Source organism: Chlamydotis macqueenii, chromosome 9, assembly GCF_036417535.1.
Source record: "Chlamydotis macqueenii isolate bChlMac1 chromosome 9, bChlMac1.mat, whole genome shotgun sequence".
In the NCBI taxonomy this organism is placed as follows: Eukaryota; Metazoa; Chordata; class Aves; order Otidiformes; family Otididae; genus Chlamydotis; species Chlamydotis macqueenii.
The window spans coordinates 3016057-3159624 of NC_141564.1; the positions used below are offsets into that span (position 1 = coordinate 3016057).

Genomic DNA, 143568 nt, shown 5'->3' on the forward strand with positions numbered 1-143568 from the left:
GCCTGGGGAGGGCTGAGGGACGGCGCGCCCCCCGCTCGGCGCAGGGCTCCTGCCGTGTTCTCCCCCTGCCACTTGCCTGTTGCCATGGAGAGCAGATTTTGTCATGCACACTGGCAGGTCCCGCACGTCTCCTCTCTGCCCCGGTAATCTGCTGTCACTGCAGTCATTGCAATAACTACCTTTTTTTTTTTTTTTTAATATACTCTTCTCAGTACCACGTATTCCTTTCAGCTGCCTAGGTGTAGTCTTGACATCAGCGGCGTGATGTGCTACGGCTCGTTTAAACCAGGAGACAAAACCCAGATGCACTCTACTCAAAAAATTGCTTGGTACTACTGTATGTTCTGCAAGGTTACGCAGGATACATGCGCCAGAGTTTCACCTTTTGTCTTTAAAGGGATGTAGGATGAGTGTCTTTCAAATGAAAAGACAGGCGACTGGAAAAAAAAAAAAGGAGAAAAACAAGTAACGAGATCAAAGAGATAAATAGAACAAAATATGCACAAGAGATCTCATCCGAGATCAAAGATGTGAGCGTAATTACCATGAATAAGACGTGCAGGGCTCGCCAGAACAGAATGGTTTGCGCGCCTGGAGAATTCTGCAGAAATAAGCCATTCTGTGGGAAATTGAGCGCTCCGCAGAGAGGAAAGGACGTTTATTCTGCGCTGGAGGGGGAACAGCGGAGAGCCCACCGTTACGGCAGGGTGGGTATCGCTGACTGCAGCCATGGAAGTAGCTCAGAGAAAAACTCTGAACCTTTTCCGTTAAAAAAACTCTGATCTGGGGAGAAAAACCCCAAACCCATGTCTTTAACCCTGGGAGATGTGCGGTTTTCTGTCAGACATTTTCAAGGGTAAATGGAGTGATTGTGTTACAGGTGCAGCTGGAGGAAAAACAATTGCTTCTGTTAAAGTGACTTAGCTCATAGAGGAGTCGTACAGAACATGAAGAATTTCTTTTCCCTAACTCTGTGCAGTCAGGGATCGTGGGTGTGCTTGTGATTTTTCTGGCTGTTGTGTCCATGGGCCCTAACAGAACATCCTTGTAAATGGAATAAATAAATAAGGTGTCTGCAAGCGTATGTAAGGAAAGTTACCGTGACTGAGCTGAAACGGCGAAGTCCTGCTCCTTCCCAGGGAAAGATGTCCGTCATGTATACCAGAATATTGTTTGATTTTTAGAGGAGTTACTCTAGGTTTATTCTTCTTTTCCTGAGAACACATCATTCCTTGTTGTACTTCCAGACAAGAGGTGCCATCTCCAGGAATACTTCAAACATGCCAGGAGTATGGAAACCCAGGAATTTTAAAGAGTGATTTATTTTTTGATACCTCTCTCTTTCTGTTGGTGTGAACCAGAGATTCAGACACAGGTCCTTGGTTCTGCTGACCATGACTTCGACTCCATCGCAAAATCTCCATCAACAGCCATGGTGCAGTACTGTCCTGGATAATTCCATCCAAGGGTCATTTCTGCATAAAGCACATTTCTTCGTTCCAAGATAAAGGTATAGAGTGATTCTGCTGCCTACAAGCATTTTGCAGGTACCCTAGAATTTTTATGGTGTAGTAATAAATTTAAAAGTGTATCATTTCCAGCAGGCAAAAAATCAGTTTAGTTAGAAAAAATGTTGCACAGCTTCTTCTATTCTCCTCAGAAGAGTAGACCCAATTCTATCTTCCATCATCTTCCCATGATCTTTCTGAAATAGAGATATACGGATTAAATTGAGAGAAGATTTTGTCCTTTTGCAGGAGATATTACTTCACAAAAAAAAGTCCTGGCAAGTCTTTAGCCCAAGGTGATTTATGATTTGTCATCTTAAGATCATCAGATGCTGTCAGATTAGAGACTGGAGAGAGTTTATTCTGTGATGTCCACTACTGGTTCTGTTCTTGTGCGAGCCTTTGCTTGGACTTCAGTGCTGTCAGGAATGTGTGAACTCACTCATAAAATTAACAATTTTTTTTTTTTTTTAGCTTGAAGGTATTGCTAGTATTTGCAGATGCTTCCAAAATAACAAGAGTGCCCGTGGTCCCAGGCAGCCCGCTGTAGATGACACTCCTTGAGTGGGGGGGGTTGGATAAGATGACCTCCAGAGCTCCCTCCCAATCTCAGCCCATCTGTAACTCTGTGTTTGTGACTCCTCAGTCTCTTCATTTCGATTCAGATGACAGAACAATAGAAATGTCTGTCCTGTTTTATTCTGTAAATGGGATCCGTTCTACAAAATGAGCTCCACAGGAACAGTGATCACAAATTTTGTACGTGTCTAATATATTTAGTTAGTTTTGTTAGATAATGCTGTGGGCTTTGCTTCAACAAAGCACTTAAATGCCAAAAGGCAGGCACACGAATAATCCCGAGAAAGTCAAGAGAGGGGCTTTTACAGTGAATACTTCAGCTTAAGTGCTTGGCTGAGTGAGAGCTGTACTCATGATTTTCATTAAAACAAATCTGAGAAGAGCACGTAGTTTGTGCGGCAGAGAAGGCGGCCACTCATCGCGTACAAGTCTCTACCTTTTACATTGATATTTTGATGCGTAGCGTTGGTGAAGGATGAAGAGTTGTCTCTGAAAACACAATTCACTCTTGTGTGATTTGTGGGCAACTGGATTTGGAGCAAACGTAATCTTGCCCAATAGCCAAATAGTTATTTGGTATTTTTGCTAGTAAGAGTGAGCTGTCAGACCTATTTTATTATTTATAGGTGTAATGGCTTCAAAATGGAGGGAGGCAGATTCAGATTTGATATTAGGAAACAATTGTTTACGCTGAGGGTGGTGGAGCACTGTCCCAGATTGCCCAGAGAGGTGGTGGAAGCCCCATCCCTGGAAACATTCCAGGGCAGGTTGGCCGGGGCTCTGAGCAACCTGATCTGGTTGGAGATGTCCCTGCTCCTGGCAGGGGGGCTGGACTGAATTGACTTTGAAGGTCCCTTCCAACCCAAACCATTCTGTGATTTTATGATTTTCTGGGCCAACAGCAACTGAAGAAAGGCTCTCCTCCCTGTTGCCTCATCCAGCTATGCAACTATTCAGTCACTTCAAATAATTTATTGTTATCTGAGGGTTGCTGTAGCTCATGACAATTGTCAGAAGGCAGCTGAAAGGCACTAAGGCAAACGAAAGCCATAGGCATGTTCTCTAAAAAGATGTCCTTTCTCCTTGACTCGTTTAGCCTAGGTTATACTGAAGTTATCCAAGATTATTACACCAAAGATCTGGGTCACTCCAGCGTGTCCTGGGACACTGAGGGCTTGTTCCTCCCCTGCAGAAGAGTGGCCGGGACTGCGACTTCCGAGAGAGAGAGAACGCTTTCTCTGCCTTGCATCTGCCAAGTTCTGCACATCTGTAGCATTTCGGTAGAGTAATCCAATGAGAGCTGGGTTTCGGTACAGTGGGGGCCGCGCAGGGCTTTGAGACAGGACAGGGGCAAGCCTTTCATTTTGTGGGTGTCTCTGCAGCACAGTGCCTCCCGTTTCAATTGGTGATGTCAAATATGTTCCTCCCCTCGCCAAATATTTCGGTCTGCCTTCTCCCCAAGACCTGTGCAGGCCTTCCTTGCGATTCCAGCAGGGAAACCAGTTTTGCAGTGGATGTAAAGATAATGCAAACCTCGTTTGAGTGGGAATCGGGCCCAGAGTGTGTGTCCAGGACGATTTGAATGACACTGAGCACAGCTTAGGGCTTCTGAGGAGTTGTAGAGCCTGTGAAAAATGAAATACTGCTTATGGAAAGGGGCTTATGTTTTCCAGTCTGCTGAAAGAAGAAATCAGGAGGAAAACGTATTTGTGCCTGTTCAAAGGCTGCCCAAGGACAGCTTTCATTCTTTGTGACCCACTTACATTAAATGCTTTCACAGGAACTCCTCAGATACTTATTAAAAAAAGAAAAAGGGAAAAAAAAAAAAGAAAAACACAGATCACTGCTTCTCATCTTCACTCTGAGGACACATCCAGGCTTGGAGCCATTGATAGATACCTTGCATTCCTCGTTACCTGTATGAAATTAAAGAAAGCAAGAGGTGAGCAGCACTGGAATTGAGATGTTCACTCTGTCATGTAAATATTAAATAGCGTAGTTTAAGATAATTTTGTTTTGAGGAAACAGGACAATCAATCATAACTTCAGCTGGCACGAGCTGACCTATTGCTTTTGTCGTCTTTCTCCAGTCGATTTATTTTTTTTCGGCGCAATGTGAGTGCATTGAGTATTTCGCTGGCACTACCAGAGCTCGTGGAGTCCAGCTGGAAGCAGTGCTTTCACTGGCTCTCGAACAGATATTCTTGATAAATGAAAAGTGTTATAGACCGTAATATCCTACTTAAAAAAAAAATCAGTTTGTGCTTTGAGGGAAGACAAAGCTTTTTCTGAGACTTCTTAATCTTGTATTTGCGTAATGGCGTTGAGGAACGTGCAACTGGAAGGGTTTCTTGTGGATTTTGCTCCATCTCTTTGTGCCTCCCAGGGCTCCCAGAAGGGAAAGAGAGGGTGCAGAGGGCTCCAGAGCCTGCTGGGCAGCAGCGGCGACAGAAAAAGCCTTTTGTGGAAACTTAGGGAGTCAAAGGGACAGTTGTGGTAAAACGTGTGTGCTCGGAGTCCTGTTTGGTATCTTCTTGTCCTAGTAGTTAACAGACTCCTCTTGGTGTTGTAGCTTCCTAATGAAGAAGAAAATAGAAATGAACAAATTCTGTTGTAGTTGCTTGTTGTGATTTGAAGAAATGAAGATATTCACTATCCACTATACTGATTTCCCTGATACTGTGCCGTGTTAGATCTGCCAAAATAAAAAAAAATATTTTAAAATTGCAGTATTTTCTTGATATGAGCCCTGGATTATTGTTTTCCCATCGTATGAATACTGAGTCATTGATATTGTGTATGTGACACAGAATGCTTGAGATATCAGAGAAAACTGATGATTTGCATAAGCATCCCAGAGGCATTTTTGACTTTCCAGCATGCAGAAGCTTTAGCCTGTTGCCGTTACACGGAGTCTGCTGTAGTGCTGCATGCCAGAGAAGATAATTCATTTTGTGAAACATGATCAGAAGAACCTTTACGGAGGTGTGACAGATGCAGCTGTAGCCATCACTTGAAGCACTTTCCCATAACCTGAAAAATGTGTCTCCTCCCTGATTTTCTTTCTTGATGCCTTTGTTAGGCCTGCTTGAGTTGCAACAGTTGCACGCAATGAAATTCCCGAAGGAGCAAGGGGATAAAGAGGTTAAAGCGCCCGCAGCCACAGTTTCAGGAGTTAATTGGCCACTAGCTACTCCACTATGAGCACTCCCCCAAAGAATGGTGGAGTTCTTGTAGGCTTCAAACAATGGAGATGCGTGGGTTGGTGCCATCTGCAGCCTAGGGCTTGTGGAACAAAAAGATGTTTGAAGAAGAGGGATATTCTCAGAGATATGGTAGAATGGGAACAATCTGAAAGTAATCAATCATTACGGTGACATAAATCACAACACACAACAGCCCACAGCCAGAAGATGTCAAATACCGCCCGCAGCGCGTCAGCCTCTCTGGCATCATCACTTTTGTGTGTCGTGCCACTGCTCTTCTGTGGGCCATCAATTTTGTTGGGCGATGAAACTCAAGAATGCCGCCGTCCCTCCTTCCTCGCTAATGCAAGCTTTATGATTGCGCACCCTAACGTACTCTTAAGGCGCATTCATCCTTTGACCCCAACGAACAATCGATTGAGTGCTGGGTGCCAAATCCACCAGATGTTGCTTGATCTCATAATTACGTTAGTGCTGTTGCTCCCGTGCAACAGCCTCCAAACAATACCAGCCGATCTGGGGCACAAAGAGAGCCTGCGACTCTCATGTGGTCATCTGGTCCACGCCTGACATTTTTGCCTGAAGCTCTCAGATGTTAAACTTAATTTCCCTTCCTTGATTATAAGTGAAATGCTCTGTGCGTAATATTAAAAAAACATTTATCAGCTGGAAAACAGTAAAAGGCATGGCGTAAACTCGTATAAATGTTAATGAAAGGCAGACAAAATTAAGCGATAGCATTGTGTTCCTTAGGCTCTTACTTAAAAGAGGATCTGGTAGAGGAGGTCAGAAGAGGGTTGGAGGATAAGCACAAAAAACATTGTCTTGAAGTTTACTCCAGCCCTTCTTGTGGTTCAGAACACAGATCTGGAAGTCCTGTTAAATGGAGCAAGCATAATCCTCCTCTAGCTTATTCCAGTATTGATCATCAGAAATCATAAAACCCTTCATTCCAATAGAAAGGCTCCGTCTTTCTGCTGTTGCCTCTAAACCCAGACGTGAACTACTGGTTGCACAGCTCCTACCGAGAAACTGCGCAGAGCAGTAAAGCAGTAACTGGGCCCCAGGTCTAACAGGGTCCATTCCTCCCAGTTGGAGCAATGCCATATGGATGGCAGGGCTCAGAGCACAGCCTGAGCACAAGGCTCCAAATCCAGGCACAAAATTACCTGAACGCAAACGACTCAAGCTACGTTATCCTTCGTCTTGGCATATCCGGCTGTAATTTGCTAACCTAGAGCTGAAATACAGCAAGGACATCTTCATCTCATTTTTTTCACCCCCCCAGTTTGCCCGTGAGCATAGTGCCCCTCTCCCCTTCCCCGACCTTCCAGTCTCCAGCGCCGGTGGGGCACATGGGGTGTGTACTATGGCGCTGCGTAGCCCACTGTGATTTTCTGCTTTTTTTTTTTTTTTTTTAAAATGTGGATGAGTTCTCAGCAGCAGCCACTGCAAAATGACAGCCTTTTCCTTCCCTCTTGATTGTGAGTGACAAGACGTATCTCAACCCAAGCACGAGGAAAATGGCAGTACAGGACGGCAACTATCAGCTAAAAAGAATTTCTTCAACAGTGCCCTGCCGATATTCTCTGTCTTACGGTATTTTCATTTCAAATAGGAATATAAAGTCATATGACATATAAGAGGAATTTTATTTCCTTTGCTACTACAGTTTTTAAGCGTAATGGCCCACGCAGACCAGTGGACAAATATTATATCCTAAAATTTCAAATAATTGCCATCGTCGTGCTTCATATCTGATCTTTAAAAAATGTTATTTTACGCAGGGCAATTAGACTTCAGGATGTAAAACTCTGAGAGTAATCCTGAACCTTTTAGCAGAGCTGGGTATTTCCAGGGTGCACTGACATCTAGATTCTGCTCTACCTAATGGCACAAATCTGAAGCAATTTCCTTGGAATCAGTACAATTACATCAGCCCAAACCCCATAAAAGCGGGATGAGAGTCAGACCTTTATTTCTTTTCCAGTCAGCTCTGGAGATACAGGATTTTCCATTTAGTCAAGTGAAAAGAACTGAAAAAGGATAGAAAGAAATGATAGAGCTAAATTTTATTATTTAGCATATGGGAAACTTGGTTATTATTTTACCATAAGCGTACGCAGGAAAAGGAGCCTGCTGAAGTAAAATGGAAAAAATTCACCTCAGGTGTTGTATCGTGAAATCCAAGGAAGTGACATCAAAGATTAAACCTGGTCCATTTATTTTTAAGCTATTTTGTTTAAGTATCAGATTTTATGTCTGGAGTTTTTCTCTACTCTGTCAATTTTTAAATCTTTTTGTTTGTTTGTTTTTGTTTTTGTTTTTTTTTTTGTAAGCATAAAACTGAATAAGGATAAAAAAATTTACCTTGTCACCTCAGTACTACCATAAGACCCTCATAGTGCGCACTCAAGCTCTTGTGACAGTTTTGGGTGTCGTGCATGGAAAAGCCGCAAACTGGGGTCAACGTACACAGCAGTTGTGGTGCACTGGTGGCTCTAGCCAAGCAGGGGTAGTCATTTGCCCGCGGAGAGGCCATGGCTTGCCTCCTGCCAGAGAAGCCTTTTGTTCAAAGGACGATCTTCCAGACTACTCAGTGACACTGAGACAATCTTAATTTTAGAATCATGGAATGGTTTGGGTTGGAAGGAACCTTCAAACCCCATCCAGTTCAACCCCCCTGCAAGGAGCAGGGACATCTCCAACCAGATCAGGTTGCTCAGAGCCCCGGCCAACCTGGCCTGGAATGTTTCCAGGGATGGGACATCCACCACTTCTAATTTTGTGTTAGTTAACGCTACTGCTTGGTCATTCCTCTTTCTTGAAAGGAGGAGCGGGAGTGCCCATGTTGACCGGGGCTGGCGTGTTCTGGAGTGTTTGCCTGGACTTCCCGGAGCCAGGGAAGTTCAGAGGAGTGTGGCAAGCTGGGTACGGAGAAGACGTGTATCCGTCATGCTTAGTTTTGTTCCAAGTCCAAAACTGAAAACCTTGCTGTGGGAAGAAGTTAACTGGAACTGCTGAAGTTTCTTTTCATGGGTTGTTTAAGCAGTACAAGATGTTGTTAATTCTGAGTTTCTTCCATTTTATTCAGCTAAGTATGTCTGATTATGTAAATTAAAAGTTGCTGCTTAAAAATATTTTGCTCGAGAGATTGCAAAGGCAACACAGTAAATGAATTAAGATCAGAGAGCCTCGCTCAAGTGAGAAGGCTGCATAAGTAACCACATGTGTTATTGAAAAATACATATTGTTTACAATGTATTCTTACAAGATCCTTAAATATTTCACTTTGAGGTTTGCTTGATACAAAATATTGCATTCGTTCAAGTTGTCACACAGGCTGGGCTCAGAGCTGATTTGCAGGTACACGCGGATTAAAACCACTCTGCTGTCCCGCTGCAATTCTGGATTTAATTTGGTTACTTTCCACCTTTTTAAGAGAAACAAGAGAGTTTTGGAACCAAAAGGCATGGGCTGCTTAGCTAATTAAAAATGTACCTGTCTGCCGGGTTGGTGGCTGGCTTGTTATTCAAAGCATGCAGATCTAAGTAGGGTGATTTATTTATGAAGACCTTGTGACACCGAGAGATACTCGCTCAAAAACATGGAAAAATAAATGCGGCTGCAGATGGGCAGGCACACACAGATCTTTACGGGGTTCTCGGTAAGGGATAGAGAGAATCTGGGAAATGCGCTTTACAGGGAAGATCCTTTTATGTTGCTTTCATGTGTTTAACATTGAGAGCTCGAATAACAAAGCAGCCAGCTAACATGTGAGATAACTCTAGTCTAAATATCCTCTGGTGCCTTTTAAGTGGGAATGATTGTTTCTGAAAGCTTTCTGTGAGTGATAGACTCTTGAGGAGATGCTCCGTTTTAAGCAATGTTTTATTTAGAGGACGCTTTCAAGTGAATTTTGATTACAGGAGAAACATTGTGTGTCAGAATCGGGATAAATGCTGTCTTCTCATATTTAATTTTATTGATATATCAGTACATCTCTCCCAAATTAAGTTTCTTGGTAACTATGCTCGGTCTTTGCAAACACGGGCTTCTAATGGATTCGTTCTCAATGCTATAAATCTGGTTGCGATCCTCAGGTGAAGTTTACTCACCAGTTTACGGGCTCTTGGAAATTCCCAGCGTAATGAAACCATCATGGTATTTCCAGGTGGGCTGTGGAGCTGCTGGTGTTAAACCTCACATCACGACCGGTGCCGTTCCACTGGCGTGAGCCGGCTGCCTAGACTCATACAAACGGAATAACGCCCGTGAATTGTACCTAACGCTGCTCGTGGGGCCGCGTTTGTAGGTGGTCTGCACGGGCCGCCTGAGAGGGGTGAGGAAAACGGAGACCGACGTGGCTGGGAACAACTTTGGAGTAGCGTTATGGCCTCTGTTTCTCTTTACAGCATGGTTTCTAGCAGGCCTTTCTCGGTTTTGCTTCCATCCGTGTGCCTGGCAGTGTGTTTCTTCAGGTTTTGTACGTGTTCGTGTTCATAGGTAAAACAAGTCATTTTATCCAAAACAGACAGAAAATATTCCTTTACAGACCTGGTCTCCTCTTAAATTGAACACGTCTTGCACCGAGAGATAAAGTTGCTTTCAGCAGAAATGTCTTTTTTACTGAACCGCGCACCGACAATTGTGTTCAGCTTCACAGAAAGATATTTCCCTAATCCCAAGGTCAGTTTGAACTGGTTCCCCAGCAGATACATTTCCAGATTCCCTGGGAATCTCTTTATTTCCTTGTCAAGACAAGCGTGTGGGTTTCTTAGTGCCAACAAAATACAGCAACAGGGTTTGGATGTGGATTTAGCCAAGGAGGATATTAGGCTGAGCTGTCTTTTGGTAGGGAGCCATCCTGGCACGTCTTTGGAGAACTCCAGAGATGTTTGAATAATCCTTACACTAACAGATGTCACCACTGGGAATCTGTTTTACTTTTACAGTTCTTTATTTGAGCATTTGGATATTTTGGAATGGCAGGAGAAACTCAAACAAATCTACGTTGTCTTTTACTTTGATCTCTCCCAAAGAGATGTTTTGATGAAAGTCTCAGAGAGTAATCAAGGGAATCAAAAACAAATTTCACCATGCTTGTTCCTTTTGTGCAGAAGGGAGCGGACCAAAACTGACCAGTAATCCTTTCCTTTTGTTTCCAACACTCTGCAAGTGGCTGCTTTCTGTTTTCCCAGTGCTGTGTGAGCCCTGGAAACGGGGGACAAGGGATCAACGGGTCAAGGCAAATAGTTAGTCACATTCTTCCTTAGAGTTGCACCCATTGTTCCTGGAGGGTAAGTTTTACGCTCCTAATTTTAGTCTGCGTTAAACCGTGGCCAGTGCGGTAACGTGAGGAAGGATTAGTGATGGTGACGGGCAGGGGAGATAGCTGAGGGGACAGGTGGCATTTTTGTGCCCATAAAAGCTGCAGTGGTTGCACATTTCTCCCCAAAATGTATTTTTGCTGTTTGCCTCAGGATAGCAAGAGGAAATGTTTGGGAAAAATTGTTGGAAGTATCGGCTGCGTACGCGTTAGGGAGGTCTTACAGTTGACTGTCTCAGCAAAGCAATACCAGTGAGGAATTTCTAATGGAAACCTTGCCTTCAGCTAAAATTTCGAGAAATGTGTTCCTGCTCTTTACTGTCGTTACGGACCTGCGTACAAGAAAATACGCTCGGGGTTTGGGGCTGACTTCCATGAGAGGAATCCTACTGCTGAAGGAAAACTCAGCGGGAATGGGGCTTGACAAAGAGGGGTTGCAACCAAAGAGAAATTGTTGGTGCCATCGCTGTATGAAGTAAGAGGAACACATTTGTATGTCATAAATTAAAAAAATTCTTCAAATGAGGTTCATGCCTGTGTTATGCAGGATGCAGGTACAGACCTGGACACATCTTTTGTTTTAACGCTACAGGGATGCTCAGATCCCAGAGAGTGGATTTGAGATCTGGCATACAAGAATATCTCACTATATGACAAGACCCAGCAGATGGGAATAAATTAAAAAAAAAAAGAGGAAATACAGTGGCGGTGTTGCCCAGCACAACAAACTAGCTTATTCTCTGAACTCTGCCTACCTCGGTGACAGTACCGAGGAAAGTAATAGCTGCCACTTTTCTGACATAAAAGCAAGGAGTGGGTTATTTTTGCTGTTGTCCTTCTTGCAGGTTTTCATTTCTGTGCTTACTATTTTGCTTATACGGAGTTACCCAGAATTTGCAATATTCTGCTATAAAATCAGTGCCAATACTGAGCTAGAACACATGCACATGCATATACCTACTTTCCCCAGTCAGTGGTTCCCCTAAAATAATTAGTAGACAATAACCAACCATTCTTTGCTATCTGTAGCTTCTCTGAAGAAACACGGGCAATGCTTCAGATTCGGAGGCCAGCTCATTATTAATTTAAGGCTGGCCAACCTATAGACCAGAAGTCCCGCGCTGCCTTCTAGACGTCACCAAACGAAGCCGTGCGTCCCCATATTCTCTGCGAGAACGGAGCAACAGGCACCGGATACCTACAGATCTCTCCAACTTGGTACTTATGTAGCATCGCTGTCTTAAGGTGGGCATTTGAGGTGGTCACCTCCATCTGACTTCAAAACTTCTGCTGCGGTGGCTGTTCAAGGTCCCTAAGGAAGTCTGCGCAGAACTTGGAGCACAGCCCTTCTCCCAAGTGTGGATTCCCAGTATTAATCTGTCCTATGAATGCATCAGGTGTGCCTGGATGCAGAAAAAAATGCACAAATGCTCTCCACTTTTTTGAATAAAAAGCAAGGATTTAATATTTAACCCTAAAGACAGAGAGTCTTGCTTTTCCCTACCGTTAAAAAAATGGCACGCGTTTAAAAAGAAGGAGGGGTTGGTTTGGTTTCTTACATTAAACACAAACAGGTTTCCTCTATATGGTTGCAAACATTTTGTTCATACTAATGTCTCGGATAGGATGGTTTCATCCGAGTTAATTAGGATTTATACTCTATTAGAAGTGCCAGAAATCTTCAGCGCTCTGTAGGGAACCTGTCTCTGGTGCGGCGTGATTGGTACCATCATTGCATAAATAATCTGTGGAAAGATCGCTGTCTCTGAACACAGGGAATAAAAATGAATTAGAGCTCTGACACTCTGTTCTTTTGATTATTTTACCAAAAAGACATTTCGGAGACTTTGCACAAAAATTATCTTTATTTGTACAGAACATTTAGTGATGCAATAAAAGTAATCCTGTATCTTTTTTTTTTTTTTAATAATACCTGTAGTAAATTACGGCAGAAAACCTAAAATTCCAGTATGAAAACAAATAAGGGAAACAGGTTTTTTTTCCACTTACATTGATTTTAGATTTATTCTGTTTCACATAAGGGCCCGATTCTGCCTACCTATTGAAGTTCAGTAGCTACGCTGCCGCTAAAATTCAACTGTAGTACAGGCCAGAATCTAGTTTGGAAATCTCAAACTGTGACCCTGTTCTTGAAAGAGAAAAGCTAGGTCTGTCTGATGAAATATTTTTTCCCCGCTGCAGAAAAATGGGTGTATGCTCTTAAAGAAATGTGGATGTAGTTTGCAATTCTCTGTGCTTAAACTTTAGCTTTACCCTGCAAATTCAACTGAGGCTCCTCTGAAATCACTACAGACAGATTCCCTGTCATTTTTGGCAGAGGCCGCTCGACTTGCGTTTGCCTCGTTACTCATCGAGCCGGCTTGCTCGCGGCCGCTCCGAGGAGTCCTCGGGAGGAGCCTGCCAGGCCAGCGCGTGCCAGTCCAACATCTTCATCCCAGGAACTTCTGCTTGCTGGAAGCCGCCGCTGCTCCCAGACGATCGTGAATGAGTAAGGAGCCCAGCTGCTGCGGAGCGGCAGTACAAAGGCAGCGATATTCGAAAGCGGTTTGTAATAATTAAGGTGTCTGTTAACCTCCACAGCTTTAAATAACCTTGCGACATTCCTCTCCGGGTTGCCAAGCATCTGCGCTAGCTCTGCAAACAACCTGCAGCCTCACACAGTTATTTGCACGGGTTTAGTGGTCACACTTTCACATGAAAAAAAAAACCTGCAGGTCGCTGGGCGCCCTCCCCGCTCTTAACGAGAGCGAGAGCCGCGACGAGCTAAGCCGAGACCGGCACTGCTGGTATTTGTTGCATTTGATCCGCGTGTGGGGCGAGAAGCAGTAGGTGATACCCGGGCTGACATCCCGCTGCATTTATTTCTCTTTGCTCTGCCTGTGCCACTTTTCAGATTTTACCTTTTGCCAGTGCCCTGTAATGTTTGTTTGTTTTTGGAAGCGTAAACGGCATCATCGTAAACGCTCCTGGCTTTGTAAATAGTTTTGATGAGGGCATTTCCTTTCAGGGACCTGATAATGGCGTATTATAAATTTTACACTGACTATGAGATTTGAGGTGTGTTGTCAGGAGCGGTGCAAGAAAAGGCACTGCTCCAGTTGTCATTAAAATCCTGTTACATTTCACTACAATTATCTCATTTTCCCTCGCGCTGTTGGTTAGAAAAGGCAAAAAATCTATGCGTCTGTCTCTCTGTATATTGTCAGGTTGCCACACGTGCCTGGTCTGGATCAGGACACTGTCACAGGTCCTGTAATCAGCGCCAGGGCACTAATAAATAGGGAACTCCTCTGACGATGCTCACGATTAAGAAAAGGAAGTGTAAATAATCTGCAGTGCCTAAAGCTCTTTTTTTTTTTTTTTTTTTTCCGCAGAGTGGATTTGCAAATGAGCTACAAACCTGACCCTTTTCTTATTGAGGTCAGCAGCAAAACTCCTGCTAATCCCAGCTGAAACGAAATCGTTCTGCCAGCTTGATGTTTGTAGAAACGCACTTCACCTTCGCGTGGCCGTTCTCCCAGTATGGCTTTTTGGATCGCCGACCGCCACTTCGGCTGGCGTAAACACAACCTGAGGGATGAAATCTTACTTGTGTTGAATAAGAAGCTGCTGTCCTCAAATAGCTGGCAGTAAATTGGGTGAATTAATTTATCGGCAAGTGTTTCATACTCACAGGTCCGTCAGGAATCGGTAAATCCGGGTAGGGAAAGGCTGGGCGCAGCTGGGCACTTGTACTGGGAAGGAGCTGGCCGTTACTGGGTGGTGCCAAGCTGGCGGAAGGTGCGCCTCTGGGGCATCGTTCCCTTTGACAAGGAGACTTTGCATGCGTGTGTTAAACTTCCTGGCCTTGTTTTCCACCCTTTTGCAAACAGCCGAGTAGCGTGGAAGTTGTGTGGGAGCCGAGTAAGTGGGATTGCATTTTTTGGTGGGAAAAGGCTTTTCAGAGGAGCTGGGTGAATTTTTTTTTCCTGCGGGCTGTGGAATTGCATACTAAAGGAAGAGCTTGTGCTTCCTCCCCGCCTCCTTTCTTCTTTTTCCTACTTTCCTTCCCCCCTTTCCATCTCAGCGTAGCGCTGGGCCTCAGGAGGCCGGTGAACACGCAGAGCTTCCTACTGAGGCTGTCACTTGACTGACAGCAAAAAGCTTCTGGGGAGATGGACGAGCAGGAGTAGGTGGACAGAGAAAAATGGAGCTGGAGAAGATCAAGTAAAAATAGAACAGAAGGCTCAGCCGAGAGCACGGCCCTTTCAGGGGCTGCGGGGTGTTTAGCATGAACGTTGTGTTTGCGACTGGGTAAAAATGCGAAGCGACTGCGTGTATATGAGCATTTGCGTACGCGAAAGAGGCTTCATGTCTGTTCAGAGTGCGCTGTTAGAAATGATAACAATGACAGAAATACACCCGAGACAAACCGCGCGTGCCAGCGCCCAACTCTGTACAGCCATATATTCCCTGGATGTTTTCAAATAAGAGGAAGCCAAACGGGGAACGAGCGGGAAATGCATCAATCTTTCGGTCCTTATGCTTTGAGATAATTCACAGTTTCTAAACACCTTGGTTTTTGTGCGTTCCTGTGCCTGTTTGTACCACCTGAGCCCCTTATCGCTAAATAATTGACCTGAGCTTGACCTCTGGGCAGCAGGCAGGATCAGATATTTAACACATTGTCGTAATTATTGCGGCGCGCGCCGCAGGTGAAAATAGTTTCACTAAGGACACTGAGAAAAATGCAAGATCTGAGACAAATATCAGAGATATTTGGCTGTGCCTTTTTTTAAGCTGCATCAAATCGAGCATTTAAATGGTGTAAACTTGATTATGGTGCCAACCTGACCAGTTCCCATCGAAGCCCGATCACGCCCGATAGCGAGTTCCAATAACAGATGCCGGCAGGCCGGCAGCAGCGCGGGGTAATAGGCAGTTAGGAAAAACATGACAGATCCAATGGCAGCGACAAAATTTTAAGGAATAAATTTCCATGTCAGGTACTCTGTCGTAAGGTGGAGTTACTTGCTGAAGCCGAGAACAGAATTTAGTCCAAGTATCGATGACATCTGTTAAACCCAAGCTTTTACGATCCATTGAAATGACACAAAGTAACGAAATTGTGATTATTTTGGCAAGGCTTCTTAAAAAAAAAACGCTTTTCTTGGAGCCAAGATGAGTGGATTTGGTAGAATTGCGAACATTTCAGTTTATGACATTTGCAGGCCCTTTTTACACTGTCTGTGTTTATTTTATGTGAAATATTTTCACAAATTAAAATGGCATGAATATAACAGAAATATTTTAATGTTTTTGAAGTGTTTAGTATTTTTTAATGACAACTGACTTTTCTGGCGTTGCAACAAAAATAACTTCAATTAAAAAAAGAAGCCGTTCTGATGCTCCACTGTTCCCATGAAGTTTCTCCTGCCTTACGGTGGCTCTGTCAGACGCATCAAAGACGTGAAACCGAGAAGACTGAGATTGCTTTAATTGAGGACTGCCTCTATTTTTGGGTAAATAATAAAAAAAAAGGAACTAATCCTTTTCTTCCTCCTCATTAGGCCAAGAATTCTTGTAGATAATTAAAGTCAGGAAGTGCAAGTTTTAACAGTTGGGTTGGCTGTGCGGCGCTAGTTTCTGACTCCCATTATCCCAGCAGCCGCTGGGAAGAGTTATTTCCTACGGAAAGGGAAAAATACGCCGGTTATCTCTGCAGAGTTATCTTTAAGGTTCTGCCAGGGGGTGCCCCGAAATAGATGTTGAAGTCAAAGGAAAAATAAATCTGAGCCTGATTATAGAAACCTCATTGTAAATAGTGTGCTAATAAATATCTGAAAAGGAAAAAAAAAAAACCAACCAAAATAACCAAAACAAAACAAAAAACGGATCTTGACCTAGAGAGTCTGGGTGGGACCCGACACAAACGGGGTGCGGGGGCTGCGGGTGGGAGGGGGAGCCGCTCGTCACGGGGGAAACTGAGGCAGCGCCGCGGTCGCGGGTGGCAGCTCCGGGCGGCCGCAGCGCTTGGGGGCAGAGGCCGCTTGGGGAACGGGCGTTTGCGGAGGCTGCTGCCGGCCGCGTTACCGGTAACGGCGGCGCCCAACGGGGAGAGGGCCAGGGCACGGGGCCGGAGGCGGCCGGTCCCGCCGGAGCTCCGAGAGCCACGCGGCTGCCGCCGCCAGGTGGCGCTGTTGCTCAACGGTGGGGCCGCGGCGGGGCGGGGCGGGGGGAGGCTCCCGGGGCCGCCGCGGGCTCGGTGCGGGGAGGGCCGGCCTGGGCGGTGCGACTACGGCTCCCCCACCGCTGCGGGGAAGAGCGTGAGGGCTGTTCCCAACTTAGTCCTTTTTTTCCCCTCTTTCTGTCGTTTTTGTGTGTTCGGACACCGTTAATGTTACGGATCCCCGCTCGGTGCAGTGCGGCCCCCGGCCCCCCCCGCCTCCGCCGCCCGCGGAGCTCATCGCCCGGCCCCGCTCCGCACCGCCGAGCGGCGGGGGCGGGGCGTGGGCGGGAAGGGAGGCGCGGAGCGGGCGGCGATTGGCGGAGGGCTGTGACGGGCGGGGGACGGCGCCCCGCCCACTTGGCAAAGTCTATCGCGCGCCGCGCTCCGCATGTAGGCAGTTATTCCACTGGGATAGAGCGGCCGGAGTGGCGGCATGGCCGGGGTCCCGTTCTGTGCCCTCCTCCCGCTCCTCGTCGGTGTCTGCGGGGCCGTAACCGGTTCCCGGGTCTATCCCGCCAACGAAGGTGAGGCGCCGCGCGCTTCCCGCCGCCCGGGCGCCTCGCGCTTCCCGCCGCCCGGGCGCCGCGCGCTTCCCGCTGCCGGGCGCCGCGCGCTTCCCGCCGCCCGGGCGCCGCGTGCCCCTAGCGAGAAAGTTCGGCGCTCCCCCCCGCCCTGCTCCGGGCGGCCGCAGCGCGCTCTCTGCCGGGACAGCGCTGCCCCAGCCGGTCACTGGGCGGCCGAGCGGCGCTCCGGGGGCGGCGGCGGCGGCACAGGTGTCGCGGGCGCGGAGCGGCCGCCGCGCGTCCTTCCAGCTGCCGGTGCCCCGGGCCGGGCCGCGGGGGCGCAGCGCTGCCGCCAGTGCCGGGCCGGCCCGAACCCCAGCCGGGAGGGCGCCTCGTGAAACCGGTTGTCCCGGGAGCGCTCGGCAGCCCCGCACCGCAGCCCGTCCGGCGGGACGGCTCGGCGGCCGCTGCCCGGGGGAAGCCCCGGCCCCGTCAGGGAGCCACCCCCCGCGGTCTTTCGGTGCCCGGCCGGGACGGGGCCGCTCCCGAGGTCCCGATAAGCAGCAGCGTTCTAAACCGGGGAGAGTTTCAACTGATTTGGCACAGTCGGAGGTAAAATTTAATTTCCAGTTGAAGGTGGATATGCGTTCGTGCGTGTGGAAACGCTCAGGTAAACGATTTATTTGAACGTCGCCTTTTGGCAGCCGGAATTTAATCAGTTTTTATTTGTCCCTCTCTTCAGTTACCTTGCTGGATTCCAGATCGGTTCAGGGAGAACTGGGGTGGATAGCGAGCCCCCTGGAAGGAGGGGTAAGTTTTAAACCGCTATCTGATCAAAAGGGGAAAGGGGCTGATTAGTAACTTTCAGAGCGTCCTAATGGCTCGATTATCGTTGATTGTGGTGGGGAGGTCAGGTTTCTTCCCTGGCTTACCGAGTGAATTACTCTTTGTTGGAGAAACTCTATACTCCCTTTGGATGATTCTGTCGTGGAAGAAGTGGAAACCAAAAGGGCAGAAAAGAGGTTTTGGAATTAGGAGACTGGGTGAGGTGTGGGCTTAGATGGCCATTTAAAACTGAAATACCAACAAGAAATGCGATCTGGCGGCTGAACTGGCATTCCTGACTGTAATTATTGTATCTGTGGACCGTCTCGGCTGGGACATGTTCAGGGCAATGGCTGCTCTAATTCTGGGTGAAGGAGTCAGGATTGATATACAAGACAGACTTTTTGGTATGGACTGGGTGGCTGTCCTGTTTCAGCGTGTAAACATCGTATGTTTTGGTCTTTGAACAGATACACTGAAGCACCCAATGCCCAACAGTAGTTCCTTGGAGTTTCTTTTTCTGTACCCTTCAAAGAGACCATTGTAAAAGAAGATTGCTTGGATTCACTGCCCAATGGTGATGTGATGACATTAAGAGATTCACACATCTGCCGCTGGGGCTTAGAGCCCCTTTGCTTAGTGAGCTGCAGGCGAGGTATCTCGACTAATTTAGCTTCAGATTAGTGGATCGGCACCTTGCTGCTCCCTCACCTGTGCCCCATCCTGCAGGGTGCCCAAGGCCTCTGTGGGAAACTCCTGAGAACCTTGGACTTTGGAGTCAGTGGGATCTGTGGAGACTGTACTTCATGGGATCTCTTGGGATTATTATTTATTTTTCAGTAAGCAGTTAGAAAGGCGATTTCTTTCTTAAAGTGAACAATTTAAGAAAAATGCCAGCAATGCACCCTAAACATCAATATATAAGAAAAATACCACCTTTAAATCCTTTTAATATAAAATGAGTAAAGCAGCTTAGTATGCTTAAGGAGAAGTAACTAAGTCAAACTGATTGAAAAATAAAAGTGTTGAAAGATCAGGACCTATGCACAACAAAGCACTGTATTCTTCTGGAAACCTGCAAATTTACTTGTTTTGTGTGTGTGCTCCCACTCGTAATTAGAAGAAGCAGAGCTAAGGAAACAGCAGTGGAATCCGAGGTAGTGCTGGTTGATGATGCATTATGCATAAGCTCTGAATAAGCGTAACATGGGAGAATGGGGGATTGTTCTGCTCCCCCGTTGTTGTTCTGGGTGAACTTGACTACAGTCCTGGCTTGTGCTCTGCCTGAGCACACTGCTGTCCCCGAAACTCGGGCTTTTCAAAGAGCGGGGAAGTGATTGGCAGGCCTCTGGCAGCGCCGACCGTGCACATTCACTGCTGATTGCAAGCTATTGCCCTCATCTTTTGACAGCGTGGAAAGGTACAGCTCTATCTTGGGGAGAGTCGGGCTTCCTTGTTAATCCTGTACCCTGGAAAGGTCAGTTAATGAGACAGGGTCTTTCACATGGCTCTCTAAGGTGTATCTAAGCTGTATATTGAAATAGGACCTAAAATACAAGTTTTAATAAGTCAGTGGTAGAATTGATGATCAGAGGATATCTGTGTATTATTAATGGCTGTTGGACTCCTCCTTTTCCCCCATGTTTTCTCTGAAAGTGCCATGCCAGCTTGAGAAGGAAATGTGTTCTTGTTGTGGACGTGACTGGCTTCACTAAACCTACATACGTGTGTTCTATTTTAAAGCCACTAGTGAAAAATTTAAGAGTACATGGTCTGTCTCAGAGATGCAGTGCTTGGAAAGCATTTATTTTAACTTCATATGCTGCAGGTTTATTTCAAGCAGCAGAAATGAACTGCTTTATCTTCCTGGGAAGTTTCTGTCCTTCAGTACTAGTTTAACTGTGTGTGCCTTATTACAAAAGGTATTTTTCTAGATCTGTACCACACAGTTCCTGAGGTGTGAGGGCTGTGTGGATAAGGAGGGCTGGAGATAAACACAGTCATTTAGCAGTGACTAGCAGTAATCAAATATATAGTAGCCCTGGAGGAGTTAATGAATTGCTTTATAAGTGTGATTAATGATTTACTGTTGCGTTTCACAGTTGAAAAGCAGGTTTTGTGCTCAGAATGTTTTACTCTGCATCATTAAACCGTGGGAAGAGTTGAATTATAAAAGTTAATTTCAGCTTGAAAGCAAAAAGTTTCAGCTTTGACCACATACTTAGAGTTACAAATAATTTACAGTGGCTGGAAATTTGGGGCTGTAGTTATTTTCAGCTCTGGCAGTAAGATGCACTTAGGTTTGTTTTGTGTATGTGTGTTTATGAAATAAGAAACCCAGCTTTATGTATTTGTGTGTTTGTCAGGAGACAGGCGTGTTGAGAACCTCATCTGAAGCTTGCTGAATTTAGTCGCAGTCTGTCCGTTGACCTCAGCGATCTCTTTATTGAATCCTCTAGCAGCATCCTGCATTGCACAAGTGTACTAAAGGAAATCCCATCAACAAGTATTATTTCCCTCTGCTGCTTCCTTTCTCTTGTACCACTCACAATGTAGGTAGCGTAGACAGTCTTGGAGGTGAGCAGAATGGAAAGTGATGGATCATGAAGACAGTATTGTAACAGTAAACTAGCTCTGTGGCAGCTGTAAATTAAACAACTCTGTCTTCTTACGAACACTGTGTTACGCTTTACATTGATAGATGACTTTTTAAGATTTATTTTTTCCTTTTCTGTGAAAAGGAGTGACATGCTGAGTATTGATTTCCCCCCCCTCCTTCATTTTAATTTGCAGTTATCTCTAGGCAGCAAATAAAATATTATTCTTTCTGCTCCTAGTGACTCATGGTGCTAACTACTGTCATTCTATAAACGGATTCAGCTAAGCTGGAATCTTTGAAAGTAAAAAAATCACTTGCATAAGAGCAATCCTTGTGAGAAGAAGGCAGGATATTATACAAGAAGCCCCTTAACGTTAAGAAGGCTTCTGTTTATCAAAGCCACGGCTTCAGTAGTTCTGAAAAGCACTTCTGGGAAGTCTCTTTAAAGTTACTACTGTTTCCCAAGGTTAACTTTATATGCTTCATTGTATTGCCTGCAAACCCAGACAGTATATCATTATCTAATACACTATTTTTTTAAAGAAGGATTTTGCTGATACTGAAGTGCTCTGGGTTTTTTGCTGGAAAGATGTCCCTCCCTAGCGCCCCTCCTTCCCCCTCTCTCCTTACCAGGAGAGCACTGTGATAAACTTTTTTCTGCCTGTGATAATCCTTAAAAGATTTTTTTTTTTTCCCGAAGCTGTTGGATCTGCATGCTTTCCTTTAAGTTCATTGTGTGATGAACTACTGAACTAGGGCCAGATCTCTTCTTTCTTTAACTTCCTTAGATAGCATGTATTGTTCTTGTTTCCTAATCGTGTTGCCTGTTAGTTGGGCACTTCTGAAGATGCCTGCACTTGATTTGAAGGGTGTAAGAAGAGTTTTGAAGCATGCTGCTACCCTCAGCACTTACCTGCTCTGCTAACCGTTTGGGTTTTTGAGAATATTAATTTAACTATTTCCTGACATTTCCTCTAAGACAACATCTGTAGTATTCCTTTTCCCACCTTACCACTAACAAGAAACTCTGGATAGCAAAGTTATGGCAGTGTTGCTGGTAGACTCATGATGTTGTCCTACCTGTTGTTTAATCGTTAAGTGCCACCCAAGTCAAGGACCCAGTTCTCTGTAGACAGCGATTTCTGCCTGGCTCTGAAGTAAAGGCTGTTTGCTGAGTGTGTCTAGGATTGGTCCTGGCTATGGCTTGGTCTGCTGGGGGTGGTTTTTTGGTTTGTTTTCCTGTAATAAAAAAAAAACCAATCTCCACATTGGTCATGAAAGTGCAGTTTATGTCTGCTGTGAAGCTCTGTTTTTCCCTTCAATGCCGATGTATTTTTCTTCCCTTTTCCCTCTTTGCAGTGGGAAGAAGTAAGCATTATGGATGAGAAGAACACTCCAATCCGCACCTATCAAGTTTGTAATGTGATGGAGCCCAGCCAGAATAATTGGTTACGAACTGATTGGATTCCCCGTGAGGGGGCTCAAAGGGTATATGTTGAAATCAAGTTCACACTAAGAGACTGCAACAGCCTGCCGGGTGTCATGGGAACTTGCAAAGAGACTTTCAACCTCTATTACTATGAATCAAACAACGATAAGGAGCGTTTTATTCGCGAGAGCCAGTTTGCCAAGATCGACACCATCGCTGCTGATGAGAGCTTCACCCAGGTGGACATTGGTGACAGGATCATGAAGCTGAATACGGAGATACGAGATGTGGGACCGCTCAGCAAGAAAGGGTTTTACTTGGCTTTTCAGGATGTCGGTGCCTGCATTGCTTTGGTGTCTGTTCGTGTCTTCTATAAGAAGTGCCCGTTGACAGTTCGAAACCTGGCACAGTTTCCGGACACCATTACCGGGGCTGATACATCCTCTCTGGTGGAGGTTCGCGGCTCCTGCGTCAACAACTCGGAAGAGAAGGATGTGCCAAAAATGTACTGTGGGGCAGATGGCGAATGGCTGGTGCCCATTGGCAACTGTCTGTGCAATGCTGGCTACGAAGAAAGTAATGGCGAATGCCAAGGTAGGATGGGCCATATTGTCCTCTTCATTAAGGCTTAGTTGAATGCATAATTGAATCGGAGATGAGAGTAAATGGAGTAAAGCCAGTAATTAGCAGCCCCTGTGGGATGCGGTGGGACAGAAGGGTTTAATGAAGAAGTCCAATAGCTCCAGGTGGCAAGGCTAAGAATTATATAATGCCAAAAAAATGATACTGCCACCATGGGCAGAAGGCAAAACACATTTTCTAGCAGGCGCCTAGGTTTGAATTGGCTCGCGATAGTCACCAAAACGTGAACGACTGCAAAACTAAAAAACACAGTCAAGCTAGCGTGGTTCGAAGAGACAAACCTTTAAAGCTTTATCTGAAGAAAACTTTGTTAAGCACAGGAAATTCCGGCAAAGTCTCCTTTGGATAATGCAGTGGGGTAAAACCAGTGGGGGAGAGGGGAACAGGAGTTTTAGCTGGATTACTTTTCTTCTTTGGGAAGGGGAAGTCCTTGGTGTTTTACTTGTTGCAAACTTTTAGCACTAAATAACCCTTTGATATTTGACACTGCTGCCTTTGTTAAATATTTTCATTTGTCAGAGGGTCTCTATTGTCAGCTTAATAATAGAAGTGCTAGGATACTCTGAGAAATGCTAAAAGTTTCCACCCCACCCTCCCACACACACCATCCTGTGTGCTGCAGAATTAGGGATTAAAGTTTGCATAAAAGACAGATTATCCTAAAAAGAAAAAAAAAAAACAACCAACCCTCAAAACCTCTGTTCTTTTCCCCTCCCCCTTCTGGAAAAAGTAGTAGTAAAAGGTTAGGGAAGGAGAGAAGGGAGTTTATAAATAAAATATCTTTAGCCTCAGCGTCTAAACTCTTGCTCATGGAAGCATAAATTAAGATCAAACTTGAACAGCGTTTTGCACAGGTCAGCAGGCTTAGTTTCACTGGGTGCTGAAGTGAAAGTGCTCAGTTCCTTCGTGGATTTGGACCCGTGTTTTTGGATAAGGTTCTTTGGAGCCAGATGACTTTGCTTCGCATCTTCTTGGCGTGTTTTTTCACTAGGTCATTTTTTTCATTTTAAGACTGAGAACAAGATAGCAGAGCAAGTAACTGACAGCTTTTGTGCTGGACTCCTAAGGGAGCAGTGTCTTTTGAGCGTCCTACTTGATTTCTTTTAAATGATAATTTACAGCCAATATGAAGTTCATTATTATGCATTGAAATTAAGCTTTGGCAGGGAAGAATTGCTAAGTATAATCTTTGGCCTTCATTTTTTAGTGGTTTTGCTAGAAAAAGCTGAGTGTGCCGTATCGGCAACAAAATTACCATGAGCTGTAGAGAGACTGGAAGATGAGCAGCATGATGACAGGGCATCCTGGCTGGGGTAAATTACCCCCCTGGCTGGGGTTTTTGGAATCCTGTGAGACGGAAACTAGAAAACCTGTGTATTGTTAAAACATGCACACCTGTGGGCTGTGGTACTGACTTGGTGTTGGTGGCTGGGAAGATGGTGTTACTTTCTAATAGCTCGTTAACTTCTGGGCAAAGCTTTTTGACATCTTTACAGCCTGGGCTGAGAGAGGAGACAGTGAATGGGAGGAAAAAGCATCTTGGTTTATTGCATGGAGATGATTCTGCCTTCTCCTGAAGGCCTACTGGGTCACTCTGACACAGATCTGCCACTTCTTGGCATCAGTGGCACAGATGTGATGAGCTCATTGCCTAAAATCCTCTGTTGTTCAAGGGAGATCTCTTGAGGTTTTGCTAGTGGGCAGTGGTGATAGGGGGATGGTTTTAAAATTTATTTTTGTGGTGTTGGGGATGGATGTCAGCTTACCTACCGGCTCTCAGCTGCACACAGGGAAGCTTGGGCTCAGGAAACCCAATTCCCTGTTTCCCAAGTAAAAGTAAGATCAGGTGGTGCCATATTTGCAAAGGAGATGGAAACGTTCTGTCTCTTGAGCTCTCCAGAGTGAAGTTGGCCTGTACTAGTCATTTTGAGAGGACTTGAGCCAGCACCTAATTTGAAAGCGCTGAACCCATTTCATCAGTGGTTATTTGTGGTTTCCTTTTCTCACTTTTGCCGGTCTCCAGCCAGAATGGTTTACTGGGAAGTTCCTCTTCATGAATTCATGAAGTTTACCAGAACTGTGCAGCTTGCTCTCTGGTTTCCAGAGAGGCCAGTAAAGCAGTTTGGCCTTTGACTCTGCTGAATAGGACTTCCCCTTTTCTTACTCCACTTAACTTCATAGTTCAGCAAATGTTCTGCTCCGGCAGGTTTTTGGAGGGGAGGAGGAGGATGAAGTGGCGAGGATTCCTGTGGTTTTGGTACAGAGGACTGGGAGGAGAGAGTAAAAGGGTGCCAGGCTGGAACTGGAGTGGCGAGCAGGTTCCACCCCAATTGTTTTTCAATAGGTTGTCTGTGGCAGGACAAATACAAGGAAGGGTCAGAGGTTGTCCATTTCCTCATCCATCTTCCTCTGTGATCCTAGGGTCAGAGTTAAGATTGATTAAGATCTTACATGTTTGACAAAAGCTCGGTGGGCAGAAATAGTTCAGGCTAGTGGATCGGGGCTTTGCACTTGTTGGGAGATCCATGAGAGATGTCGGAGCTCCCCATCCTCTGCTGGCACGGACCAGCTGGCGCTTGGGTTGCCCTAAAAGCTGCTTCAAATTCACTCAACCTTCTGATTTTTGAATAATACATTTTCCTTGAGCTGCTTCTGCTTAATTTCTCATGTGTGTGTGGGAAGCATAATGGGAAGCCACTTCACATCTAAAGTGGTTCCTGTAGTGGGAGTTAATGACTCTCTGACCTTGAACAGGATTTTTAAAAAATTGTGTCGGTGGTATGGAGGTGTTTGAATATTGTGACAAAAACTGTCCTTCCTTTGACTGCTTTTTTTTTTTTCTAGCTGACTTTATTGATGATAATCCGTGTGTGTGTGTGTATATATGTATGTGTGTGTGTATATATATATAAAAATGTAAATATGCAAAAAGCCAGGGCAGGAAGGGAAAGGAGCCAAGTATTTAATCCATATTGATTTGAGAAGCTTGAGTGTCACAGGAGTGGTTCCACAAAATCTGTCCTGATCAGTGGGAATATTTGGTGAGCACTGATTCTTTGCTTACAGCTGAACTTGTAGCTGTGAACTTGATGCTAAAAGAAACTCAACTTACTGCTGTTCTTTTTTTCTTATTACTATTTATTCTCCCCCCAAATTCCTGCATTAATGGCTACCCGTTTAGGGGAGCATAAATGTGGAATATTGTTGATGGAACATAACTAGCCCAAATAGTGGCACATCTCAAGGCTAAGGTAATTAGTGCTGAAGGGCAAGGTTGAGACATAAAGTAATTTTAAACTTTGCTTGTATGCATCATTGTTATGTAAATTGTTTTGTTACACATTATATTAATGTGGTTTGGATTTAGTTGTGATTTCCTTATGATAAAATGCATATCTTCAACTCAAAGGAGGAGGGGGGAAAACAAGCAGGAAGGGAGAAAAGAGATTAAAGAAGCAATAGACTGTAACCATCTGTGATGATTTTGATGCTGTGAAACTACAAATCTCAATTTTAGACCTGCCATTTAGTATAAATATGTGAGACAGTTGAGATTTTTACTGTGATATTGTAAAGGTTATGAGAGCCAACAGCTTTGTCTTCATCTACACTTGCTCTTTTGAGTTGTGAATCCGCCAATTGGCAGAAAATCCAGTGTCATTTAAAATATAGCTCAGTCCTGGTTTCATATCGCTGCTGTTTTCAGAATTTTTCCTTCGAACTTTGATAAAAGCATCCTTAAGAAGTAATAATTTGAATGATAAGATTCTTTTTATCTTGGGGGCTTTGAAGAATGTCTGTGATCATTGAGAGCAGCAGTTCAGTTTACATCAGAAGGGTACAGTCTAATTATTTTTTTTTTTCTTGTGATAAGATTTTTGGATAGTGGGTTTTGTAGGGGCAGGGAAGTGAAGTAATTTGTGTGTACTTTCCCATTTTAGTCATAGACAACTTTTTTTTGTCAGAATAATGCTGATGAACAGTCTGGCTGCACAAAAGGGTAATCGGAAGGGTGACTAAGACTGCAGAGATTTGAGATTTCAGAAGGATTTTTTTCAAGTTGATTATTTTTGGCAGGGGGAAAAAAAATGCACAGACTCAACATGTTAGATTTTAAAAGGAGCTGAGAAGACGGAAGCTACCAGGAGGGGCATGGGAGCGTTACTGAAACACAGTCTGCCCGAAACAAATTTAGTTGATTCTCTTCTCTGCTGAAGGAGTGATTTGGTTATGTATGTTCTCATGGAGCTCAATAGATCTTCCAAGGGTTGCTCCCTCTGTGATGTATCTATATATATATATTTTTTTTTTTTTTTTTTTTTTGGTACCACCTGGTGCATTTCAAAATCTCCATTTAAGCATCATTGCAGACTCTATATTCCTTTCTTGCTCCCTGGTCCCCTGAGGAGCCAAGCTACAGTTGTCAAGCAATTCTCCCCTCGTGTATCCCATGCAGAAAGGCTGGAATTCCTTCCTTCTGAATTCCTGGCAAAATTTCTGCTGGTACACAGGGGAGCAATATCTGGTCCTTATTCTATGTTTTACTCGTAAGAAGCACGGTCCTTGGAATCAAAGCCAGATGAGCTGTTGTGGTGGTATGAGTTTCTTGGCAGGTCTGGGTAGTCTTTTGTGGGGCGTATAGACATCTTCTGTTTCTTGTGTGTGTTTGTGTTTTTTGGGGTTTTTTTTTTTTTTTTTTTTTTTTTTTTTTTTTTTTTTTAAAAAAAGGCAAACCAAAACTTTCCAGACAACTCATCTTGTGTGTGATGACTTCAGTATTTAGATCTTGGCTGGATAAGGGTTATTATCTGTCTAATAATACGCTCTGCTGAGCTTGGTCTTTATTGCGCTTGTGAGAAGTGATTACAGAAATGCTCAGCAGTACATTTCAGTCTCTTGAGACGGCATCAAAAAGCGCCCCCCCCCCCCCCCCCCCCCAAACTTGCAAGATAAATGTTTCATTCCATTATGCCACATTCTTCTGATATGTTGTGAGGGAGCAGGTGAGGTCACACAGTTTTGTGAATCAGAGACAATTAACACTCCCATGACTAAATGGCCATTTTATGAATATTCAGAGCCTGTTTCACCTCCCTGGGAAGCAAACATGTTGGTTCCCTTCTCTTTCCTCCTGGAGACCAAGGAAGCTCTCCTGGTGAATGGGGATTGGCAGCTGTCGGCCGCTTTGCCTTTTGCATGCAGCAAATTCCTCATTTACATCTTTTGTATATACCCTCATGCAAAGCAGCACACCCATTTCCCCATTTCACAAAGGAGATAAGAGCTTCCTTTGGAAATGCCAGCCAAAACCTCCTTCTGTTTATGCAGAGCTCAAAGATTTGGATTTTATGCAAATGGGTTCTGTTTTAATTTTTTTTTTCCAAATCTCTTTAAGAGAGAGTGTAATATTTGCACAGTGTGATCCTCGGGTTTCAGGGTCTCCTCTTGACTGTGACTGACTGTCAGTCTTCCCCAATCTCTGCAGCCTGCTTGCTCGCTTCAAGCTGGTGTGTGGGAAAGTGCTGTGCTCCAAAACCCTGACCTTCTTTGTAAAACGGTGGCTGGAGGTGCATGGACTGCCGTTTCTCATGCTTGGTGGGGCTGCAGGCCCTTGGATGTCATCTCCTCCAGATGTTCACTGGTGTCCACAACGCCCTTCTGGCGCTACATCCTCAACTAGGGGAGGGGACGCTTTCTGTGCTGAGTCAAGGACCAGCTCAGCCCTGGTGTAGTGCCCTTCACTTTGCTGGCCTGGCCGCAGAAATCGGCTTGGCCCACGGTCATGCAAAGGGGAAAAGGGGCTGGTAGCACTTGGGTAAACATGCACAAATGAACTGCTGTCTTTATTTATTGAAAGAAAATAATCTGTGAGAAAAGTTCTGCTTTCTTAAGCCTCATGATTACACAAGAACCCATATTTTATTTTATTTTTGGTTTTAGTGGCTTTCTTTTCTTTTTAACTTTTCTTTATTTCAACTTTACTTAAAATTGCCTTTGGCTTGAAATAAAGCTGAGGCTCATTAAAGGCTCCCAAAACACAGGCTTGTTCAGAATGGATTTGTTGAAAGGTTTATTGATATAAGTTAGAACACATGCTGCATGAATGTACTGTATTTCTTCAACGTCCTGGTTTTCATTTTGTGTCTTTATAAATCAGTGCTATGAAATTGGGACCCTGATCGTGTAGGGGTTGTATCCTATAAGAAACCAGAAGGAAAAACAAGGTGGTGGGGGGTTTTCGTTTTTCTTGGATGTCCAATTAGTGTTTAACTTGAAGGTAATTTCACAGGGGTAGTAAACTGCGCAGTGTGAAACCTGGTGGCGTAATTAAACGGAGGAAAAGCTCTTTAAAACAACAAAGGAACGTGCAAAAACTTTGTTTTTGTCCTAATAGTCACCCAGAAGGGGAGGTCATGCTGTTTAAAGTACAATGTGGATGGGCTATTAAGGGGAAGGGGGAGTTATACTGTACAGTTGGTATTTGCTTTGGCTTATTTAGTCATGGATGCCTAGAAAAAACCCAGTTTGGTCTACTTTTGGTGGTTTTTGGTTGTTTGTTTGTTTGTTTTTCAGCAGGCTGGACAGAGGTGGGCTCCTGGGCAGGAGGAGCAGGGATACTCTTGTGCTCCAGCGGCTGGAGGAGGGTGGGAGGCAGAGTTGGTAACTTTTCCAGGGGCACACAGAATGTCTGTGGCTGAGATGAGACCAGAGGGAGGGCTTCTCCCCCCTCCACTCTTGTCAAAAGGCATCGGTCACCTTTCTGTAATGTTACCCATTGCGCACTGGAACTCCTCAAAACATCATTTGAACAAAGGCAATCGGCAACTATTACTTCTGCCTGTGTATGTGAATACTTTGTACAGTACAAAGCTGCAGTACAGTGTCTTAATTACCCAGATAATCCTGTTTGCTTGTATTTTTAAACTATGGAGCGCTGGGTAATTATTCAATTCTTAATAGAAGGCAAATGGCAATGTAAACAATAATTAGGATGTTAGACTAATGTGCTTCAAAGCAAATGGGATTTTTTTCATACCGTTCAGCATGAAGTCCCATAAAGCTAACAATTTAGTGGCAAGGAAACAAGTTCCATTTTGTTCCTATTTGCTGGTGTTATCTCTTCTTGCCTGGTTTCTGTGAGTAAGTTTGCTCCGATGATGCTGCCTGCTCCAGAGCCAACGTCAGGTTGACAGTCAGCTCCCCGCCGTTTGCCTGTGCTCTCCCGCAGCTTCCAGTGGGCTTTTTGTCCCCTGCGGCTGGGGGTTAGAGATCAGCAGCATCCTGAATTCCCTCCCACCGTGGGGGCAGGTGAGCGTGGAGGGGGGCGAATGGTGCAGCCGGGGCTCGGCTTGGTGGCTCGCGGCTGCCTTGGGCCAGAGTACAGAGGAGCAGGCTGAGCTCGGTGGCTGAGGTTCTTTCTTCATCTGGGTTCAGCTCTTCTTGCTTCCCCCGACCAACACTGACTTTAGCCTTGTCAATAGAGACATACTTTAAGGGAAACTCAAGTTGTTGTCTCTTTAATCTTTGAAAGCAGGGTAATATGCTGTGGGTCAGAGACACAACTCATTATCTCCCTTAGCTTGGAGAAGGCTCCTGGTTTTCACAGCTTGTCTCCAGTTTTACTAGAAGCATGATGTGAGCCACAAATATGGATGCAAAACACTCAGTTGATTTCTGTTCTGTCTACAAATCTTGTGTATATAACATTTCAGTATTTCCACCGATCACTAATTAAATCCTGTCATTGTATCCATTCCTCACATTGTATTTAGCCAGTGATCGAAGACCGTGTGTTGGTAGCGTTGATGTTAGTCAATAATGCTGCTGCTTTCTGAAATATTTTAATAATCCCTCTGTCACAGCGAGGGTTTTGTCTGGCCTTTGCCGTGTGTTCTCAGAAGTCTGAAAGGGATTGAACAATGGTCTTTATTTTCCCCATTATCAGTGCTAAGAAAGGCCAAAATGTTCTCCAGTGTTGGTGTGAATTACAGAAATTGAGTTACGGAAACTTAATTTTAACTACATTTTACTTTTCTTCCAAGAAGTGGTGGTGGTGGAAATCAGTGGAACCCTTCAAGAGGTTATAGCTGAATTTTTTTTGATACTATCAAAGGCTATCTTTATATTAAAGCGTGCACTTAAAGGGTGTGGATTTTCTTATTTTAAATCCAAGAGGCTTGTTGCCAGGCCACATTTTAATAGCATTAATTAAGGAGTCTGTCTTTCCATACATCAAACATCTCTGTCTGGGGAGCTGAAGAATACCGACCAGCGCTCCTGTGAACTTGGTTCTTGACTTCATTTGCTTTCTGCAGTTGAAAAAGACATCGCCGCTTTGAAAACAGTTTCCTTTTGAAGTGTCCAGCCTGGCAGTGACTGAAGCAGCCACTGGGCAAATTAGCATGTTAAAGGGATGGATCAATACTTTCCCGGGACTGGGGCTGGGTCCAGACAGCCATCGCTCGGGGTCCGGCCAGCTGCACCCCTGCGTTTCGTGGGAGCCATCAATAGCGGCGTGGGTTGCATCAAGCTGAGACAGCTTGATCCGGTGCCCAGGCTCTTTCAGGGCTGGCCATTTGAAAATGGATTTGGGGGAACTGACAGCTCGGGGAAGATCAGACAGCTTGTGTAATTATGGAGAGGATTAGAAGGAAAGTGTAGGGAGAAATAGGAGATCAATCGTAGGGTGCAAGTTGCCTGAACTCCTCTTCAGATGCTGGAGTATTCAGTTTTGTTGTACTTAGCTGGTGTGTGTAAAAGATTTCTTTGGGCTTTTTCAAGAGACAAGTAAGCACAAATTAAAAAGAGGGTGTGTGGGTAGTCCCTACTGTTTCACAGAAATGCTCGGGGGCAGCGGCTGCTGGATGAGTATAGCAGGAGATGCTTAGATACAACTGTGTTTGCCGACAAACTGAAGAAGATGGGTCTGGTTTCGGCAGCGTGCTGTCTGCAGCCCCAGCCTGTGTGCCTCCAAACCTACGGCAGCACCCTCCGGGAGCTCCAGGCGGGATGCTCTCCCCTGCCCTCGGCTTTCTGGTTGCCAAACTCCTACACTCTGATGAAGGTCCCTCAGGGTCCTTTGGGCAGCGCTCCATGTCTGTGACCTGGAGGGATAGACAGCCCCTCCACCCCTCCTCTGGAGCAGGGTGGGCATTGAAGGTTCTTCCTGTGTCCATGAATGTTAAAACAATGAGCAAATGATTGCAGGAGTCAAAATTGCACCAGAGCTGTTCTGAAATGGAGACTATTTCTGAGAGGCATCCTGTGGTCTCGCTCAGCAGAGATACTAGAAGATAGCTGAGCTGTTGCTGTTTCTTTTTAGTGGCTTCGGTGTTTCCATCTTGCTCATCTGCCAGCCTCCCCTTAATCTCTGAAGTACTGTAACACAGTTATTAGGATGACACATTTTGTCCACTCATAATTAGTTCTTGGATTTCCTCATTTATTTTTGCGGTGATCAGAAGTGTCCGGGGTAGAGCTAATAAGACAGCTGAAACCAGGACCAGGTCCCTGTACACACTTCACCTGCTCATTAATCAAGGACTCTGCAGTTAATGAGAATACTTTCTAGGTAATATTTAATCTCAGAGTAGCAATAGTTACACTTAATGTGAAAGAACTTTTTTGCAGTTTGTTGCTGAAGTCATTCCCATGGCACATTAGAAACTATCCTCCTGTGCTGATCCCAGACACAGTTCTGTCAGGCTGACCCAAATTTGAACTGCCTCCATACAAGATTAAAATACTGGATCCAGTACTTCACGCTGGACGTGGCAATTTAGTGGATGCTGGGTGCACATGTGTGCATATGGACATGGCTCATAATGTGCGCTGTTTTGTAATGCTCTGAGGTTCAAAGGCCTGTCTGTGTGCAGTGGGAAGTAGAAAAGAGTGAACTGAAGTCCGTGTATATAGCTCAAGGTGCATTGCTAATCACCCGTGAGACTATTTCCACCTTTTGGCTGAATCTACCCATGTGCAGGTTCTTTATCCATTGAGTTGATTCACCTTAAAGTTTTTGGTGGCTCTTTGAAGACGTGCACTCGGTACCCAGGCTTAATGTACCCAGAATTAGTGGACTTGGTAACCTTGAATTCAACACACCCAATAGCTTGGGAAAGTGAGCTCAAAGGGTTGTGGGTGCTGTGAAAGCACCCATTTATAGCTTTAGGATAGATGGAGTGCTTTAATGTGTGAGAGAAAGGAAAACAAAATCCACCTACAGTTGCTTGCAGTAGAGCAGCAGCAGAAGGGAAAGGAGCACAGTCAAAGAGGGCACCCGGCTGAGTCCGAAAAGGGGCAGGAGACCTTGTCCAGATTGCCCGGAGAGGTGGCGGATGTCCCATCCCTGGAAACGTTCCAGGCCAGGTTGGCCGGGGCTGTGAGCAGCCTGATCTGGTTGGAGATGTCCCTGCTCCTGGCAGGAGGGTTGGACTGGATGGGCTTTAAAGGTCCCTTCCCACCCAAACCGTTCTGTGATTCTACATGAAAGAGCAGTGCTGGCTCTGGTGAAGGCTGAGGGAGATGCACGGTGGGTCTGATCCAGCACTGCAGGGCACTGCCCTTGTCTTAACAGGAACGGTGCAGTCCCAAGAGCAGTATGTGTCCTTATCCAGTATGGCATCTCCTTTCCATTAGGCTGCATGGGAACAGTGACTGTGCACAGCTGGTCCTTTTAGGTCAAGATGAACTGTAACTGTGGTATGGAAGTGTGAGAAAAGATGTCTCTACTGTCTTTCCTGTTTGGTTGGACATTGGTTTGTCCTTCCATGCCATCAGAGGACCCCGGTAGCTCTGAGTCACACAGTTGCCCACCCACTGTGGGGATACTAGGGAGGAGGAGCTCTGCCCACCGTATTGCTCGGCTTCTCCAGAGGTCACTATTAACTCCTCATTCTTGTGGTTGTGCGTTTAGCCGGCCTTCTGCGGGGGACCATGGTAATCCGACCTCTCCGTACACCTGTATTAAAGTTGGAGTTAAAAATGCACTGTAGCAGAGCAAAGGAGAGACAATTTTCCATGGGATTGCTGAGCTCTTTGAGCATGCCAAATGGTTAAGTTAACTCTTGTGCAAACACTACCTTTTATTTGACTTTGTAGTTTGCCCTTTGAAATACAAACATATTTCTGTCAATCAGCAAGTCTCCTTTCCGGAGTTCTGGTTGACCCTGCGCAAAGAAATGTGACTGTGCAATTATTAAAGGTGAGGCCTTCGTTTTAACGAATGCTGAGTAACTGCTATTCACTTGTCTCCGCGCCTCTGTCATAAATGAGGAGGGTGAACTGCCCTTCGGCCCAGCTAAATAACAAGGAAGATGCATGTTTGGAAGGAATAACTCTTCAGAAATTTGCAATATGTCAGAAGTATTGTGTCACAGGGACTTGTGGGTAGGGCAAAGAAAAATGGATGGATTTGTAGCCCTCATACAGGCTTAAGGCATCCCTTCTGCCTGTGTTAGCACTTACTGTCCAGCTTGCTTTAAGGAGTTCAGTGTTTGGACTTGCTTAAAATTGAAGATTCCTTGAAATGTGTATCACCTTTCTTCTTTAACTAGAGGTGTGTAGAAGTTGGTTGTAAAGATGGAGCTTGTAACAGGGCAGGAAATAATGGGCTTAAATTGCAAAAAGAGAAGGTTAGGCTAGACCTGAGGTAAAAGAAAAAACAAAACAAAACTTAAGAAGATCGTAATCTGAGATCTGTAGTGCCAGTGCAGATTGCCCAGGGATGTGGGGAGATCTGTGCATTGGAGGATTTTTAGACTGAGGGAGTTAGACATCTAGTAGCATGTACAGGTTATTCTCCTGTGGGGCAGGGGAACAGACTAACTTGGGTAGTCTCCAGCCTCATCTCTTGTGGTAAGTCCTCTTGCACAGTTGCTATGGGATCACCCTCATCTTACAGCTGAAAGGTGGCTCTTGAGGTCTGACCTAGAAATAGCGACTTGATCGTGCTCTCTTCTGACCTCTTTCTCCCCAGGAGGTCTCTTGGCTGCTAGAGCTCTTTCCCTGCCTTTCAGTTTTCCAGTTAACTAACCACCTGGTTTCAGCTAACCAGAACCCTCTCTGGGCATCTTGGATACCTCTCTGTCCCGTTCGGTCCAGTCCCCCGCAGAGCCAGAGTGGCACTGGACAGGCCCTGGCTTTTCCAAAGGATTGTGGCTCTACACAGGAGGTTCGTAGCTTCATTTTGATGCCCTTGGTGTCCCCTCCTTATCCGAGCTCATGGTGATCATCCGGTATGGCAGGGATAGAGAAGCTGTGCCTGTTCCTGGCTTGCCCAGAAAGACGAGCAGAAATGCTGCTTCCGTCTGGGTCCCTCCTCCGCTCCCGTTTGCAGCAGCACTGCTTTTATCGCTCTGAAAAAGCATGCCGTCTCTAACGCTTCAAGAAGCCTGGGGTAGATGTGTGTAGCAGATGCGGTGCTGTACGCCTGGCTTTGTGAGTCTGTGCTGTGTTTTGGCTTAATTTCGCATTCCCTCCCACGCACCTCAGATATTTGGCAAATTTATCTCGCCTTGTTGAAAGATGGCCTCCCTCACACAGACGGAAACCATCTCTTTGCATCCAGGTCGGTTTTAGTGTGCAGCACGTGTGCGCACTTACCAGTTGAATAAGCAGGTACCTGCTGAGGAGGTTTTGGCTGCTCAGGTGCAGTCCTGTATCTGTTGGGATATGGAGAAGGGATATTAAAATTGTTTATGAGGTCAGAGCTATAGCAAGCCTCGCACTGCCTTTGAGTTACGATATCATTACCTGAGCTGCAGGAACCAAGAAATAAAACCTTTTACTGTGAAATATGAGGAGTGCTTATGACTTTGAAGTATAGAGAGGAAGAAAAATGTACACTGCGTCCTGGTACTTTTTCTTTTTGTTCTATCGCAGTGGGTTTGATTTTGCTTGCTGGTGACACATACAGAATAGATATGGCATTTGTTAATAATGTTTGTGCTAGAGAAATGTTCCTTTTACTAGTTCATTTCTTTTTGGGTCATGCCAGGAAAAACGTTCCTTTCTAAAAGGAATAAATTATTTAAGCTTATTTGAATAAACTTGCTATTATTTTTCTACCTGGTACCTGCACTGCTGCAAGTCCAGTCACTTGTTTTGTTTTACCACGTTGTGCTTCCCATCCTTTAAGCAAACAGTTGTTGGTTTTGGTGGTGGTGTTTTTTGGGTTTTTTTTTTTCTGCTCTAGTGTAGAAGGCATTATTGTGCTTAGACCAAATGAAAAGTTGCACTAAAACACTGATGGAATAGAACAGAGATTGCTGAAGCAGTATTGATCAAGCTGATTATTCTCAATTAGACGAGAGCAGCTAGCAGTTTACTTCTGTTAGGAGAACCACCAGCAGTTTTTCAATGACTGAAAGCAGTTCGTATCTGCACGCTCTACAGGTTGTGATCTATTCTGAACATATTTTGGCAGTTCTTATATTGTCCTTTACAGGTACTTGTCTCATAAGTCACTTTTGTGGAATTAAATAACACTATTGCAAAGTTAAATACCTACAGGATGAGAAAGAACTTAAAAGCCATCAACAAGAGAGAAGAATGTGTAGGTGTAAAAACTGGGATGAATGTGGGGTACTGGAAGAGAATGATGTGCTGCAGACAGCGAGAGAGGCAGCAAAGACTGTCCGGGGGAAGCTGAGGCACAGCTGCCATGATGAAAAGCAGTAAATCAGGATTTAGGAAAGTTAACTTTTGGTTTCTTCAGTAAGTGGATTTTGTGGTCTTGCTGGTCTACTGTTATGTCAATAAATTGCATCAAAACTTCCTCAAGTCAGAACATCTGTTGCGGCCAATGGAAAGGCTCCCCTTGACTTTAATGTGCTTTGGATCAGGCCCAAAATGCAAATAGTTTTTCTCTCATCCTTTGAAGTCTCTAACATTTCATGGGCTCCCTTATGTTATTGGTGATTTGCAGCAGAGGTATTTTGCATGCAAATGAAATTTCAGCAGTAACAAGGACTGTATTTGTGAATATGTATGTAAGTGTGCACACACAAATATCAGGAAAGCAAATTTTATTTTTCAGTATACTAAACTAGAAATTTATTTGTAATAGTGGGTTGTTCATAGTAACTAGAACTGCAATCACGTGTATTGACAAATGAGTGTAAAAGACTGTATACAACTGCCAAAATATGTTTTCATACATCTGCGTAGAGCCAGTTGATTCTTTTTTGCAGCTTGTGCGTGTCAATGCATGCTCTCTGTACGAAACTGGCAGTTGTCACTACCTTGTTACAGCACTGTAGATGTCATAAATTTAAATACCATAATTGAACCCGAATTCACTATGGATTTATTTACCAGATCAAAGAGTAACTTCAACCTACAGCACTCATTTTGTTTGCTAGCGTAAACTCGTGAGTTTAGTGAAGTGCCGGAGAAGGATTATTCCTTTGAATTCTGTGAGTGCTAGCAAATCCCAGGGTTTTAGATTTTAATAAACTGGAAGTGTATTTTTTAGCTGAGAGATCCTCCTGATTTTAGAATTAACATTTTGAAGTTTCTTAATTCATAAAGACTATTGTAGTGCTCTCGCGGGAGTTTGAACGTGTTATTCTGCAGAATCAGAGCAATAAGACAAGTTTTCAGTGACCACATTTACCTGATGGTAGGACCTCACTCTGTCATGTGAGGGCATGAAGGTGCTTTGCCCCCTCGTACCTGTCCAGGTAACCCTGTCTGAAAAACATCCAGCATTTATGGGAGCGGCATATTGCCATCTCAAGTTGTCACATGCTCTTTCCCATTTAACAGTCAGTCTTTCTTGCTTCCCTGTTTAGTTTCATCCTTTTCTGACCCAGCCATTTCTGCCTGAGCTGTCACTTACAGGGCAATCCTGCCGAATCCCAGCAGATTCAGCTGAAGTCGCATCTCCTGGGAGCTCGTGTTGGGATCCTCCAGCCCTTCCTGCCTCCTTGCTCCCCTGGGCCGCTGGCCCTACCTGTCCTGCTGCACGGCAGCCAGGTCGGCTCTACTTCAAGGGCATGGCTATCCAGTGACTGGCAGGAGAAAGGGAAAATAATATGGTTTTCTAATTGCCCTAAGGTATGATTAGGAACACCTTTCCACAGAAAAATGTGTGCTAAATGGGATATTGCAGGAAGGGCTTGTCAGTGCCATTGCCTGTTAGGAGATCACCATGTATGACTGGAAATGTAAAGAATTAGTCACTCTTTCACTACCCCGGGCTGTTATGTAAAGCTCTTGCTGGGAATGTCATTGCAACAGGGAGGGAGTAGCAGGAAATAAGGGCTGGGGTCACCAGTGACAGCACGGATGTGTCAGAGGAGCAGCGTGCCAGTGCCGAAAGGCCTCACCTGAGCCGTGACGGCCATGCCTGCGTGCTGGGCGAGCACTGGGCAAGTGGGGAGCTCATGGCCCAACGAGGGGTCAGCTTTGGCTGAGTGGGAGCTTCTGTCTGAATTTCTGTGCCTCTATTTGTGCGTGTAAGCAAAAAGCACTTAAATAATAAAAAACTTAAAGTGCTCTTTTGTAGACTGAGGTGTGATTGCTCAACTCTTAAAAACATAAGCCACCAAAAATGTTTGTCTGTTGTCAGTGGAAAGTGTTTAAAGGAAAGAAGTGTCTTTCTTTCTAGTTCTCAGCATTTATTTTATGGTGATTTAACAAAGTTTCATTTTAAGAAAGCAAAAAGGGAAAGTAAGGGTGAATATATGAGAAGGTAATGTTGCCAAGCCCTATTATGTAGCTGCTGGCTGTACTGGGACAAAATAAACCAGGCAAATTGAGGTACCTGAACTGCTAAGAATAGGAAAGGTATTTGACTGACATTGGTCCTGGTCCAGAAAATACTGAAGAGAAGGAAAGGAGTGGAGCTACAGACCAGGCTTTGCTAAAAAGTGCATTTGGAAGCACTATGAAAAAATCTGCCTCTTCCCACGAGGCTGTCCTTAGCCTCGAGCATCCGGAGCCTTGGTGAGTCAACACCTGCAGTCCCAGGAGTAAGGAAGGAGGCGGAGGGCCTGGGTAGGTTTTATGGTCCTGAGAAGCCAGTGCTGATGAGCATGCATCAAGAAGCCTGAGGCTGCCTCGTTTAATCCTGGAGCCATGGGCTCCTTGAGCAACCACCAACTTCAGAGGGGTACCGCTCGGCTTCCTTCGGTTGCTTGTGCCGCAGGGCAGTGCTTGAGCCACGCTAGACTTTCCCTCCTCAGCATTCCTCCAGGGATCATTCAGGGAACAGCCTTAGGGAGGGCTTCCGGTGAGCGGGAGGGAAGGATGCAAATCCTTGGTTGCTTTGAGCTTCTCTGTTCAAACGCAAGCTCTGGAGGCTTCTGATTCATGGGCTGTTCCATTTGCTTAAACATCCTGCTTGCATTTTCTGAAGGCAGGTGGGGTCCCAAATTACGATGTAGCATGGACTCTTTAATATAATGCGTTTGAGGGCTAACTTTGATATGAGCTGCATAAGCAAGGAATAATAGCTGCTTCATTCCTGGCAGGGAGTTCTTTTTGAACTCTTCCTCCATCCAAAGTTAAAAGCCGATCCCAGTCTATCGATGACATCTGGCACGTAAACTAGGCTGTTAAATCTCAACCCGTCAGATCTTGTGGTTGGAGGGCTCTGCTCAAGTCATACCACAACACCTGAGCGTGCTTGAAATTCACCTTGCAAATGTGCTGTTCTGCTCCTAATTCAGTGCCACCTCTCTAGAGTCAGCAAGTGACCAGTCAGTGCAGCGAGAGCCAGGCTCTGTCCAAATTAGCGTTCCAAAGTAAGTGTGAGTTACAGCCCAGTTAATATACTCTGCATCGCTTAGGACCATGAACAGCCTCTTTTGTGAGGGCCGAAGTTGTCTTTATAAAGAAATGATACAAAGATGTCTTTAAATATGCATGGAATTGATTATTTTAAACCCTGAAAAAGCCTTGCTTGTTATCTGGGACACCAAGGACAGTTGTTTTATTGTATTGAATCTTACAACATCTTTGAAACTTTTCAGCCGGGTACAAGTCTAGCATGAGGATGATCTTCTCAGTCTGAAGTGCATAGGAGTTGTGGGCGGTATTACTGTTGCCAATGCAGAAAGAGGGATGGAGGGAAGAAGGGCTGTCTTCCCCAGAGGGAGAAGGGTTTAAAATTCAGGAATTGGGAGTTTACACGCTGTTCTTTCCCTTCTGTGGTTTGGGAGTGGGGTGGAGGGATCGGTTGTTTGGTTGGGTTTTTTCCTTAAAACCATTGGAGAATATTTAGACCATAATTCCAGGCTTTTTTTTTTTGCTGCCAGGAAGGATGTACTTTGACTCTTAGATGAGTGACAGTGCCCCCTTAATTGTCTTTAGAGAGTAAGATTTTGATAAAACAACACCTAACATAGTAGTATGAGATGTAGTGCGGTGCCATGGGGTCTGCTTCTCCTGCCTTACAGCTCTTCTGTCTGTGAAACTTCACTAGTGATGAGAATTTCAGTTTGCTACTTAAAATTTGTGTTGATGTCAGTGTGAAGAGACTGAGGCTCTAGGCTGCTTTTATGAGAGTAGTGGTCAGGCTGTTGAGTCATTACATCTGCTTTACACTTAGGATTTTAATTGCTACATGGAGCTTGTTAATTTTTGTTTAGCTTGCTGGTATCTTGTGAATTATAGTCATCTCTCTAAAAAACCACCACCAGCTCTTCTGTCACTACTTCTTTACAGTACCCAGTCCTTAGAAACAGGCAAGCAGGCTTTTACCCTAGGTCACTATTACACTGCAGCCTCAAAAATACCATGCTGTTTTGTTTTGGGTTGTTTTCTTCTCTCTGTTACTAGGAACAGATGTAATGCTCAGAACAATGTGAGCAATAATCAGAACTTTTTAAAGATCAACTAATGTGGGAGATAAAACTACCCAGGTGACGCATTTGTAAGTGCAAGCAGTAATAAAACCATATGAGAAGTCATTATCTCCACATTTTTAAATCATTTGTTGAGAAGTAGATTACTATTTATGTAAAATATCCTTAGTATAAAGCTCCTGGGAGTACACAGCTAGAACGTGCTATGCAAGTCCCTCTGGGTGGGGTTTTCCATAGACAGCTGTTGTTTGACCTTGCCCTACATGAGGAGTTTTGGACTCATTTCTGGATTACCGACTGCCCGCTCTCCGTATCATGCATTCACCTGAGCTTTCTAAAAATGCAGTGGCAAATCAGATTGCATTAATGGAAAACGCTGTGGCCTAGAAAACAGCTTTTCCTGCTGACAGAACGGGCTGATGAAATCTGGGCTGGGAAGGTATGCTATTTTTGACTGTGGAAAAGTAGCATTTTCTGAAGACTTGCTGAATGCAGTAATGCGATTTCGTGTTCTTTGTTAGTCATCTCTAGCTGCTGGGAATGGTAATGGATGTTGTTAAATGTTAAACGTTTAATCAGCTAAAGTATATGTCTGTCTGCTTTTCTTTCTCAAAATTTGCAAGGATTGTCCATGTATTTCCAAAAAGCAGCTCAGGGAAGGTGACCAGAGACCTGCTAAATTCATTTTAGAAGCTTGTGAGTGCAAATGAATCATTATGTGAAAGGAATTCAGTCTTCTCACCAGCTAAAGAGTTGCTTGCAGTAACCATTGGCTTGTACTGTCTTTCTCCAACCTTGCTGTGACCATTTAATGAGGTCTGATTCAGACTAATTCCCGCAATCTGTAGGATGTATTCCCTGCTGAGGCTGGAATATTTGTATGTCTGTTCAGACATACAGTTTCCTTTTTAATTAGCACTTTTTTTTTTTAACTTCCCTCTGAAGGCCACAACCTCTGTCCCAATCGGGCAGGTGAAATTTCACAAGCACTTTATCATGGCTCATACCTCAAGCATCCGGACACACCTTTCTAATTGTCATTTATATCCGCCTGTCATTGCCTCTGGCATTTGCTGAGTTCACATTTCCATGTGATTTACTGCAAAACATTTTGTTTAACAAGTAGCTAACGCACACTGACAGGGAAGTCCCCCTCAAGAAGCTGAAATAATGATTGCCTTCATCTTTGTTTTCTTGAGGTAGGTGCTAAAAAAATCAATCTGGTATCAGTGCTTTAGAATTTGCACATGTGAGGAATTCTTGAAACTGGAAAACTCTGACCTTGAATCTGCGAGTGCTTTGAATTGCAAATGCTTTTTGTCTTGGGCTCTGTGTGCGTAACAAGGTGGACGAGCTCTGAGCAGTTTAATCCCCAGTTGCAGAATTTTGACTGGAGTTTGGTTTATGAGTCAGCGGCAGCTCCGCAAGTGTTCAGGTAACTATTAAAGTATTTGGATGCTGAAGCTGCTCCTTAACAGCAGTTCTGGGAAACTTTTTAATAAACCAAGGCAGTCTAGGTAGGGGACATCTGATTTGGGCCTAGAATTTCCTCTCCTTTAGTTAAATATTCAAACCTCGTATTCTTCTGAAGCCCTAAAATTACTGTGCAGATGAACAGGTCTGTGTATTTCAGAATAAAGTCACTAAGCATTCACGATGTCAAAACCCACTTAATGTTGACAAATGTGGTTCATATGGGTCTTTCAAAAGATTGCTTGTGCCCTGTGATGAGTTGGGCGCAACCTAAACAAATGGCTCTGTTAAGTGGCACATTCATAAAATATAAGCAAATGCATAAGAATAAAATATAGCGAAATATCCATCTCCCTTCTTCCCCTAGTTGGTTGCTGACCTCATGTATGCAGGGCTCTGCCTGGCACAAAGCAAATTTACTGACCCATTAGCAGCTGCTGTTCAGCTGCACCTTCACAAAGGAAAAATACATTTAGAAAATAAACTTGACACCTCAGACGTGCCATAACTAATTCATTGCAGCCAGCCTTCTGCTCCTGCTCTGTGCTGCTGAACTGCCTCGAGTTTTGATTACGTACAAATTTGGTGTTTTGGTTCCATTAGGAAATCCTAGGTTTGTTTATTTGAGTGTGTATTTCTTAATGAATGCAAGCAAAGTGCGTTAAGTAATTGCAAGTAAAGAACATGGAAAACCAATACGCTGGCCCGAGCACTGGTTTTCAGAAGAACAGGTTCTCCTATGTTTGTTTTTTTTTTTTTTTGATTGGCTAATAAAGCTTTTGGTAATTGAGTGGTGCAGTGCTTGAAAATCCAAGGAAACCGTGGTCTTTGAAGGAATTCTGGCTGGGGCAACCTAAGAAATTTACAGTGAACCTGGTTTTGGTGGTCAAAGGCAGAGTGCAGGTAACCCTTCTGTGGGGCGGGCGCAGGGAACAAGTCTCTGGTGGCTGTAGGTGGCTGCTGGGGCTCTGCTTGAGGATCGTCCATCTGTAGTTGCATGGTGCCTTACCTTGTGAAACTTGACGGTCACAGGGACACCACCAGGAAGACAGTGAGGTTTGGCAGGGTGGTTTTCTCTAATTTGGGATGAATCCACTGATAGCTGACAAAGGCAGAGAGAAAAAGGGAACATTTCTGCCTCAGGTCTGTCTGGCTGAAGTCTGGAAGAGGAGGTTGTTCCCTGTGAATTTGGGATCTCTTGAAAAGTGAAAGATATGTGCTGGAAACAGATGGTCTTGCATACACAAATATATTTGTTTAACTGGTGTGAGATCACCTTGTCGACAATATTTTAAAACCTCAAGCTCCTAAGCTATCTTAGATGCGATTTGGATGTTACTGATAGCATTCTCTTAATTGTTGAGGCAAAATTAAGTCTTGATATGGGTTGGTGAGAGTAGATAAAAAGTAGCTCTCCTAAGAACTATGAACTGATAACTTATCGTATCAGGAAGAGCGTGGAGCAATCGGGGCGGATGTGAGTCACACGCCAGCCTCCAGAGCGTGTGAAGACTGGGCGAGACTTACCACCAGGTTTCTTTGCTAGAGCAAATTTTTGTGGCCTGGACTGAAGTCAGTGGTGCTGCTGGCCATTTCTAAATAGCTCCATAGTTACCACAATTAATTTCTTTGTTTATTATCTCACACTGATTTATGTATCATGTAGCTATTTGAATAAATAGCTCTATCAGGTCAGCCATGAGTGCCTCTGAGCCAAAATGGGATATTATTGTTAGGTTTATTTGCCAATAGTTTTGTTGGAGATGGATGATTTTCCAGATTAGAAGCAAAATTGTGTTTGTTTTGTCACTTTCTCCTAATTAGCAGCTGTGCGACATCCAGCAGGAATTTGAAAGGAAGCTTTTTCTTCTTGTGCGTCACCATTGCCAGGGGAAAGACTCTGCACGCTGGGCTGTGTCCCGACCTGTATCCCAGCCCGCGGGCTGTGCTCTCCGGGTACCTGCTCTGGTGGCCAGGGGCGCAGGAGGCTCAGGGCGATGGGCAGAGCCCCACTGGGGATGGGACTGGCCTCTGGTGATTTGTGTGGAGAGAGGGTAGAAACTGGTCACTTGCTCATCAGCACCTGCAAAGTCTTAATTTGCTTTAGCGATTGGGTCAGCTCTGGGCTCATTCCGCATGCCGGAGCTAGCTTTGTCTTAAACCTGCATTATCATCATGCCTTGGTTTGTGTGCTCCCTGCAGCACCCAAAGTGTGAGCTCCATCTCCCACAGCAGCAGTGGGCACCTCTGCCGTGTAAGCTTTCAGCCAGTGTGGTTTTGCTCCAGTACGGATGGATTCATACTCTGGATGCTTCACCTGGAGCGAACCAGAGGGCCCCTGCCGCCCCATTCCTAATTCATCATTTCCACTGGCTTGTGGTGCATCTAGTGAGGGTCTCCCTAGTGTTGCCTGGTAAGGGCTAAGCTGGGGGAGAAGAGACCCATCACAACTATTTTTGTTCATGCCTAACGTCAGTTTCTGCAATTCTTTTCCCCAGGATTTTATTTAATTTCATATATTTTTAATGTACCTTCTCCTCCAAAGGGAGACTTTCTGCAGAGCTCTTGAAGAAAAGCTTGGCTTAAGCATTTATCAAATGTCTGCCTCCATAAACAAGCCTACTTTCCAGTTTTACCAGGTGACATGCCCATTGCACAACTGGGCCAAATCCTGTGCTCTTAGAGCAGCAGCTGTGTTCTAAATCTGTGGGTGATCTGGACCTCGAAATGGATGGGCAGAGCTGTGATATGAAGATACCATACATCGGCTGAAAGGAATTAGTGCATGATGTGTCTTGTGAATTCAGGATAGGAGAGGATTTAAAAGCTAAGCCCGGCTCAAATTGTCATTCTTCTTATCCCGAACTCGCAGCAGCCACTCGGAACCGGTATCTCTCTGGCTGTTCTTTTTCTGAACCTATTGCTTGCTGGGGCCACTGAAACAGGTCCCCCAAAGCAGCCTCTGTACATCCAGTGCCTTTCCCGCACTCTGCAAGGAGGTGTGATGTGAGAAGAGGCTCTGGGTGCAGGCTTAAGGGAGCCATCAGCTCCCTGCAGAGCAAGCGCTGATGCAGCGGTGTGGTGGAAACCATCCCAAGCGGGCCTGACCAGGGTCAGCAGCGCAGCCTGGACAGCAAGCGCGCTGCTCTCCTACTCCTCCCAGACTGGTGCTGGCATCCCCCTCAAGATGTCGTGACACGCGGCTTAACAGGGGTTCTGCTGCACTGGTGCTTCCGTTCGTGACCTAACAGATTGTGCTTCAGTGCTACGAGCGATACGCTTCTCCCCAGATAATTCCCTCTCTCTCTTTTATTTATTGGTGATAAAAGACTGTCACAGATAAATAAGCATGTTCTCACTTGATAATTTACATGGCATTGCTGGAGGTGATTTATAATTTATACATGGAAAGGATTTGCTGGTCTCATTAATAACTTTCCAAACATCTAGATAAACATGCTATCGCTCTGAATCAAGTGAGCTTCAAACAGCCAAGGTATTCACCTGCAAGGGCTTCTGGCATGCCACTCTTTCCCAGACCACAGGAGTTTGACAAAAGAATGTGGGAACTGCCAAAACGTGTTTCTCCTCACAGCCACCCGGATCACCCGAAGGTGGGAGATTTCATCTGTTCTTGCTAAATTATTCTTCTCTATTGAAAGGCTTGTTGACAGGAGCAGATTCCCAGCTCTTTGATTTTTGCATAGGGGCTGTATTTCACAGCTCAGAGCGCTCAGCCCATGCGAGCCTTTCTCCGCATCCTCTCCAACATCCTGCCGATGCCTGGGATGTGAAGGAGTGGGTAAACTTTCTCAGCAAGCTTCCTCTGCTGAGGCTATCAAAGGGGAGTTAGACAGCCCTGGATATTCCCTGCTGAGTGTGCCAGGTTGTTGCCATGAGATCTTGTTTCATCACAAGTATCCACCTCCTCTCTTGTACGGATGCAGTGTTATCTGAAGATCTCAAAGCGCTCCGTATGCGATTATTGCTTAATTAAACCTCACAACAGCTTTTAGCTGTATCTATTGTGAATTTTATTGCCACTTTGTAAGTGGATAAACTGAGGTAGAGATATTGAAGTTTACGCTCTGGGTGTCTGTGTAGTTACACCCTTCAAATTAGAGGGCCCAGAGGAGCAGCCCTGCTTTCTCTTCCACTACTCCCTGCCTCTTTCTTGCCATGAATTCCTGTGAGGAAAGGTTATCCACGCCTGGGAGCCTCACGTGATCCGCAGGGAGATGACCTGGAGGTTACTCAGCAAAGGTGAGGCCAGACCAGCTGGGAAGGAAATGTGTGGTTTTTACTCTTGATACCATGATGCGCACCATGCCGATGGATGGAAGAGGAAGGTCAGGCACGCTGTCCTCCGCCTCGGTGACAGAGCCAGGAATTAGACCTGACTGTCCCCATCTCTGCTGTAGCCGTGGGATTGCACCTTGTTGTGAGACATCAGGTGTAAGTGAGAAGAAATGTAGAAGGATGGCTTCCAGATGCCTCCCTGCCTGTTTTGGGTTTTTGGGGGTTTTTTTGTTGGTTTTTTTTTGTTGTTGTTGTTGTTTTTTCTTTTTAAGTTAGCCCAATGAGGAGCAAATCTTCAGCTTGATTTTCACATCCAGGGTAGAATCAGCACCTACTTGTGCCCCATGTCCCACACTTTTTCTGAATGTCCTGGTTCTGGCCAGGATAGAGTTAATATTTACCTGAGCTGGGTGGAGAACTGAAGCTGGTAGCCCCTGTGGCTGGGATAGTTAACTAATTAGCTAACAGCTGGGGTTAATTTACCCAAATTAGCCAAAGGGCTATTCCATCCCATCTGACATCATGCTCAGTATATAAGTGAGGAGGGTGGGGGGAGTGAGAGAGAGACTGCGTAGTCTGGTCCTGATCGGGGCTGAACTACGACACTGAAAAGGTGTGATCTGTGTAGAATAAAGAAACTTAAAGCTTGAGCAAATTTAAGGAGAAAAGGACAAACAATTGAGCTGCTGTTTTCTTCTGGTAGAAATTAAGCTTCATGCTAAACTTTGCATTGGTAATGAACTAAAAGTGGTCTGCGCTCCAAATAGCAAAGGGCAAAGAAGAGAGAAGCAACTCAGCAGTGTATGACCCTCTCTAAAATGTCATGGGTAATCAAGTGTGAAGTACTTAATGGATCGTGATTTGCATGCCACCATTTTGATTGATGTACTACTTAGTAGAGGATTGATAGTTTTTTACAGGGATGTGGATGGGAGTCTCTCAGAAGCACCTCTCTGTTTTCTGCAGTGCTGGGGAGAGCCAAAGCCGGGTTTGTTTGAAGCCATTGTGTTCTCAGTATCTTTGTTAAACGGTCAAAAATAGTGCAGAGCTGTTATCTTGCATAGACCCAGATCTCACCAGAACTGGCTATATTTAGGCATCTTCCAAAACCTTTGTGTCAAGCAGTTCTCCAGGGAGACCAGAATAGCGTGTTGGTTGGTTGTGGGGTTTTTTTTTAATTAGTGTCATACAGCCATTGAGAGAGGATGTGATGATTAAACCATATTAAGGCATCTTGCTCTAGCTCCCGAGATAGGAGCTTGAACTCTGTTCTGGGCTGTTCACGGTTAACCCGAGAGTAAAAAAGCCCAGAAAAAAAACCCTGTAGTTTTTAGTTTGCTGGCATGAGGTGGCTCTGTCACAGTCACGATAGAAGTTCAAACAGTAGCAGAAAACATTACAGCTATGCCGAGTTCTGCTGCGGAGTGAAATTCCTCTTGCACAAAGGAGACAGCATTAAAGGATTTATGCGCAGGATCAATCCACAAATTCATGACAAACAGACAATTCGTTAAGGGGTATTAATGTAATAATTATTTCAGCCAACTTGCAATGTCTCATTAGTGTGTATAAAATACAAAGACTTTAAAAATAACTGAAAATAGCATATTAGATGCTCTTTCGTACTTTGAGTGCACTCTTTTCCTAAGTCCCTGGATGATGTCAGCTGATGCTTGTGGTAGGAGCAAATAGCCATTTTAAACAATTACGTGGGGGCTACGCGCTAGGCCTTTCCATGTCAAACTGCTACCATGCTCTATCGCAGACTTCATCTAACTTAGGAAGTTTAATTGCTTTTCTACAGAGCTGTTAAGGTTTAGGAGATGAGAGGTAATCCCAGGCTGGCTGGACAGTGCTTTGAGACAGAGATCTCTGTTCCCATCAGTGCTTTTACACCACTGAGGAGAGAACTGGTAAGCAGGTCTCCTGACAAGAGGATTAGGGCTTGCTGATGTGGAGATTCAGGCCAATTAATCAGCTTTCACTCGAGTAGATTGTAAAACTTTAGTCTTTTTTCTCTAAAACTTAGTTGCTTGAAGAACAGAAATAACTGTTCTTCATAACAGAAATAACAGAAATAATAAATATTTTTTTTAATTTAAAAATTCCTTTAACTTCTTAAGTTTGCTTAAAAATCTACTTATTCTCCTCATGCTGCTTCTGTTCCAGGGAAACCATCGACTTGTTTTTCTAATTGAGTAATTACTTGAAACTGATTAGTTGACTCATCTCTTAAATCTCACAGCTTGTATAAAGGTGATTAAACTTTCCAAGTTAGATGAACTCCGTGATAGAGCGCGGTGACAGCTGAAGCACTCCGAGATGGAGAACATCCGAACACTTCACTCTAATATTTTAAGCATCCTCTTAGCACTTGCACAAGTGTGCTAGCAATGTTAGTTCTCTGCACCAAAAAAAGGCCACAGTCACTCAATTGCTGTATCTGAGAAGAAGGGTCTTTACCATACCAGGGCATCTTTTTATTGTTTAAATATTTTAAAAGAATTAAAAAAGCAAACCGTAGAGTGCCGAGTCCCCAGTTCAGCAGTACATCCCTCTTCGTTAAAGCACTGCTAATGTTCTGCTGAATTGGATCCTACGGCTGCCTGGAGAGGAAGGGACCCCTCCTGCAGACCCTGCAAGGACAAACAGTCCTTTCCGCTTCCCGCTGCTGGAGTGCCGGCCGCTTCGGTGGCGATTGCCGGTCCTTGCAAATCTCTTCCTGTAGAGAGCAGAGCAGGTTGGGATTTTCATTCCTTGTGGAAAGTGCTGACTTCTCACTGAGAAAGAGTTTGTTGTGATTTGGTTTGGGGTTTTTTGTGGTTTTTTGGTTGGTTTGTTTTTTGGTTTTTTTTTAGTCAGGAATGGTTTCACTCGCACCTTGAATTTTTATCTTTATAATTTTTGTTTTAATTTCAGACAAAAAAAATGCAGCAAATACTCCTTCCAGGAGCTAGCTTTCCTTTTACAATGTCTTAATGAGAATTTTCAGCTGACCCTCCTAGCGTGGGGCTGGAGGCAGCGTGTGCAGGCGGTGTTGATAGTGCCAATGCAAGATCAGGGCGCTGTCAAAGAGCAGAGGCAGTCAGAATGTGGGAAATCTCAAACTTAGCCCCAATTATTTTCCCCCCTAATGCCACAGCTATAGCAAAGATGGGTCTTGCATATATAAGCTATTATTATTAATTGATTGAAATATGAGATTTTCAAGTTTGTATATATTTTTAAAGCCTTGGACTTCAGGAGAGCGGATTTTGGCTTGCTCAGGAATTTGCATGTGAGGAGGGCGGTGAAGAAGCCCGCGTGAGCTGGCGGGTTGTAAAGAGCAAGCTGCTGAAAGCACAGGAACATTGCAGCTGGAGAAGGCAAAGCAGGTGTATCAGAAGGCCAGGGTGGATGGGCAGGGAGCCCCTGGCACGGTTCAGGCACGCAGGAGCGGTGCCCAGGACTGTGTAATCCAGCCATTGCCTGAGGAAGCAGGGGAGGGGTTAGGAAAGCCAAAGCTTGGCTGGAGTTGCACCTGGTGAGGGATGTGAAGGACACCAAGGACACCTGCTTCTGCAGGCACCAAAAGGAAGGCTGAGGAAAATACAGTCCCACCGCTCAGTGGAGGAGGAGACCTGGTGACCAAGGACATAGAATAGGCTGAGGTACTGAATGCTTTTTTGCCTTGTTGGTGAGGTTGGCTGCCTGGCCTTCTGGGTCCAGCAGAGTCTGCAGAAGTGAAGTGTTACAGGAGAGGACTGAGTTAAGGGGCACTGAAATGAAGTGGACATATGAGTCCGTGGGACCTGATGGGATGCATCTGAGGGTGCAGAGGGATTTGGCTGAAGTCAGCGCACGGCCCACTCCCTGTCGTCTTTGACAGGCCGTGGCAATTGGCACCTTGCAGTGAGTGCCTCATCCCTTCCTCTCCTGAGGATTCAAGAAAAGACCTTGGATGGTGATCGTGATTCATTTCCACACCAAAGATCTCTGGCTCCTTGCCTCCTCACTTCTTTTAACTGGAAGATGTGGACTTTGGCCTTGCAAGGGTCACGCATGCGTACCTGCAAGTGTACCTGCGTGCAGTTTCAGTGGCTTGAATTTGTTTGGATTTCACATCATAGCACATTTGTGCTCCAAGGTCCCTGTATTTCTGTTACGAACTTCCCAAGTTTGCACCCGGTCATGGAGTAGAAGTGCTCTGAAGACAGTCTAGGCTCTTTATCTGGTGGGGTTGTGTTTGTGTTTCCTGATGTCATTCATGAACAGAAATAAAGGCTTTCTTATCAGATACGAGTTAAAGATGGGGAACTCCTTTTAATTTGTAGCAATCGTACAGTCATTATTAACAGGAGGCAAAGATCTTACAGTGTGAACATCAAAGGAGTCTGACGTTATTTGGAAACGGCATTTGGTATATCGCATCAAATTCTACAACTTGACTTTTAAGAAAGGCTCCAGAGAGAGCTTTTTCTCTCTTTTTTTTTTTTTTTTTTTTTTTTCCCCCCCTCCCCCCTGGCTTCTAAGGATCTTTATTTATCACCCTCAGGGGCATTACAGTGAGTAATTAGATTGGACCAGGAGAATGACTTAATTTTACAAGAAACTCATTAATTCATCCTATTTAAAATCTTCTCATTTCACCCAAAACCCAATTATGCTTGTAGCGGCAATGATCTGGAAAGGCATTGTCTCGTAGGTATTAGGAGGGCCGCTGGGACTCCTGTGGTATTCATGTCGGGGAGACAAGGGTGACTCCCTTTCTTTGACTTTTAGGTCAAAAGAACTAGTCGCTGGGACAGCTTGACAATTAGAAAACCCTGATGAGCATTTGGAAGTAAAACAGCTGTACAATAACGGAGGGGTTCATGGTGCGGGGCAGAAAGCTCATCAAAAGAGACTATCCAAACAATTGAGTTCTATAATTAACACACAAAAATCTGTTCAGAAATGGTAATAACAGTAAAAGAGAGCTGATAAGATGCTGCCTATTTATGTGGCAGATGTGGTTTTGTTACAATCCGGGAGAGAAAATCCATCCTCTTAAAGAATAAGAACAACATTAGAGGGGAAAAATAAAAGTAACTTTTTGTTCCTAAGGGTGCAGTTAAGACATGAGCTTAAAATATTTCCAGACAGGGAAGAGCTGTAGAAAAGGTAACCAGTGATGAAAGACATGAAAAGTGCTATCAAAGTATTTTTTCAAGTCTTTAAACACAAATTTCTTTTCTCACTGAAATTTATAAGCCTGACGCCAAAATATCTTTTCTGAAATTATTTACTTTGCCCTTCATTTCACCAAGAATATTATTTTAGGGTTTTTCATTAAAACTTGCTACAGTCATTGACTTAAAAATGTTTCACCTCTTTTGTTGTGCATGGAAGGAGATTTGACTCAAAATTGCATCTGGAGGAATTTTGAAATTTTCATGAGCATGTAGTCGATATATTTTCCTGCTTAAAAAAATGGGAACTATTAAATGCATGGTTTCTGAAATTCTAGCTAAGTGCACAGATTTTTAGCTATATTATTCTATATTATTAACTAGATTTACTTGAGCAAACACATGTTTCTGTGCTTGTTTATTCACCCCATTCTCTTTATTAGCTCCTAATCTGGAAAGCAGCGTTTTCCTCGGTTGTGAGTTCTCCTCTTCAGCAGCGGCCGAGGCATCGGGCAGAAACGGTTTCTTCTGGGGTTGTTTGGTTTGCCAGGGCTGCTGGAGGAGCTCCTGCCCGGCAGCTCTCGGCTCAGGGGTGGCTTGCTTGGTCCTTCCCTGGCCCGTCGTCTGCTCAGAGCTCAGCCAGCCCCCTGGTTCTGGCGTCTCTTCCCTCCTCAGTTTGGTCCCACTTGGCCTTCTCATGGGCGAAGAGCAGGATGCTGTCTCCATGGCACTACCCGAGCTCCTACTTGGAGCTCACTGAGGTCTTCTCAAGATACGCGCTGCATTTTTAATAATTTAGGAACTTGTCAACAGAGAGACTGGAATGGTTTCTTTATCCAAGCCTTTGCAAGATGTTAACACTCTTTGTTTTTCAAAGAACTATTAAGCATGATTTGCAAACTATGGTGGAAAGATTTGTTGTCATTTCAACAGGGACAACGGAACAATTTAAGAGCAAGTACTGGGGATTTTTTTTTAACAACTTTAAATTTGCAAGAGTAATTTTTTTTTTTTTAAGACTTCTCCCCCCTCAGAAAAACCACAGCCTATTTAAAAATAGTGAAATTGCTGGCTAAAATTTTCTAAGAGAAGATTCAGCATTTGGAGAGACCAAGCAAGCAGCCTTTCCAGCCCACACATGCATCCTTTTTTTATTGTTGTTTTTTTGAGAAAGCCGTGAGTCTGAAATTAAGTTTTAATGAGAAAATGGGGTTTGAAAAACAGCTTGAGGAAATTTACATCCAGATTTGACTGAAGTTTCATAATTCTTCAGAGAAGTTTTTGCAGTTTTAACAGGTATCATGCTGGTAAATTAAAAAAAAAAAATACTTATAATGATGACCAACAATGAGAAATCCTGTCTCACTTTAAGAGAAATAGAAATAAAATAGATTTTAATATTAGAACTCAAAGACATCAACGTAATTATTTCAAGCTGATGTCCATTTAAAATCAATGTGATTTGTTCTGAGGAAGACCTGTGAGCTTTTTTATGCCAAAAATATTTTTGTTTGAGAATTTTCCCTCGTTCTAGTGCAAATGATTGTAACCTTGTTATGCTTGTGGGTGATTTGAATCTGAGAAAAGATTTTTTTAAAACAAAACAAAAACAAAAAAAAAAACCAAGCAGAAAGAACTAATTAAGGCAAAGCTGAGGAATTGAATTCTAAGTTTGCATTGCACATGTGAACTAATCTTTTTACAATGGTATCTTTCGAAAGCAGTGTAAGAACACTATTCATGCTGGGTCTCACCCAGCAAATCCTTCCTGGAAAAGCAGCTGCGTGAAGATTTGTCATGAGCAAGCAATGAAGACTTTCAGGGAACAGGTTCTGTACAGGCTTCTTGTTTGCCTGCTAAATTATTAACCTTCCAAAAAAGCCCATCCGTAGCCTTTGCGGGCGCTGGTTGTACTACGTGTGTCAGCAGTACTTCATGCTAAAAACAGCTTTTCCGGGATTAGCTCTGAGTTTTTACGTGATGGTAATATGCACAACTGCTGGTTTAATGCAGCACGTTCTCTAATGTTCTTTTATGCCCTGAAAAAAAAAATCCACCTGGTGAATCTCTGAGCACCTTAAAATGAAGAAAATTCAGTGTTCAGGAGTAGGTGATTTCTGCAGCAAAATGGCTGTGTGTGCTTTAGAAGCAGCTGCTGCGTTTGGAGAGCTTTCTTCAGGTCTTGAAATATTAATGATCTTGGTTTAATATAGTAGAAAACAAAATACAGTGCATGAAACGGAGGGGAAAAACAAAAAATCCTTGAATTACAGACTGTTGACCTTGCAGTACTGACTGTATCCATCTATTCTCTTTTAAACCTCTGAGTCTGAAGAGACAACGAGGAGGAGTGATGGTCGCAAAAATCTTTACCTGTGCCATTTTCTTACCTTTCCAACAGCATGTTATAGCCTGAGCAGTGCCTTCAGCCTTGTCCTAGATTGTTTATTTTCTAAGTATTTTAATACTAGGAAGATGGAAAAGACGGCTCCTGATTTTGTTTTTAATGGACTATGATATTCATATTAACAGTAATGTTAAAGTTTACGTGTTTTATTTTAAAAACCTTGAATAATAGAATTTAGTCAATAAGAGCAGTTAGCCTGGTCTCCTCTTGTATTCTGTTTTCCATGCCTTATCTTTATATACGGCAGCAAGATTACTCCTGTCGGTGTGTGTCCTGGTCATACACAGGCGTAGGTGTCTTTCTGATCTGAGCTGTGACAGTGAAAAGCAGAAATCTCCGATCGGAATCTGCCACTTGACTGCTGCCGTTGTTAAACCAGGCACAAGAGGACTTGTAGCAATAGTACAGCTCACTCACCGGATATTGCAAATCAAAGCAAAAAAATGAAAGGTAATTTTTCATGATGTGGTGTTTTTAAAAAAATTTTATTTTTTTATTTCTGGGCAATTCACATCACAAGCAGAATAAGCTATTTCACTTGAGTTGCCATTGCGCCAGGCTGTGACTGCCTTGGCTGATAGGCTGTACCCGGTGGGTTTGTATTTGTGTTTGGGGACTGATTGTCTCTGATGTGGGGAGGCTGCGTTTGACCCCCATCATTCTTTTTACCAAAGCTGTGGTTTCTGATTTTAATTGAAACCCCGAGGCCATCTGAAGCATGGCCAAAAAGTACCTAGCCAGTTGAACCTCGTCTAATAGCGTGACGCATGTAAACTCTGGAAGTGTAAATCTTAGTTACTTGTGTTTTTATGAGATGCCCTGGTCCAGTGACAGCCATGGCGAGTGAAAGCGGACTGATCTCCCAGCACCTCTTACAGATGGCGCACGGCACGTCGTAAAGTTAGGACTCATTAAGAAGATTCCATAAATGGTTTTGGTTAATAAGAGTGAAGTAACTTGCTGTTTTATAAATGCGTTACTGAAAATCCATCTTAGCTTCCTGTTGGAGGGCTTTGTAAGAAAAGGAGGGAAAGACGGAGGGGGACTAAGGGAAGGAGTAAAGCAGAAAGAGCGAGCCCTGGCTGTGCGGGGGCCTGCGCCCTGTGTACCAGAGCCTGTGCATAGCAGGGGAACCCTAAAGGTAGCATAGCTGATAAATGAGGAGATGGGAGATCGAGTAAATCCTGGGAACAACCTTTCTTTTTTACACATTTGTGTGCCTGGCTATTTTCTCTGAAAAAAATCTGAAAGCCAGTGGTGATGGTGGGCTTTTATATCTAGCCAAGGGAGAAATTTCAGGGATGACATACCTGTTAGCCACTATTAAAATGTGTTATTAATGATACTAATGAGTTTTTTCCAAGTCATGTAAAAGTAGCCGTTCGTGTAAGCACTGCGTTTGTGAAGATGATGTCACCGAAAGCTTGCTGACTGCACGTGGGACCTGGTGGCAGCGGTGCAGTTACTGCTGTGCCCTGGCTTCCAGGAGGAGAGAGTGCTGCTGATTTTCCTCTCTTGGGGAGAAAGAGCCAAATGAGTTCTGCCTTGCCAGGAGGGAGACGTGCCATTTCCGGACATACTAGGCTGAGGGCCTCGCTGCCAATCCCAGTGGGTTCCTGTCCCACTCCCTCTTAAAAATTGGCAGTGGCTGCCTCTCAGCTGTCATTCCTTAAGTGGTCATAGAATAAACCAATTGCACCCCTTTTGTCGTGCTCTCTGGGTGCGTGTGTGAGTGCAGGTGGACATGGGTTAAGCAACATACAACTCCACAGTAAGCACAAAAAGGCAGCTGATTTTCTGGCAGCACCAATAGAAGAGGATAATTTATTTTTTTTTTTTTACCATCTCCAAGCCAGCTTTTCAAATGGCTCTTGTTGGAATTAGAAATCAGTATCCCCTGACATAGGATTACTCATTAAGAGTGTGCTGATTGTTAATTCTTCACCTGGGGCTAAGAGGACATCATTAGATCTCTTTGAAATGTCTCCTGTCTTGATTTTTGAATAAGTAAGCTAGCAATTTACGATCACAGCCTGGGCAAGTAACACTCTCCCTTCCTGTTCCTCCATCTAGCTTGCAGAATCGGATACTACAAGGCTCTCTCGACAGATGTTGCTTGTGCCAAATGCCCGCCTCACAGCTACTCCATCTGGGAAGGCTCTACCTCCTGCACCTGCGATCGGGGTTTTTTCCGAGCTGAAAATGATGCTGCCTCCATGCCCTGCACTCGTAAGTTGATCTTTGAACAGTCTCTTCCCCTTTTATCATCCATTTCTTCCTCTGTCTTCCTCTCACTGTGTATGTAGGAAATACTGCCTGGAGATCTATGTCTCTGAGAAGTGTCCTGCTTTTGAAAGCAGCATTCAGTAGCTCTTGCAGCCCTTAGCAGATGCAGTTTGTGTTTTGGATCGCATTTCTTGGAGAGAAAGCGTTAGTTCTCAGCCTGAATTCCTACTAGTCCTACGGTTGCACTGACCCTTGAGAGCTTACAGCCTAAATAAATCAGGAGACTGCGAGGAGACAAAGCCGCAGAAGAATGACTCACAGACCTCAGTAGCAGAGTTGGGAATAAAGTAGAGGTCCAAGTTCTGGTCTGAGGACCTCTCCAGTAGGTCACATCATCTTTCGTCTCTTTAAATATTGATATTTGTAGAAATTGCAAAAGCTTTTCATATAATTCTATGGCCTAGGGTAAACAGGTGATATTTATAATCTCATTATGTATCTAATTTGCTCAAAATACAGCTGGTAACCCTTCAGAACGTAAAAGTGTTCCTCTGAAAGGAGAGGTAATAATAAATCTTAAACCTTAATGAAACAAACACCCAAAGTATGGTTTATTTTATCCTTTGTAGATAAATACATCATGTACAGCAAAGGAAATTCGCTTTAGTTCCACCAAAATGCCTTCAGCAGGGAGAACAAGAGGCGTAGCTCACGGAGCATGGCCACAGCATTACTGGAACAGCTCCTTGTCCTGTGTGTTGGTTAACGGCTCACGCAGCCGAACACCCGGCATTCCAGGCATGCCCTAGCATTAAATTGTGATCTTGTTCTTCGCTTTTCACCTCTATAGGAACAGAGCAGTTTGAAACAATAAGCGAAAGGGCTGTATTTTACCAGGGGGTATCCATGTGTGGCTTTCCCTGAAAGCTATTGGAAGTGCTTCCAGATTTCTGGAGTTCAGCTGTATATTTATGTAGAGAGCGTGTGTGTGTCTGTGAGTGAGGGAAGGCTGAGATATTTCTTTTGTAATATTTTAATATATTCCAAATTCATTTTGGAGAGATGACTCACGTTTATTTAAATCTTAATTTCTCCCTTACAAGGCAGAAACAAAGGATGTCCTTAACTAAGCCAGCACTCATCCCTTCCCCACACCCCCTTGATTCCAGCTCTTCTTTGGCGATCTCCTCCTTTTCCACTGTAAGTTTTGCTGGGTGGTGGTTGAGCAGGTCTGGGCATAGCCAGGAGCAGCTGCTTTTGCTTCATAGGAAAGCAGAGAGGTCCTTAAGTCCCTTGCCAAATGTTGACTGGGGATGGAGGTCTAACTGTATTGTGAAACCTTGCTGAAGTGGGTAGGAACATGCTTTTTAGAATATAATTTACACTGGGAGATGTAAAGCTTGACCATTTTGATAGGAAAAATGTCTTTTTGCAACAATAAAATTACTTTTTGGAAGGTACTCCCCCAAAAAAAAATTATACCAGCAAAAGTTTCTCATAAAGCCCTGGCCCTAGGACTGATATCCTGACCAAATTGAAATCTAATTAGTAATCAACTGGTTGAATTTAAATAGGCATGTGCAGTGGGTGAAGTATGAGGAGAGAGCAAAATGCTTCCAGATGGGGGAATTGTGAGCTAATGCAATGTATGTTTGCTTGTATTGCAAAATGTACCCCTGCGAGCTTAGCCCTTTTTTGTCAAGTCTTTGGGCTGCTTCTGGCACCCTGCCCTGTTCCTGTCTTCAGAGGGCAGTCCAAGTTAAGTCCCCGGTCTTGGTCTTTTACCCTGAAAAAGAGAGGGCAAGGGCCATGGTGCTGGCCTCAGTCTTCATCTCTGCAGCGGTCTAGGAGGAGGCAAGCCAACACCGCAATCCCATGGACTTCTGGTCTTGGAAAACAGGTCTCTCTCTGGAGGTCCCATTTCAGAGCTTTGAATTTTCCTGTAGCTCCTGGAGGGGCCATTTGTTCGCCGTGCTCCGCACACCGAGTAACCTTCTGCCCACGCACTTGAGGCAAGTTGACAGAAAGCGTCACAAGGCCTCTGCTGAAGGAAGCCCCTCCGGAAGAAGCTCCCTGTTTATCTGACTTCCCTGACAAGATGTGGAGACAGAAGGGAGCATAAACATCAAAGGTTCTTTCAGATGGATTCAGACTCTAATCATTTCTTACCAGTTGGTTAAACCAGGTGACAAACCCAATTCCCTTGTGCTGACAGCCATAATAATCAGGCACCTTCTTTGTTCATTATGCTCTCTTTAACCCCGGTATTCTCATTGAGCCCTGCATTTAGTAATCGCTCAGTGTGACGGTGCTCTAATGAAGAAATAAAACACAGTATCTGAGACCCATTCTTCTAGCAAAAAGATAGACTCTGCTCCACTGGCCTGTAAAATCAGGTTTCTGTTCACTTGGAGAACTATTAGACCAGGCGAATAAAAGTAACATTGGGTGATTTGGAGAGAACACCTGGAATGGACTGCAGATTGATCCTTTCTTTATTATTTCTAAACACTTTTTAAGATTAAGAACTTCAGCCTTCTTAGGGTGTGTTTTTGTAAAGCTTTGACCCTTGGCTATTGATTTCCTTTAGTAATAAACTGGCTGGCCTCCTCGCTTATCTCGCCTTCTAGGTTGAGGGAGGAAGACCGTTACAACTTTCCATTAGCCTGATTGTGCTAGTGGATGGGAGGGAATTGGAGAATTCCACTTCCTTTTCCTTTCTCGCAATTCCCATGGTAAGTAATAAAAGCAACACCTACTTCCCGATGCGCTGGTCTGCAGAGGTGCCCCAGAGTTTTCTCATTCCGTAACACCACTCTCTGACATTGCCTTCCATGGTTGAGTTGTAAAAACTGTGCCTAACCTTCAGGTAAGCCAGCCATCCAATCTAAACAGATAACTCAAACTCTAGTTTTTGTATTCTGCTCTATTTTAGCTCTGCTAGAATAAGTAATGTCTGGCTTAAAGCTTGTACCAGTAAGAGGAGAATGTGGCGGAATGTGAGCGTAGGAGATGGTGGAGCGGGCTGTATCGGAAGGCCAGGTGTAGACACCCTGACATAACACGTGTTTGATGCGTCTTTTCCCTCAAGCTTGCCTCACGGGAATGATCATCAATGTATCTGTCACCACTGAGGAGCAGATCCGCCCTGGATCTGCTGCTTTGACCTAACTCAGGAATTCAGACTTTCAGCTCTGAAGCACAGTGGGCTTGTCAGCTGTGCGCTTGGGCACAGAGATGGTATCGTTGACCTGTAATCCACTTGAGCACAAACTGTGGAAACCAGGGATGCCTTTCCCTTTTGGAAGCATCATGAAAATAACGTTGAGGCAACTGTTCAAACCTCGGTTATTTCATTACTTGCAGAGAGGATGGGTCTTTCTTAAGGTTAGCAATCTAATGGAGAGTAATTGCCTTACCAGCAATCCATGAGGCTGGAAAACAATCAGTCTCAATCATGATCCTCATCCCTGAATTTCCCTCGGCATAAGGAGATGTCCTGCGAATTGCAGCTCAGGGCAGGCAGGTGCAGTTCCCACCCAAGTTTAATGGGTGTTGGTCCTGCATCCCACTCTTTAATGAGTTGGGTCTTCTAACTGTTTCTTAACAAACAATGTTCGCATTATAAGCGAGTACGGGACGAGTATTGTTTGTATTGTCTGTTCGATACAGATTATTAATGATTTTTAATTGGGAGCCCTTTACAAAAGGAGGATTACCAGCATAGACTGTCCAGCTTGAAATCTGTCTCAGTAAATGACCCTGAATAATTTAGTCTGTTGTGCCACCCAAACAGTGACTGACTGATTGATATGTTGGCGTGGCCTGAAATATTTCTAAAACAGTTGCATTTAAGACAGTTTATACCGGTGAAGCTTAGAGATAATGAGAACAAATTTAGTGAGATGCAGGAGAAAAGTGCCTGCTTTAAAAGGGCTTTCTTCAGTTTAGGTTATCGAGAAATCGAAGAGCCTGAGTTCAAGCAGCAAGCGTCACTTACTTGTCTTTACATTCGCCTCTTCTAATTGAATTTAGTGCACTGCTGTATTTCCTCCAGAAAGTATATTGTTTTTAAATTACCATTTCAGTGCCATTACTCAAGGCTCCTGCTTCTAATGCTTTCTGACAGTTATCAGCATAATGAACCATAATGAAATGATGAGCAATCTACAGTGGAAACTCGATGTGGATTCCACTAGAGCTGTGTGACTGTGTTGTTAACATTTGAATGCACATTAAAATAACACTGTCCTTATTTGTTTCCAAGGTCAAGGCTTTAAAAAAGATCTGAAGGGTCGAAACACTTCAATTTTGTAAATTTTACAGTCTAATATACGTCCTTAGTGCAATCTTGTGTTGTGTTTAATATATCTCCGAGATAAATGTTTGACCTACATTTTCAAAAAAGAGTGAATTTACTACCTAATAACTGTGCTTGCAAATGAGTAATTACACAGGAGCTGATTATTTGAGCATATGTTTATTATGATTGCTTAGGCTTCTAAATAAACAAATGTGCTCTTTTTCCTTCAACTTAACTTGTGCCTCTTCTAAATTTCCAGACAGACGCCGATTATCACTGTTGCAGCTTTTGGGAGAATAGGAAGGCAGGGTACAACGCACGGTCGTGCTGGCTAGTATGTGGTAGGTGGCTCTGCAGTGGCTTTGCTGTGCTTCCTTCCCAGGGTTTGCGTGGGAACCCCTTCTTCATCATGTGGAGTGGAGTTTATTATTTTCTAGAGTGGGAATCATGGTGTAATAATTCTTCCACATTTTTCGATGCATCCGTGCCTTAAGTAAATTATTTTCTTCTTAAAACATCGTGTAAGGTAGTTCCTTATGTAAACAGCACGTCAAAGTGCCTTTTGAGGTGCAGTATGGCAGTTGTAAGAACAGAGGGAACAGTGTGGGTAGGCAGTATGGAGAAAATGGGGTGGTTTTGTTTTTTTTTTTCCTCCGCATAGGCTGGGAAAATAGACCATCCGTTGCTGCCAGGCTGAGAGAAAGGGATTGTGAGTGATGAGAATCTCAAAGGAGAAGGCTGTCTCCCCTTGTCTGGGGTGACGGACTGAAGGAATTGAGAAAATGTTGAATAAGAAGGGGAGTGGTTACGGCTTGAAGAGAAGATGGGAGTAATTTGACAAAGTGTGTTTATAATCAGTAGACTTAAAATCATCACTCCTTTAAATACAGCAACTGTTTATTAGCTGTCTTCTGATTTTCTGGCCAGAGCCTTAAATTAACAGAGACATTTACTCAATTAAGTGGGGGCTTTGATTTGGTTAGGCAGGACCCAGTTCTGTAGAGTCATTGAAGTAAATTAGAGGGCTAACAGAATAAGAAATTCAGCAGTTGGGCCAATGACAGAACAACTTGTTTTTTCTGGGTGGATTTCTTTCCTGACAGACTGTCAGATAACTCTCTGGTACCCACAGTGGAATTCTTCTTTTTATCTCGCAAGAGTGAGTGAACACAGGTGGTATTGACTGCAGCACAGCATATTAGATGAGAAGCGATAACGTGTCTTAGCAGAGGTGGCAATGCCAAATGTTCTTACATGGTGGCTTTTGGAAGAGAAACCCAGAGCCCACAGCAGTGGCACCTCCAAGCATCAGTTTTCCCACACTTCTGCCAGTGCTAACTGGACCTCTTCGCTTAACTGGAGAGAAGAGGAAATATCGGTTGGGTTGTTCTCCAGGTGAAAGGAACAAAGCCTATTGTGAAGCTGGCAACCAGGGTTCTTTTGGCAAGTAAATAGGAAATCGTACGTGCCAGTAAAATGGGCATTTTATCATTGGCGCTTGTCCAAGATCCCTAGCTTGGCAGAACTCCCACTGAAGGCAAAGGAGTCTTGCCCAAGTAAATAAATTAAGAATTGTTTACCAAATCAGTTGCCTTATTAAAACCCAGTTGTAATGCTGACCGTGCACAGAAGGCAGAAGGGGAGTGGAAACAGAGCAGATGACTGATATTTCAAGTGGCAGCCGCATCTTGCAGACTGTTGACTTTGGTCTCAGTGGTTGTGAAAACACGTAATCGATGAAGATAAATGGTGAGGAATAGCCAGGAAGACAAGAAGTTCAGGTTGTCCAAACTGTCAGTGGTTGTGTAAATTAGCCCACAGCAACAGGAGACCTGTCCATAACTGCTCAAAGAAGCAATTAGTGGCAGCAATGTATACAACTGTCACAGGAAAGCGTGGGCTTTATTTCTGAGCCTGAACTTACACAGCCCAGGTGTTTACTCTGCATTATAACTTGTCTTTCAGATGGTTAAAGCTCAACACCAAAGGCTTATCTGAAGGGCTTCGCAGCTCACGTGCTGAAACATTATTGACAGCTCCACAGTTGTACATGTTTAATGAAGCTTTGTGAGACGGAAAGAGGAGGCCAAGGTGCTTTTTCTTGAGGGCTGTGCCTGGCACCGCTTTGCCTGACATTTTAGTGAGAGAACTTTCAGAGTTTAAAGACATTGATTATTTAATAATTACTTTCTTTGCATCCACTCTGAAAATAGTAAACTCTCCATTTCACACTCAGCCCTGCCTCCAGAGAGATGGATTTTAGGATCACGATCAAGTTAAGGAGTATTGATTGGAATTGTTAAAGGCTAGCTGTACAAGAACAGCGTTGTGAGGCCGCGTTGAGAAGGTAGGAGTATGGTCACATTGATGAGGCTGGCAATGTAATAAAGAGCCTTAGCGGAGTCATACAGCCTCTTAGTGCCTGAGCTAACCCCTTGAAAGGTACCTGGTGTGCTTGCAGAGACATTTCATTGCTCTCTGTAGATACACTCCAAGGATCTTTGGCGTTGTTCCTTGTATGGATCTTCTCTTTTTTTTTATCCTTCTTTATTTGTTCTCTTTATTCTTGCTGTGTTGAACACAAAAGCTGTCTTTCAGGTCTTGTACAACTTTTCACCGCTCCTGCTAGTGCATTTCTAGTTAGGCTTTCTTGCTATTAGACAGTTGGATGCTTATTCCCCGGTGCCTGCTGCTCCTGTAACTTATCAAAGCCTTAACTGCTCCTCTGTAGTATCGCCAAGGCCAAGCTGCCGGTTCAAAACAGGCCAGTTCATACTAGGCTCCTTTTAAATGACAGTGAGTCATAGCAACCTTCCCTGTTGTATGAATCTTGTTTATTATGTAGCAAATTAGCTCAAGATTGCCGAATACCCTGAGTTCCCTTTGAAATCCCTGGAGATGAAGAGGGTCAGCATCCCTGGAGCAGGCTGGTACAGAGGGTGCTTTTGTCAGTCCCGACCCAAGGCCTATTGAAGCCTGCTGGTCTGCCTGACACTACCAAACACTCGTAGCTGGCACTCCACTGCCTTTAACACTCTCTTTATAGGGTTTTCTCAGTCTGAGGGCAAAGTCAGAAAGCTTCAAACTGTCTCAAGTTGTTATTGTATTATTTTTACTGTTTGTTAGAGTCATTTTTAATCTTATATCAAGGTAAGGTCTCCTTTTTCTGTCTCAAAAAAGAGAGGTGCTATTTTCCTCAAAGAGAGTGCAGGAATGTTTTAAGAAGACGAAAGTGTCTTTTCTACAAACTTGAGGTTTTCTGATGTCTGGTGGGAATTGCCGATGAAGCTTCCTTCTGATTTCACACTGTCAGGTGAACGCAGACCGAATGCGGGCTGACAACCCGCTGGAAAATAATTATCCATTGCCCTGGTTGCAGAGACATCCATTGCCTCATAACGTGCTTTTACACATGTGCGTACACAGACTAAATTATTTTTTAAATAATTTTCTCCTTCCGGGGCTCAAAAGCTTCATCCTTCTTGTTACTCAGTCACATACATGTCCTTTGAAAGCATCTTTCTTTTAAAGGAGGGTATGTTTGAAGTGCACTGATGTGGCAACTGACAGGATGCTCGTAACGAAGGCTTGCCTTCTTGAGGGTGTATATTTGAAGTATCTCCATTAGCACTTCCATGGAGAGAATGTGGGTTTCAGCTTGCGTTTTCAATAGATCTCCTCCCACAGATGATCAGATCTTTCAAGGTAATAAACATCAGCCATTCCATAGGGTAGGAGTAAACTGATGTGGTTACAGTCCAGATACTGATAATACTGATTTAGACCTCAACGGGTACTGTTCCTCCCAGAATAATCCACTGCCACCGTTAGTGGCTGAGGACTAAGCTGGCACAAAAGAAGGAGCTCCTGGTACGGAGCACTCTGCCAGCGGACAGCCTGTGACAGGAGTGCAGGCAGGCGGCTGCTCGTGGATAGGGAGCGCTGATTGGGTGCTATCAGAGTGGGTTTCTCCTAAGTGCTAAATTAACTTTAAAGGCATTAAATGTCAGAACCTTGCTTTTTGGTTTGTTTTGTGATGTTTTTGTGTTTTGACCTAAGAAAACAGTGTATATAATGGCTACTTGGGTCTGACAAAATTGGCCAAATCAAAGCCCACAAACTTCATCTTCAGTGCTTTGTCCATGGGACCTCTGAGAAAAAGGAAAAATAATTTTTTCACTTGCCTGTAGCTTTGGTGAACTAAAACTGCCCCAAATTTGGAGCTGCTAGTTGTCTAAAAGTGGGATTCTGGCATCCTGTCAGCCTGGGGCAGCAGAGAACCAAGCTGCTAGGTCCTACTTATTTCTTGTCATTTTATGGGACAGCAGAGTCACTTGGCAGCTGTTTCGCTGGGAATCATTTCTTTCTCTTCTTCTTTCACTGTCCTTTAATCCACGCCTCCTAACCATACAGTGTTGCTGAACTAAATTAACTGGTTTAGTGAAGACAGTATTCCTTATGTCAAACAAGTCTGTCTGGTCCAGTTGTAGAAAACTGTAATTGAATTTACTGCGTACACCCACAGAGACTTCCAGAGAAGCACCTCGCTGGGCAGATCAGTAATAAAAAAGGAAGATGTAAACCCAGGGATATTAAAACCTTTGTCATAACCATTTAAATACAGTTCCCCAGCACCGTGCCCATACAGTTCTACCTGCAGGTCCCAGGGTTAGTTTCCAGAGGTATTTTTCAGTTGCGTAGATCGCTTGGGTTTACAGCTGTGGGGAGAAAGGGTGGGCTGACTTGCTCGGAGTCTGTGTGCACGCCCGACAGATCGTGCATGTCTGCATGTCTCGCTGGAGTCCCTCCAGCTCCTGGAGCCCAGCTAGAGCATGTTCTTTGGCGTGGGTTTGTGGTATATGAAATTTGTCAGGGAGAGGCTCTCACCTTTTGACTGGTGGCACAGCGGCAGTGCTGAACTGGCAGTCCTGGCGCACCCTGGTTAGACCCAATCCTTGGGTATGGCAAGGGTCCTGGTGTCTGTACTTTCCCTTTGGCATGCATGAAGGGCTGGGCAAAACCGATCCCTGAGGGCAGCAGGAATATTCACTCAGTTGCAGCTAATCCTCTTTGTGCTCTTTGCCTTTGAAATCGTTCCTTGCGTTCAGGGTAAACTGTCTTTTTCCTTGGTGAAATGATTTTGCCCGTTCCACTGGGTTGAACCTCCTACACTCGCGCTGTTATCCTGTGGTGGCAGAAGGAAGGGGGCTTCGGGATAACTTCCTCAGCAGGGTGGTATCTGAACAACCAACCTGGTGATGGTTTTCATCAGGCCTTTATCGGTCTTGCAGTTGTGTGCGGGACACTTCTGACTGGAGAGGGACTTGAGTGTTTTGTAGGAAGCGAGAGAGAGAAATGTTGATGGATGAAAAGTTAAAGTGTGGCCTGAGGTTGTAGTAAGAGTGCTAAAATACATCTGTCCTTTTAGGACAAGTAATGCTCGTGCTATTAACCCCTGAAAAAAAAAAGCTCTGCTTTTCCTGAATATTCATTTGACAGAGGATACAACACTGTACTTAAGACAGACAGATCTGTCTGTGAGAGACAGATGTAATGGCTATAGCTTGTTGCAGCAAGAGAAAGCAAACAATCTGTATTGCCCAATACATTTAAGTAAATCTAATAGGAGGGTTGAGGAAGATAGCAAGATTAGCTTGACAAACATTTTTTGTTGCTAAACAGCCTCTTCAGTGTTTCCCTCAGCCCTAACACATACAATGAACTACTCCACCCAGGGCTTTTCCATTTGCTTCATGGCTCAGTTGATTTTGATGGGTTTATTGTGAGGCAAGATTTATGGAGCCCCAGGAAGGAATAAAATTAAAAACTTCCGTTCCCTGTGTTTCTCACAGAGGAGTCCCCCGTGTCCGCTCACGGTGCTGCTAAATGGGCTGGGTGAGGGACCTGGCTTTCGGGCCCCGTGATCAAACCGCGTGCTCTTTGCAGTTCCTGATGGGAGAAGTGTGAGCGGCTCTGCAGATTCAGCCCTCAGATTCTGTTTGTCTTGGGCAGGAAAAACACCTGACTTCCTAACATAATAAAATGAACTTTAAAATTAGTTGGTTTTCAAAATAAAACTGTCTAGATTTAATTTTTTTTTTCCTTAGCTCCATGCTTCCAGAGTGCCAAATGGCTTGTGCAATAGCATGCTTCCATCGGCAGGAGTTGTAAGAAAAATGCTGTAAATCAGGGGACTTGGGACAAAATCACAGATGTTGGCACCGGTTTCAGAGGCACAGCTCCCTGCCGCCCTTCTCGTCTGCCCCGTAGCTAGATTTTTCTGCCGGAGGACAGAGGGTTTGTGTGAGGGTGGTGGTCTGGCTGGCAGGATGCCATTCCTGTGGGATCCTGGGATCCTGCTAGCTGGGTTCATCCTGGAACAGTGCTGGCAGTCCCAGCCTGCCACGGCTCTGAAAGGGTTTTCATCTCATCTAGCTGCAGTGACTCTGTTTTGAGAAACAAAGCAAATCCTGATCGCCATTGAAGGAACAGATACGCCCTGTGTTTCAACATGTGAAACCAGGCCCATCAATCTGAAACTATTCCCCACTCCCAGTGCCAACAGCTCCATTGATGACTGTGCTGTGGAAAGAAAAGAAATTACTTTTCCCCTCACTGTAATGTCGGGCCACCATTTGGAGACTCCTCGCATCTTCCTTTTCACGCTGGAGGTGGTGCACTCATCTCTGTGACCTGCAAGCATCTGCTTCCCTGGTTTTCCGCTTCATTGCATCTTTGTTTAGACACTGCGATGCCCTGTCCCACATACTAATTACTGACTTTTAGCTTCTGAGGAGCTTGATTCATTCTGGCACATTTTCCCATGTGAAACTGGACCTAGAGCCTTGGAAAATATCTTAATGGACATCAGAATATGTCTGAGTTTAACCCCAAGCTGACTGCTGTATCTGAGCTAAAAGGCACCTCTTTCAGACCGTAGCTGGGGCAGTATGGGGCTTCCTCACGTGGAGTATTTTCCTTCGGGAATATCCCCCTGAAGTGAGAGCAGCCCTGGCAGAGCTGGGCGTTGCTCGGGGAGGGGAGGTGTTTGTGCTGGCATTGCCTTATCTCAGCTCTCCTGGCTGCGCTCCGAGCCGATGCTCTCGTTTATGCGATTGCAGCAAGCGAATGCTCTGTAAGAAAACTCCTTTTGCTTTTTTTTCCTTGCTGTAAAGCTCTTGCCGTTTCCCACAGGAGCAGTTTCTGTTCAGGGCTTGCTGCTGCCGGGTACTGAATAGCCTCTGGAAGGACAGACATTCTCCGCTCTGGCAGCCGCTCTGGTGAAGTCAGACCTTCGCTGCCCGACGTGGACTTGGGCTCGCGATCTGTTGAGGCTGCTGGTTTCCTCCCAAGGCTTCTGTTTGTTCTCCTGCTTCCGTGACGGTGCGGAGGGACAAATGTTGTCACCTTCCTCACCTGCCTGCCCTGAAGAGAGAGCCCTGCCACCAGGCACTGTGGGGAGTTTTGAGGTGAATGGGGTTCAGATCAGTTCCTGCGCTGCCGCTCAAGTTCATGATTTCAGGAGCGTCTTCCACCTTGTTGCACTTGGAGTCTGTTTTTGAAAGGGAGACTTTGCAGGTTAAGCAGAGAGCGCTTTCTCCTGCCCAGGGAAGCTGGCAAACCCAGCTTTTGGGAGAAGGAGAGATGGTTATGGGGCAGAGACCCGGGGCTGAGGCACGGGAGAGTTGTGAGCGATGAATGCCCAGATGTGCAAGGCCATCTTGTGTGCCCGTGTCGTCTCACCACATCTCTCTACTTCAGTTTCCACGTGATGAACAGAGATTAAAATGTTTCTTTCCCTTTTCTTTCTCTGCTAGTTTCTGAGCGTTTTTGGAGCAGGAAGGGTCTCTTACTGTGTTCGGTAACTGATCTGTGAGTAAAAGAGTTTTGTCCTTAGGAGTCCTAAATGCTGCCAGTGCATAAATAGAAGACATGAATGGCGGCCCAGTGGTGCGGCAGGCGGGAGGGCTCCCCGTCGCAGGGGCTGGCCCAGGCTCTCTCTTCTTGCAGTAATTCTACCTGTCAGCCCTGATTAACTCAAAGACCGTTTCAAAGGTTTGTCAGGAGGGGAGGATTTCCCTCTTTTCAGAACGAATATATTAATTTTGTGTTTGTGAACTGAGCACAGAGAAACAATCCTTGCTCAGCTGCTCTTGCAGTGGAGGCCTTTCATTTAGGTACCGGAGATAAGTAGATACGTTTGCCCTCTGTGTAATTTAAGACCCTTTTCTTAACCTACCTGCCTCTCCTCAAATAAAAGCCCTGTCTCCTGTTGAACGTGAATTACATCCTGGCAGCTTCAAGCACAGACCCAGGGATGTGACACAGCCCTCAAAACCTCGTCCTCCACGCTGTGCTCATGTCTCAGGCTTCCTTTGAGATGCTCCTGATGAATTCAGGCAGCCAGAATTAATCTTCACCGGAGCCACCTCTTCACGGCTTCACCTCTTCGCGGCTACACTTGAGTCACTTTCTAATTTCGGCAGAATTTCACCATAATGTACTGGGCTCCCAGCTTAGCCCGATGGCTGGTTTTGTACCTTTGGCATCTGAGAGATTATGATTGATTTAATTATACACTTAATGAAACTATTGGTATTTCCAGTACTTTTCCTGGTAAAAAATATTTGTATTTAAAGCTCTAACTGTGAGTAATTACTAAGTCCTGCTATTTTTACCGTATTGCAGTTTGGAGCCTTACATCCTGCAAGCTGCTTTCTCACTCTCTGTTTGATTTCTGTTGGATACAATATTTACCTTCTGTGCTGTCCCAAAGCATTGTGCGTGCAGTCAGAGCGCCCGCGTGCCCTGCCCCAGAACAGGCTGCCTTTTGATGATCAGCGAAGCTTTCCGTGATGGATAAAATACCCCTCTGTTCCATGGGGTTGCTCTGAATCATCCTTGTTAAATTTAAGGGTACAAAAAGTGTGTCTATCACCTCAATTGCATTGAAATTAGATTAAGAGTCGCAGGATTAGCTCTTCTGCATTTTCAGTGTGCTTATTGGTTTTGGGCCTGTGGGGATTTAAGCATATAAATAAGATTTTTGCCCATGTGTTGGTTACAGAGCGAGGCAGGGCGCTTTGCCTGGTGGAGCTGAACCGACCATTACAGTCCCAGCGGGTTGCTGGAGGCGCTGGCGGCAGAAGCTGCCTCCTGTGGGCTCTGCTCCGCTCCTGCCGCCCCTTCCTCGTGCCCAGCTCTGCCCCTCTCCTGCCCATGGAGATCCGCCCCAGCCTGCCTTCAGCTCTGTCCCCAAATCTTGCAGTTCCTGTGCTGGAACCAGCTGGGAACTGCTTGGCAGCGTGTTTACAAGTTTGAAAGTCTCCTCTCCCTGTGGTGCAAGAGCTGACCTCGTGTCTGTGATTCAGCCTTGCTTCCAAGCGGTCTGTATGGTCTCTTGTTCCTGACCAGTTTCCTTGTATCAGCTCTTCTTTCAGCTGCTCACCATGTTTTCCTCCCCAATTCTTTCCCATTCTCCAGCGCTCCCCTATTGTAACCTTTACTCTTCATCTTTCAAAGCCTTAGTTCATTGTCTGGTTTTCTACTCAAGTCTCCTTCCTCCATCCCAAAGTATCACATCCAGCTCCCTGCTCGATGGGCTGCAGTGTTCACCGAACGCGATCCGATGTCAACTTGTCTGTAAAATATTGCAATTGTCTTATTAAGAAAAAAATATCAGGAGATCAACAATTTCAGTGAGAGTCTGCCTGTAGGTAATGGGGTAATCTTGAGTGAAGTGGGAGTTTGTGCCTTTCACGCTTTTGCTTGAGAGATCACGAAAAAAATGAATGTAAAATAGGTAAATTTTAAGTTTTTCATGACAAGTATAAATAGTGAAAGTGAAAAAACCCCACTTTTGTTTAATTGTGATACTGGACTTTCAGGCTCATTTAGAGCTGGAAGATACTGTTAGTTCATCAGATAAAGAGATCAGTTTGATCCACTGGTTAGTTTTTCACCTTCATTAGGAGCACAGAGAAATAAAATTCTGCGTGGTCTCTGCTGTCCTTGACTTAACTGGGAGCTCCCCACGCTCAGGGTCACCCAGGACCCTAAATCTAAGATACTATGTAAGGTATTTTCAGTTACTAAAAAGATGTGGACTTTTTCCTTCTAGGCCCTCCGTCAGCTCCCCAGAACCTGATTTCCAACGTCAATGAGACATCGGTGAACTTGGAGTGGAGCCCTCCCCAGAACAAAGGTGGTCGCGAAGACATCTCCTACAACGTTGTGTGCAAGAGGTGTGGTGCCGGCGCCCTGGGCCACTGCCGGTCCTGTGGCAGCGGCGTGCACTTCAGCCCCCAGCAGAATGGCTTGAAAACCACCAAAGTCTCCATTACCGACCTCCTGGCACACACTAACTACACCTTTGAAGTCTGGGCGGTGAATGGAGTGTCCAAGCAAAATCCCAGCCAGGACCAAGCTGTGTCGGTCACTGTGACGACTAACCAAGCCGGTAGGAACCTAACCACACATTCTTTTCCTTTCTTCTGCCTGTTTTTTAGGAAAGCTGTGATTTCCATTACATTTAGCATTAGCAAATGAATGCAAGGAGCCCTAAGATGTGTAACTGGGTCAAACCCTTATTTTCTGGTTATTTATATGGATAGTTTAAATTCTTCAGAGCTAGAAAACAGGGGAGGGTTTGCCTCCTGTAGCTGGGAGCAGAGCTCTGCTGCAGCAGGCTGGGAGGACACCGGGAGGCAATTCTGCAGGAGCAGAACAGAGACACGAGGGGACGGGGACGGAGCCAGGGCCACCAGCCACTCTGCTCTCTGTGGGGCAGACCCAGCACACGGACAGGAATGTGCCCTTGGTGTTCACAGAGGGCAGAACCGGGAGCAGAGGATTGTGCGTCTGCCTTCTTCTGTGCCTGCCTGCCCTCTCTCCTGCCTGCAAGGTCAATTAGATTCTGTCCCATTGTTAAATAAATACCTTTTTAACCTGCTGCTAACAATGTTTCGATTGATCAGAGCTGGCATTACTTTAGAAATCCTATATGAGCTTTCATCTCCGTGCTGGCTGAGTTTTGCCTTTCGCTCGTCTGGGAGAGCGAAACACCATTTCTGTTTATACCTGATTATTTCAGATTCTGCAGGCAGTTCTGCTTTTCTCAGTCCCCTGCGCTTGACCTCGTAAAGGCTGCTGCAGCAGATTGTGGTTTAGTTTTCATGATCATTCATATGATTTTTTTTTTCTTTAATTACAATAAAACATTTCTTGTTTGCAACTGGCTAGGATTTCAAGTCCAAGGTTCCAGTTGAATTTTTAATTTAATGCATAAAATTATATACATTTGAATATGACACTCTTCTGTATGCAAATTAGACATCCAGACTGTCAGACTGGCTCCGAGGCCGTCAAACCTGTTACCTAATTGCTCACAGCGCTGATTGCCTTCCCGTCCCGCAGATGTTGCCGGCATTCAGCACCTCAGCGTCGCTTACAGGGTTATCATTTAGCGTTAGACGTATGGTGTATGGGACAATATTAATATCTTATATTTTGATAGTACTGGACTATATAAATACTTTGAATTTTGTTTTCTAGTAGATACGTGTGAAAAATTATCCATAGTCTAAATCTACAGATTTTAGCTGTAGTCCAGAACACTTCAATATTATCAGCAAGAGGTACATTCAATTTTGCAGTGACAGTTACAAGCAAAATTGTCAAGTCCACGCTGAAGCTCCTTTGAAAATCTGGCCCGGTGTTTTTTGTTTTTTACGTGTACGGTTGACAGCATCCCTTTTAAATTCTGATTCAAAAATTCAAACTATCGCTTTGCCGAGTGAAAAGACATCTAATAGAGAACAGGGGCTATTGGGAGAAAGCTGCGGGAGAATGCTGTCATACGCTGTACGAAAAGAGAAGGTTGAGGACAGCAGCAGGGACAGTGTTTTTGTGCCATGGATGCCTAGCAAAGAGTATTTCTGACTGATTTTGTCATGTGTAAGGATTAGTGGGTGCATATATGCATGAATAAGTGAGTGGGATCCATCTACCGTGTGAAAATTCTACCGTCTTATGCTTTAATATGCAAACCGAAATCTGATTGAATATGCAAATAAGAATTGATTTTGTTTATCATCCATGAGTAGCAGTTCTTCACATCAGGAAATTTGTATTTCTGCCAACATTGCCAATTATGAAACATGCCCAGTCTATCAAATGCTTCAGAGGGCCGGAGAAAATTGTACTGGTACAAATGAAAATTAACTCCAAGGTGCCAGTGTTCTCCCATTGTTTATACAACTTGGTTTTGATCTTGTACCTTTCTTACACTAACATAAAAGCTACCTTGGTTTCTTTGCAGCAATTTCTAAATTCGGATTAGAGCCAAGCTGCTCCTTTAATAACACTCTTTCCCTGTTTTGCTAATAAAAATGAAACTACTAGCACTGAAAAATCTGTAAATTACTATTTTACTTTATTGGGTTTGCTATCTGTGCTTGTGCTTGCCAATATTTGCTAGGAAAAAAAAAAGTTTTTAATGTGGTTCTTCAGTGCTTTTGGGTCATATTCTGGGGAATTTGCAGGAATTGTTTGCAAGAGGTGCAGCTTTGGGTTAAATTCAGTAGGGATGCTAAGCGTGCAAGGGACCAGGAAATCCTTCCTTTTAACAGCAGTCTCAAATTGACCTTCCAAACACGCAACCATATAAGCTAAAGAAGACACACAGAAATTTTGGAAGGCCAGTTTTGATGTCAGAATCAGAAATCCGAATATTTCTGTTTCCTTGCACTGGTGCCAGCCCCTACAAAAGGTATGTGTTTGGAGACGGACAGAAAACAGTGAGAAACCAGTTCCTGGTATATTCGGTACAAAATTGAAGAAATGTGGTGCAATGACATAAAAGGTGCAGTTGAAAGGCACAGGTGGTTTTTTGTTTGCTTTTCCTGTTTCACTCCTGGAGATCATGAAATGAGGCGGTTTACTTTCCCCTTTGTTTAGAAACTCTTTTCTGTTTCCAATACTGCAGAAAAATGTTTAAATGAAAATAAGCTTTTGCCATTCAAAGTAGGATCAAAAAGCATTTGAAAAAGTATTTTTCCTGCTTTCTTTGAAAACGTCCTGATTTTTATAGCTTTTTTTTTTAAGAGAGAAGCTAAATTTCAGGCTTTGAACCAAGTAAAAATTTCTATCTCCTAGTGAAATACTTCAGTGTTGTGACACTTTAAGAATTTGAATGGTGAATTCAGCTTGCTATTCTACATGCTTATTATAAGATTTTTTTTTTTTTTTTGAGATTAAAAGGAAGTTTAAAAAGCCGAGGATGGAACACTGAGCTGTTGAAATTTGGAGCCAGCGCCCTCAGCACAAGGGGTACTTGGAAATGCTACTGATATTAAGGGTCCTCACCAGCAGTGGTGACTTTTGTGGCTTTCTATTTTGGGTCAAACGAAATCAGCCCTTTAAGCATCTTTTAAAAATGTGAAATGACTTGTGGAAGAGATGCAAACCAGCAATTCTGAAATGATGCTGCTAGGAGAAGCTGATTTCTATGAGAAACCCTACCAGGCGGTTGACTGCATAGCTCAGAAATCTCCAGGCTCTTTTTTTTTTTTTCTTTTTTTCTTTTTTTTTTTTCACTTTCCTCCCCTGCTAAGGAGAATGCTGCGAAGCTGTTCAAAATTAAAAGTAAATCTCTCAATAAAGACAACTTGTTCACAGCAAGCGGTAAGCTCTGGGTTGTTTTGAAGAGGCACTGAGCAGTTTATATTTTTGTTAAAGATTGCAGGTGAGCTGTTTGGGTCTCCCACCGGACAGCCAGGTCCACTGGTAGGTTCCTCTGTGGGCACGGCTGAGGACCGGGTTTGGCAGGGATGCTCCAGGTGTTGGTAAGGCAGGGGAGCGGCGAGGGGCAGAGCCTACAGAAGGAGATTTAAAATCCCAACTCCTTATGCTGCGTGCTTTCCTCCCTTCTTTTTGTTTGCATTTTATGAGGGATTCGTGTCCTCGCTCCTTTGCTTGTTGGGTTAAAACGGTTGATATTTCTGAATAAACAGACTGCTTGGTGATTTGTTGCCTTGTTACGTTACCTTGGGCTCCGTGCTTCCTTAAGTGGACCAGTACAGTTAGGTGGAGGCAGGCTGTGCCTGTATGAAGATAGTGTATGAAAATACAGTATAAATAAATTGCATCAGACTGAATGTTTTCCAGCTGCCTGTGCTCAGGATCAAGAGCTGATCTTTCTTATGAATATCGCAGGCTCTCCATCCCATTTTTTCCCCTCTTTCTGTTCTCGCTCCTCTCCCCGTTCCTCCCTTGTCTCTGCGATCCCCGCACCTTGCCTGTCTAGCTGTCTGTTTGCCTGTCTCAAAGGCACTTCATCTCAGAGGCAGAGCGATGTGGCTGTGCTGCCGTTCTTCCCCTCCTCTTTTGTATGCTCCCCCCAGTCCCTCACCGTCGCTTAGAGCCTGGCGGTTGTTCTGTAGCCATTTCCAGGCAGGAGTTAAACTGGGTCACAGTGCTATCAGGACTTGAGCACGGCCAAGAAGACCCACGTGAATCGAGCGTTCTTCTGGGACAGGTTGCAGAACTGTGATGGACCCAAAATATTGACATTCAGCACAGGGAAGGAAACTGTCAGCTGCTACTGAGGTTTATTTAGCTTTTAGGTTTGTTTGTCGTTTATGTTCTTAATTCCATTACTAAAAGGAAAAACAAATCCGAAAGATCCTGATCCTTTGAGGATGATTGTGTTAGAACTGATGGGGAGTTATTTGCTTCCAGATGACTCACAAGTTCTACTGGCCGTTTTGGTAGGGGACTATATATTCCAATTTTGCATTTCGGTGGGTCTTCTTTGAAAGCCCATGTTTCCTTTCAGACACTGATTAGCATTCATCACGTGTTGTACGGCACAGCAGAGAAAATGCGTATGAGGTCTTACATTCTGCCAGCGTGCTTTAGCCTGCGCGGAGCTAAATTCAGTCAGTAAAAATTCATGGACATACTTTGCCCTTGGTCATTGTGCGCTCCTCATATCGACAAAGTAATAGTTGCTCAGGCAGATCAAAAGCAACACATGCCAAGGCCAGGAAACCAAAGGTTTTCAGTATTTTCTTTTTAAGGTGCTACCCTGGCTATTTATAACTTATCTATAAAGAATTGCTCTGAAGAGAAACATCAAAAGACATTGTTAAGCAGATTTCAGTCACAGAGCTTTCTTTAGGTGACTGCATGAATACCCTTAAACTACTACTACTGGAAAATAAAATAAACAGATACTCTGAAGATTGATCGATCCGATTCTTCAAACTCCATCATTTTCTTTGAGTACGGTCCCCGTTTCAGTATAAATAACAGTGAATCATTTCTCTTTGCTGAGAGTGAACATAACCGTTTTTTATTTTGTACGTGGTGATATTTATATGCATTTTGAGAATCTTATCGGTGGTAAAAAAAAAGTTAATTTTGCTTTGAAAAATAGCAAGGTCTGTAGTTGTGCAGGCTGCTGTAGTTTTATGCTCAGCTCTTGCAAAAAAAATATTTTTTTTTAAAGCAGTCCTGGTGATGAGCTGTTTATTGTTGTGTTGAAACATAATTTTGAAGGGCTATAACCCCAAGGAAGTTGTCATCTCCAAATAGCCAACGAAGGAGCTCTGTGAACTTGAAGACAGGGTTCATCATTCAGTTGTGTCAGAGTTTCACAGAGCCTCTAAAATAGCGCCCCCTAAAACGGTGAAATAAGTAATTTTCTGTTCTGAAAACACTCTGCCCTAGTGCCTGCTGAGGAGATGCAGTGATAGGACAAGGGGGAATGGCTTTAAACTGAAAGAGGGTAGGTTTAGATTAGACACAGAAGAAATTCTTCACTGTGAGGGTGGTGAGGCGCTGACACAGGTCGCCCAGAGAAGCTGTGGATGCCCCATTACTGGAAGGGTTCAAGGCCAGGTTTGATGGGGCTCTGAGAGACCTGGTCTGGTGGAAGGTGTCCCTGCCCAGGGCAGGGGTGTTGGACTGGGTGAGCTTTAAGGTCCCTTCCAACCCAAACCATTCTGTGATTTTATGATACCAGGAGGCTCACGCAGGTCAGGTCCCCTTTCACAGCTGGTGGGTTTCCCAGTACAGCTTCTGCCTGGCACCCTTGGTGCTGTGAGGAGGGGGTAGTGCTGAGGAGCCTTAGGGCGTTGTGGAGGGCAGGATTAAGATGCTGGGAGAGGCTGTTACTAGTTGAGTGTTTTGGACCAGTTGGAAAGTGTGGAGGTTTGCAGCAAGTTGGACAGCCTGGCCTGGAAGCTGGAAGCTGGGCAAGTTCGTGTCCCTGCCCCAACAGAGAAGTGAGTCGTACTCCAGATGTTGGGCCCAGCAGCACCTGGCTGTAACCTTCCCAGACATCCAGGAGTCAATTCCATTTATTATTTTTATTTTTTTTCAAAGTACTCGCTACCAACATGGTCCCACCCTTTCCAGTTACTTGTTCCCTGCAGCCAAAGGATACAAATAGCCTGTTCCAGGAGTCCTTTTCCAGGCCCTCAAACCCGGGAGGAAACTCCTGCACGTAGCTGGGTGTGTACAAATGGTCCCAGCACCCTGGCCACCCAGTTCCCGATGAACCTGATTTAAAAGAATCTCTTGGCAAACATCTGGATACATGCAAGATGTCCAGAGCATGGGATGTGCGTGTGATACTTCGGGCTGCTGGGTTCTTTTTTTTTTTTTTCTGCAAAATGTCAGGGTAATGAAGAAGGGGAGTTGCAAAAGGGTGGTTTTATTTTGCTTTAAAGGTGTTTGTACTCAGGGTGATGGATCAGCAGTCTCCTTGTTCCTCAAACGGAGCTGTGTCAAGTGTGAATTCAATGGGGAAAGAGATTCACAACTAGTAAGTGGGGACCTGAAAAAGGGGTGATCCATGAGCGTGACACTCCGAGTGATTTGTTGCAGCATCTTGCAGAATTCCAGGCTAATTGTACGCAACTTTCTCATTTTTAATCTAAACCAGGGTGGTTTCTAAGGCTTCACGTTTATCTGCTAGACATAAGCAGCAAACCCCCCCATCCCGTACACAGGTTTTTAAGCAGAAGGGTTGGGACAGGTTGTCAGCCGTTGTAGGGTTTCACATGCCGTGACCAGTGAGATGACTGGGCTGTGCAGGACAACAACCTCCTTGTTCTTCCCTGGCTTTGCTTCCCTGAGGGAGCTGGGTTTTAGCTTTTGCTCTCCAAAGATCGACATTGAATTGAGTTACCGCGAGGACTTCTGACGCAAAACAAATAATGTATTTTGGGAAACCACAGACCTTTCAAATATAACGTGGTGGGAGATCCAGAAAGAAGATAAGTTATTCCAGTGCAAGAAAATTGGGAGTAGCATGGAAGCAAACAGTTAGGAATACTTTTGAATGGGAAAATTCCGGTGCTTAGTGTGAGATTTCTCAAAGCCTCAGAGATGTCATGGGTTGACCACTTCAGATTTCTTCTACTGCACATTTAATTACGTGTGTAAGATAATGTTTCTGAGTAAGGAGCTTCTCCAAGCTGGCAGATGCAAGTGGGAGTTTCTTATTAGCAGCTCTGTCTTCTTGCACAGGCTTTAACTGATGGTCTGTAATAAACGTGTAGTTATAAGCATACGTGCTCCCGTCTTAAAAACAAAACTGGGAAGACTGTTGTTGGGAGGGATTAAATTATTATTTTAAGGTAACTACAGCTTTCCGCAAAGAAATAATAATTGAAATAACAACTGCGTGCTTTCTGGCAAGGCTGTCTGCACCACCCATTTCCATGAATTTGTATTCAAGGTGGGGGATACGAGTCTTGGTTGGAAGGAAGAGAAAAAAAAAATGCTTTCTAAAGATCCTTAGTAAATAACCAGCTTCAGGGTTCAGTGAGCAGCTTAGACAAGTTGCATGTCAGATAGTGCCAAGAAGTAATTGCAGCATTTAAATAAAAGTTTGGTCACGTTTTTAAAAAGATCTCATGGTTTGCTGTTGAAAATAGAGGTTAGTTGCATATCCTCCTGGGGAAAAAGGCGTTTAATTTCAGGACTGGGTAGCGCTGACCGTATTTAGATTACAGAAATTTACTTTTAGAAAGCATCAAATCTGATAAAATTCTGCTCTCAGTGGTGCTGGTACAGATGAGTAGTTACCAAACTGACAGAGATGGAGATAGGGTCCCGCAGCCTGTATTTGCTCTGGACTGTTTAACTGCACATTTCCTTTTGCTGGCAGCGCGCTGACATTTCACATTCGTGAAGCTCGCCGTCAGCTCCGAGCACTACCCTTAACCAATTGGCAAGGAAATATTTTCATATGGAAGGAGGCTTTGCCCGAGAACGTTTGTGGCTACCAAATGTTTAGATGGGCTTTTAAATTTTCTAGTTGTTTTTGCAGCTGACTAAATTAATGGGAAAGCAGCCAGAGAGACAGCAGAGTCCGGTCTGTAGTTGAGCAACAAGAAAAGGCTTCAGAGAACTTTATCAAAGCTTCCATTAACCCCCTGCTGATGCCCTCAAACAGGATTTTTTTGAGAGAGTGGAAACACAAAGGCTAGGCTGCACAACCGCCCCTGTGTGTCCATTCAAAGGTTTTAAATCCGCACAGTTACTAATTAAAATGCCACGCAGGGTAGCACAAATAAACATGCCTGGTCCCTGAATCCCGAAGTTTCTGCCCTGGCTCCCGGTTTGGTGGGCAGGATGCTGAACAGACCTCACAGGGGCAGGTTCAGACGTTCTGTCCTAGTATGAGGAGCTGCAAAATGTGCGTTGAGTCCATCCATCTGCGTGAAATCATACTCCCAGAATGCCATCCCAAAGCAACCTTTTATTTTTTATTTATTTCTTGTGTACTGTCGATTTGAAGCGTGAGGACTAAATAGAGCTGTGGCATGCCTGCTGGATCTCTATAATCAGGTTTGCCAGATTTTGGCGGCCATCAAAATGCTGAGCACACGAGCAAATACCGCTCCTTTCATTGAGAGATGTCACTTCAGATTTAGCCCCACGTGTGAACTGGCGTGCAGGGAGCAGGGCTCCTCTGGGCTTCCCCTCCCAAACAAAGCGGGCAAATGCACGGCCTCTCTCTGCATCTACTTGAAGGATTTCATGGCGTCTCCTTAGATTAAGGTAATCTGCCTTCATTACTAAATTCAAGAACCAGAGTCCCAGAACTCGTAGTAGCGCACTCCAAGAATGGATTTGGGGTCTCTGAAAGCTGTGATTTGTAAAGTGATAATAACAAAAGCTGATCCTGGTCTTGGACTTTTTTTTTTTTTTTTTTTAATACAGCCTAGAGAGAGGTAGGAAGCTCAAGCGTTTGTGTTTTATTCCTCTAGTCATTTGTATTTTGAAACATCCCTTATGGAGAAGTCCTACTGTTAATTTAAAAGGAAATGATAACTTTTGTCTCAGCCTTGTGAACTGTTCCTGCAGAATTTATTAGGATTTTTATCCCTGCTATCAAATTCTATCACCTAGTCTTAAAAAGTTGATTGACTGATTCAGATTTTTTATTAAATACTCTACTGTTCCATAAAATCTCTTAAACTCTAATGTGCTTTGGATATAAATGCCTTTCAGTTCCACAGATTACTGAAGACTAAAAGGAAAGCACTGAAATTTTCAATTAGCTTTTTATTATTTTTCATTCTCGATGTGCCATTAAATGGTCCCGTCAATAAATGATGGAATAAGACAGTTTTGGCTCAGCAAAGTGGGAAGGTAACAGTGGGCTGGAAGAGATGTCTCATCTATGAATGGAGTTTTGTGTGCTGTCCATTTATTTTAGCAAAGAAATCTCAAGACAACCCACTACAGTGGCTCCCTGGGAGGATTGCGCTTGTCTCGGTAACATACTGCATTCTTTAAATCTCTCCTCTGAATCTGCCTCAATTTATCTTTCTTTGCATAAAAGGGAATGCAGATGGAATGGCTGCACCCTCCCTTCTAGTTTATCAGGATGTTGTGCATGCACATCAATAAGACAGGAGGTGACAGGAATACTGAGTGGTAAACCCTGTGGTTTTCAAGCTCTCCGGGACAGGGTGGCCAAGGGGAGTTCCCGTAGGAGCTGCAGAGGTTTGTGGGCTCTCCGTCGTGCTTCAGACACGCTGTGCCTTTCCAAGAGCATTTCAGCTGTTTGCTTTCGCTGCTGCCTGCGCTGAAGGTGAAAACTGCAATTGTGCAAGTACTGGGAAGAACTGGTTTGAAGAGACTGGGCTCGAAGGGAGGCTTCTTTAGCACCACTGGCAGATGTGTCATTTTTCTTTAACCAGAGAATATTTTTATTTATATTTGTTAACACTGACAAGCATCACAGGTTAAAGGGACTGGAGTTTCCTACTCTGATTTTATTTTCAGTCTGACCAATCCTTAAATGGAAGTTACCAGCTTTATCTGGATTAAATGACAAGATAATAAAACTTTTTGGACCTGTTGGTGACAAAACTGAACTAAAAACGATGATCCTTACAGAGGGGAGAGACGGAATATTGAAAAGTGCTTTGCAGGTTTTTTTGTTGTTAGTTTGGTTTTTTGGTTTGTTTTTGTTTTTTTTTTCTTCTGTTGGCATAAGAAATGATTTTTGGATTGCTGGTTCTGAGTGAAGGTTGTATTTTCCCTGGCAGTCCCCATCCCGTGCACTTCTCCCTTCCAGCCCCTGAGCGCCCTCCGGGGCGCTGGCCTAGGAGCGACGAAACTGCCGCAGTGATCTTCTCATCAGGAGTCAGGATGGGCGCTCAGTGTCCTGTCCGCTGAGAAGCGGGGCTGCACACGAAGGTCCAGACTCTCCCTCAGACCCACTTACACGATAGCTCAGCTGAGTTGGGATTATTTTTTTCATGGGTTTTTATGTACCAAGGCTGTAGCTCAGTACTCCTCCAGCAACCAAACACGGCTGATTTCTTTGTAGAACTGCAGATCTTCATAACCTCATGAGGTCAATGTTAAAAATATATATATTTATTTATTCTGGGGGGATTGAAATTGTCCGGACTTTGTAATGGCACTTGCATTGTGCAGGAAACTTTACCAATTATCTTTCTGACTGTTCTCCACTGAGGCAGCCACCTTTAATATTTAATTGCTTATTCCATTTGGGGTTTTTCTAATTGACACAATCCTTAAATGAATAATGCACTAGTTTTCAGTATCCGGCATCAAACCAAAATAATGAAACCCCTTTCTAAGTTTAATTATGTGCCACCTATGATGTAATCGGTTACTGACACCATGAACTAAGAGTTTAATTTTAAGGTTTATGTGCTTCAGGAAGCTTGAGAATCTTGCCGTGTTTGTCCCTCGTCACTTTAGGGTTTGTTTTTTTTTACTGAACAGCAAACTTCATGTAGCTTTAATTTTTGCAGCACCACCATGTGCAGAATACAGTTTTCTGTCTCGTCGGGTCTACTTTTTAATTTCCTGAAGAAATCTGCCTGTTGCAGATGAAGGAAAGAGGGCTTAATGCTGTTCCAGCGAGCGGAGCTGGTGGAAGGGCTCTGAGCGTGAGAGTTTGGTGTTTACAGTCTGGTTCTCTGTGGTACTTTTTCCAAAAGCACAGAGTATCTTTTTCCCCTGAAGAAGAGGATGGGATAGTATGGCAGGGTGGCTTACAGCATCCTGGAAGAGAACTGAGGATCTCTAAGTGCTCTCAGACCAGTGTCCTTCACAAAGCGCTACTAAAAAAAAAACCACCCCAAAAAACCTAAACCTCGATTCAATCTGGAGAGTTTCTCAACAGCCCAGAGGCAGAGATTGTATCGTGTTGAATCCGTCTGACCTTTGTACAGAGGCTGCTCTACCGGAGCTCCAGCTGAACGCTCTGAATATCAGCTGTAATTACAATTTTTAAGTTATTCAACTGAAATGTGCATAAGTAAATGCAAACCTTCTGCACCAGCTTCTTCAGTGTGATGGAGCTTGAAGTAAATAAAGGTGAAGTTCCTTAATTTGGTGACTTCAAAACAATTTATTGCTCTCAAGTGTTAAGATGGAGATTGTGATTTTTATTGTCAGGTGAGCCCTGGGTTTGATTCCTTTGGGTGCCGCAGGCTCAGCAGGGCGTGTTTGAGACCCAGCCTGCAATTACTGTTCCATGTATAACAGTAAAATGTTTATAATTTTATTATCTTCTATCATCTCCAGGACTCTTGCCATTTCTGATGGTGAGTGATTGATCTGAGAAACCCAAATGGCAAAGTCTAACTCTCTGCTATTACCGTAGCATTTGAGAAACTGGGATGAGACAATGTGGCCAAATCTGTTTATTAAAATAGCGAATGCTGCTTCTGCAAAGTGAGTCATGGCATTTATTTGTTTATTTTGTTTAGAAGATATTCAGTATTTCCAGAGCATGTAAGTGGCATATAGGGCAGAGGCTTTTATTTGACTGGATTTCAAAAAAGCTTTTAAGCAGCTCTTTTCACAAAATCTAATACTCTTAATGCTGAAAGTAAGTGACAAAGGAAGTTATTTAGCGCATGTATATATCATCTAGACTTCCACATTTCAAGTAAATAAAAAGTAACCGTGCGAGAACCAAGGAGAACAGCGTTAGGAGACATGTTGCCTTGGGTAAGGAATCACACATTTGCCCCGGAGTGCTTCGCACCGTAACTCTCAGGGTAACCGTGTGCTCAGGCAGCGTCGTAGTCAATTTTTAGGAAGGACCAAGGAGCAGAAGCGAGGCTGTCATATGGCCGTGAGGCATCAGGTGAGAGCTGTCCTTTGTGGTGTGCCCTTTGGGATGTTAATAGAGGAGGGTCGATATTTTCGGGATTGTTTCGTGGATGGTTGATAACACTATTGTCAGTGGTTGGGAATTTACACACCAGAAATGGTCCTGTACAATTTTCAGAACAGTTCTACCCCCCATGCCTGTTGACTCATGAAGTGTATGCAGATGGGTCTTAACCCCTCTGACCATGGCAGGACGGTGGGAACATGGGAGGAGAAGTAGCTGGACGGTTGCTTGACTTGAGGAAGGGCTTAGAGAAAGGGACAGAGATATCATTTGTGAGCATCTGGTGTGTCTTTGAGGGTAGCTTGGATTTCCTTGTGGATGGAGCTGGAGGGGGAGCAGAGGAGTTTGTTTTGAAGACAGCTCAGCAGATCCTCCTCCCATGCAGCAACACAAAGGCAAAGGACAGGCGATTTCTGGAGAGGAATTAGCTCTGGTGGCTGCCTCAGGCTCCGGGGAGGAACAGCAGCGCATCTGGGTGAGGCAGAGTTGCCCTGAGGGGGTGACGGTAAGTCGTTCCGATTGATCCAGCCTACTTCTTTGGAATGGTTAGGGAATGCTCAATTTCCAACATTATTATCTGTTTTAATAACAAGAGGTTATGGTCTCTAATTTCGCGTTCTGGCTCTCCCAGTGCTGCCGTGCCCTGGGGTCCTCTACACTGTGTCCCAGCATTGGTGGTTTCTGGTGGTCTGTGCTTGCTTTACTGGCGTCTGGGAAGTAAGAGGATGATTACAGCACGTGCTTCCCAGAAGCATTCAACCCAAATTTGGGTCATGGGGTCCTACCTCTGAGCGTGACTAGTCTGGGCCCCAAAGGAGGGCTCCAAGATTTACAGCAATCTTTGTCCAGATTGCCTGGCCCATTTTCTCTGCTTCTCTCCATCCAGTATAATGCAGTGGAGCATCAGCGTTGGCTTCTTCAGGCTACAGAATTTATTGTTGTTTATATTGGGTCAGATTCTAAACTCAACTAGAGGGAAGAGTAACTGCCTCGCTTTGTGACCAGCGGCTCCAAACCTGCTCGGGTCAGACAGCTGCTGACTAATTCCCCAGTTTAACAAATTGCTTACAACTCTAGAGTTTCTTAGAGCAATTCAGAGCGCTGAGTACGTTCACTCTTCTTGTGTTAATCATTCTAGTTGAAGCGTTTAGAAAGGTTTTGGTGCTGGTTTTTTAAAGTGATTGTAATGTTCCGACAGATTTTTATAAATTGCCTTCCAACTGAAAGGCTTGTTTTCCTGTTTGTTTTAAACTGGCACTCATACATACAGGAAATACACAGTATTCTGCCATGTTTCTGTTGGCAACTGTGAAGTTATCCTTGTCAGAACATGCCAACAGGATTTCTTAGCAAGCTCGCCGAAAGAAAACAAGGAATTCTCAGACTAAACAGACCCCGTGCTTCAGTTGTAATACCGATCTCTTGCTAAACGCTGTGTAGATTCTGTAGTCATTTGGTTGAAGGCGGTCTTTGGGATTGCAGATTGAAGATTCACATCTTTGGAATTGCTCCAGACCTGCATTGCGTTAGCTGACGACATGATTTGGCCTTCGGAGTTGGAGGGCCTGTACCTGGAAATGATGTATTGCTGTCAAGAGATGGTCCTCGGAAATCAATAGCCAGAACAAAGCATCTCCTGGGTGCGCAGAATCTTCTTCGTCACCCGTTTTGCTGCTGTTCCTGATGTAAACCACAGGGAACTGTGGTTAAACCTCAGCTCCCGTAACTGGTTTGATCTCAGTTAGAGCACTTCTGCTATGCTGAAGTAGTCTGTGCTAAAAACAACACGTGCGACTTGAAAATACACAGGCTCTTTGTGGATCCTCAGCGGCTACTGCAAGAACTGAACCTGGAGTAGGGTGGCAAAAATACAGGACTAATAATCCTCAACTCCTACTATTTGTTGCTGCTAACAGCCTGGGTTTTCCTTTGAGCTCTTGATTTGATGCAAGTCAGAGCCAGCTTTTGTGGTTTGGCAAGATTTGCAGCGCAGGTTCTTTAGGGAGAGGCAAGAAATGAAAACTTTAAAACAGAGGAAATGTTTGAAACATAATAATGCTGTGTTAAGAGTCTTTAAAATCTCATTTTCTAGACCCTTTCCTTACGAACACATCATTACAGACATAACTGCTGTGACCTGGTCTCTAGGTGTGAGAGCTCGTCGCTTGTTTTTCTCGGAGTTCTTTGGCAGCGACTGGGTTGTGGAGCTGGGAAAGAAAGGGAAGATCGCTTACGCCTGTCATTTTGGGATGAAGGTGTCCTATGAGAGCACCCTGTGGCCGAGCTGGTGCTTTTCCTGAGCGGTGTGGTTTCTAGTAATGAGGAGGGAAAGTGTAGTTCAGAAGTATTACAGCTGATTGAAGGGATTGAGAGAAAGAGGCCAAGTTCAGCTGTCACACTGCTTCGCATTACCTTGGCCAGGATTTTCAAGTGTGGGCGGATAACCTTGGGCGCTTTACTCCAGTGGCATAGATTTAAAGTCTTTGCTTGAAATGCTGCCCTGAATCTTGGTGTGTCTCGTTTTCCAAGCTGGGAGGCGTTCCTCGCCAGTCGTCATTCCTGGGGGAGGGAGAGGCAGATGGTGGGAAGGCAGAGGGCTCGGGAATGTCTTGGGAGCCTTCCAGTGGCTTGGTTGAGCAATCAGGCCTCTAGATCCTTGTCCAAGTCCTAACCTGGCCCAGTCATCGCTGGTACAAATGTTTGCTCCAATTACACAGAGGGAATAAAGAAAAAAAAAAACCCAACTGAACCCGCATGTGGTTAGTTTTTACAGTGCACATCCAGCCCGCAGGCTCTTTCTGGTCCCTGGGTGGAAGGCGTAGCAGAGTAGTAGTAGAGTAAGTTGCTCTCTTACATGAATAAAATTACCAGAATCTGGCCTGGAGAGCGTTGCCTTTAGAAATGATGTAAAACATATTTGATTCTCTGTGTTGTATATCATTTTCCAGATTGTTTGAGAATATAATTTACAAAATCCCATGTAAAAACCCAAACTATTGTAAGGTAAATATTCAACAAGAAAACCTTCAATATGCCAGGTTCCTTTAAATGTGTCTTGTCCCAGTTAAGAGAAGATCTTTTATTGTCTTGTTTTGATTTCTAAGAGGACTTTTCTTCAGTGTTAGATTCTCAGAAAATTTTTTTTTTTTTTAAGTAATTAATAATGGAGCAGGCTTTTAGTATCTGCCCTGGAAGGTAAAAACCCTTAATCACAGTAACATCATTAGTGCTTTCAAGCATTTAATTTTGATGCTTGACAAAGTACATAGCCATTGATAAGAACAAATAAGTGGTGTTGTGTGTAATTGAGGGAAAAAAAGAAAAGCATGAAAACCCCTAAGCTTCAAGTAATTAAATTTAAATATGTTATTTGAATTTAGCTGAGATAATGTACAATCTGTGGGTATATTTTTCAATCAGTGAAAGACCCCTTGAGTAAACATGTTCCATTTAAATTCAAATCATGGGGAGTGGAAAGTAAACCCTGCTGTGGTTAAGAAGGCATCTTCACTAAAACACTGGGCATTGTGTATCTGTGATATCCGAGTACTCGTGTGCTGTAGTTTTATAAAGGGCTGTTTTCACTCATGGATGCCCACATGCCAGAGACTTTATTGCATCTATTTATTTCCTGTCCCCGTCGCCCATCCCCCCCAGTTCGAAACAGTAATGAAAAACTGACACTCTCCTTCTGCCGTCCTTTCAAGTGCCTCAGAACTGTTATAATTCAGCACTTGTTAGCCTTGGGATATGGCTTTTTGGCATTTGGGTGAAGTTTTTGTAGTGTGTCTGTGCTCTTTCCCTCTCTGTAGGCCGCAAGCTGAGAACCGCAGTAATAAAACTACTAGGAGGTGTTTAATGGCAGGTTATTGAGGAAGCAGGTAAAAGAAAATTGCAACATCCACATCGGTAGGGAGCGGGGGTTTGAAGGGAGAGGAACTGCTGAGCTTTGAGCTGGGAAAAGTTACCCTTGGTGCTTTTGTTCAAAGGGAACCCCTCTTTAGACTCCAAAATACCTCATCGTTCTTCCCTGTGGAATGGCCTGTTCTGGTGGAACTGGGGCTTGGTACGTACAGGCTGTGCACGTGTGGCAGGAAAACTTCCTGTTGTAAGCAACGACGGCTGAGAAATAAGTTTTTGCTTGATATTCCTTTCCAAATATTGGGGAGTAGAGAGGAGGCAAGTGCAGAACATCAAAGAAAAAGTGATCTCCCTCTCTCTCTCAAAAGCAGTATGTGATCTTATTGTGGACATCTTCGTTCTGTGCGTCATTCTTTTTGGTCAAGCTGTCCTCAGTATGTTTGGTGTAGGAATGTGTGTATAGAATGAACAGTTAGCCCACGCACGTGCAAGAGAAGATTGTCTTTTATTGTGCTCGTGATCAAAGTGTCATTTTACAGCCTGTCACATGTTTACCTTCACATCATCCCGAAGAGGCAATTTAAAGGCAAAAGGGAGGAGAACAAAGAATAGAAATACTTTGCAGAAGCTCACCCAGGAGGCCGTGACTGCTGCCTGGATTGCCGTGATGAGCTGGCGGTGGCAATGTCCTCTTTGTCCCGGACTCTATGGGACTGTTACACCCTTTTGGCAGTGTATGTCCAAGGATACCCAGACCTGTTCTTCCGGAAGCCCAGTCTTTCAGCTGCTGGTGGATCCTGGAAAACAAGGAAGAAAATAGCCGTGATTTGTAGGGCTATTTGCAGGAGAATTGGTAACAGAGGATTTTATCCATGCGGTGGGATAACTGTAGTACTCCCTGTGCTTACTGGGCCCAGTTCCCCAAGGCGCACGGAGCTGCATATCACCATCCTTGTGCCTAGACTGGTACAGATGTGTGCTGCAGAGATGTCAAAGAGCTCCTGGCCAGCCCCTTGCAATTCTGGTCCTTTGTCCTGTGGTTGGACTTCAGTGCTCTTAGGATTTCTGTGTAGCATATGGAGATGCGGGATGTGCAGCTGAAACGAAACAACTCAGATCGCTCATCTGTGCAATACAGGACAAAAGAATAGATTGAAAGTTAAGTAGGAAGAAGTTGCTTATAAAGGACAGGAAGGAAAATCTAGGGCCATTCTTAAAATTTTAATTGTAAGGAGTAACAAAGGAGCTGATGTAGGAGTCCTCTTTGTGTCCTAGAGGGCAGGAGCAGGCTATTTATTCTGGTGGCATAGTGCCTAAGATCAGCTCTCTATTTTTGAGACACGTAAGAAAGCACTTGTTAAACTGTATAAAGCTAAGCATCTTCCACAAGAAGAGGTAGTTAGTATATATTCTGCTGGAAATAGCCATTTTACAACAGAGAAGAAACACGTTTTCATTCGGCACTTACAGGCCCAATGTTGAAGGACTCGCTAAATTCCAATATAAATGCTCGCAGAAATGAAATGGGAAACCGAGGAGGTTAAGAAGGGGATAAAGGAAAGAAAGTGAACTTTCTCCCTGCAATCCTTAAGGTCAGACCAGCGTAAGTGATGGATTCTCAGTAAAAAGAATTGCCTGTCTGCCCTGTGTGAGGCACCGATTAACTAAGCAGATTCCTCTCCGCTTGGTTTATCCGTAATGTCATGCATCTGTGTGTTTTAGGGTAACAAATCTGTTTTCTAATTTATTAGCTAAGCGGTATTTGTACTGCAAAGGTTGGGGGGGGGAAGTCTGATCCTAAGTGTGAGGTTATTAAGCAGGTTCTGAGTCCTGCCACAGGCAGGATTTGACGGAGCACACCTGGATCCTCCCTCTTGGCTGTGTTTATAGTCTCCACTGTCATCCAGTATTTGCCTTTGCCTGTGAGAGACAGACAAGGAAAAAGAGAGAAATTTCTAACAGAGATGCCAAACTGTCAAACAGTAAATCAGGGAGCAGCTCCCTGATGGTTTCCCATCAAGAGGAGACACCCTTTTGTGGCTGCGTGGCGTCCGCTGGTTATTTTCACTTCCATCAGAACTGTCTGATATGGTCAAGTAGGTTTGAGGCTTTCAACATTCAATTTTCCTTTCATTTATTGTGACTGTTTTATTTATTTGTCTGTCTTGGTGGTTTTCAAGGATACGTTTCAAGGATACTTTTTACTCTCTAACGTTTTCGGTGGATCGTCATCCCAAAGTTAAGGGTAGAAAAAGACACAAAAAGAAAGGGAAAGGAGTGGAAAAAAGAGCAACGTGTCTACAGCTTCAGGGGACAAAAGAAGAAATATATTCAATTTAGGAAGACCTCTAATCTCTGGTTATACAGGACAGCTTTGTTAGATAAGATTTAAAATTTCATGAATGTCCCCTTTTCTCCCTGGAGACTCTGCCATTTATACCAGCTATTGTCAGCATCAAAGGAGCGTGATAACAGCTGGCTGGAGACGTGACCACACAGCAACACAACAGCAAGAAAGGGGCAGCCGGGTTCATCAATCTTCAGAAAAACCCATTCCCCCAGCGCAGCCGTGAATCCTCTGCTATCGCAGTCAAAGGGAGAAGGCATTGTCCTCCAGCCAGTCGAAAACCTGAACTTCAGCGTTAGCGGGGGCTCTATTCAAAGTGTAGGGTGCACAATGAGATCTTTGCCGTTATCTTCTTCGTTGCAGCCCTTATTACTGCCCGCAGATACAATTTAAAGGATCTTTGAGTTTAGCTTGTTGCTGGGTAGGGTTGTTCCAGAAATTACACAGCGGTGTAATCCTGCTTTTTCTATTCATCACATCGATATCGCGCCGGATGGGACAGGGTCAGATGGTGCCAGCTGGGTACACAATGGACCAATCTCTGATACCTTCTGGCTGGGAAGGAGCCATCAAAGCCAGAACCTGGCCCTTGAGCACTGAGCTTCCTCATTCTCCAGGACTTACGGAGTCAGGCGTAAGCAGGGCGAGTTAGGAAGAACAAATTGGCTCAGACTCTTGAAATACGAGTTTCCTGGGTTTCATGGGAGGGTCCAAATTCATATGTATTCAGCTTTATTCTGGTCTGTCTTAATTCAGTGGGAATATTCTCTCAGCTTTAGAGAAAACTAGATTGGCCCCTGAGGAATTTCATCGTTCCTGTAAAGCAAATAGCTAATGAAGTAACATCAGTTAATTTTAGGAGATGGAGGAAGAGAATCACTGTGGGCCAAAACAGAAGTGTAAGTCTATCTGCTGTGCCTAAGAAAGGAAAAAATAAGGCAGAATCTTTTAGTGCTTTAGCCTGTTAGGGAGATTTGTACCTAGACATTGTGAACATTGCAGTGTTGAGACAACTGTCATGTTACTTTAAAGCCTACCTCTCTAGTATTACCCAGAACATCACATTAAATGCAATTTTGTTAGAGAAAACAGGAAAAAATACTTAATGCTTCTAACCACCCTGCAGGAAAACCAGAGTTTCTGGAAGTATTGTGAGAGCTATGATGAACAACTTAAATGCTAACCTATTGCTTATATATTTGTGGTTTTTTTCTCTGGCAGCTCCATCCCCCATTGCTTTGATCCAGGCTAAAGAGATAACGAGGCACAGCGTCGCCTTGGCGTGGCTGGAACCTGACAGGCCAAACGGAGTTATCCTGGAGTATGAAGTCAAATACTATGAGAAGGTACTGGTCAAAAATGGCCAAGCAAGGGGTTGTGTTTGGATTTGGGGAGAGCTTTTTACTTCATTCCAGTACAATTTATTTCCAGATAGGATTCCATCATTTGAAACCAAATAGATTCAGTTTAATAAAATCCAATTAAGGATTTCACGCACTTGAATGGTTGCTTGAAAGAATAAGGCTCATCGGCTGTTCCGGCTGTATGAGTTTGTTATTTTTTCCTGCCTAGGAACTGAGCTTTTGTAGCAAGCGTATTTATAATGAGAATCAATAATGTTGGGCAGAAGTGAGACATTAGCTTTCCTTCATAGACAGAAGTATAATAATGAAGTATATAACGCGGTAATAATAATAAGATCTGTTTGCCAATAGCTTCTGCTTAGAGTGATAGTGTGGGCTGGATGACTTCTGGTAGAGAACAAGGAAAGAAAATTATGTTCTTCATACTTTCCAAGTTAGAGGGAGATGTTATTCCTACAAATAACCACTCAAGTTTGGAACTGTGAAAGGAGCTATTTTCTTTGAAGGTTCTCTGCAAAAATGAACAATTACCTGCTCTTGCTTGTGTGTGTGCTCTCTCACACGGACATGGATACTTCTAAGTTTTTTTTATAAAAATAATCACTTATCTGCTTCCCTGACACTTACAGAAAAAGACATCTGATTTGCAGGGAAGCTAGATTATTGCATTTTCTGATGGATTTTCCAGCCAACAGTTTTTAAGATTGGGCTTTCTGGAAGACATTTCCTAACTTTTCTTTTTTAAAATAAGTTTATAATTATTTTTTTTTATATGACTCCTGGCTGGTAGGAAGAAAAAAGAAAGTGCCAGCATGTGTGAGTAAAATGTTGCTTGTTCATCAAGAGGATCCTATTTGAAGGCTTGGCTATTTTCCAAAGGGTTTAGTTGTGTGATTTCTTAAATAATTAGTGATATATGAGCATCATACCTAGTGCCTCATCATCCTTTTTTGGCTTGCTCAGAGCTCCCTGCAGCACGCAGTGCTAGGGGTATTGAGCAAGGCCGACAGCAGGAGCCCTGGGGACGTATTTTGAGAATTCCATCGTTGTTACTAATCTTCTTTCATCATGATAGTTTTGGCAAGGAAATGGAGTTCTATGGTTCAGGTGCAGTGAGGCATTTTTACTGGATCATCGCTGTATTCTTTTGTTGTTAGGACCAAAATGAGCGCAGCTATCGCATTGTGAAGACAGCCTCCAGGAATACTGACATCAAAGGCTTGAACCCCCTGACTTCATATGTATTTCACGTGCGGGCCAGGACGGCAGCAGGATACGGAGACTTCAGTGGGCCGTTTGAATTCACAACCAACACAGGTAATGACATGCCCGTTGATTTCTTTTTCTTTTCCTCGAGCAAAGAGTGCAGATGTAACTGAGCTGTGTGTTGGGAGTTTCCCCTTGGACTGTGATGTGTCTGTCCTGGGAAAATGTTCTTTCGTGGCTGCGTGACTGTTAGTGATGCCATGACTCTGACCTGAGACATCTATTTGGATATGCACCCTATAAACACTTGGAAGCCATTGGTCCTTGAGAGATTTATGTACCTATATTGTTTACTGTAAATGTAGATGTTTGCACATGTTTTTGGAATCTCTCATTTGCAGGAGAATAGAACCCTGCTACTCTCCTTGGCAAGCTGCTGACATAGATCAGTTAGGTGTCCTACATCAGCTTACATATTTGCACTTTTCCTTAGACAGTCATACAAAGACAGAATGTTTGAATTATGTTGTCAGCAGAGCTTTTCAGTTTACTCAAGGAAACATGTAAATTTAGCCCCCAAAATGTTTGCTTTTTGGTGGCAGGGAGGCAATGTGACCAAGCCTGTTTTATTTTGGACGTACAGGTCTGCTTAAATCAATTTAAGGTCAGGCCAGTTAGTGGCAACATCCTTCAGGATGTTAACAGCTGAAAATAATCAATCCAGCAGGAAGAAGATGACATTTTAAAATAACTTATCCTCTTTATGTCAGTTGGGGAGTGATCATCTGGCCCCACTGAGAGGAAAAGGAGGAGGAAAGAATTAGAAAGTCAAAAAAAAAAAGAATAGTCATTACACCCTCTAAGCAACACTGAAGGGGAGAAGGAGAGGGCTTTCTTGTTCCCAGTAAACTGAAGTTCCCCAAATCTTTATCAAACACCATGTCTTCAGCTAATTAGGGCCCTGTTGGAAAACAATGTCAAGTGACTAGATAATAAAGGCCTGAAAGTAGATTTGAGTGCTACTCTGAACTGCCTTCACAGGCCAGAGCGCCTCATTGAGTGCTACCTAGGTTGATTTTTTGAGGGTGTCTGACACTAATGCTCTCTTTTCTGTTTCCAGTTCCGTCCCCCATCATTGGTGATGGTACCAATCCCACAGTGCTGCTCGTTTCTGTGGCTGGCAGTGTTGTTCTTGTGGTCATTCTTATCGCAGCCTTTGTCATCAGCAGGAGGTAAGAACTTAAGCTTCCCTCTCCCCTTCTCTCTTTCATGAGGAAGCTTTTTGTCTCCTCCAAACAAAGCTAAGTTCTTTGATTAGCATCATAAACAGTGCATTTGCATTACAAGCCTTCTCCCGTGTAGCTTTGATCTTCTCAACATTAGAACCAAGCAGCATGTGATGTAATGGCAATAGTTCCAGCTCTGTTTGCCCTTCAAATGCAAAGCTGATCCCAGTAATTGGCATTGAGACCCAAGCCAGCTAGAGATTTGTGGTTAGTGGAATTTGAAGTTAAGTTGAATGGGTATGGGTACAGTAGATTTTCTGGGACTGACTCCTGATAGACGGGAAGTAAACAACTGCGCTGTTGTGAGCTAAGCCATCAGGCTGCTACGCTTGTAATTTTTGTGTTAGGCTGAGTCTGCATTAGTCTTTCGGGTTAGTCCTTCCAGCGTGAGTGAATGTGACTGTAAAACAAAAGCCACCATCATACACAGTAATACAGCAGACTGGATCAATGGTTATTTCATCAGAGCAGGGCCATCATCTCCTTCCAAGTACTTGTTCATTCTCCCAGATTCAACCCAGGCGTCAGGAACAATCCTGCAAATAGGGAGGACAGTGTGGTAGGAACACAGCGTGAGTGTTTACGTCTTAATCTTTGTGTTCAGTCTCATTTGAAAAGATAAGCGTGATTGTGCTTCAGAGTACTGGATGTATCCTTACTGCATCTGAAGCCTGGGATCTGAGGGATGCACGTTTTGTCAGTCTCTGTTGATCAGTTTAATGGCATCAGCCATAAATGTGCACAAATTCCTCTTGATTTGCTCTCTAAATTGTTTTAAAGAGCAGTTAAGTCACTATGAATGTAATATCTGGAAAGTAGACATGGATTGTTACAGCTTTATGTGGGTGTTCAACTCAAAGCCTCCATGCTGGCACAAGGAAAGAAGAGCAGAACATATGAAAATGTAATGCGGAGAGACAGGTTTATTAAAAGCCATTGCAACAGAAAATAGCATCACTGAGCTTGATGACTTAATCTCCTCTCTGCTTTTATTGATCACTTTATTATTTAAGGCAGGATTGATAGCAGGATGCATTGGATTTCTAATTATGAGTCGCCACCTTGGAGAATTGAGCCTGTCGAGCTGCTTTGAGATGACTCCTTCCCCTCCTCCCCCTATAAAAAAACTGTCGCTTCCCAAGGCTGATAAACACCGCTTGGTGATTGGCCCTCAATGGATCACTTTTTAGAAAATGAAATGTCAACCCCTTGCCCTCGGATTGATTCTCTTTAGTGTCGGCCATAAAGCTGTCAAAGGGAAGGCTGCCTGGAGCCAGGTAGCTGACAGACGCGCTGATGCAGGTGCGCGCTCAGGCGGGTCTTCTCACCGCTCAGGCTGTCCGTTCGGTTATCTCAGCCCATGAGTGTTCAGGTTGGACGAAGACAAGAGGAAGAGCAGGTGGGCAGCAGGGACAAAAGGCTGGTCCAAGCACTGGTGGGAAGGGAGATAAAAGCATCCTGGTGGCCATGGGTTCAGAGATGTCCCATGGCTCTGCGCTGGTAGGTCTCGGAGAGGCAGTGGAAGGGGAAAGACGTAGCAAGATGAATGAAATACTAGGACAGTGGCAGTGCTCTGTGCATACTAATGCACGGTGCCATGCTAATTAATAGTCTTCCTCAATACACAGCTCCCCAGTAGCTGGAAGTAGTTCTCAATAAATAGAATCCACTTTAATATTCACTGTGACTCTAACGATTTTAACCACTTCACCAGTGTCATTTAGAGGTGCGGGCTTTGGGGATGCTTTGTGATGTTCCTACACCACCAGAAGTTAATAGCAAAATAATTATACTTTGTTCCAAAATGACTTCAGATCAGAAAAAGCTTTTCTGTCTATACAGTCCCCACGAGGAGGTTTTGTACTCTAGCTCTGACCTAAAAGTTGTATTTGTACAATCAAACCTGTGCTTTGGCCTGCAGACATGGCCACTCTGCTGCCCACTTTTGAGCCGTGTGTTATTACTGTTAAGTTCACATTACGTTTTTTCAAGTCATTGCTCGAATCCCCAAATTCATCTTTACAAGAGGATTTGTAGAAGGACTTTGCCCTCAGGCAGCTCAGGCTGTTTGGTTCTGTTGGGCGACCACAGCGTTTGTGTTGATGTGAGAACCAATCTGCCTAAATGTGAGTTTGAACTTACTGAGGTTCAGATGAGCGGATGCGTGGAGCAGAGCACGGGAGGGAGCGTGAGCGTTCCTAAACTCTGCCCTGTAGGAACACTGAGTGAAATGAGAGTATCTCAAATAGAGTTGTGAAGGATTTGGAAAAGCGTAAAACAGAAGGAGCCGCTTTCTAAAAGGGCATTGGTGGAGTATGGTGGCCCTACAGAATCCTCTGGTCATCTAAAAGTTTGTACCGGAAAATTCTTCCAATTGATAGATGATCTTCTACTCTGTAAGCAGCCACAGGCATTTGCCCACCGTCTTCCGATGGTGTTGGATCAGGCGCTCTGCCAGCCTGTGCTGAGCCCGGCAGCACCCCCAGCCCCTCATTGGTTTGGGGAGGAGGAGGTGGGAACAGCACATGCTAATACCTCCCTTGTTACCTCCTCTTCATCGCCAGCCCCCACCTGTAGATCTCTCCGTGCCTGAGACCCCTGCAGCTTCTGAAAGCTGCTGTGTTCTTTTCCTGAATGCTGGCTATTTAATCACCACTGCCCAAATCCCTGTAATTACGGGGTTCAAATCTGCGACAAAAGCTTCCTTCTGCCGCTCGGGTGAGCTTCCCCGCGTGCCCCGTGGCGCAGGGCTCCCACGCCGCTCTCCGCGACGGTGGCAGACAGGAGCGGCCTGCCCTGGGCCAGGCAGGAGAGGTCAACAGGTGGCACAGGGAGAAGTGGAAGCAGGTAGTTAGTTTGGAAGGTATTATTTAAAGTTAATAAGCTACAATTATATTGCCTGAACAGTAATCCCTTTGTTTTCCTTGCTTTTGCATGTCTTTGGGTTTTAGTGGGGGAAGGTTATTTTTTAATCCGTTGTTAGGGTGCTTGTACTTTTTAAAAATAAGATAAAAAGCATTTTTTCATACTTAAAATGCTTTCATGCCAAGCCTGTTTGTGTTCGTATTTCCCATCTGTGCCTGAACATTAAGAAAATGAATTTGAAGGGGTTCTGCTTAAAATGCAAAATTTTTTTTCATCCTCCCCCCCCCCAGGAGTGGTTGTATAATACCTACAACCATCTCTGCAATCTGACTGGGTACGTACGGCGCTGGGTGAGGTTTGTGCTGCCTCTCCCTTACTCAGTTCAGTAACAGGGAGCAGAGCATAGTTCTTTTATTTAACTCAGCTTACTCTGTTATACCAGGGCTGTAAGTCCTCGGGCGAAGAAATGGTTTAAATTTATGTTTGGATCCAGTGTGGTTTTTAATAACGCTGCTTTTGTGATTTGGAGCCATTTGCATTTAACTGACTTTCATCAAGAAAAGAAGCTCCCAGCCGTTTATGATGGATGCGTACCTGCTTTTTGTGTCTGAACACAAGTCCTGTTGATGTTGTTGGGAGCTGTGAGGCTTGGTTCAAAGATCAGGTCGTCTTCACATGTCAAACGGGATTTTTTTTTTTTTTTTCTTCTGTTTCATGTTTCAATGAATGAAAGCTGGGGAGCTTCAAATCCCAGTACGCGTTTGGCTGAGCTGACTCCTCAATGTCTTCCCTAACAGACCAAAAGTAGCCAAAACACAAGCTTTCTTTTCTTTCTTTAAATGCTGAGATAAAATATGGAGATTTGTGTTTCTCTTGATGCTTTATTGATGCCGGTAATGCTGAGATCAGTGTGAGGAGAAGAGTCTCCTGCCACACTGGTGAGTGCACGTTGTGCCATGGGCTGTTGGAGGAGAGCTGCCGAGCGCAGGTCGCGGCAGGTGGAAACAGCTCAAGTCTCGGCACGTCAAGAAGACCGAGCTTGTCTCAAAGTAAGATCCTTATTTTGGACTCTAATGCTCTTTGTTCTGACAGGCGCAGTAAGTACAGTAAGGCGAAGCAAGAGGCAGATGAGGAGAAACATTTGAACCAAGGTAAAAAGCAGCGGTGCTTGGGTTTTTTGATACAGTTCGTAAAACACGTCCCATGTTCTGATGCTAGGGAAATAAGGGATGACGTTCCTCTTGAGATGAATATGTTTCCATTTTCCTCTTGCAAACATCTTCCTTCAAAACTGTGCGCTTCAGTAACAGGGAGAATAGAAGTATCTGGGTAAAAGTTTTTGAGGAGACAGTAGAAAGGTTCATCAATTTTTTCCATTGTTCCATTCCACTGAAGGACATCCGTTCCTGACTAGAGATATTAGGCATGATTTTTGCCCACAATACCCTGCTAAGGCAGTTTCTGGATGGGCCAGAGGCAGTCCTGCAGGAAAGGAAGTGTGAACTGCGCTGCCTTTTCTCCAGGACTGAATCCTACCATTACTTCCATCTCGGTTACCCAGGTACCAGACCTAAGCCCTGAGCTCAGAACTTCTTGGCTCAGAACTTCAGGTCCACAGACAGGCTATTGGCCTATCAACATGGGGAAATATGAAATGTTTATATCTTTTTGAGAAAATCACATTGGGGAAAAAAAATACATGAAGTCCTTCCTTCCTTCATCAATCATTCCTGGCTTACCGTACATTTTTATTGTACGCTCTCCTTGCTGTTGTATATCATTAAGGCTGCAGTCTCATATGTTCTGTGTTCAGCAGTGTGTGGATCACTGAATTCAAATAAAACATTTCTGCCTTGCAGGTGTTAGAACATATGTGGATCCTTTTACATATGAGGATCCAAACCAAGCTGTGAGGGAATTTGCCAAAGAAATTGATGCCTCCTGCATAAAGATTGAAAAAGTTATTGGTGTGGGTAAGTGCCAGAACTTCTGCATTTTTTTTTTTTCCTGTAAATATACTTTTAAATTTCCTTTTAGGAAATGTGGGATCCTCTGATTTTTCTATGACGGTTCCCCCAAATGAACTGACATAAGCTTGACAACACAAGTGCATCCTTCATGTTTGTGACCGTGGATTCTTGTGCCTTTTTCCTTAAGGGGAATTTGGTGAAGTATGCAGCGGACGTCTCAAAGTACCAGGCAAAAGAGAGATCTGTGTCGCTATCAAGACACTCAAAGCTGGTTACACTGATAAACAAAGGAGAGACTTCCTGAGCGAGGCCAGCATCATGGGACAATTTGACCACCCCAATATCATCCACTTGGAAGGTGTTGTTACTAAATGTAAGTAGGTAATTTTCATGACAAGGCCAATTTGGAAGTCACTGAGAAATTAAGTCTGTGGTGGCTTGTGCTGGCTTTTTTTTTTTTTTTTTTTTTTTCCTTTTTACCCTCTTTCCTGTGAAATGACAGATGGAACAGATCCACTGATAGCTAATAGGCGGAAATCAGTGCAGGACAAGTCATTAATCTTGTTGTCAGCTATAAATGGGTTTATGGTTTCAACCTGATACTCTATCTGTAGGCAGCTTGTACGAGATTTTGTAGAGGGAATTAATACTGCAGGGGTTGGCTTTTTTTTTCCCCTTCTTGCTATGCCAAGCAGGCATCTCTCACATCTTTGCTAGACTGAGCTGATTGTTACAGGATAGGCAAAAGCAGATGATGAGCAAAGAATTTAAAATGGTTGGGGGAAAAATACCAAAACAAAACTACAGAGTCGTATGTTTGAGGTACAAAGCACAGATGTAAGGGCAAAGCCTTTGAAATGAAGTAGGCTATTTTAGTGTGAAACTTGCTTATTTGTTTTCTCTGATTTACAGGGGTGATAATCTCACACTGCAGAACTTACCTGGCTGATCTTTTTGTTTGCTTGCTTTGTTTGTTGTTGTTTGGTTGGTTTTGGTTTTTTTTTTTTTTTAGGTCTGTTAGTGTTTACTGTGCCATGATGAACCCTACCTTAGAAGGAAGATGACAGCGCTCGCTTGATGCTGTTTGTAGGCTAGAACTGAAAATACACCTGTGAGACAAACGTGCTTGGGTCTGACTTGATACGGTGCCGCTGCGATGGTGTAGTTATCCCTGCTCCTGCAGCCCTAGGTAGCCTGTTGGCAAAGCCTGGCGCTGGTCACTGATCCTGAAGGACCCTTTGGATGCGGCGGCGCGTGCTTAGGGTAGCAAAGAAGGAGACGGTGATCTGTGAGCTGCTGTTAAAGGGTGGAGTTTGGGAAACTTACCTTCTGCAGCTGGTGCTGTGCATGATGAACAGGAATGCAAGCTATTAATGGTCTAAGGAATTAAAATTAGAGATGGATGAAAATTTAAAAAGTAAAATATTACTAGAAGAGCAAAGCATCTCCCATAGAGGGTTGTCAAAGCCATCAATACCACTGAAAAACCCCATCCCTCTTGAATGTTGCTGGGAGCTGATACTTGCTCTCACTTATGTTTCTGGAAATCTTACCTTGCTCGCTTGTGTTTCCGTCTCCTAGTCTGCCTTCTCACAGTTGTTGAAAACAGCTCGTACAGTGTGTCGCTGTTCGCTTTTCGAGGCAAAATCCGCTAAGGAAAATAAGGGTTTGGGCTAATTTTGATCATCGTTTACTGAGGCCTTCCCTCAAAACTGACATTCAAAGATAACACTCTGTTTAAATTTTGAAGGTCTGAGTCTCTTTCTCTTTTTGTTGTTGTTGTAACAAAGCAGGAGGGTATGTGGCCAGGCCCCAGTGTTTGCTGCAGACAGCGATTTTTCCAGCACCTCTGTAAAAGAAAGGCAAGAAGGGAATCTTTGCGTTCAATCCCACTGAGGCTGGAAACCCCTGAGCTGTTACAGCTCCAGCAGTTATAAATGACTGTATGCATTTGCATAATACAGTTGTTACTGAATTAAAATGATTTGAAATTTTCACCGAGGAGGTGGTGGCCTGACCCCAGAATGTTTCGCTGCCTGGCTCCCAGTAAGTGATGCTTCCCCAGCACGGCGGCTCGGTTACCGCAGGGCTGGTGTGTTTGGTAAACAGGGCTACTTCAGAAGGCATTTATCTCAATTTCTCCATAGGTTTTCTGAATGCTGTGATAAATGAATGCGTTTAATAAACTGAAAATTAAAATGTGAGATAAATAGCAGTGTAGATGGGGGTTGAGAGAGGCAGCAAAAAACCATGAATACATTATTGGCTGCTAGTCAAGTACTTTAATAATTGACTTGCTGATGGTAACTTCTCTCTCTACCCCCCCTCCTCTGCTAAAGAAGTGCCTGAGTAATGAAATTACATGTTAATGCACTGAAAGAGTCTCCCTCTCTTTCTTTCTGCATTGACATAGTATCTTTTGATTGAGGAAGGTTAATTAAAACTCATTTAGCTGTATTTGTTCAGTGGAAGGGTTCCGGTCACAGTTGCAGAGGATAAATGAAACGGCGACATATGCAGATTTGGTTGGACTTTTTTCTCTTTCTACCAAAGAATGCTTGCAAAGGTGAATTAGCGGGAGACTGATGTTTTCTCACGTCCCTTTCCTTAAGGGTGCAAGTTCTCAGCCAAGGTCACTAAGCCCTTCATCCAGAGCAGTTTGTTTTATGCAATACCATCGCTTCTGTGCTGCGTTCCTGCAAATCAGAGCGGGTTCAGCTGCCAGACTGGCGTTTCATGGGCGTGCCAGTCTGCATGGGACCAAAACAGAAAGAATTTGGGTATCGGTTGCGGAGGGAAGGAGAGGCAGGAATAGTAAAAGGCCTGCAAAGGGTAGACTGGGACTGAAAAGGTGGGATAAGCAATGATGAGTGAAATAAGTGATATATCACACACTAAGTGAAATGGTGTAAAATTATCAGTACAGTCAGACCTTATAGCATATTGTTTTCTAATAAAAGATTACTTCAAAAAGATAAATCCCTGACAAAAGAAAAGAAAAGCATCTTGGTGAAAAACGCCCTGAGGTAGAAATGATTAGGGAACTTTAAATTCTGCAGCATTTCATAGAGTCATGGAATGGTTTGGGTTAGAAGGGACCTTCAAAGCCCATCCAATCCAACCCCCCTGCTCAGAGCCCCATCCAACCTGGCCTGGAATGTTTCCAGGGATGGGGCATGGTTGGTTAATTTTCATAGCTGGTTTTTCTGTAGCAGATACTTGCTGGTAACAGAAGCAAGGAAAAGTTCAGTAGTTCTGATACCAAGACAGAATTGAGCTATCTTCAGTGTAGGTGACATGTCTGTTGACCCCTTCTTTCCCCATAATGTTCCCTTGTTCGGAGCTGCTCCAGGAACTGCAAAAGCAGAGTTTCTCTGGGGTACTACCTTTTATTTAGGAATAACCTCTACAGCTCCTGTGGCTAAAGCATAACTGGCAGGAAAGGTTGCCCTGTCAGCCGGCTGCTGATCATCAGGTGCTCCCTAGACTTGAGGGCGGCTTAACAGTGCTCATCCTGGGACGAGGATTTTGCCATTCGACCTTTGATAAGTCACTTCTCTACATCTCACATTTAGAATGGAGATGATATTGGAGCTATTTCTGCAAATAACTAGCTGCTGAATATCCAGCTGATTTAACTCCAGCATGAAATAATGAGTGTTACTGGCATGTACCTAAGTGGTTTTAGTTTCAGTGCCGCATGACTTTGTAAAGCTCTTGAAGACAACATCAAGCATTATTGATGTATTTGCTGTTGTTTTAGAGAGGAGAGTGCCTAGAAAGCATCCCCATGCCAGTAACGTTCCATTACATTTCTCTTCAGATTGCCCAGCTTGGCGCTCTGTACGGTAGCATGGAACGCTGAGCGCTGCTGAAGCGCCATGCCCCACATGTGACACAATTCACTGAATCATTTATCCCGTGGTTGACTTCATGAGGCAAATGGCTTTGGCTCATTTATAAATAATGAGAGACACGGGATACAAATTCGGGACAGAGGAAGCTAAGAGGAACAGCTTGTATTTTGCGTTCTTGAATCCAGTTGTCTCAGAATATCTTGTAGCTGCTGACGGCTTCTGACTCGCCTGAAGCGTTGATCTTTGGAAAGAGGCAGAGAGGCCAGAGCGTTCACAAATTCCATTTTGAAAGAGGAAGGCTTTCTAGTCTGGAAGCAATTTAATTACACTAAAGATTTTTGTCCAGTTTGAACAGATCTTTGCTTCTTAGCTCTCAATTATCAATTCATGTATTCCTTAGAGAACAGGAGCCACTTCAGTTAAAGACCTTGTCAGTGAGTCCACCAAAGGGTTAACCTTCCAGATGGGGCTCTTCAAATGTTTCTGTCCTAGAATATTTCTCCTCTTGCTCCCCACAGCTGAGGCATAAGCTCGGTGCTTTTCAAATTAAATTAGATTGTGTAAGCCAGGTGTCTTGGCAGTAAAATCATGTGCAAGCCATTTTTATCCCATTAACATCGGTGTTCATCAAGGAATTGTGTTTTTCTTTCTGCGAACTCTAGGTAAACCGGTAATGATCATAACGGAGTACATGGAGAATGGCTCCTTGGATGCTTTCCTCAGGGTAGGTGATTTCTTCATGATAAGCTAAGGAGATTTTATACTGGGAAACATTTTCTGGTTTTCATTCTGGTTCTTTGTTGCAGAAAGACACTGAAAATTCAGCATTTTTAAAGAAATTATATTTGTACTGGGGAAATTCTATTTTCTGGTGTTGCTCCGGTCAAAAACCAGAATAAAAGTAAAGTGGAAGAATATAGAATAAATGTAATATTTAAAATAGCAGGGTGTGAAGTAATCCATGTTTAATGGGAACAGTTCTGATTTGCTCAGGTTTTGAAAGCATCACAATGCAGTAGACTCACTAAAACCGGATTCATTGCACGCTGGACACTGCATCACTGGAAGCCGCGACAGAACCTCTGGGGTTTGACTTTACTGGTGAATTATAGACACCAGTCAGGAGAGTGAGGAAGTAACGTTGCGTTTTATTTGAGAGAAGAGATGGAAATCCAGAGATTCGCTCTTTGCCGATTTCGGCAATGACAACGTAGCTTTTAGCGTAACGCTCTGCGATTGTCTTCCTCTCCCCATATGCAGAAGAACGACGGCAGATTTACAGTCATCCAGTTGGTGGGGATGCTTCGTGGTATTGGCTCTGGGATGAAGTATCTGTCTGACATGAGCTATGTGCATCGGGATCTCGCCGCTCGAAACATACTAGTCAACAGCAACTTGGTCTGCAAAGTGTCCGACTTCGGCATGTCCCGGGTCCTGGAAGACGACCCTGAAGCAGCTTACACCACACGGGTAAGGAGGGAAAGAAACCGTCCAGTCGGTTTTCTTGCCTGCATGTTGGTTTTGTCTGACTGCGTGGGAGGTAACAGTGGTTTGTTTTGAAATAATCTCAGTAGCAAGTGAAAACCTATATCGCAACCTAAAAATAAACACTGGCCCGGACTCCACAGCTGGGATAAACTGATGTGGTGTTACTGCTACAGCAGTGGCTACAGCAGTATTTCTTCTCCGAGGATGTGACCCATGTGTTCCTCTGCTTCATTGTGCTAGAGTGCATGACAGGAATCTGATGCCAGAAATTAGAGCTTGGGCTTCTGTTCCTTCTAGTATCTACAGACAAGATTTCCAAGTGGCTAGTCCCGCTGAGGTTTGATACAGCAAAGTGTAGATACGCCACTGGGAGGGTAAAAAAAAAGGAGATAAATACACTTTTGCCCATCACAAAGCTGGTCATAAATTTGACCTGAATTATTTAAACTGGGAAAAGTGTGAGGCCTGCATTCCCATTTTTTATTTCTTTCCCATTTTATCTGTATTTCAGCATCCCACTGTTAACTAATTTTGCTAAAGCCATTTTAATATGCTGCATGTGGAATAGTACTAACGCAAGTACTTCTGGCCACAAAACAACATCCCAGCCATTACCAGCCTTTGTACCAATACCTCGGTAATTAACATACCCGCAAATTATAAACTCTGATTTTTTTTTTTTTTAAGTCTCCTTTTTTAATTGCTTATTTTCTTTGTTTTTAAATCTCTGCCATTCTCCATCTGTTCTCCCTAGTGCAGAGTCTGTTTGCGGCGCTCAGATTTTGTGGTTTAATCCCAACACTCATCCTTTAATGGATTCGCAGTTCATTACAGGGATGGGTAGACTCACGTAGTATGAAATGCTGGGCAGCCAGGTATTTCTCACTCATGAGGGTGGCAAGGGGAAGAAGCAGAGGTCTGAAAAGCTGTGTTCAGGAAAATCAAAGTTTAGCCAGACACACAAGGGCAAGACAGAAATGATTGGAAAGCTTCCCTTTTAATTTAGTGAGTGGAGATACAGGGTTATGTTTACTCTCGAGAGTAAACTGCAGGGAATCTATGACATTTGCTTTGCAGCACATTGTCTTCATTTGGTATCCATAATGAAGGATCAGGAAAATTTGGATGAACTCCACCGTACTCGAGCAGCTAAACAAAAAGAGCTTATTGACAATTTTTAGAACGACAGCTATGTGTAAACAATGTCCGTGCATCTGCGTCTGAAAGGAGGAGCAGAGCTTTTTCATAACCAGAGGCAATGCCACAGAATGCCATTTTTAAAGCATCTTTTTTTTAAAAGAATGCCGCATCCTGCTCCCTGTTAGCAGTGTAGCTCGTTATAGCAAGACCATCCTGTAGCCACACACGGCACGTACTGCTACAGCGGGATTCTCAAAGGGCCTGGCGCAAAGGCCAGAGCAGCCCGGAGAAGGACCCCTCTTGATTTCCCTTGGCTTTGGAACAAGTCTATATTAAACACTTGAGAGAGATCTTAGAAGAATAAACCATTAAGTGTGCACACACGGCACTCGGTTGTGGATAAAAACTATCCAGAAGATTGCTGAGAAAAAAAAACCTACCAAAATAAACTTAATCAAAAAAGCATAAAAGCAAATGAAAAAAAACCCTAAAACCTTTATTCAGCTTAAGTCGTTCCCCACATGGGACTGCAGGAAACCAAAAGCTCAATTAAAAACACCTTGCATATTAGCATAAACAAAAGGAGAAATCCTGGCCTGGGATCACTCAGTGAAGGCAAAATCAGATAAACAGGATGGAATGAGCTCCTTTACAAACAGCGTGGGACCTCGGTGGCCCAAGTGAGGTGCCCAGGTGTTTTTATTTGTTTAAAAAGAGGTATTGTGACAAGAGGCAGCTCCCTCCAACAGGTTATCAAAAGCAGCCTTGTACCCTGCTCTGGTGTTGAACTCGTCCCACGGGGACTGGGAGAGCCCAGGCGCTTGCATGCTGCCTCCCAGCTCTGGCAGGAGTTGGGATATTGCCCATGGGAAACACCACAGCATTCATAAATCTTCCCAGTTTATCCTCGCTTTATTTCACCTTTTTGAAAAGCAAAACCTTTCTAATCCTATTTTTCTGAAACAAGCTGAACAGGTCAGACAGGCAAGCAAGGAAATAGTAATTAACAGCACGTACTTATTTGTTTTGTCAACTAAATCTCTAATATATACTTTGTAAAACCCCTGGCTTGTTCTCATGCTTCAGCGTAGCCCTAAGCAGAGACCTCTCAGAGGGCTGATAAAAATACATTTAACAATTTACTGGTTCGCCTCCTTGCAACTAAAGAAAACAGATGGGCAACGTTGCCTCCTGGTTGGATCTGACAGTTCTATGGCAAGAAAAAAGAAAGCGGATGCCTTTTTAAGAAGGGTTCGGGAATTGTGTGCAGAAAACCATTTTGTATTTTTGATGGCGGTGTGGAACAAGTGTCGGCCACGCGCATTACTGACTCACTAACCTGTGGTTCCTTTTCTTTGTGGCAGGGTGGCAAGATCCCCATCAGGTGGACCGCACCAGAGGCTATCGCCTACCGTAAATTTACATCGGCTAGCGATGTGTGGAGCTACGGCATTGTCATGTGGGAAGTGATGTCCTACGGAGAAAGGCCTTACTGGGATATGTCCAATCAAGATGTGAGTCTCCTCCTGACCGGCTTCTTCACTTTCTCTCCCTTTCCTCCTGTGCCTGTATCTTTGTCCTGAGATGTCTGCTGATGTGTTTCTGTGCCAATTACAAGACATTTCCTCCAGGTTTTTAAAAGGATATCAGGTGGTAGATTCCTGTTTTCTCAGGGAACCTCTCTAGAACTAAGGCTTCCTTGAGCACTTCAAGCCTGGTCAATGGCCAAGGAGTAGAGGATTCTCAAGTTAGTCTATAACTTGTGCATGTATCTTTTTTCCTTCCTTTTTTTCCTCTCCTTTTTTTTTTTAATTTTAGGGAAAATATTATAAGCAATTGAAGTAAAAAGGAAGAATGGAGGAAGGGGAAATGAAAATATTTAATCTGTCAGATCATAATACTGTCAAGAGAGGGAAGATTTGAGTGTTGATATTAAATCTCAACTTTATTGAAAGTCTTTAAGAAAAAAACACTTGAATTTAATGGGGCTTCCTATTAGTAGTTAATTCTTCAAGCCCCAGTGTGCTTGTAATTCTTCCAGATGATTTTATTTCTTGTGGGACATCTAAACCAACATATATGAAATCCAATGCTGATCAGTCAGAGCATCCTTGCGACAATTGCAGAGCTGCCCCTCGAGGCCGTTAAAAAGCAGCTTTCCTAAATGACCATTCTTAAATTATGCATGTCCTGTTTAACCGTGCCATCTGGACTCCTTCGTTGTATTCCAAGAGGGAGCGTGCACAATGGCTGCTGTTCCAGAAAAGTATTTAATAATAATGCTAATAAGAGCTTTGGCTAATAGAATTTTTATTAAATGAAAAAAAAAAAATCCCAGTCAAAATGAGGCGTAGATTATCTGTAATTCTTTTCCCAGGGGATTTGCAGACATATAAAGGAAGAAGAAAATGTTAATCTGAATATATGGTTATGGGCGTGGTTAAGTTATTTTACAAGTCATCTGCTTTCTTATGTAGAGCTGAACATTTTCAAAGAGAGTCTGGATGCGGATGGCATTTAATCTAAACAGGGGATATAATTTTAATTTTCTTTTGATGTGAAATGTCTCTTCTGGCACCCAGTCTTGCCTTCCTTTGTGAACAGGAAGTCATCAAGACTTAGCGAGAAAATAAAACACCAGATGTGTCTCAGTTGTATCAGGCATGTCTACACAGCACGGTGGAGCTCAGTGCAACGAGGGCAGAGCTGGCATGTGAGACGGGTACACGCCGCTACCATCCTCTGCTAGACGTCAAACAGCTGGCTTGAACAGGGCAGTGAGAGCCAGTATTTGCATCTTCTTTTTAGTACAGAGCATAGACATGCCATTTTTTTCCTCCTTAACGACGGTGAGAGCAGTGCTTTGCACAACACAGCAGAAGTAGGCTTCAAATTATTCTCAAGTGTTTGTTGGATCGCGAGAAATCAAAAGGATCTTCATACTTTCTGGAGTAGTGAGAGGCACTTTGTGGTCACTGAGAAGCTGCTAGTAGTGCAAGCATGTTCCTTGCCCTGTCCTCCCAGGGGATTTTAGCCACTAATGGGGCAGAATGAGGGAATTCAGTGCAATTCAGTCTCTGTGCCCTCCTGGTGCCCAGCCTCATGGTGGATCCTGACAGCAAAGTCATAATGATGAATTAAGATCTGAAGGCTTCTAGGTCATGTCCCTGTTGTATCAGAACTGAGTCCTGGTCACGTCCCGTTCTCCTGAGAGAGCTCAGAAGCCATCGGAGCACTGAGCTCTGGAGCCCTTTTGGGAGGGTTTGAAATGACTTCAGCTTGTGCGTGTTTCTGGTTTCTGTTACACGTGAAATACATACTTACCTGCTGCTTTGGACTGCTGTAACATCTTGATAAAGCTGCCCAAAAGGGTTCCCGTCTCTGCATTTCTTGGTGCAGAGCCTGCAGGGGTGAGAGAACAGGTTCTGTACGAGGCCCCTGTGACTGACAGAGACAGGCTGGCCCAGGAGGAGAGGGAGCAGGGTCATGATGGGGAAAGCTTCATCTTCAACATACTGCACCCCAAACTGCCAGATATTGAAGATTTACTGTAGAGCTGTTGTTTCTCTGACCCTCCATCCAAAAAGGATAGTTGCTTAATTCTAACATGGGCTATTTTGTCATCCCTGATCCCATGTGCTCTCCTGTGATACTTTGCCCTGCCGTATCTGAGTCTGCTTTGGATGCTGTACCCTTTCACTTTTGAATTGCTGAGGAGAAATGGCAGTTCAGAGACCACCAACTGCCTGCATCTGAGTGCAATTTTCCATGTTGTTTCACTTAATTGTGGATTTGTTTCCGTAGTTTGGATCGCCCTAGGATAAATGATGCTCAGCTGGTAGACATGAGTGGTGTCTGATGTTCTCTAATGTCTTCCTAATTGTGCCGTTTACAGGTTATTAAAGCCATTGAAGAAGGGTATCGGCTGCCACCCCCAATGGACTGCCCCATCGCTCTCCACCAGCTGATGTTAGACTGCTGGCAGAAGGAACGCAGTGACAGGCCTAAATTTGGACAGATTGTCAACATGCTGGATAAACTCATCCGCAACCCCAACAGCCTGAAGAGGACGGGCAGTGAGAGCTCCAGGTCAGCTGTGCTTTTGTAATGGTGACGTATGGAGGAGATGACGGGCCAAGCTGCAGGTCACCTCAACCTCTGCGCTGGGGTTGTGGCGTGCTCTGTAGCTCTGCAGAGCCAGACTGCGCAGCACAGGTTGCACCATGCAAGGGGCACTGCTGAACCCCACCGGGCACCCCAGACTCTCCTGGCTCTGTGAGAAGGCAAATCCAATGAGCAGAGCTGTTGTCACGCCAGCACTGACCAGGTTTATAGCACAGTCTTAAACCTGTCCTGAAAAAGTTCTGGTGCAGGCAAGCTCTGCTTGAAGACAAAGTTTGATGCATCCTTTCCCTCTCCCCTTCCTCTCTCCCCATGGAAGGGCTGGAACGGGGCAACCTTCATGCAGGGTAACTAACAGGAGCGATGTGGTTTTCTGCAGGAAAAGAACATCATCCAGTTTTATAAACCCTAGATTTGTGGATTTGCAAATGAGCGTTACGGCATTACAGCCAACGCCTTCTGGGCATTGGGAAGGTGTGGATTAATTTTTACGTGAATTTGAATTTAATTTTGTGGAAAGCCAGTTTCGTGTCTCCACTGATCCCGCATTCCGTTTGTGTTTTGTTTTGTTTGCTGAGCATGGTATACCTGGTACGCGTAGTAGGAAGGAAACTCCCAGAGTTGCAGGGTAAAACTAAAATAACTTTGTTGGGACAGATCAGCAGTTTAAGGTGGTGAAAGACTGCTGAAGTAATAAGAGCTTTACTAATTTACACCAGGTTTGTTCAATTTATTTTCAAATGTCTTTGCTTTGTCAAAGATTTGCGTACAGCAAATATGGAAAAAAGCTTAAAAGAAAAGAAACAAGAGGAAGATGATGGGAAAATATTTCTCAGTAGAAGGGAAGGTACAACAATATCCATTGCACAATGCAGAATTTAGTTTTTTGAATCAGTGAAGGAATACCAGAGGTTCTGACTCAGGCTCCAACAGAACGTCCTGGAAAAAGCTATTTTCATTTTTAAACTTGTAGGTCCCTCTGTGACTCTTGCTTACCATATACATTATCAGAAGAGTGATCATTAACCCTGTGAGGCCTCTGTCACCACATATCTTCCAGATTACCTAATTGCATTGGTAGCCTGGCAAAAAACGTATCCACCCTTGAGGCTTAAATAATTTACCTGCTGAGAATCACAGTGTGATCTGCCGCGGTAATTTGTTTTGAGAACCATGGTATGAACTCTTCCTTTTTGCTTTCTTCCTAATTTACAGGTGCTCTTTGAAAATAGATAGATTTTCAAAAGTTAATGACCTGTTCAAGGTCATTTCATGTTCACGGCTATTTATAGATCTTTATATTCTCCTTGGAATATGGATTTAAAATACGCGTATAGCATTATTAATATATTGTATTGCTTTATACCTGAAGCATAATTGGATATAATTAGGTTGCCATGGTTGGTCCTGTGTTAGATAGTAGAGTGAAAGGGTTGTACCGAGGGTTCCTGGCACGGGCTCGGTGCCTTAGGCGAGACGTATATTGCATGCCTGATCCTTGATGATGTGCTTTTCCAAATTGCTAAATGAGAATTGTTTTGGTTAGGTAGATAGTAGGAATTTATAATGGTTTAATGAACCTGTGATTTACAATATACGTGAAATAATGAAAGAGAGATTAATAAGAGAAGCAAATTTTGTACAAATAATTCTTCACAAATCTGCGCAAGGGGAAATGAGAAGCACATTTCACAGTGCAAACAAAGATCAAAGCCCCCATGAGTCCCGCCACTCCTGGCACAGGCTCCGTCTCAGGAATGGATTGATTAAAGAGAGGATTAACTCCCTGCTGTCCTGAGTCTGACTGAATGCACTGAGCTTGCCTGCGAACCTGGCTAGAGACGGGATTTATCCGAACCCGCCCTGAGATTTGCCCTCCGAACCAGTCTGGCCGGTTGTGAGCTCCCAGTTCCTTGGCGCACACTCCAGTAGTGTTTCTATAGCTGCTGAGCTGCGGTCTGACACATGCAGGCTTGGCGCGGTCCTTGCGTTGCTGCCTGTAAGATACAGACCCAGTAGGCTGAACGCCTTCCAGCGTTGCCATCTTCTTTGGTTTGGAAGTAAAGGCATTTTCTACCAGCTTGGTTGTGTCTGAGGTGGAAATTGTAAGCGGCATTGTGGTTCAAATTAGATCTGAAAGCCAGAATAGAAACCTCAGGTCAAATTCATTCTTAGCAGAAATTGGCCTGTTACTTTGCATTTTCAGTTTCTTGCGTTGATCTCCGTTGCTGTGCAGAGAGCTGCCGGTTCCGCTGTGCGCAGCGTCCTGCCCCGCTCTCCCTAACCCTCGAGGATCGCTGTTGCAGAGACCAGAACTTTGCTTTGCCATTCGTGACCCAGCTGACACCCTTTCGCTGTCCTTTCCCTCTTTGCCTTCCAGACCCAGCACGGCCCTGCTGGATCCCAGCTCCCCTGAGTTCTCGGCGGTCGTTTCTGTCGCCGACTGGCTCCAAGCCATCAAAATGGAGCGATACAAGGATAACTTCACAGCTGCTGGCTATACCACCCTGGAGGCTGTGGTGCATATGAACCAGGAGTAAGTACTCGGCGATCTAACAAAAAAACTGGTAAATCTGGATTTAATCGGCCTCTTTTGCTTTGTGCTGCATATCATTACGCTCATTAAAGGAATGGAATGCCTTTCATTTGGACGGAGGATAACTTTATAATGCCTCCACAATGCCTTCACTTATTTAATTAAACATTTCTGCACATCTGCCTCGCTTTTGCTCTGTTGCTTGCGCTTGATTCTTTAATATTTCCCTCTGCAACGGCATCTGATCCCCGATTCTCAGCCCCCTGCTTCTTCTCTTGCTTTCCACAGTGACCTGGCGAGGATCGGGATCACCACCGTCACCCACCAGAACAAGATCTTGAGCAGCGTTCAAGCGATGCGCACCCAAATGCAACAGATGCACGGCAGGATGGTTCCCGTCTGAGCCAGCACTAAATAAACTCAAAACTCTTGAAATTAGTTTACCTCATCCATGCACTTTAATTGAAGAACTGCACTTTTTTTACTTCGTCTCCTCACCCGTCAAAATAAAGATCTGCAGCGTTGCTTGATGTACAGATTGCGGAAACCGAGCGCGTGTGTTGGGAGGGAGGCCTCCAGAAATGACAAGCCGTCGTTTTCAACCAGACCTGGAACAAATTGTTTCTTGGAACATACTTCTCTGTTGATCAACGCCGTGTAAAATACGTGTATCTATATAAATATCGAGTCACATTCAAGTTTTGATGCTATGTTTGCTGCCAGATACTATGCTTAAAAAAACAAAAACAAACCGACTTTCCTTCTCCCTGTGACCTATAGGATTACAGCTGTAGTGTTTGATTTGTGGGTGAAACCACCGGTGTGCGTCGTTCACTGGATGAAGAATCTGCCCTAGGATATTTTTTTGCAGACTTGATGCATCGCTAAGACCTTGCAGAAACCTCCGTGAGAACATCATTTGGCTAATCAGTGCCTGCCAGTTAGTGAGCTACCCGTTTACGGGCTTGAGACACGACGTGACCCACCTCGTGGATTACTGGGCCAAACTGGACTTCTGGGGATTGCCGGCTGTTGTGCCGTGCTGAAGCCTACCGCTTACAGACATTTTGGGAACATCTTGCCAGCAGTCAGCTGTGACAATCGTGGCTGTGGAGCTTTCAGACTTCTTTTCTCTTTCAAGAAGCGATTCCCTTTGCCACATGGAGAAGGTCAGTGGAAGTGCAGTGTCTAACATGTTCATGGTGTGTTATTTCTTAAGCTCTGCTAGGATTTCATCACTGTTGGCGGGGAAGAAAAAAAAAAAAAAAAGTGCTGTGGTATGTTTTATTTGGGGTTCCCAACTGGTTTAGATGAACCTGCGCTGGTTTCCCAGACTAATTGCTTAGTGTTTCCCATTGTTTGCGCTGTTTGACCGTGAAAATTGCACTGTTTCAAAACTTGGTCTTGCTCTCGAGCTGCTGCATGTTAGGATGAGCAGATCAGGTGTAGGAGCGTGGCTTGGGGCTCGCTCCGTTTGGTGCTAAGAGCTTGACCCCACTTTGCACCCAGAGGAGCAGGGATGCCCTTATTTTTTGGGTGGAAAATCCCACACATATGGATCCCACAGAAAGTGAGAATAACCTTTTAAAGTACAGACACTCATAAATGCACCGAGAAGAACCAAGGACTTTTCCTCTCATGAACAACCCTAGAACAAATATTTGTGGCTCAGGAAGGCTCAGTGGCTGTGGCACTGGTTTTAAGGGAGGGGGAGCAGAAGGAATTGGGATTGTGCGTGCAGCCTTCCTGGCTTTGCACGGTTCGGGTGTCAGGCACGGTGATAGCTCTACGTTACGCCGCTTCAGCTGCGGCAACCCAGTCTCATTGGCTGTGGGAACCAAACTCATGCATTCGGGCTCAGATTTTATTTCTATGAAAGCTTTAATTCCTTATTTTGAACAGAGTGTATAAATTACATTTATTTAAAGTCCTTTCAAGGACCAGAGTGACGGGATGACCTTAGGAAGGAGAGAGGATCAGGCCCTCTCATGCTGGAGGATTTTCCTGACACATCCTCTGGAGCAGACATTGCGTTTCAGGCACGATGTCAGGAAGGTGAGGTTTGCATTTTGATGGTTCCAGGACTGGTTCTTTGGTCTAGAACATTCTGGTCCCACTCCGCACCTGACAGCAAATTCAGAATTGATTTTGTGGCTTTCTGTGTCAGACTGGCATTTATTCTAAAACCAGAACAGCTCGCTCGGTTGGACAAGTCACACTTAATGTGTTGTCACTCACATCGCTTTTTGTCACTTTTAACAGTAACTTACTGGTTTTAACCACTACCTCTCCCTCACCCCCAGCCTTCTCAGAAAGCATCATCTTCAGAATCTGGGATGCTAAATTTGGATCCTGTCAACTCATGACAGCTTAGTAAAAACTGTTCTGCACTATTACTTATAAAAGCTTTTCCATTAAAAAAAATAATTAAGATTTCTTTTAAAAAACTACTTAAACTAGCATGTTTTAATGTCATTTCGCCAGGCAACATAAGAAGTGATTACTCATTTTAAAGACCTGACACTTGTATTTTCAGCGGCAAAAATTCTTTTGCTTCTTAAGTGCAGAGATAATTCAAGTTTTTCCTTGCTGTAAATCTATTGAGATTGTCTTTTTAGGTAAAAACAAAATACAGCCAATTTTCTGGCCAGTCTGTAAAATTGCTTTCTTGGAGTCTAGTGACGGTAATTCAAAACACTCCAATATTTTCCTTCCAAATGAAAAACTGTCCCTGTAGAATGAAAGCTGTGAGGCAGCTCAGACGGGTTTTCAGAAGGGCCGCTGATGGTTGTGTTCCTGTGATAAAATACGGTCAGTGAGGGGGCGTCCCCTTGAACGTGATTTTGGCTGGAGGACAGCTGCAGCTGCAGCCCCTCGCCTTTGCTGTTCAGCCCCCCTTTTGTGGGAGAGTTCCGTCTCTCTTTACTTTTTCCTAGGAAATCCCTCTCCCCTGTCTGGGGAGAGGTTTAATCCTGTGAACCTGCTGCCGTGGCACCTCTGCACCACGGCAGAGATGAGTTCAGGTCTTTTCCTTTGCTGGGAAGGGGCTGGCAGCCGGCAGCCGTGCTGCTGGGAGCTCTCGGAGCAGGTGTTCGGGTGGATGTGCCTGCTGCGTGTTTAACTTATTTGTTCGTTCCTTTTGTGCAGGGAAATTCGATTTGGCTTCCACGGCCTCGTAGCCCGTCCTGGTGATCATACTGACCATGGAGGAACACAGACTAGATATGAAGCCTTCTGGATCCACAGTTGCGTCTTCCCTAGCACTGATTCTGGAACACACATGCCAAACAGTCATCGGTCCCTGAAGAGAGCGTGACTTTTACTTTCTCTTTTTTTTTCTTGCCGCCCACTCTGTTTTTTTTTTCTTCATTGACAAATAACGAACTCGCTAAGACTCAGCACCCAGTTGTCACTTGAGGAATGTACTGTGTCAAAGCCCTGCAGACTTCTGGATATTTTTTTTCCTCTCCTTCTGCTTTCTCTTCCTACGTTCGGTTTTATTTATATATTTTGTTATTTTCCCTCCTCACTCCCTGGCTGTCGCTGCTGCATCTTGGCCGGATGCAGGTGACAGAGCGCTACACATCTTTCCATGGACGCCAGGCCAGGCGCCGCAGCAGAGATCCCAGCTCTGGCAAGCTGCCTGTGTACGTTACTGAAGTGACGTTTTACACAAAACGTGCCATTGCAGTGATATAAATATATTTTTTTCCCCTTGAACGGATAATGGATTATTATCTTCTCTGAAAGGTGCGTATGCTTGTGTGCGTGCGGTTGCGTGCGAGTCACGTCCTGTGTAGAGCTGCCCGTGAATGTGCCGAAAACATCTCCAGAAGCGCAGAAGTGCCCTGTCCTGTGAGAGCAGGCCAACAGCTTGCGTCTTCAATGGTAGAACACACACGTTAAAAATGTTTAATTTTCTGTACCTATAAGTGTATTTTCAGCTGCCACGCTAACCTTAATGAGCCGTTCTGCAGCCTGAAACAGGGGAAATTTCAAGTTAGGTTTGGAGTTGTGGATGACAGGATCCATAAAGGTGCTAAAGGTTTTCCTCAGTGTTTATTTGTACCGATGCCCTGTTCGCCATCAAGACCGACCAGTTTCTCAATGGCAAGGTGATGGAGTCAACACCCGCACATCCATCCACCGGAAACCCCGAACTGAATTCTGAAGTAGCCTTTTTGATCTGCAAAAATCGGATTTTGGAGACTCGTTGAATGCGAACAAATTTATGCAATTCTTCCATTCGCAGAAACACCTTGCTCTGTGTGCAAGCTGTGAAATCTTGTGACGTAATAATGGAAGCCCTTCGTTTGCTCCCAGCACGGTTAAGGAACAAAGATGTGACGAGCCCTGTAAGCTTACGGTAGTTGGCAAGAGTGGGGAAATGTGTCCCGTCCCTCGTGCGGGGGAGGCAGGGCTGGTGACGTGCCGTGGAAGGCGCTATTCCGTGGCCCGAGGAGTGGTGCTGGTGCTACCTAGAGAAGCTTTTCTGTCACTGGTAAGGCAGCATGAGCTAGTTTGAGCGGAGCTGCGCGCCAGACCCAGGGAACCACGGCCGCTGGGTGTTTGGAGCGGGGCAGGTGATGCTCCCTGCTCGCTTCCTGGCGTCTGCAGTGGTTTTTCGTGCAGCGCAGCAAGCTGCCGTGGGATGGGGGTCGCTCCAGCAGACATGGGGAGGCTGGATGTGCTGGTTAAAAGAGAGTGCGGCCTTGACCGGAACCTTAAAGTGGAGTCCCCAAGCGTTCCTGCTTCCTCCTCCTTTCCCTCCTCACTGACCTTCCCAGTTCTCCGTTATCCTGGTGGAAGAGCAGCGGCAGGTCCGTGGCAGGGAAGCGAGGGCAGAAGCCAGGCAAGGGTGGTCAGAGGTGCCAGCTGTGCTGCCCAGCGTGGCCCAGAGCCGGGCGCAAAAGCCAAGCGAGTGCCGGGGCGCTGCTTCCCCTTCGGGAGAGGGCGTCACCGGGGCCGCCTCGCACGACAACCTCCGCTCGTTAAGAATCGTCCTGCTCACACACCACTGCTTGATGCTTGTCCGGGTTTCTTGCTGTACTAATTTTGTGATGGATCTTATGTATGAAAAATATATGTGTATAAAATACAAAAAGGCTGGTAAGTAACCAGTAAACAGGACTTAAAAAGCAGTATTTTTCTTTTATGTGACATTTTCATAACCAGAAAAAAAAATCTGAAATACTAATCAGACAAATAAAAAGAGAGTGCATTTATTTTTTTGTATCACTGCAAGTATGTTGGAATATGCAAGGACTGTGGTTAAAATTAGAATGTATGAGGCATATTATAATTTAGTTCATACTGAAAAAATCTAACAGCATTTCTTGGTTCGTGCATTTGAACGATATCTGGGTTAGATATATAGATTTTTCTATTTTGTTTTAATTTGTAATTTTTTTCCCCCTCCGTGAATTTTAGGTACACATAACTTATGTCATTTATTTATGGTCTTTTATACCTAGTTTGTAAAATTGTAAAATAGCAAACAATGCAAACATTTGCATTTGAAAATAATAAAGTAGTTGCTGTACAAACCTGAACTGGACTATTTCTAATTATTGCTTGTTTTATTTTAATTTAACATTTATCCACAACGGGTGTGAATACAGAACTCAGAGTAGTAATCTTCGTGTTTGCCCCAGAGGGATTAATCCTCGTCAGCAGATTTCACGGGAACGCACTCCCAGAGTTCATTTAAACCCAGTAACTCCCGCCCGTCCCTTAAACACGTTCCTTTTCTTGTCGCCGTCCTGGATTGCGTGGTGTGCTGAGTGTTTGTAACGTGGGGAGGGTACTGCAGCCCAGCTGCCCTTGCCAACGATCTCCGAGATTTTTCCTTGGTGATCACGTAGTGTCCATGGGCACCACGCCTGAGAAGAACCCGCAGGATCATCTTGTTGTTTCGTTTGTGCTCCTGGATCGGCTGGGAATAGTCTCCTCCCTTGTCTCCCACTGTCTGGACCTTGCCTGGGGCCAGATGTCACCTTGGCAGAAATCCTCCGGTTTTCGCAGCTTCCTCTGGGCCAGGATTTCTCCTCTAACGTGGGAACCGTGACCTTGCTCTGGAGTTACTGCACTTGCCGCTCTGCTTGTGGCTCTGTTGGCGTGGGTCAGTGGGCTCGTGCTGGTGGACACTCGTGGCCAGAGGGAGGAGGTGAAGGGAGCAGGATGGACGGGAGGGAGAAGCTCAGGGGTGAAATGCAAAGCAGAGGCATGAGGGTGTCGGGAGCAGCGGAAAATGGAGAGGGACGGTTTCTGTGCTGCGTAGTCCGAGTGCCAGGGCTGTAACATCCTTGACTGTCACTTCTTTACGATGGCTGCTGCTTAGTTTAGGATATGCAGGCTTTCTGGCACTTCATCTGAGTTACATACGTACACAGTGCACAGGCACTGCAGAACGGGTGGTGGCTCTTCTGGAAATTTTCTTAAGCTTTTGACTGGCCTATTTGAAAAATTCTTTGCACAAAATTCTTACAGTATCATAGAATCATTTAGGTTGGAAAAGACCTTTAAGATCATCGAGTCCAACTGTTTTTTACCTAATGCAGTTTTTTAGTTTTTTACTAAAACCAGTTTTTAGTTTTTTACTTAACGCTGCCAAGTCCCAATAAACCATGTCCCGGGGTGCCACATCTGCACGTTCTTTGGACACCTCCAGGGATGGTGACTCCACCAGTGCCCTGGGCAGCCTGGTCCCGTGCCTGACCACTCTTTCAGCGAAGAAGTGTTTCCTAATATCCAACCTAAACCTCCCCTGCTGCAACTTGAGGCCATTTCCTCTCGTCCTATCACTAGTTACTTGGGAGAAGAGGCCAACACCCTTCTCCCTGCACCCTCCTTATGGGCAGCTGTAGAGAGCAATGAGGTCTCCCCTCAGCCTCCTCTTCTCCAGACTGAACAACCCCAGTTCCCTCAGCCGCTCCTCATGGGACCTGTGCTCCAGACCCCTCACCAGCTTCGCTGCCCTTCTCTGGACGCGCTCCAGCACCTCAACATCCTTCTTGAGGGGCCCAAAACTGCACACGGTATTCAAAGTACAGCCAGCCTGTCCGCATCCCTCTGCAGAGCCTTCCCACCCTTGGGCAGAGCGACACTGCCACCCGGTTTGGTGGTGTCTGCAAACTCACTGAGGGAGCACTCAATCCCCTCGTCCAGATCATTGATAAAGACATTGAACAGAACTGGCCCCAGCACTGAGCCCTGGGGAACACCACTTGTGACCGGCCACCAACTGGATTTAACTCTGCTCACCACAACTGTGTGGGCCTGGCCATCCAGACAGTTTTTCACCCGGCGAAGTACACCCATCCAAGCCATGGGCAGCCTTTTCCCTTCTTGGGAAAGATTCCGGTGGTGCCAGCAGAACGGCATCGTACAGTGTGAGTCCCAAGAAAGTGCCACCAGTGGCACTGGGTTATTGTGTTTGAAAAGCACATTTTTGTGGCCTTTTGTGCTTGAGAGAGCCAGCCAGCCAGCCGGGTGTTTCTCTGGCGCCTTTATTCAGCCGGTCGGTGCGTGAAGAGAAAAACTTGTCATGGCTGGAGAAATGGATTCCATTTCACACGCTCAAAAGTTTTACAAATTGCAGTTTTATTGTGAAATGAAAGCAAAACAACTGTTTCAAAATGTCCGGTGAGGGTTGAACCCTTGGGTACGCTGCCTTCTCTTTCTGATTCTTTGCTCTTTTTAAACCTAAGAAATCATCCTATCAAAACCTCTTACCCCAATAGTTTAATTTTCTCCAAGTATATGGATTTTCCTGAAATATTTCCTTACCAAAAAGACATCTGTTCTCACTCTGCCCCTCACTCTTTCCACATATCGACACGGCTGCGCGAGGCGAGTGCGTCTATTTGCATAGAAAGCCTTTGCGTTTGCATCCCAGGGACAATGCAGGGGCTGAGCATGGAGGAGTGCGAGGGACAGACGTGGTTCATCTAGAGACATCGGGGCCGTTCTAGGCGTCTCGAGAAAAACGAAATGGGTTTTGACAATTGGGAAGGAAGGAAAAAAAAAAAAAAAAAGCACGTTACGCCATAAATCAACAACATGATTAAAACTGGAGCTGCGTTTGAGGCCCTGACCTGGGTTATTTTACCCTTTCCCTTGCGAGGAAGTACCCTTGGGCCATGGGCTGGTTCTCCATTGAAAGGGTTGCAGACGTCTGACATATCTAATTCCTGGCAGCGGCCCTGAACGTAATTCTTTGTTTACAGAAGCCTCCGAGAAAGGGACATGAATATGTAGATGTTTTCTTTAAAAAATAAAGTCCAAACCTAGAGCATTCCATTGCAATCAGCTTAGTAAAATGTATTCTCCATGGATGGATGGAGAGAGAAGCCACAGGAGTGTGCTACACTTACTTTTACACATATATGTGTATATATATATATATATTTTTTTTTTTCCCCCCCAGTAATCTGCTGTGGATTACTTTCCTGTAACCAGCCCAACAAAAGATAATGAAATCCTTGTTTTCGTAGCGCTCTTGAACTCACTCGTGATTCTGTTCTATAAAATCTTGTAAGGAATTAAATGGTCTGAGGCATTTTGGCATTCATTTTTTTTAAGACTGTTTTTAAAATCAAAAAACCTGCTGGTCAGCAAAACAAAACCACCATCAGGGACCCTGCTCTTCTCCTGTTTCTGCTGAGGTCACCTGCCTCCCCTGGGGTCTGTCACTCAGATCTCGGGGCCGGGCAGTCTGGGGCTGCTAGGCAATTACAGGTGCGGATAAGGTGCCTGCTGCCAACTTTTTAACGATGCTTTGGAGCCGCGTAGCTGAGAGGTGCAGCCGCTCACGTAATGAGCTCCCGCTTCCTGCTTGGATTTTCGGCCTTGCATCGAGCATTTTGCTGACCAAGCTCCCGAAAAGCCTCCATCATAATCACCTGGGGGAGGGATTTTTCAGAAGCCAGCTGTCACAGCGTGAAGCCACGTAAGCTCGGAGAGTTTGGAAAGCTATGGAGCGACCTGCTGTGCTGCTCTGGTGCCTCTCGCGCCTTGGAGCCTGCTGCAAATCCTGCCCTGAGCCCCTCTCCGTGAGAGCTGCCCTTGCAGGCCCTGCCTTCTTCCAGCCTCTCGTGGCCTTCACAGTCAGTCCTTCTCTTACAATAAAAATGTTACTGGGATGGTGGCTTTCACAAAAGGTGGTGTCTTGCCTCCACCACCAGCAGCCAGTCTGGCCGGGGCCTCCTGTCACCCAGCCTGAGCAGGATCAATGGTACAGGAGGGTCCTTCGGCGAGCAAGGGGACGGGTGGGTGTCCTCTGTCGTGGGAGATGCTCCTGCTCATCTGAGGGCTGGGAGAAGGTCGTTAGCTCTGGGCCAGCATCAGCATTTAGGTGGTTCAGCAGCTGTGGTTGGCCAAGTCGTGCGTGCTTTGGAAATGCAAACATCTGGGAGGTGGGCGGGCACCAGAGAGGTTTTCAGTAAGTGTAAATCCAAAAGTCCCTTACAATTCTGGCCTCAGATTTTCTGAAGTGCCATGCAGCTTGGTGCCATCTCGTTACCACCTGCCAATGGGATCACCTGGAAACTCAAATTCAGCATGAGAATCCCCAGGGAAGCAGGGGAGTGCGTGGCTTCTGGGCTTATCCGATTAATCTGTGCCTGAGAGCTTTCCTGCCAGCAGATTCCCAATATATGACAACTGTTAAAGAGCATCTTACTTCCACCTTTTTGAACAGTTGGTTAAAAGTCCTTTGGGGAAAAAAAAATGTTTCTAGAAGAAAATGCAAGGTTGAAATCGCATGATGATGTTTTTTCCACACGTGAAGAGGCTGCTGGGTTGATTGAAGCAGCGTAACGTGAAAGGCCTAGGAAAAGCGACGCTGGCAGCAGTAAGAAAATAAGGATAAATGGATTGATCTGGTCCCTGCAGGTGGTATGAGCTGAGTTCACTGGGACTGCCCTGACTTGCATCAGCTTAAGGATCTAGTCCTCAGCTACGTGAGACTCTAAGGTAATTTTTATTGATATTTTTCGCCAGAAAGTATACTTTAAAGTCCATCTTGGCAATGACTCTAGTATCCACAGGTGGAAGGAAGAAATAAATGGAAAACTAAAGAGCCCTCTGCCATTGAATGAGTTGGCTTGGGCAAGCACACGCAGACACGACGCGCTCCCAATCATCCAACGGTCCGATGGGCAGCAGCGGCTCAGCTTTGCCTGGAGGAGCCGTGGGAATGGCAGAGCCAGGATTCGGGGTCTTTTGCTGATCACTCGTGGAGGAGAAAGCACCCTAAGAAGCTGGCTGTTATTTTTTCGGCAGCACCAGCAGTGCAGTTTCTGTTGGTTTATTTAAGTTTTGCAGATTCACCCACGATGACGCCGTTCCACACCGTGTGTGCTTCTGTGGTGGCTTCCTGCTGTGCTGGGCGAGGTCAGGAGGGGAGCCCAGGCCAGTGGCTGTTACTGGATATTTGCAGGCAGCATCTTCCCTCTTCCCGTGCCCCAGGTGTCAGTGACTTCAAAACCTGATGTCTAGAATCTTTTCTTACACAGACGTTGCTTCACTTTTCACCTGCGTTTGTCTTCACACCAGGCTGGCTAAGAGCTGCGTTTGACTTACCCAGGGTCTTTGAGGTCGTTAGTTTCAGAGCTGCTTAATTTTGGAGCCAGTTTATCATGCTGAATAGGTGGAAGAGATCATCAAAAATTTTTAATCAGCTTGGAAAGTGGGTGTAGTCGATCCAAGAACAAAAAGCATTCACCACCTTCTAAATCCAATCAACCGTGGGTGACTGATTACTTTTAGCTTCCTTAATTGATTGACTGTGGCATTTCGATGAAGGCGCTGTTCTGAAAAGGCAGGGAAGTCCGCACAACTGTTTCAGTTCTGGGAATAGCTTGTAAGTCACGTTTTAAAGCTGTGTTTGAGTGCAGCAGTACTGAGTATTACGAGCAGAATGCGCAAACAAGTGTGCAAGAGCTGTGCTGGGGTAGAGTGGGTGGGGTTTTTTTTCTCTTGCTTAGTAGCAAGTGAAATAGTGGGAGGAATAAGTTTATGGATCCTTTGAAAAGAGTTTGAGGAGTTTTTCCTGGTAAAAAGTTGCTGTAATATTGCCCGGTAGCATCTGGCAACGGAGATTTTTCCCTTAGGGGACAATTTGGATGTGCTTTGTAATGCCAGTGTCAGGTTTTTAAATACGTTCGATGACTTTTACTTGCATAGCTGAAAATGAGCCTGTCAAGAAGCACCGCTTCCACAGCAGTGCTGCTGCCAGTGTTGTGAGGCAAACCATTAATGTTATTATTGTTTATTTTCTACACAATAAGGCAATTCCAGCTGGGAATGAACATGCATGATACACAGGGATGCTTTTGGTACAAAACAGAGCAACCTGTCGGAAAGTGACTCAGATCCAAGCGAAGGTGCACGAACTTACTCATCACTCTTAGCTTTCAGACGTGTCTGGTGATGGGCTGGGAGCAGGGCTCTCATGGGATGGATGGAGAACATGTTAAAAAATGCTTCTGAACCAGTGGGAATTTTTACCTCGAGCAATCGGCATCCCTGGGAGCAATCATCTTCCCTGTAAAGCACAGACTCCTTCCTGGTTCAGTGTCCTTTCTCTAGTAACAATAAGAAATATCTTGGGAATGTTTTAATAAAAATATTAAACTTTTCTTTCTTCTAACAGAACATAACTAATTCAAAGACAAAGACCCTGGTGACATTGCTTTCCTACCCTGACTTCAGCCACATTCTTTTTCCCTCCACCTGAGGTAACTGTAACCGGTTTTCTGCAGCATGGCCTTTGCAGTGTGTGTAAACCCACCAGTGGTCAATGCGTACCTCGCCTTTGCCAGCTGTGGAAATTCTCCAAGGTGTATCCCAGCTGCTGGGCATCTCTCTTAATTGCGAGCCATGATTACAGTGCTCTTGGCTCCCCAGTTAGCCAGCAGGAAAAGGAAGGGGAGAGGGAACTCACAGGGAGCCGGTTCCCTGAGGATACAAGGTCAGTTTTTCCTCCTTGGGCTGGGAGTTGTGATGGTATCGGGAGATGCAAATGTTATCTCCATGTGAATTAATTGTGGAAGCAGCGCAAACCCTTCCTGACCACAGTGTCAGGGATGCACCCGAGCCCTGTGCGTCTTGGGGCATCCCAAGGGATGGCGTTTCCAGGCTCAGAAGCTGGGGAGCAACAGATGTGATGCTGTGGCTGGTGCTTCTGTGGTGGATATGTTCTGTGTCACAGCCAGCCTTTAGCTTGTCATTCGCTTACTGAAGGGATGGGGGAAAGCAGCACGCAGCAAAATGCAGCTTAGATCAGACACACCTGCAAGATCTTGCTAAGTCTGTGTGTGTGGATTTTATCTGAAAGGAGGGGTGTATTGGTTTTTTTAGATTGTAGTGGTGCGGTTTGTTGAAAAATGACATGGTCTCCATTCCCTACTCCCAAAGTTAATTGTTGTCAAACACTGAGCCAACTGTTGTGATTCACGGTGGAGGAAGAAAAGCTGAACAGCATCGGTTTGTGTTCCAAAAACACAGACAGCCAGTTCTGGGCCCGAGCTCTGATTTGTATTACATTGATCAAAGACAGCAGATAGAGCAATAAATAAAGCAAGGGCCTCGTCTGGACTGTCAGCAGAATCACTGGGTCTACTTGCCAGGTTTTAGCTGAAATTCTCCTCCTCTTTCAAGAAACCTGCATGTTTTCATTTGAAAAATTGCATTAACCGGTAGTTAATCCGCACACTGTTATCAGCCGTGCCAGTGCTGGGTTCCTTCACCTGTGCCTGGCTCTTCAGACCCTCAGTGCACTTATTCTTGATGCAGACAACCTCAAGTCAAAGTTTGTCTGATAAAGTCCTGGTTTAGCTCTTTTTTTTGTATTGCTTCTTTCCTATGCTCATGTCAAATTATTAATATTTCCTGTTCTCCAGCTGCCATTTGTGTCATTTTTTTCCTTTTCCATCATTAAACCCAGCTTGTCCTTCACTCCTAAATTGCCACTGGTGAGGATTTTCCATTTTCCCAAGTCTTGATTGCAGTGTGATTTCCTGGCAGCCCCACTCTCATTACAGGACTGGAGAGGCTCGTGCTTATCATGACACACATCCAGAGAGCATCACTACAGTATCTAATGCAAAACATGCTTCAGGAATAAATGAAAAGCAGCTCTACTTAAATTACAGAGGAAGAAAAGACAATGTGCTGCTGGATACTGGAATGCTTCCTCCCTTCCTTCACAAAGCAAGCAGCTGGTAAACACCACGCATATGCCTATAGATGTGCTTCGTGTTCTGAGGACGCATTTGCTCCTCATGTGTGACTGTGGTATTGTCACCAGACACAGCGCTGCCCAGGCAAAAAAAAAAAAGAGGAAAAAAAAAAAAAAAAGTGTTCATGTAACACAGGACAAGTCACGGTAACACAGGACAAGTCACGAGACAGCTTTTGAAACACTAAGTCATATTTTCTTGCTGGAATATAAATATTTTGTTCATCCACCCTGTTTCTCATTGGTTCTAATTTGTATTGACTGTTGAACAAACTTATACGAATGCTAAGCCCTTTCTGCTTGCATTAAAAAGGGATTTTCATGGACTTAGCAGCTTACCTTTTCTAATCGGAATGACATGTTGGTTTATCTCATAATCTTTAATATCTCATTATCAGCAGGAACAGCATATGGAATCTTAAACCGAGCAACTGGAGGTCTATTTGTGAACAAATTGTGTTCGTTGTAAAGTCTGAATCCGTGCAAAAAAAAAAAAAAAAGCATGCCTCTTCCATACGTCAGTGTGTGAACTAGCGCTTGCCCCAGTAGCTGAGGTGACTTGCAGTGGAGTATTTGCCCAGCGCGGTGTTGGACTGGTGGGATCAGAGCGGCGTTGCTCCATTTGTTTCGTTTTGCAGCTTTTTCATCTCAGCCTCAGTGTTGCGTTCTGGGGATTTGGTTCAACTGAGACCCACTTAAAGATGCTATCTGATTTGTAGATGATATTTGATATAGGTGGTGTTGCTCTCTTTGTTTATCTATCATCTTGTAAACCGAACCGGCTTGTTGTAATGGATTTGCTCAAGAGCACAGCCAGGCATTCAGCTCATGAACTGTCCTCTTTGATTCATCACCATTTGAAATTCAGCGCTTGACCGGGCAGCTGAGTTGTGTGGAATTTTTTTTTAATATTGCCTGAATCAATGAAACTTTCTCAGCGAGAAACCATAATTTAAAATTAAAAAAAAAAAAACAAACAAACACAAAAAGCTGAAAAACCCTGTTTATATTCTAAGGGCCAGAGTTCTACAAGTGCGAAGCAGCCTTAAAGATGGTTTGAAAAGTCAGCTGGGGTTTTCCTGGTGTGAAATAGCACAGAGCTGGTGCAGTTTGTCTCACAGCACGTCAGCTCAGAGCAGGTTAGCAGGTGTAAATCTGTGCCGCCCTGATGAGGTTGCAGGAGGTTGTCTTCGCTTCAGTCCGGGCTCCAGGCTGTGAAAAGTTTGTGTGGAAGTAGATGGAGGAGGCGGGGGCAGAGCTGCAGCCAAGCTGAGATGCAAAAGGGAAGCCAAGAAAGAGGAGGGGAAAAGGAGCAGAGGAACGACTTAGAAAAATATGGAAAACAGCATGGTACCAAGGTTTTCAAAAAGGAGAATTTGCTAATTTTTAGAGTCATCATACTGCAAAGTGAAGTCACAACTTACCAACGTTCACTCTGTTACGGGTTCTATTACTTTTCAGAAAGCAAATATTTTTAAGGGCTCGGACGGCTCTGCAAGTCAAGTGTCAGAATTGGGAAATGAGAAAAGGTGGGAGATGAAGGGGAAGTGGCGGTGAAGAAGAATGGCAGAGCGCCGGCTGGGAAAAACAATAATGGATATTATTGCTTGCTGGGTAGAATGAAAGGGCTGTGCCCTTGGCTGGTGTTAACTGGCCTAACTCCTCTAAAGTTGGTAGAGGATTGATTCACAGCAACGGTAATCCTCCAGTTAAATCCCAGCCCCACTGGGAGTTTTATCATTGTCTTCAAAAGAAGAAAGATTTTTAACCTGCGTGTTGTTTTGCTCAGTCGTGTAGTGAATCTCTTAACAGTAAAAGAACTGCACTCAGCCAGCGCTCCCCGGCAGGAGGGATGGGCTTCAGACAGCTTGATGAACTAGAAATGTGGAACCAGCTTTCAGGAAAAATTGTCCAAACCCTTCTGAATAAGCCTTTGTCTAATTTGAGTAGTTTCTGTTTTTTCACAGATGTTATTCAAAACAGCGGAAATATGTGAAATTTTCAAATCCAAGCCAGGTGAAAACTTCAGGTTTTGGCTTGTTCCCTAAGAAGAGTTTGGGTTTACGTCCAACCTATGGAAATTAAGAATGTGTTTTTACATAGTCATGGTAAACAACTGAGCTACTAATAACCGAACGCAGGAGCACATGCATAGGTCTCATGTTTACGAAGTGGCATGCACTGGAAGCAAGTGTTGATCCTTGCTTATCACAGGAGAAGTTCAAGGAAGCCAAACACTATGGCGAGGTGTGAAGCAGGCCAGCTGATTGGGGGTGATGATATTTAATGACAGGAATGACAGAAAGTACAGTCCTGAGCTGGACTAAATCTCCACCTGATGGAGTCGATGTGGGGTTGGTCTTTAGCTCAGTGTGCACACTGAGGTGATTTTGGAGCTACCACGGGCCGGACAAACCCCAGGGGAGAGGAAAACAGCATAAAGCTCCTATTTTTGCACCTTTTCTGTATATTTCCCACGGTTTCTAACTTTTGAACCATCAGAAAGCTGCATTTAGGTTGCTGTTCAGGCTTGGTTTTGCAGTTTGTAGCACTGCCTCCTCTTTTATTCAACTCTGGAGTTGTAACCTCTGTATACAGAATATTAACATGTTCCTAGTAATCTTACTCATGCATGGTGAATTTGAGATACTCAATTCAGCTTCCCTTAGGAATAAACCGGGCTGTGTTCCTCAGTCTCCAAATGAAATAGTGTAAGAAACACCAAAAATCCCACTGTCAACACCGTACAGATAGACACAAAGCCAAGACAAACTCCCCTCACAACGCAGCAAATATCCATGCACCAGTGCGTGGGAAAAAGACATGGAAAAGCAGTATATACATGGCTCAAAGATGAGGATATTCATGGGAAGGACCAACTTGCTTGCTATGAGTCTTTTTTTTTTTCCTGATTTTTTTTTTTTTTCTGGTTGTTGAAAAGAAATAACTGGATAAAAACTAGTTCTTTTTGGTCAGAGAAATGTGGTCTCCTTAGGTGCTCTTGTCAACATTTAAAACTTTTGGGGATGTCCTGTCCAAAGTTGATTTAAAATGAGAATAGCAGCTTTTGGCAAGCTTCCTTTTTATTTCTTGAAAATAAGCTGGAAGAGTAACTGCTAGGCCAGAATAGTGGTGTTTTAAGGGCTTTCATAAGGCAAAACATAATAGAGAATCTGGTGGGGTTTTTTTTTTTTTTTTTTTTGCTTTCTTCATGTTTTCTCCATACTTTTTCCTCTGCTGCTGAACCTTTCCCCTGAAATTGTTTCTAAGCTTCTACTTCAAGTAATTGTGATCTTCTCAGCTTTAGTTTTAGTTCCTGTTTTATTTTCCTTTTTTTCTTTTTTTCCCCTGTACTGACTTTATAACTAAATTTTCATTCCTTCCTCTGTCAGATTGCTGCCAATCACTGAAGAATCTGAGAGCTGTAATATTTCATTCTATGGTTGTTTTCTGCAGTTCTATACCAAATACAGGCTGTTGTTTTGTTTTATGAGAAACAAGCGGTGGTCCACAGCCATCATTATCTGGAAGCTCGCTATAGACTTCACAATGTTGGCAATATTCTTGCAGAAGTGCTGTTAGCAGAGGGGAGGGCAAGCCTCATGTCTCCAGCCGTAACTTTCCAGCTCAAGCCATGTTTGTGGGCAGGGGAAGGACTGGGACCATGCTTTGGCGGGAGTAAGACAGATCATTATGGTGGGGAGAGCTTGGTTAAGGATGTCTATGGAGGGTGACTTTCTTTTTGGTCAGCTTGAAATGAAAGCCACATCCCTTCTCCTTAAAGCTCTTAACTGCTTAGTCTCTTCTGAAACAAGAAATTGTTTTTCTATTTGCTTATTAAAATAAAAAATAATCAGAGGCATCAAACTATATATTCAGATTCCACATTTTTTTTCCTTTACATGTGTGGTCAAAGTCACAGCAACCGTAAGTTTGTGAATAGATGGGCTGAGACCCCAAACTCTCTTTTATTTGCAAATTTTAACTGGGAATTTCATTTAGGAGCTATTAGCGAAGGGCCCCTGTCCTTCCTCTTCCTTTTCTGTCGTTCCACCAACCTACCCACCTACACAGAGTCCCTTGCTTAGGGACTTTTCTTACAATTTAACATAAATTAGCACCTGACAGTAAACGTGGGCAACTGTAGACACAGCAACCCACAGCAAGACACAGTTCAGGCTAAAAGTGCAAAGAGGGGAAGCCACTGGGTATCAAATTGCTGCAGATTTTAGTAAGGAGAAGCAAAGAGCTGGAATCAAGAGGCTGTAACAGGAGAGTGGCTGGGCACACCGATACATCTCACGGCTCTCGGGAAATGGGTCACCAAGTGCCGTGAAGACTGCTGTGGCTATCAGTGTTAGCAAATAGCTGAAACCCATTTAATTCTGGCCAGCTTAGGGGAGTTAAAAATTCCATCGCATCATGGCTTCCTCTTCATGCCGCACGGGGACTCCATAAATCTGCACAGCTCTCTCCCTCTTATCTGAATGGCAATGCAGTTATTACACAAATTGTAAGTCTATTTCATATCCTTTTTAATACTTTGAAAACTGCACAATATAAGGCTTAATAAAAGCTGAATGCTCCAAAACTGCTCTTAGAACTGAAAATATGACTACATCAAAAGACTTTACAAGGGCAGGATTTTAATGGCTGAATAATACGCTGGAACGGAGCAGTAATTTCTTCTCGAATGCTGGGATGAATTATTTATGCTTTGACAACATTATGTGTCTCTAAAGCAGCTTTTCGTTATTCGCCTATTCAGGGACACAGCTGATCCTGCTGCCCGCTCTTGTAATTACATTAACCTCTTGACACGACATGACAAGCTTTTCCTGTGAACTGCGATCAATAGCCCATAACTGCTACCTATTTAATAGGGCCATGGTTACACTTTGGTTCAGATATAATTAGCTCTTTTCCCCCCTTTCCTCTTTTAACAGAGCATGGAAAACCCCATGTTGTTTAAATTAAAAAAAAAATACACACAAGAAAATAAAGGTTGTTAAGGAAAAGAATAAAAGCATTCAGATCACTGAATAGGCAAGGAATACGCTTACGAGTTTCTGTTCAGAAATGCGCAGCCCTTCCATTAGTCCACATCTGCATTTAAATGGAACTGGAAGCTGTGGCGTATGAGGGTTTGGAGGAATCAATTATGGAAGGACTGGTACAGGTGGGCAGGGCTGTGCCCTGACACCTTTGAAGCACAGGCTGATAATGAGAGAAACTAGGTTGGTTTCCACTCTGTTTTCACCCAGCTTTAATAGAAGCGTAGCCTTTTGTTGCATATCATCGGAGCTGCTTTGTCTTGGGGAAATATTTAGATTCAGATAAATACATACAGGCTTGGAAATGAAGCTTGACTAATTGTGTTCACACTTTTAAACAAGTAATGCTTTCTTGCAGCTTATCTGTTTGCTGTTTGTGCTGTATTTTAGACTATGTGAACAGGCTAATGAATACCAGATGAAAGATAAAGGTTGATTTTGGCCTTGATGTAACAGAAATCACCTGTCCAGTAGCCTGTAAAACAGCTTTCCGTTCCTAGATCTGTAGATAGATGGCCATGCTCGCACCATAGGCCCAAACAATGTTGCCTTAGATGTAATTTAAAAGTTTGTATTCCCTACTCCAAATAGCTCTTTGCATTTTCACGTGTTACTTTGCAAATGGCCTTTGAGAACTGAAGAGGTTTTGTGTGTTTTGGTTGTTTTTTTGGCTGAGGGGTCGAGTACTTCATGCCGCTGCTCATTTTCAAAGGACAGGCTAAGCGCTTGCAATTAAGTTTCATAACTTTTTCTGAATAGACTCTTTGCAAGAGTTGTATTCTTCCACTCAAGTTCCAATGAAATCAAGCCCATGAGGCTCTTTCCAGCTCCTTGAAGGGATCTCCTGCACCAAGAATGATGAATGCTATCGAAGAATTACAAAGCAATGCGGGTAGTGAAAGAACCTAGATGGTTTCTCTCATCAGGAACATGTCTTTTTAGATCTATGAACACGTCAGGTTGGGTGCCTTTATGTTTTTTAGGAACTGCAGTTGAATTTCAAACTTTTTGGGGTTAGATGCTTAAATTAATGTAAGATCTCGGCCTCAGGTCTTGCTTCCTCCTCTGAAATTACTGGAAAATGTTCTTTACTCCCTTGACTTCACTGTCAGGAAATGTTCTTTTGTGAGCACACCTGTTGTGACAAGTTTTTTAAAATGCAAAAATTACAGACTCTGCCTTCAGCTTACAAGTAGTTATTCTCTAAAGAAAATACATTATCTTGTAGTAAAAATAATTGCTTTTGTTTACTTGTGTTTGTACATTTTACTCACTTAGATGATGCTACAGGCTGTAGATGTGCTGAGGTTATAGGAAGCTTCATGGACCTGACAATGCCTTGCTTTCACTGGACCAGGACTTCAACTGCTCTGTGATGTTGATCTTCTAGAGTAAGGGAGTTTGGTGACTAACAGCATGCTGTCCCAGGACGGCTTACCTTTGCTTAGCAAATATTTTATTTCCTATTTCAAGACTATAACAAAGCTAGGTTTAAACCACCCTCAAAAGCTCAAAATAGAATAATAGATATGAAAGCATATTTCTGCTATAAAAACTTCCTTCTCAGTGTATGCGGTTACTATCTGGACACATTTATTATTTTTTTAGCATAGATGGATTGACAGAATTGTTAATACTATTCTAAATTAGATTAATGACACTGTTTGAGGTGCTAACTAGGGGATAGCACTGAAGTAATCCACCATAAGGCATAGGTTCCAAGGAAGCTCTGAAACTCCTTCCCATTTCTCCCAAGAGACAAAAGACAAGAAAGAGAAGAGCTGAATTAGCTGGTAATACTATATAATGAGTTAGAAGATTGAAGTTTATGATGATTCATAATTATTATAAGAAACCAGTTTGTTGATTCCTGAATTCAAGACAAGCTTGTTTTCCTGTACGCCACCTATTGCCACTTGCTGTAGTTGTGAGGTGTTGTCCTGCCTTTTAACACAGCTTCATTTTTTTGGAGACTATTTTTTTTTCCTACAGCATGTCTGTCAAATAAACAAAGGAATTCACTAGATTTTCTATTCCTCCTCCTTAAATTTAAAAAAAAAAAAAAAAAAAAAGGAGAGCAGTCAGGTTTTCAAAGATATTTTTGGTAACAGCATTTCCCTCTCACAGATTTGTTGATGCCAGTAGCTGACAAGGTGTGTTAAAGCAAGTTCTTATAAAACTGCTGTCCTAAGAAAAATGAAAGATTATCTGCTTCTCTGCAGAAGGCAGACATCCTCTTTTCATGACTTCTGAGCGTGTCAGAGCTTCTTGAATGTGAACTTCTTGTAGCCTTGACAGTCTTGAAAACAGAGGGAAGGAGACACAGGAAGGAGACAGGGGTAAAGGACCTGAGGGGAGGGCAGGGAAAGGAGGAGGAGGGCTGATTCTCAGAGCGGGGCAGAAGTGAATACCGCAGCTGCAGAATAGATCAGTCTGAGAGACTGACATTTGGGAATGCATCAAATGAGGAAAAAAAAAAAAAAGGCACTTAGCAGCTGACTAAATTCCACAGTTAGCAACCCCTCTGCCCCAGACGAAAACAGCGATAATTTTCTTGCACATTTTATAGGTTAGTTCTATTAAGATGCCAGAAGATCTTAGTTTTTGAGGCTCCCCTTGTGTTATTTAAACATGTCAGTGACGGTTTCTCTACCAAAGATACTCTCATCTATTTATAAAAAGGGAATGTTTCACTATCCCTGGTTTAGAAAGCAGGAACTGAGGCTCGCTGAGAGGCAGTTATTTTATTAAAGGTCACCCAGGCAGTCTGTGACAAAGCCAGAACCAGAAGTCAGATCTTTAGGATCACAAACCTGCTCCTTAATCACAAGGACATCTTTCCTCCTGCATTTTCACTGTTTGAAATGGGCTGAGAAACCCTTTATGAATGTGGATTTGTTTAATGGTATTACAAGCTTAACACTCGTCATCTGGCTGGAATTTTCACTAGCAAGTCATATCACTGTGTATTTATTTAATACGAGATAACCTTTCATTTTCCTGCCGGCAAATATTTTATTTGGGAGATACTAAGCTGGCTAAATTTACAACTCGCATGAGTGATATGCAATTTGAAGTTCAACAGCAGACTGTTTGTTATATTTACAACTGATAGCAAAAGGAATTTCAGTTCATAATTAAAAATTAAAAAATCAACAGCTTGTCAGCGTTAAAGTGAGGGAAGCCTGAATTGGGAAATGCATAGCATAGCTAAAGAGTTTATGTACCTAGTTATTTTCTTGCACACCCATGTGATTAATCTACGTGCTGTCAAGCGGGCTTCCAAGCAAGGATTTCCTCAGCTCTGTATTGTGCAGAGCAAGGCAGGTCCCGGAACGAGTTGAGAGTTGCTTCAGTTTTCCTGGGCTTTTTTTTTTTTTTTTTTTTTTTTTTTTTTTTTTGCTACAGTAAGTGGCAGATCCTGGATTGTTAGGAGCAGGGTGTTTCTCATCCTGCTGAGCCTTTTCCTAGAACCTCTGCCAATTTGACCTCATAGTGAGGTACACTGGTCTTTTAAGGCTGAATGAGTTGAGAACGTGGTTGGGAGTGAGAATATGGCTTTGATTACTATCTTTAAGTAGATTTGGCACCTTCATCTTGACGTGGGGAAGTGGAAATGAAAATCAAACCTGGATTCACCTGTATGGCAATGCAAAGCATCCCCACTAGACTGGCAAGACAGAGATTGCAGGACACATCCTGAACGCAGGCATAACTCCATTAAAGCTAATGTTACCCTTGCTCAGGAGCTTCTTTCCCAGAGGACACTGGTTCATTCTCTTCTCAGCTGGCACTTGGGTTCAGGCACTTTCTAAAAGCACCTAAATAAATAAGGCTTTTGAATGTTTCACTGAGGTAACACTGGAAGTCATAGAAAAAAAAAATTCCCCTTGTATAATAGTCCACCCATTTGTCTATACATTATTTAACAACGGTCACCTAAGAATGGCAATAAAGTCATATCTCATGTTCCCTTGGAGATGTTACGGGAACAGTATTCTCTTACAGCATACAGTATCCATAATGGCTTGAGAGAGATGTTCTCCGTATCCAGTGTCCGTTTTAAACAGGGAAGGAGAACAATGGTAACATGATCACACTATCCGTACGCTGGGTCTTGGGATACAGCTGGACTGCTTCTGTTGAAAGAAAAGCCTTGAATCTGACAGAACAATTTGCTTCCAAATTTGTTTTTCTATTGCATTATTCCAGAAGAATTGCTGCTTTAAAATAGGATTCAAAACTGCTGCGTGGCAGCATCTGCAGCAAGCAAGCTATGAGATCCACCAGCTTGTTGAGGTAAGCAGAGCACAGGCATCCTGAAGAGAAGAAATTTGGAAATCTGGGCCCTGCATCTGGACATAAGTTTGAGCTGCCTTCATGCAGAGCAAGGTTTACCCCTGCTCCCAGGCAGGAAAGAAGGTCCAAGGGAGGGAGTTGCGGGATGCCTGCAATGAGGTCAAACTAGCTGCTGAGCATCCCTGTGCTCCTTAGCTTGATGGTGCTTGGCTGGGCATCTCCTACGGTTAGAAAGCTCCCTGTGAGACTGCTTGTCCAGACTTCCAGTAGGATTTTCCTCTGATATTTCCAATGTATTTTTTTTTTCTTTTCACAGTTTTTTTTTGATACACTCTCTGATTATTTTTAAACCTCATTCGTATTTTAAAATGTTTTGATGAAATGTTTCATGAATTTTGCTTGCACTTTAGTTAACTATTTCCATACCTAGCAGTCCCTATCAGGCTGTTTGTTCACTTCACATTCAGTCCTGCAGTCAAGAGAATCGACTTGCATACCGCTCTGTGTGGGTCTATGGCACAGATTGCCACAATGTGCATAATAATATTTTTACTTCTTAACTAGGGGAACATAACCCTCCTAGTCAGACTCTGGTGTGAATGATCAAATACAGGAAGTTAAGTTTTGCTTTTCCAAGCGTTTAGAGAAAATCTTACAAAACTCAGTTTCAACAGTATTTGTACAAAGCAAAGGTATCACAGATGCTAATATAACCAGAGCAGTTTGTGTTTAAATTTAAATGAATATTCTTGCGAGATTTCTTTATTTCTTGAGTGTTTTTGCGTTATCCATCCCACTCCACTTTTGCCTTATGTAGTGAAAATTATTAATACCACAGATAGATTTTGTTCTGATATATACCAGTTTGCATTTTTCCACAGTATATTTCATTTTATTTTCAGCTTAGGAGTCAAATCTATCTAAAGCATGCTCCAAATTGGGAGGGATATAGCAAGAAATGATGTAGTAAAAAGACTTAGGATTGATTGTTTTCATAAAATTAGCTTTGATCTGCAATGTGATATAACAGGAAGAAAGGCTAGCATTCATTGGAACGTGTCCTAGTGCAAATAAACTACAGATTGGGTCTTGCTTTAACTCCTTTGGTTTTTAATGCCATCTAATCCCAGATTAGCTGCCCTCAATCTTTCATAGTGGTATCTCGGGGCCTCAATATCTCCGCATGCATCCTCATGTACTTGTGTCTGGGATATCTTGTAAAGATATCAGTGACCTGAAAAATACTGATAACAGAGGAATAAAGTGGACTGGAAGGACTGCTGTGTAGAGGTAAATATAAGGCTTTCTGGTAAATATTACATGCTTAGCAGGATACCAGCTAAGGAGCAAAATAACGCAAAATAATGTAATTGACGTGTATTGAAGAAAAACAAGGATTCAGTCACACCATAGAAGCTATGGTATAATTAGGAGCAGTAGAATCAACATAAAAACAAGAAAACTAAGTTTAATATTAGGGAAAATATTCTGGACTGCCTTTCAAATAACATCCCAAGCGAGGCTGTGGGGGATTCTTGGAAATTGATCCTGTAGGTATTAATTAAAGAACCAATAAACCTGCAACAGACAGCACTCTTATCTCTCCTGGAGGGATTGCCCAAATGATCTGTGCAATAATTTTTTTTTTGTCTCTACCACCTCTGGCTTATGCAGACGAAAGAGCAAAAGCAGCAGCAGAGTCTCCACACAGTGGGTAACCTAGATTTTGGTGAAACACCGAGTCAGCCAGCCCTGCAGATGCCAAATGAAAAAGGGCAAAGAAAAGAGGCGTCTGGAGGGGAGAAGAGCAGAGGGTACTCCCTCTGCGGCTCCCTTGTTTAACCCCCTCCTCTTCCCAGGAGTGAATCACAGATTTAGGAGACAATTTTTTTTTTTTTTTCTTACCTTTAGTCATCCTGCTGCTGATAAGCTTGTCCCTGAGGAACACGTTGCCAAGAGAGTCTCCACGGGGAAGTGCTGACTGGGCCACGGCAGGCAGTGACAGAAAGACTGATTTTACAGGAAAAAGCAGGAGAATTTGGCAGAATTGAGAGAAATTTTTTCCAACCTCAAAGAAACAAAGCTGAGGGTGGAAAGTTTCCAGTCAGAAAGGTGATGGCAGGCTGCCCTGGGCATGGCTGCCCAGGCCGGCCATGGCTGGTGGCCCCTGCCTGAGGCACAGCAACACACTGCAGGCCCAGCCCGGCACTGAGGGGACCCAGCGCCTCCTGCATTACCATGGTCTTTTCTGTAAGCTGTATTTTAACTGCCAGTGGGTGAATTTCTTCAGTTTGGGGTTAAGGAGCGCAGTGTCTTGTTAAAAAGCTGTTGTGGGGCAGGAGGGTGCTGCTTCCCGCCAAAACCCACTGCCCACCATTTTGGGTCTGTCCACACTGCTGACAGGGTGCGGAACACGAAGGAAAGGCAAGTGCTGATTTTTTCCTCACAAAGCATTCTTTCTTTCCAGGCCTAGCAAAATTTTTTTTTTTAAAACATAATAGCTGTTTGGGAGGTTGTATTAATGCCACAAAACTGCCTCAACTCATGGAAGTCTCACAGCAGGCTTATGGTAAAACAAACTGCAGCGCTCGGGAGAAAATGGCGTCCAGCACAGTGCTCGGGTACTGACTGAAGGTAAAGGGGGTGCCTTGTTTCTCCTTTTTCAGCTGTTTTTGCTGAGTGGGTGCGTGGGCTGGACCCCCATACCCCTCTGGGACTCTTCCTTCACTGGTGCCGGGTCTCTCTTAGCAGTAAGTGCCTCTCCTCAGGCTGGGGAGACTTGCTCCTGTTTTGTATTCCTCCTAGGATTTGAAGACAGCAGTGTTGAAAGTGAAGAGCTATTTTACAGACATGCACACGAAACATATCCATGTATATACATGCGCATCTATTTGAGGGAGTCAAGCTGAGAGGAGCGGGGATAAAAGGTATTTTCCAAGTGTGTAACAGTAAATCCAACAAATATGTTCCCAAATGTTATGTTAGGTGAAAACCAACAGCTAAAGTAGTCATTGTATCAACTGCTGTTTGATATGCGCTTTGGGCTTCGGTGTTCCCAACATCATTGTAAAAGAAAATGTCCATTTAGCCAGAAATTGGATTCCCCGTCTGCGTGTCACGTGTTCACTTCTGTCTTGGCAAACACACAAAGCTGCAAGATGTCTATCTTGTAACGTGCAGCAAATCCTTTTCCTGCTTAGAACTGGGATTTTTTCTCCCTGCAGAAACACCAGGTGCAAATTCTGGCTCACAGATTGCAGGAACTCCAGCAACTGGGGAAGGGATTGCTGTTTGTTGGTGTGTGTGCAGATGAGCCTGCTCGTGTAAATTACTGGGGACTGCAACAGGATAAGCATAATTTTGTGTAATAAACAAGTTTTATTTCAGGAAATGATGAGTCCATGTTTTCCTATCTGCTCAAGACTGTATTTTTTGCAAAAATCTATGTGATTTAATCTATTTTTAACAATGTGTAAAGGAATTTAAAACATTGCACTCACCATTGACTGGAAACACAGAAAATTGCAGCTGTTGGTTTACTGCTTGATTAATGTGGTAGCTATTCTTCATTTTTTTTTTCATGTTTTTATATTTTGTTTAATGTATCTTTACTTGTGTGCGGGTAACTTAACAGGTACAAGAAAACAATATAACACCTAAGTGGATGAATAATACAAAAATACTATTACTAATGCAACACTTTTCTTTTTCTGCACAATTTTCTTCTGAGAGATGGACTCCTATCGATATCACTTTCCCTTGTAATCACATTGGCCAGTGTTGGAAGATGTGATGGGAAAGCTTTTAAACATGTCAATTCTCCAATTGACTATGAGTATCAGTGGTGGAAGTGCTTTTGAGGTCATGAGATGATAGATCAGCAGTAGCACAAGGTAACTTTTCTGACCTGGCAGCACCTAATTAATGTTACTTCTACACTGGGAAATGACTTTCCACAGCAACTGACAGGAATCAACCGATAATGTTAAATCAAAGAATTCTGGGAATTTGCCAAGCAGATGAGGATCATACTCTCTACAGATATTTTGCAACAGAAAAAAAAAGATTCAATTTCTCAAAGAAATGACATTTGTGGGTCATTCATCTAGCTCTCATCAGAGCGGGTGCTCCAGGTTTCCTCTCTTGACATTCACCAGAAGAAATTTGCTTTGTTTTTCCCTACCTGATTGCTATATTTCCTTAGAGGATATTTATTGTTAAGCCACGGCCTCTGTTATTTCCTTTGCTGCCTGAGCTTAGAACTCTGTGCCTCAGACATGCAATAAAGCCCAGTAGCAGAGGAAATAACAGTGCAGTTAACCTCCTTAACATTGATAATAAATAAGTGCTAATAAGATACGTACCAGGGTAGCAATTGCCCTGACTTAATGAAATGCACTAGTTTAAATGAGTGGTAGCTGGTGTCATCCTGCTTTTCAGTAAGGAACCTATGCAGGCACTATATTTTCTGGGTAATTTATGTGTCAGATCTAGGCAGCTCAGCTGCTGTTAAGACATTTAGTCCAAGTGGCCCAGTTTTCATAAATTCTTGACACCGAGAAGAAACCTTTGTTTTTACAGGTGCCTATCTCGAATCCAAGCTGTTTCTTTAAAAGATTTAGCTCGGTGAGGGGTGCTGAGCATTCTTGGAAATCTGGTCTCTGTCTCCTCCCTCATTGTTTAAACTGCATTTCACTGGATTAAAGCCAACCCAATGGAGAATTTTACTTTCTGGTCGCTACTGCGACTCTTGGTCAAACACGGTATCTCTGCTGTCTGTTGACGATGTCCACGCAGATCGAATAGCTCTCTCCATCTCACCCTACTGACAAGCTATTGTGACAGTATACACACTCTGGAACTGGAGGGGAGGTTTCCTTTATTGCAAAGCAATTCTTCAGGGTGGCTTAGCGACACGTTCTGAAGGAAAGGCGAAGGTTCTTTTTGCAGCAGATCTAAACCAGGAAAATGCAAAATGTACCCCCCAACCAAATCTCAAATATTTTTAACTATCCCACAGCTTGGACACTGCTTAGAACAACTCATGTGCTGTAATTGAATTTCAATCCCTACCAAAAAAATATGGCAGTACTGAATAACCAGGAGTTGTAAGTACCAATATTAATTAGACAATCATAGTTTATAAAAGCCACATGAGGATATGATTTGTGAATCGTAACTAAGTCTGAGTGATTGTGCTAATTTATTATGGTTTGGAAACAGAAATGTAAATTTGTAAGCCTTGTGCCTCATTATTATGATTATTATTTTTTTTTCAGTCCACAGTTCCCCTGACACTTATTGTGTTACTAAAGACAAGAATAATAATAGCAGAAAATGCTCGAGTTTTATCTCTGTAATATTGCTGGCAAATTGAGACAGCATGGTAGCAAAATCATAGAAGTTTTCTCTGAAGTGCCCATGTCTTTGGTTTATGGAACTTGTCAGATTTTTGTCATTGCTTGGTTGAAAAAAAAACCATCTGCTCCTGCTTTTGAGAAATATTTGTAGCAGTTTTACAGCAGGATTTAATTACTGCCAGTGAATGGTGGTTGGGTGCCGTACAGTACTAACAGATTTTTATCTGTACTCCTTTATATCTATGAAGTGTAAATGACAAATAGGAACACTACTTAGCTGTGACTTCAGTAACAAAGGCTATTTGCTGAAGGACTATGTGGTGAGAGAGTTCAAACCATGGGCAGTACTCGAAGGATTTTGTTTCAGAGTCGCTTATAGAGTGATGTGATTTGTTTCTTCTTGAGCGCCGTATCAGAATGTCGTCTGCTATATCTTAAAACTCTGTTAGCCACAGGAGAATCTCTAGTATGAACCCTGAGTGAGTCTGAGATACTGGGAACCTTTTGAGCGGCTGCAGTTATTGTTGCTTATGGGTTTGTTTGGTTTTTTTTAAAGTGCTGATCACTGTTATCTCTGAATGCTATCCTTTTGATGGAGCTTTGTTTTAATAAATGATTTTGCTAGGTTTTAGTCATCCATCTGCTGTTTGGGAAACATCTTAGACATTTATATTATTGTGAAGATACAATCTGATTTTCATAGTGTCCAGAAAGGAGGGCATCTCACTCATCTAGAAATATCAATACACAAATATGACTGATGGCATTTAATGATTATAATTTCTCTGGTAATTACAGAGAAGCACATTACCTGAGGCAGCAGTAGTGCCAGCTTCGGCTCCCTCACTTTCCTCTAAAAGCTTACACCATTCTGATTTTTGAAAGCCTGCTTTCTTCCTGAAAAATAAGCCTTTTGCCACATCTGATGACTTCCTTCATTTGAGTTGTCCACGAATTCTCTGAATCCTTCATCCCTGTATTAACTCTGGAGAGAGAACCAACAACAGGTCCTGTGTTCTCTTACATGGTGTGTGTCTTCAGCTGAATTGCGAAGAGCATGGCTTTGCAGGCATAAAGCCAGGAGTTGTCAGAGATGGTAGTGAAGTTCCAGTTTGGCCAGGGGATTCTTTCTACTGGGGCTCCCAGCTCTGCTCACATGCCTTTCGCGCAGCATTTGCATGAGAAGGAAGGAGCCCAGCTTGGCTGGTAGGGGCAGGCCTGGGAATTTGTGGAGAAACCCTTCAGTGCTTATATATGGGACATTATATATGGAAATTATGATGTTATTATAGCTTATAAGAAACTTTTATGTTAGGGTGGCACCCACATGCTCTGCTGTACACTTATGTATGCAAATAAGCATTTGCAGTTTGCAACTGAGAAACATTTTTTTTTTTCTTTAATCTGAGTCCTCGTTCAGTTTCTGCAATGATCTAGCTGTGGCAAAAGTTCAGACTGTGGTGTTTGAAAACAGTTTCAAGCACCTTCCGTGTTTTTTAGCAATGCCAACGTGCCTGCACAGGCAAACAGACGTAGCCTGGACTCTATACCGGCTAAAAAAATTGCATTTGCCAGTTTATCTTACGTATGGTTCTTCATTGAAACAACCTATAACTCTAGGGTTATCATATTGTGTGTGTATGGGGCTTTTTGCAGCACAGAAACTTAGAACCCCAGCAGATATCATTATGCTGGCAAAAGCTTCGTATGTCAACTTTTATTTACTTTAAAAATTCTTGGAATTCAAAAAGCAGTCATCCTCCTCTTTCCCTTGCTTCTGGCTGCTAATGCTTTGCAGAAGGTCTAGTGATGGATTGGTTTGTCTAGGTGTTTGTTACACACTGACATGAAATAGCGTATGCAGGGTTAATGCTACGAGTTTCAGAGAGACTGAGAAATCCTCCTTCAGCTTTCTCCTGAGCCCTGGGAACTCATTTCACGTCTCATTCGTTAGACAAACTAGCTGATCTGAAAATAGCATGCAAAACACTCGGGGTTGCTCCAACGCAGAAGTTTCAGAGCCTGCTCCCCCGAGGAGTGCCAAGAACTCAACCTTTATACCTCAAAGAAAACCTGATTTTGAGGGTCCCGTTTACAATGGCTTGAAAATGAATGTAGGGTAGTGTTCGTGAAGAGCTGTAAGCTGAAGACAACACACATTTTGCTGGTTTGAGAGAGCAGGCCTGCCCCCTCACCTGTAATCTCTGAAGATTACCGGCTCCTACTACACTCACAGCACTGACAATGCGCTGTTCATAGCGTACTGGCCTGGGGCAGATCCATAACGACTCACATTTCTGCTCAAGGTATATAATTTCATTGCTTTGACACAGGCAGTATTTATAACAGCAAAGGATGACAGTTTTGCCCTATCTCAAATGAGTGACAATTCTCATATTCTCTCTCTCTCTCTGTTGGGCCTATTGCTATCAATTCCAATGTGATTTTTCAGTCTTGCATATATCTATTTGCAAAGTTAAATGAGATATTTCCTTGTATGGATGTAGGCGAATGATGAGGAGGTTTACTAAGGCAGTGTTCAGCGTAAACACCCTGAATTCAGAGAGTTACACAAAATGTGAGGCACTGCCAATCTACAAAGTTGATGATTGGAAATTTTTTGATAGTGTATTTTCCTGCTTGGTCTCTGGAGCTTCACTCAGGAATTAATTAGGCAAATCCTAGTTTCTGAAGTGAGACAAAACCTTTAAGGCGTACCTGGCCTCATGCTGATGTAGGTCAGGGCGTCTGAACTAGCAATTTCGGCATCAAGATTGCCACTTCAGTTCAAGTGACACTGTGTCTGAAAAGACTTGTACATGGGGAAATGTACTGGAAATATATTCCAATGTAAAGAGTTCAAAGACCTAAGTGACTGAGAAACTAAACCATTCCTCTGGTAATGTCTTCTAATGACTTAATTAGTTTCTCTATTTAAAAAGAATTCTAGTCTGAGTTAACTGCATTACTAATTTCTAGCTGTTACATTTCACTATGGATTATTTTTTTTCTGCTGTTACTACCACTGAATCTTTTTTTCTCCTGTAGGTAGACGCTCGGGTATGTCCATGCATGCTTCAAGCTCGTACCTGTTTGTAGTGTAGACAAACACTCTTTCCTCTCTGAAGAAGTACCAGTCTCAGCAAACAAACCCTGTATAAGGCAGGTGGGGATCCAGGTGCAGAGAGGTTAGTGACAGCACAGGAATATCTGAAAAAGCCTGGAGCCAAACCAAGATCCATGCTCTCACTCTGAAAGCTCTAGCCATTGCTTTTGCCCAAGTCATTTTGATCTGTTCCTAACACAGCAGTCTTTTACAGATGACATTATCCTCTATGAAATTCTGCACAGTGAAAGACTCCTTTCAGTACCAATAGCAACATAGGTTTAGGAAAATGCCAGCAGTAATAGATTTTATTCTGCCTTCTCTAAATGGGCCAAACTCTCCCATTGATTTTAATAGCGCTCTTGCCTGAGTAATTGTTATGTGAGCAGATCATGATTGAAATGGCCTAATCCCCATTTACAGGAAATGTGTATGAGATAGAATACAAATACCCAGAGAATGTGGCCAAGTGACCGTTTTGTGTGTGGTAAAAAGGGTTTGAGTGTGGTGGGAAGTAATTTTAGCTTTAAAGGTAAAACTGCCACATTGAATTCCTTGTCCCTGCTTTCCATTTCCTTCCAGCATTGCCTCCACTGCTTTTTACGGGTCTTTTTCCTCTTCTTGTCAGGTTTTCCCAGAGACTTGGAAGCTGAATGGCGACTTTGCCTACAGCTCTGTCCAGGTCAGATGATGATTCTGAGCTAGTCAAAAGTAGTTACACAAATTCCTAAATACACAAAACAATTTCCTCTTCTAATTAGAAAAAAGCCCCCAAAAATAAACTAGCCAAGAATCTCAAGTCCCCTTACTCCCACTCAAAGCCACCAGACTGAAAGAGATTCAAAAAGTATAGTAAGTGACTTTTTACTGCTTTGGCCCCACAAGTTAATCAAACCATTTTAAGATTTTCGAGCTTTGTGTTTGTTTTTTTGGGGGGGGAGGGTGGACACACACACATTTAAATCAATTTTTGTAGAGCGAACAATCTAAAGTTCTTGACCAAAGTGACAGATACAAACATTAGCAGATGTCTGTAGTACCCAATAGTCTCACCCTGCACTTTCAAGAACCAGACGTCTTGGTAAAAATGTCTCCCTGGCTCTGTGATACAAGATGGCACTCGTATCAATCAAGGAAGCACTTAGCCAACTGAAGTTAATGCTGTAGCTGAAGGATTTTCCCCCTGAAAATCTTGCTGCAGAAAAAAGTACATTAAGACAAATATTCCAGTGTCAGATGCACACAAGGAGACTT

At 44.0% G+C, this 143568-nt stretch overlaps 1 protein-coding gene across 1 annotated transcript; it reads left to right on the plus strand.

Moving 5' to 3' along the window:
• The first annotated feature begins 17284 nt into the window (after positions 1-17284).
• On the plus strand, positions 17285-115940 carry EPHA4 (EPH receptor A4). The gene is made up of 18 exons (XM_086754190.1): positions 17285-17375; positions 18097-18164; positions 22138-22801; positions 56065-56220; positions 70641-70979; positions 90640-90764; positions 91940-92099; positions 93109-93220; positions 97232-97290; positions 97999-98112; positions 98297-98482; positions 102629-102690; positions 103227-103436; positions 105959-106108; positions 108490-108683; positions 111097-111252; positions 111541-112421; positions 114400-115940. The coding sequence occupies exons 1-17, from the start codon at positions 17285-17287 to the stop codon at positions 111653-111655; spliced, it is 2961 nt and encodes a 986-aa protein (XP_086610316.1). The 3' UTR covers positions 111656-112421; positions 114400-115940.
• The last annotated feature ends 27628 nt before the right edge of the window (positions 115941-143568 follow it).

Bases quoted from the DNA above. Each gene is read 5' to 3' on its own strand.
- EPHA4 (XM_086754190.1), top strand. From the start codon at position 17,285: ATGGCCGGGGTCCCGTTCTGTGCCCTCCTCCCGCTCCTCGTCGGTGTC. The intron at 17,376-18,096 runs GTGAGGCGCCGC...CCCTCTCTTCAG, and splicing joins GGTCTATCCCGCCAACGAAG to TTACCTTGCTGGATTCCAGA. The intron at 92,100-93,108 runs GTAATGACATGC...TTCTGTTTCCAG, and splicing joins TGAATTCACAACCAACACAG to TTCCGTCCCCCATCATTGGT.